The sequence below is a fragment of the Dreissena polymorpha genome, chromosome 14, assembly GCF_020536995.1.
Source record: "Dreissena polymorpha isolate Duluth1 chromosome 14, UMN_Dpol_1.0, whole genome shotgun sequence".
Taxonomy (NCBI): Eukaryota; Metazoa; Mollusca; class Bivalvia; order Myida; family Dreissenidae; genus Dreissena; species Dreissena polymorpha.
Window position 1 is genome coordinate 8,477,821 of NC_068368.1, and position 144,179 is coordinate 8,621,999.

General features: G+C 35.2%; 6 protein-coding genes and 1 long non-coding RNA gene across 8 annotated transcripts; 2 read left to right on the plus strand and 5 right to left on the minus strand.

Annotated features, from left to right (window-relative positions):
• Nucleotides 1–14,933: 14,933 nt before the first annotated feature.
• Nucleotides 14,934–33,358, minus strand: LOC127858060 (uncharacterized). Its single transcript, XM_052394935.1, has 5 exons — nucleotides 32,744–33,358; nucleotides 32,299–32,448; nucleotides 23,149–23,378; nucleotides 21,892–22,779; nucleotides 14,934–21,280 (listed from the first exon to the last, which is right to left on the minus strand). Exons 4-5 carry the CDS (start codon nucleotides 21,999–22,001, stop codon nucleotides 20,371–20,373), a joined length of 1,020 nt encoding a protein of 339 aa, XP_052250895.1. The 5' UTR covers nucleotides 22,002–22,779; nucleotides 23,149–23,378; nucleotides 32,299–32,448; nucleotides 32,744–33,358; the 3' UTR covers nucleotides 14,934–20,370.
• A 1,471-nt stretch (nucleotides 33,359–34,829) lies between these two features.
• On the minus strand, nucleotides 34,830–50,929 carry LOC127858657 (uncharacterized). Its single transcript, XM_052395864.1, has 8 exons — nucleotides 50,911–50,929; nucleotides 49,656–49,836; nucleotides 47,563–47,804; nucleotides 46,045–46,904; nucleotides 45,815–45,890; nucleotides 36,904–36,997; nucleotides 36,315–36,490; nucleotides 34,830–34,877 (listed from the first exon to the last, which is right to left on the minus strand). The coding sequence occupies exons 2-8, from the start codon at nucleotides 49,765–49,767 to the stop codon at nucleotides 34,830–34,832; spliced, it is 1,608 nt and encodes a 535-aa protein (XP_052251824.1). The 5' UTR covers nucleotides 49,768–49,836; nucleotides 50,911–50,929.
• A 2,431-nt stretch (nucleotides 50,930–53,360) lies between these two features.
• Nucleotides 53,361–66,861, minus strand: LOC127858416 (uncharacterized). Of its 2 annotated transcripts, none has more exons than XM_052395555.1 (5): nucleotides 66,814–66,861; nucleotides 61,225–61,374; nucleotides 60,272–60,585; nucleotides 59,344–60,131; nucleotides 53,361–59,110 (listed from the first exon to the last, which is right to left on the minus strand). In XM_052395555.1, the coding sequence occupies exons 2-5, from the start codon at nucleotides 61,331–61,333 to the stop codon at nucleotides 58,066–58,068; spliced, it is 2,256 nt and encodes a 751-aa protein (XP_052251515.1). In that variant the 5' UTR covers nucleotides 61,334–61,374; nucleotides 66,814–66,861; the 3' UTR covers nucleotides 53,361–58,065. The 2 variants fall into 2 exon arrangements, with proteins under 2 accessions (XP_052251515.1, XP_052251516.1); XM_052395556.1 differs by having other exon boundaries at nucleotides 66,717–66,826.
• A 17,564-nt stretch (nucleotides 66,862–84,425) lies between these two features.
• On the plus strand, nucleotides 84,426–88,156 carry LOC127858205 (uncharacterized). Its single transcript, XM_052395177.1, has 2 exons — nucleotides 84,426–85,073; nucleotides 87,547–88,156. Exons 1-2 carry the CDS (start codon nucleotides 84,485–84,487, stop codon nucleotides 87,804–87,806), a joined length of 849 nt encoding a protein of 282 aa, XP_052251137.1. The 5' UTR covers nucleotides 84,426–84,484; the 3' UTR covers nucleotides 87,807–88,156.
• Nucleotides 88,157–98,308: 10,152 nt separating this feature from the next.
• Nucleotides 98,309–98,908, minus strand: LOC127858658 (achaete-scute homolog 1a-like). Its single transcript, XM_052395865.1, has one exon. The coding sequence runs from the start codon at nucleotides 98,906–98,908 to the stop codon at nucleotides 98,309–98,311; it is 600 nt and encodes a 199-aa protein (XP_052251825.1).
• A 24,417-nt stretch (nucleotides 98,909–123,325) lies between these two features.
• LOC127858660 (transcription factor 15-like) lies at nucleotides 123,326–123,775 on the minus strand. The gene has a single exon (XM_052395866.1). The coding sequence runs from the start codon at nucleotides 123,773–123,775 to the stop codon at nucleotides 123,326–123,328; it is 450 nt and encodes a 149-aa protein (XP_052251826.1).
• Nucleotides 123,776–132,618: 8,843 nt separating this feature from the next.
• Nucleotides 132,619–139,559, plus strand: LOC127857664 (uncharacterized). The gene is made up of 2 exons (XR_008038544.1): nucleotides 132,619–135,985; nucleotides 136,086–139,559. It is a non-coding gene; the product is annotated as an uncharacterized LOC127857664 (long non-coding RNA).
• The last annotated feature ends 4,620 nt before the right edge of the window (nucleotides 139,560–144,179 follow it).

The following is a 144,179-nucleotide window of genomic DNA, read 5'->3' on the forward strand; positions in this document are numbered from 1 at the left end:
TATAAGTTACATGTATTTTATAATATATTTATATTATATATTGTAACTCTTATTTATTTTAGAAAAATATTGTGGAGTACGCTACGTACTTAAAAATATACTGAACATTCTTTCTTAGGCACATATTTTAATTTAGTGTTAGCAATGCATGTGTGTCTATACATTGACAAAAGGTTTAACCTACAATCGGTTCCATGGCAATACACTAATACAAAGTTTGACCAGCAATTGTATCGGGCAAATACCTTAAATAATCAAAGCGCTTTAGGCGCTGAAGGCCTGGGGATAGGTTTATTGTGACGTAAACTGCATTTAGTCCGAATTTCTCCCTTTGTCCGAATTTATACAGATTGACCCTAGCGGTTGAGTGCAGAAGCTTAGAGACTGCAAGAAAAGACAATAGTTGTGTATATACTATAGTGTACATAGACGTTGGAGGACAACACGATACTGGTTGTGGGAACGATAACCTTTTGTTCAACTCTACAGATCTTTTAGAGGTTCGTCTACATAGGCGGTGAAGATATACAACAACATGGCCGCAAAAAAAATGTTATTGTTGGCGTCAAATAAATACCTTTCAATAGCCTTAAATAGTTTTCTATTACATAATTAACAGATCAGGAAAACACTCATACTTCCTTTGTAAAGTGTATACAAAAGAAAAGCCACTTAAGCCCAAGTCTCACTTTTGCCGGTAGAGCCCCGGTCCATCCCGGTTTGCTATCGCCGGTCGACCGGCGAGGACCGGGATGATTCGTAGCGTAGACATTTTTTAACGCAGTCACACTATTTCCCGGTGCCGCCCCGGTTGAAGCCGGTCAACAGTCCGGCAGAGTCCCGGTCAACCCGGACTGGCTACGGTTTATCCCGGTCAAGCCCCGGTGAAAGCCGGCAGCGTCCCGGCATAGCCCCGGTTGTCGTCGGTAGTGCCCCGGTGAAAGCCGGCAGCGTCCCGGCAGAGCTCCGGTATACCGTAACACCGCCGGCACACACCGTGTCTATACCGGCATCAAACCCCGGCAGATTTACGGCAACGCCTCGGTTTCACCCCGGTCGTCGCCGGTAATGCCCCGGCGGAGCCCCGGTGAATGCCGGTGGCATTCCGGCAGAGCGCCGGTTTTCTTATGTACCGTAACTATACCGGGACTCTAACGGCATTCATTAAAATGAAAGAAAAGAAAATTGTATGAAAAAGTTAACGCTTTCTTCGCAGATTGAGGGTGTTGACATGTTGATTTTCTCTTCTTTCTTCGCATATTTCTAAGTATTGTGGTATTCTGCATTGATCATTAAAGTTTAAATACAATTCACCGTACAATATTTTTTTTTGACATTTTCAATTTTGAACCCCCCAAATTTTTTTCCTCCATTTTGTGTGAACAATTTATTTACAAAATTCACACTCATTCATCCAAATGTTGAACAAACAACACTTTTTTAGTATGTATTAATAGATAAATGCATAATATATACAAATATGATTGTTTATAACATGTGACAAAAGGAATAAAGAAACAAAGGCTGTTTGTAAAACATGCATGCCCCCCATATGGGCTGTCAGTTGTAGTGGCAGCCATTGTGTGAATACGTTTTTTGGCACTGTGACCTTGACCTTTGACCTAGTGACCTGAAAATCAATAGGGGTCATCTGCCAGTCATGATCAATGTACCTATGAAGTTTCATGATCCTAGGTGTAAGCATTCTTGAGTTATCATCAGGAAACTATTTTACTATTTCGAGTCACTGTGACCTTGACCTTTGACCTAGTGACCTGAAAATCAAATGGGGTAATCTGCAAGTCATTATCAATGTACCTATGAAGTTTCATGATTCTAGGCCTAAGCATTCTTGAGTTATCATCTCGTAACCATTTTACTGTTTCGAGTCACGGTGACCTTGACCTTTGGCCTAGTGACCTGAAAATTAATAGGGATCATCTGCCAGTCAAGATCAATGTTCCTATGAAGTTTCATGATCCTAGGCGTAAGCATTCTTGAGTTATCATCCGGAAACCATTTTACTGTTTCGAGTCACTGTGACCTTTACCTTTGACCTAGAGACCTGAAAATCAATAGGGGTCATCTGCCAGTCATGATCAGTGTACCTATATAGTTTCATGATCCTAAGCGTAAGCATTATTGAGTTATCATCCTGAAACCATTTTACTGTTTCGAGTCACTGTGACCTTGACCTTTGACCTAGTGACCTGAAAATCAATAGGGGTTATCTGCCAGTCATGATAAATGTTCCTATGAAGTTTCATGATCTTATGCCTAAGCATTCTTGAGTTATCATCCAGAAAACATTTTACTATTTCGAGTCACTGTGACCTTGACCTTTGACATAGTGACCTGAAAATCAATAGGGGTCATCTGCCAGTCATGACCAATGTACCTATGAAGTTTCATGATCCTAGGCCTAAGCGTTCTTGAGTTATCATCCGGAAACCATCTGGTGGACGGACCGACCGACGTGCAAAACAATATACTCCTCTTCTTCGAAGGGGGGCATAAAAATTAACAAACAAGTGATGTCATCATCCTTCGAAAACGAGAAAAATTGCAATCTCTAGTCACGAGTCTTTTTTTAAATTAATTGTCAAACAAGAGCTGTCACCATAGGATGACATATGCCCCCTATAAACGCTTTGATAGAAGTTATATTATTTTTCGAAACCTAAACGCAGATTTCGAAACCTTAACGCGGACCCTTAGTTCAAGGTCAAGGTCACAGGGGTCAAAATGTTTGAGCGTATATCAAGGCTTTATCTTAAGGGACATAGAAGTTATGAGCATTTTTCGAAACCTAAACGCAAAGTGTGACGGAAAGACGGACAGTCCGATCACTATATGCCCCCTTTCCTTCGAAAGGGGGCAATAAAAAAACATGGCAAAAGGAAATTACAATCTTCGAACATAGAAATCATCTACAATGTATGCTTGAATGAAAAATAAAGAAAACAAGAGCTGTCAGAGGACAGCGCGCTCGAATATTCGAGTGCTTGACAGTATAACATAAGCCATCATGGGGAAATTGTTCAAATTATTCAATTAGGTAAAGGTAATAGTTCAGGTATATTTTCAACAATCTATTGAACATTTGTAAAGACATAAAACAAACTAATAAGATTTTTTCAAGTTTGATAGCAATAGCTTTGGTGGGATGTTTGGATGGTCCTTTAAAAATAAAGTAAATAAATATTTATTTATTTTTAACCATGTTTCAAAGAAAAAAATAGTTTTTTTGGGTTGGGGGGGGGGGGGGTTATCGGGGGTATAATGTGGGGTGTGGTCATTTATTATCTTTAAAAAATATAAAAGGAAAACAAAAAAAAATTCGGGGGGGGGCGGGGGATGCAGGGATTCTGGGTTGGGGCGTGGGGTACTGTTTTGCTTGGGTGGAGTCCATTGTGGTATTCAGGTAAGTGTTGTATTGTCAAATTATGAATAAAATCTTATCATACATAAAGAAGTTATGGCAATTTAACTAAAATTTATTCTTGTTACCTTGAGAGTCAAGGTCGAATTTAACTTGCCAGGTACAGTACCCTCATGGTAGTAAGAAAATATTTGAAGTTTGAAAGCAATAGCTTTGATACTTTAAAAGTCAAGTGGATCTAAACACAAAATTTAAGAACATATTCAGTTACTTACACAAAAAAGGGCCATAATTCTTACAAAATGCTTGATACAGTTGTCTGCTCTTGTTTACAGATTGGGGTCATGTTGGTAAAAAAGTTTGCAAAATATGAAAGCAATATGTCAAGGGATATTGAAAATATTTGAGGTGGTACGCAAACTTTAACATAGATTTATCAATAATATGCATATTCTAAATGGAAAAAGGGCCATAATTCTTACAAAATGCTTGAGACAGTTGTCTGCTCTTGTTTAAAGGTTGGGGTCATGTTAGTAAAGAAGTATTCAAAATTTTAAGGCAATATGTCAAGGGACATAGGAAATATTTGGGTGGTACGCAAACTTTAACATTAATAATATGCATATTCTAAGTGAAAAAAGGGCCATAATTCATACAAAATGCTTGATACAGTTGTCTGCTCTTGTTTTAAGGTTGGGGTCATGTTGGTAAAGAAGTATGTAAAATATTAAAGCAATATGTCAAAGGACATAGGAAATATTTGGGTGGTACGCAAACTTAAACATTAATAATATGCATATTCTAAGTGAACAAAGGGCTATAATTCTAACAAGATGCTTGATACAGTTGTCTGCTCTTGTTTATAGGTTGGGGTCATGTTGGTAAAGAAGTATGCAAAATATTTAAGCAATATGCCAAGGCACATAGGAAATATTTGGGGTGGTACGCAAACTTAAACATTTGCACCCTCACGCTCACGCCGACGCCGGGGTGAGTAGGATAGCTCCACTATATATTTCATATATAATAGGCTTTATAATAATAAGCTATAATGGGGGTCACCAGTGAAAACGAAAAGCTCCCGCTTTACAATCAAGGTTACCCCCCCCCTTTTCCAGAAACGCCATACTGAATTAGAGATTTTTATATGTGAGCATAAAGATGAGCTAAATGTTCAAAAATTATTATAAATAGATAAAAAAAGAGAAAAAGCCTATAATAAACTCATAAACATATAAACATACATACATCTCATATATCAGGTGTGACATGGAACCTACTCAGTGCAGTAAGATTTGCTAACCTAGTTTGAAATTGCACGTGAAATGCGTTCTTCTATAAATAAGACTTGAAAATGTTACAGGGAAATAAATACATTAATAATTAAGTAACAAGGCACATTTAATCATTCAATCAAACACGTTTAAAGGAAAATAGATTTATCAATTTATCAATACTAGTGATACTACTGATATTAAACCTTAAACTTATTATGACAAACAAAACATGATTGTCATGGTAGTTTAAAAAAAAAAATAATAAACTCAAAAACATATAAACATACATACATCTCATATATCATGTGTGAGATGGACCTACTCAGTGCAGTAAGATTTGCTAACCTAGTTTGAAATTGCACGTGAAATGCGTTCTTCTATAAATAAGACTTGAAAATGTTACAGGGAAATAAGAACATTAATAATTAAGTAACAAGGCACATTTAATCATTCAATCAAACACGTTTAAAGGAAAATATATTTATCAATTTATCAATGACTAGTGATACTAATGATATTAACATTCAACTTATTATGACAAACAAAACATGATTGTCATGGTAGTTCTTTGAAGAACTTCGACAGGTTGGAATAAGTGTCTCCAAAAGACGCTTGGCATTGGTGACCCTGGGCTGACCGTCAGAGTTATTCATTATAAAAATGTTCTTGAGACCATCGCGTTCAAAAATCATTTTAAGATGCATAAGGTTGAGTCCAGAGCCAGCTATAATATTTATGTTGTTGCAGCATTGAACACATGACTGTAAACAAGAACACTCAGTAACTGCAAGTTCCTAGCTTTTTTACGGGTTGAATTTGAGTCCATAATCTGTCTGGTTTCATTTTCCTCCTGCACAGGTAATCAGCATACAATGTATCACTGAAAAGATTACACCATTGTTTCTGTGAAGTTGATATTTGACTAGTACATGTAGTTATATTCAGGCAGGTTCATATTAACTTCAATAAGTCTCAGTCGAACAAAATTATGCATAATTGCAAATTGTGTATGAATAATTTTAACCATTTTTATTTATTAAAATAAAAAAAAATGGTCTTTTCCTATTAATTTGGCTTCAATAAGCCTTCTCAAAGTTGTTTCTATAAATTGACAACATTTTCTTCGTGTTATTTAACAAAACAGTCATATACAGATGTCAAATACACAAGCACTTGTATAGGAGTAACAACTGACATTAGCGTTTCATGATAAGTGTGACATAATCCATTATGATATGCGTCATCGTTTTTATTTATTTAGACATTCACGACATAGCACGTCATTACTAATATTTTATATGATACACCCTTTTAAACTGGATTAATAAGTAAGTGTAAACACCACATATATACATTTTTCATCCAAATGTTAATACCAAATACATGTATTATCCCTCCTTGATATGAAACTGACTATTAACGTTACATTTTATTTATTACTTAAAACATTGGTTCTACATTAACAATCACATAAATCAGTGAAATGCCTACTTTGATTCCATCTTATAAGCCTGTCTGCTATAAAGGAGATGGTTGAAACTTGATGAATGTAAGTCCTTCCCGCATGTATTTCCATTTTCTTTAAGTTCAATTGATCATTGGAACATTTATATATATACAGTATTGACAAAAAGTAATTAACCGTTCCTGGACCACCAATGTTGTTGATCATTGCTGAAAAGATAATAAATACGCAGCATTTTAATTTGAATAACCATAATACATAATTTAGGTGATCACACAAGTAGCAGTCATTGGCATATCATTTTCAGAATAGTAATTTTAGTATTTGGGACATAATATACTTTTTTGTTGTTTGTTTGAGGAGAACATCATGACTGTAAGAAACCACAAATTTGGATTCGGCATCTTGAAAAGGCAAAGTGGTAAACTCACTACAGATGTTACAATTCACAATTGTATTTACTGTTAGGAAAAATAACAACAGTTCTCCTAAAACTTCCATGACAGTACAGCTTCACACGACGTTCGATCCTGAAAACAGTGATGGACTACTCTGTATACAGAAAAACTTAGTAGTATTTAACTGAAAACCCTTGATGGACACTGCTTGTTGTAGCTAATAATAACTGTTCTACACACGCAAAGATAACACCATTTACGTTTAAGTAATAAGACGTTTTGAAGTTGATGACTGGTCAAACGAAGCTGTTTTGCCTCATATCTTCGCCATCACAAATAGCACTGTAACTGAAGTGATTTCCAGTCCTTACACCCCCTGGACGTTACACCCCTAGTTTTTACACCCTCTAAGCCTGGACATTACACCTCCCAAGATGTAAACATAATTGATTAGGTTACTAAGGTGTGATCACACCTACCATGGGGCACACTTCACTTGATTAATGATGGTCCTGCTTTAATGTGTGTCCAATGGGGGTCTGTCCAAGTTTTTTAATTGTTTGTTTGTCTGTATGTCTGTCTTATTGATGTACAGTTTTAATTAGGAAATAACAATATTTTGGTGTGAAAAACATGGTCTTTGATCTTTTCAAATAATTTGTTAATTATCAAAGTGTAATAATAACACCTAAAATTAAAGGAGTTTGTTCACACCGTTATTATTAAATTTCATTTGAAGATGAAAATGGCTCATTTTTTAAAACTACTTAGAATTTTTCATTCTGGCTTTAACCTGGAATAGTTATATTTCAGTTAATGTTTCTCAATGGTGTTTAAAATGTGTCCAATTATTTTTCTAAAAATATGCAAGAATGAACAAGTTATTGCAATAAATGTGGTTAAATATGTCAGGAGTGTAAGAAAAAAAGTGTGACATGTTAACTTTTTAGTATCATAATTTAAATAAGATTGCTGATTTCTTTGAAAAAATGCATATTTTTTATTTATTTATTTTATCAAAATTTAAAGCAAAAAATTGTTTCTTGTAAAGGTAAATACTACTACATGTTAAATAAATAATAATATTGGCTAAGTAAGACACATTATGTTGCCTGATATACTTTCATTATTGATGTGTATTATTGTATTTTTTTATAAATTCTGTTGCATAAAAGTTAAATAAAAAAATAATGGACAAACTTTTTGCAACCAAAAACTTGGATTTCTGCACTTCAAAATCTTACAAACTCACTGAAACCAACAGATATAGGATATTTTTTCTTTATTTCTGTCTGTATATTCCTGAACAAAAGTATTTATGATTTAGATGCATATTATTACATTATGGTTTTAAAAATAAAAATTAATGTATAAATTAAAGATTGCGTTTTGTTTATTCTAAATATTTTTTTATTTATCATTATTTTTATTTTATTTTCAAAGATTTTTCTGTCTGTATATTATTGAAAAAAGTATTTATGATTTAGATGCATATTATAACATTATGGTGAAATACAAAAAAATGTATATAAATAAAGATTGTGTTTTGTTTATTCTAAATAATTATTGTATTTATCATTATTTTTATTTCGTTTTCAAAGTTTTTTCTGTCTGTTTATTTTTGAAAAAAATTATTTATGATTTAGATGCATATTATTACATTATGGTGAAATAAAAATAAATGTATATGAATTAAGATTGTGTTTTGTTTATCCTAAATATTTATTTTATTTATCATTATTTTTATTTCTTCAATTTTTTTCTGTCTGTATATTTTTGAAAAAAGTATTTATGATTTAGATGCATATAGGAGGTTTTGGGGATTCCGATAATGACGTCACGTTTGCGCATGCTCAAATTTTGGCCGTCAAAACTGCGGGCATTCTGCTATTGTTTGCATGTGATGAACCGCATCGTGATAAGGTTACAATCGTATTCGCGACCCTTTTGAAGAACAAAAAATACTCAGAACTTGAAATTCTTTCAGATTAAATTAAATCCAATGAACGAACACAAATAAGTACGAAAACAAACAACAAATTGATTGAATTTATGTTACCAACATACAGTATAGAAACTGATTTGAACCTATTTGTCTGTAAAAACTTACCTTATTACAGATTAACTAAGTCCTCTTGTTAAATGTAAATGCTTTTATTTAATTGTTCACACCAGTTTTGACACGCCTTGTTTCAGCATTTTTAACCCAGTGTTTAATTGCCCCTTTGTTTATCACAAACCGATTATCTCGATATGATCGGATACTGTCCAGACAATTACTCAGAAAACAGTGTGTAATAAAACCAGGGACCTATACTTGTATGACTCTGTATGGGGTCTCTGCATAAACCACATGTGTCGGGTCATTAAACACAATTTATGATTCCTCCATGTCATCTCTTGGCATATTAAGTCAAAAACTTGACAGTTGCTTTAATAAAATATTTGAACATATTTAAAAAAAAAAAGACATTTGTCCGAAATGGATTAACAGCTAGGAACTATTAAGTATATATATTAGCCAGTTTAAACATAACAATAAAGTGTTTAATAACTATACATTTAAAATATTTTACAAATTTACTGCTACACAATTAACGTATTTAACGGGTACCTGCAAATGTAAACTCTGCTATAATGTGTAAAGATCGTGCGTTACTGCGGTGTTCGAAACATCATCATGAAAACAAGCAATCGCGTTTGGTCATTATACGGATATAAAATACTTGCGTAAAATAAATTAAATGTGTAGATTTATGGTATCATAAAATGCTAGATTTGTATCGCTCATTATCACTAGAGAAGAGTTTTCAATATACGTGTACATGCAAAGACAGTTCAATTTGCAAAATATGCAGGTGTTTTTTCAATTGGAATGCTTAAATTTATTAATATTTTCATTCAATGTAAACGAAACGAAAATTCATTCAATGTAAAAGAAAATTAAAACTACATTTCAAGATTGAAATGTATTGAGCTATTTAAGGGCTTTGTTTTATAACTGATTCAATACACCCATTACACTAAATTTCAATCTCTGATGAAAAATAAAACTATCGCATCCACACCACTTATACTAATATTCAAATTATTATATGTTTTATAATTTTTGAAATATCATTTATTAATGTCTTACTTAAAATAGAATACGGGTATTTATAGTTTTGTGAAATATTAGGTATTATTAAGTATTAAGTCTTCCGACGACCTTTACTCTGATACAATGTAATTGGCCGAGATCGAGAAGTTTACGGCCAATCTATTTTTAGTAACGTAAAACCCCTCTTGTGACGTCACACAAAAACCTCCTATTATTACAGTCATTCTGGTGAAATAAAAATTAATGTTTTAGATAATGACTGCTCAATTAAATAATTTGAGCAACCATTAATCTCATCAGTGTCATCTTACATGACAAATCCAATTAGTGGTTCATAAGTTAATTTCACCTTTCTAATCTAATCATTATCTTGGGAGGTGTAACGTCCAGGCTTAGAGGGTGTAAAGACCAGGGGTGTACGGGCCGCCGGGGGTGTACCGTCTAGGGGGTGTAACGACTGGACACCACTGAAGTGGGTGGGGTAACGGTGAGGAATTTATATCGGTTCATACAGTTCAAAAAGATAACTGCACATCAGGTACTTAGCTTCGGGAGTTCCGTTGACTTCTTAGGTATGTTCAAGCAAGTAAAAGTAAGTATTAAAATCGATTAAAACATCATAAAAGTGATTTTTCTTCAATTTTTCGAAGACGGAAGTAAACAAAAGTTGTGCATAACTAGGTTACATACCACTAACGTATATTTTCGGCCTAGGCCGTCAAGTGAGGAACTTGGATGAATATGCAAACAATAATAAAACTATGTCGTACCCAATGCTTAGCAATTTTGCTTCAATAATATTTCTTTACACGTTTCATGACACTGTCATGTTATATAGTGATGTTCTATATTTACAATGCGGGTTATTGAGAACTTCTTTGCAGGGACATATTTGTTTGTATAGGTCCCGCTTCTTTGATTGCGCATGAATGACCGCCAAGTGGTAAATCGGACTTTTGGGAATTCATTCATTCGTGGGTTTTGGCAGCCAGCCTCAGAAATTTCGTATCATTACTATGGCCTTAGGGCTTCGCCCCAGGCCAAACATTGAATTACGAAGGAAACATATTCGTACTGGCGATAAGCTTTTAAATGTATACTAGAGGTTATTGTTTTTATTACAAGACAAGCGGGTTTTTTTTCGAGATCAGTGCAGAGTACGTAATATGCTGTTCAAGTAATGTTTCGAACAGAAGAAAAATGCAAATATTGATTTAAATACAGTATACAGACTTCGTAACATACACGTGGAGAGAAATAGCGTTTTATTCGAGATCAGTAGTGCGTTCAGTTACAGCGAACGTTCGCTATAGTTCGCGAACGGTCGCGAACGTTCGCTACTGAACGCTCGGTTCGCCGCGAACGTTCGCGAACCGAAGCGAACCCTCTTGGGAGGTAGTTCGCTATAGTTCGCTAGCGAAACCAAGATGGCGGACAAATAAATATGTTGTATTTGTTCAGTGTAACTTCGATATTGTTTCCTTTTTTTTGTAGTACAAAAATGAATTGAACAATAAACGAAGTGTATATGAGGTTTTGGGGATTCCGATAATGACGTCGCGTTTGCGCATCCTCAAATTTTGGCCGTCAACACTGCGGCCATTCTGCTTTTGTTTGCGTTTGATGATCCGCATCGTGATAAGATTTCAATCATAATCGCGACCCTTTTTAAGAACAAAAAAACACTCAAACATTGAAATTCTTTCAGATTAAATAGAATCCAATGAATGAACACACATAAGAACGAAAACAAACAACAAATTGATTGATTTTATGTAATCAACATAAAGAAACTATTTGAACCTATATGTCCGTAAAAACTTACCTTGTTGCAGATTAACTAAATCCTCTTGATACATGTAAATGTTTTTATTTAATTGTTCACACCAATTTTGACACTCCTTATTTCAGCATGTTTAACCACCCATTGTTTAATTGCCCCTTCATCACAAACCGATTATCTCGATATGATCGGATACTGTCCAGACAATTACTAAGAAAACAGGGTGTCATAAACCCAGGGACCTATATTTGTATGACTCAGTATGGGGTCATTAACCACATGTGTCTGGTCATTAAACACAATTTATGATACCTCCGTGTCATCTCTTGGCATATTAAGCCAAACACTTAACAGTTGCTTTAATAAAACATTTGAACATATTTAAAAAATAGGCGTACAATTGTCCGAAATGGATTAACAGGAACTATTAAGTATGTATATTAACCAGTTTAAACATAACACTTAAGTGTTTTAGAATGAAATACATTTAAAATATTGTAGAAATTTACTGCTACACAATTATCGTATTTAACGGGTACCTGCAAATGTAAACTCCGATGTAATAACGTGTAAAGATCGTGCGTTTTTGCAGTGTTCGAAACATCATCGTGAAAACAAGCAATCGCGTTAGATCATAATACGGATATAAAATACTTGGGTAAAATAAATGTATAGATTATGGTATAATAAAATGCCAGATTTGTATCCCTCATTATCACTACAAAAGAGTTTTCAATATAGATGTGCATTCAAAGACAGTTCAATTCGCAAAATATGAAGGTGTTTTTTTTCCATTTGAATGCTAAAATTTATTAATATTTTCATTAAATGTAAACGAAACGAAAATTCATTCAATGAAAAAGAAAATTACAACTACATTTGAAGATTGTAATGTATTGCGCTATTTTAGGGCTTTGTTTTATGACTGATTCAATGCACCTCTTACACTAAATTTCGATCGCTAATGAAAAATAACACTATCGCATCCACACCACTTATAATTATAATCAAATTATTATAGGTTTTTTTATTTTTGAAATATCTGTTAGATAAGTACTTTCTGTGTTATTAGCGATTTCCGCCATCAACATCGCAATCAATTTTCTGGGAGCCGCCATCTTGAAACGTTCGCGCCGAACTTATCGTTCAATAAGACCGAATCGGAAACGAACGATCATTGGCGAACGTTCGCTGTAACTGAACGCACTACAGTAGAGTACATAATATGAAAAATAGTGTGATTAAATACAATAAATCAGTGGTCAGTTTGTTCAAGTAATGTTTTCCACAGAAAAATGCAAACATTGATTCAAATACAGTGAACAAACTACGAACCATACACATGATGTACATGTATTACACGGAAACAGATTGCAAAATTTTAAAACAATACGATGTGCTTCGCGTATGTAAGATTCTCGTAAATCTGGAAAATATAAAGGGTATCGCCACGAGTCGCCGTATACGCCAACATATGAAGTTGATTTCCTTACATTTAATATAGATTTACAAAATTTTAAATGCACACGTTCAATATCTTCAGACTTGGTAAAACCCAAAACGTCTGACGCATAATTAAGTTTAGAACCTACAAAAGCATAGCACATTTCACGAAACTATTGACTGACAGGATTTTTGTAAATTTTCATTTTTTCCGTTCAATATATTATATTTCCTCGTCAATAGGTGTGTGGGTCTAGGGCATCTCACTCCACACCGTACATAGTCTAGAAACAAAATATGCATATTAGAACACATTTCATACGTAATACACTCAACAGCTTATACATTACAATAGAAACAAATAATGTTATTTATAAAGAATTGCTTTGAGTCTCTTAACAAAACTACTGGAAAACGGGAAACAACAGTTCCCATTCTTTACTTTTACGCAAATCATTTAAGTAATTTGTTTTACTTAGTACTTGACACTGTAAGAACAGGTACGATTTTGCTGATGTAAGAATTGGTCTAGTTTTCTTCATTCAGTGCCCCAGATAATTATTTCGGAAATAGGGTTTTCACCCACTGATTTTGAAAAATAGGGTGATTTCATTCTTGGAATAGGGTGAAATTAGTTATAAGATGCATACAGTAAAACCATTGCTGCTTTACTTCTGTTGAAGCTGCACACAATTGTATTGATTCAATAAAACTGTAAACTAATATAATTAACTTTCAGTGTTTTTTTTCACTTATAGGGGAATGGTGGCGGGGTCCGTCCAAAGGGGAAAAAATGCGTCGTTTTTTAGGAAAAGGGGAAAATTAAAAATTCACTTGTTTATATGTAATGATATTTATTATATTAATACACATGTTTGTATGAATATAATATTCACAGCTGAATGTCTTTGTCCTTTTTCTTAAAATTAAAATATATATCAATGATTTTTTTCACCATTTAAGTTTCAGACAGTTCAGCCTTCATGCACAGTCTCAGTTTTCTTAGCCATTTTGAGTCTAATTGGGTTCTTTTAAATCGATAAAATGGCAATTTCGAGCATTTTTTATCAATAAAATGGACCAAATTGGAATGATTTTATTAACAAATATTGACACAATATAGACACATCAGGCCTTTACTTTGCCATTTTGGGAGAAAAATGCAATTAATGTGAAAAGTCCACTGATTTGGGAAAAACTATTTAATACAACCCTTTATATTAATTAAAAATAATATAAATTATAGCTGTATACTTTGTTAGTTGTTTATGAAATAAATTTGAGATACATTTATCATGATTATGAGACGGTTCTTTCTAAAAAAAAAAAAAAAAAAAATAATTTTTTTTTATATATTTTTTTTAACTTTTGGAGGGGATTTTTTTAACAAAATGGGGGAAAAATATATACTCTTTTATGAGGGGAATGGGGCCGAATATCGGCACCGAAATTGCCATAAAAACACTGACTTTAATAACTGATGTTTCATAACATCTTTAATCCTTGAAACTGTCAATAATATAAACTTTAAACTTAAAAAAATCGATAACACGAAGGATTCGGCACTTATTGGCTCTTGCTTTCTTGGTTCGAAAAAGTTAGCGATCGACTGATATTTTGGTGCAACAATTGCGGACGTCTTTCTCTTAGACATTTTTATTACGCATCGTATTAGAAACTGAAAGTACAGACACTTTACAAATACATGCACAATGAACGACGGATTAAGTCAGATTGAAAACGCATGTATGTCGTCGTAAATAATTTGGTCAGCCGCTTTATTTAACAATGAAATCTAGTCCGCAGAGCATTTGAACAGCTTTGACTGTTTTATTGCTCCGTCATCCAGGCGCTTGCTGAATAAAAGCGTCGCCGCGGAAAGAAAATAATCACACAAAATACCGAAAACGAGCAAAGTATTTTCGATCAAAGCTATTGTATCGTACGCATCAAATAAGACGAATGTGCGTAAAAGGCAAATCGGGTGCGTTTTCAATACGCATGATATTGTATTTCTTTGCGTTTTTAAACATTTTAATAGGGTGAAAGACGCAGATACGCAGCTTATCTGGGGCACTGTTCATTTTACAATGATAAATGAAAGTTTTTATGAAAACAAATAATACATTTAAAGGTCCACTTGTATTTGCATGTCCCAATAAAAAGGAATGCGTGTTAAGAAAGTTCGATAAGTGATTACACCCAGAGGGCAATGCTTTGATTACTGATTGACATGACTACATTCCCAAAATATATGTTGAAAAGGTGCAGTTGGCTGTAGTGGCGTAACCAATTTTAAATAGAAAGTTTGAGTTTGAACCTAAGATTCTATGTATAACTCTATATTGAAATCATATACGATATTTAATTTGAGTTTTTATTATAAAGCAAAATATTAAAAACCTTTAAAGATTTATCAATTATTTACTCATTATTTATAGCAAAATAACAAGTATATTTAACAAGAGGGCCATGGTGGCCCATGGTCGTTCATCTGAGTAGAAGTCATGTTACGCAAGGGTTGTTAACGTTGTTTTGTGAAAAGAAATGGTTTGTGGTTTTGGCCGATATATAAATATATGCGTTATAATAAGTTTTTGGGTTGGGTTATGCTTTTTACAATAGACATTTGCTTCCAATTGCAACACTGTTTATTTTGGATAAAAGTGATACGAGGACAGTAATTAAATATTGAGCACAATCAGCAAAAAAAATGGAAGTTCATTTTTTCCACAAATTGTAGTGAAGCTTTGAGATCTATAAGCATATCAGCATCTAAGAATGTTATACGGTATGACTTGCTTTTGCAAGAACAGCTTTAGATACAGAAAACAAATGTCATTTTTCAATAAATATATTGAGTGTTCATAAAATAGATTATGCATAATTAAATACAATACGTTGACTTGTTATCAAAGTACAGTTTATATTATAAGGAAGTAAATGAGTATGAGAATATCTACTAGAAATTCGACATTTATCTTCTTTTTAGGTTTCAAAAAACTGACACTTAAATTTTCTCATACTTAAAATATAGAAGTAAACACACACAAGCAATGTGAAAATGTATCGTATCAAAACAACGGTCAAACTATTCGGAATTTAAATGCACACAACATCCGTAGCATAAATACATTATATTTGCAAAAACAACTACCAAAACAACTATTTAAACAAATAGTTTTTGTGCTTCTTAAAAATGTGATTAATTGTTGTTGTTTTTTTATAACTAAATCGCTCACATTTTGAAAAAAGTTTTTTTAAACTACCAGAACAATTTTCAGACTCACCTTGCAATGATAATTCCAATTGAAACAACAATATAACCTGTTAAAATCACAAATCTTTGATAATCACACACAAACTACTGAATGACTGCAAACTGTAGTCTATCTTATCAGTGGTGTTCATCTGATATCAAGAAAAGGGTCTTTTATGTGCAAACCCAGTTAATTGGGGCCAATTTCCTGGGAACTGTAAGCCTGTTACACACACGGCTATTCAATGAAGCATCAATCAGCGCTATTGTACTGCAACAGTCAAAGCACATGTATAAATGAGTTTTATATAGAGTAGAAAAAGTGAATGAAAGGTCAGATAAGATTCACTTGTAACAACTTTGTTGTTTTATTGGTTTTACCACTATGCCGAATTTCTGCAAAATAAATATAACAATCTGAAATAATGGCAATAATAAATTGGAGAAATGCAATAATTGTTCTTAGATATTTGGGTTGTTAATGTTCTTAATCCATTATCAGTATCACCAGCACCATCATCATCATCATCATCATCATCATCATCATGATCATCATAATCATCATCATCATCATCATCATCATCATCATCATCATAGTCATCATCATCATCATCATTGTGCACCAATATTCTCATTACAACTAGTGTTAACATGGTTTAAATATAGCAATATAAGAATATGAAAACTGCCTCGCCCCCGGTTGGCAATGTTTTTCAACAAACATTAACATTTTTAGAACTCAGCCGATCTTTCATAAGAACAAATGTTCTGACCAAGTTACATGAACATTGAACTATACATGTGACTTCTAGAATTTAAACAAGGTTTAACTATAACCATATTAGGAAATTGCCCCGCCCTCTGGCGGCCATGTTTTGCAACGGACCGGAACTATTTTCAAACTAAGCCTAGCAATCATAAAAACAAATGCTCTGACCATGTTTCATGAAGATTTGACTATAAATGTGACTCCTAGAGTGATAACAAGGTTTTACTATAGCCATATTAGGAAAACTGCCTTGCTTCCTGACGGCCATATTTTTCAACGAACCAGAATCATTTTCAAACCCAACCAAGCTATCATTGAGACAAATGTTATGACCAAGTTTCGTGAAGAGTTGACTATAAATGTGACTTCTAGAGTGTTAACAGGGGCCTTTTCACGTTTTAGTAAATTGACAAAATTGAACAAAAGTTGTTTCAGATTACAAAAATGTTCGTTTTAGTTATGCTATTTTTGAGGAAACAGTAATACTGAACATTTACCATGCTCTAAAATAGCCATTATATGCATGTTTTGACCATTTAAAAACCTGAAAATTATAAAGCGTTGCAACGCGAAACGATTTAATGATTTGGAGAGTTCTGTTGTTGTCGTTATATTTTGTGAAACTAAGAGGATTGCTTACTTGTATATAAAGTATGAAACACTTCTTTCCTTGTATGAGGAAGGATGGCCGAGTGGTCTAAGCGGGAGACTTTTAACTTCAGGACTACAGGGGTCAGTGGTTCGAGTTCTGCTGAGGGTTACTTTTTTCTTTCTTTTTTTTAAATTTTATTCTTGATTTTTTACTGGACATTATTAGATCAAATGTTTACATTTATCAATATAAAGCATTGTGACAAACTTCAAAACATGCCAAAATCTGGGAAAAGGCCCCTTTAACAAGGTTGTACTATAGCAATATTAGCTAAACTGCCCCGCCCCCTGGTGGCCATGTTTTTCAACAGACGGGAACCATTTTAGAACTCAGCCGACATATCATTAGAACAAATGTTCTGACCAAGTTTCATGAAGATTTGACTAAAAAAAGACTTCTAGAGTGTTAACAAGGTTTTACATTAGCCATATAAGGAAAACTGCCCCGCCCCCTGGCGGCCATGTTTTTTGCAACTTACCGGTACCATTTTCGAACTCAGCTGAAATATTATTGATACAAATGTTCTGACAAAGTTTCATGAAGATTGGATAATTAATGTGACTTCTATATTGTTAACAAGCTTTTTCTTTAATTTGACCTATTGACTTAGTTTTTGACCTCATGTTACCCCGTTTCAAACTCGACCAAGATATCATTGGGAAAAATCTTCTGACCAAATTTAATGAACATCAGACAATAAATGTGGCCTGTTTTGTTAACAAGGTAAAATGTAGACGACGCACGACGGACGACGCACGACAGACAAAAGGTGATCACAAAAGCTCATCATGAGCACGTTTTGCTCAGGTGAGCTAAAACACAGCCGAGATTATAACAATTTGTATTGGTTCATTTTTACACAACCATCGCTCGTCTGCACGCAGAGCAGCACGGTTTCTGATGACCATAATTATAGTTTTCGAATTACTGACTTCTTAACTCAAAATATTGCAAGAAATTGACAAATCATTAAGTTGCGTTAGTAATTATCGATGCCTAATGCCTAACAACACTTTATCATCTGCAAAAATAGTCAAACCAGCACAACAGTATCATACGGCTCAATACCAGCATTTGCATTATTTTATACAAACATTTACAAGTCCTCTAAAAAAAGAGACACTAGCAAAGGGGAGGCCACCTCTTCATGTCTTAAACCAACAGAATATTCGAAGAAATCGAAAAGACTATTACAATGCTTAAAACGTGATTTGACATGCACATACTCATTTTTAATTTCAGTTTCTAGTTTTATTTTCATTGGAAGATTGGAATGATGCCTTTGACCATTTACATACAAGTTAACAAATTAGAGTCAAAGCGCAGAAGTACAATACACATAAAAACTTACACAATACTATACGTAAATTATTATGAAAAGTGTTGAAATTCAATTTACAAAAATATATGTATTTACAGCTATGAAAGAAGAAACCAGTGATATCTGGCGTTTTGATAATTATTGACTCATGTGTGTGAGCAACAACATATGTTATAAATTAACAAGCATACAAACAATACGTAAGTATCACACATGTTTGTGACATACATTACCCATAAGCTGCTTTAAACGTGCACCTACATGCATTCGTTAATATATATTCTGTATTTTAATAACCATTTTATATAGTTTATGCTAAAAAGTAATCAGCACTCATTTCAAAACAATGTTCAATACTAAGTAACATGAAAGATTTAGAATATGTTAAAGGAATAAAAGTATATATGATGAAATGTAAAATATTCTGTAAAAATATTTATAACACTAATAATTAAAGCTGCTTAATCGCATATTTGACATCAATTCTATGCATCATATCTCAACATCAAATAACCAACGTCAACATACCTACAGTCAAGAGCAGGAGCCCTTACACGTGTTAATCAAAACAACTAAGCAGTAGTAGTTCATGTATACCTGTGTTTATCTAAACAACTAAGCAGTAGTAGATAACGTATACAGGTGTTAATCAAAACAACTAAGCAGTAGTTGTTGATGTATGCATGTTTAATGTAAACAACTAAGCAGTAGTAGATAATGTATACATGTGTGTATACACGTGTTAATCAAAACAACTTAGCAGAGTTGTAAATGTATGCATGTGTTTATCTAAATGTAAAAAAACTAGGCAGTAATAGAAGATGTATACACGTTTTAATCAAAATAACTTAAATGTAGCAGTTAATGGATACATGTTTTTTATCTTCATAACTAAGCAGTATTCATTAATGTATACACTTGTTAATCAAAAATAACTCGATGTACAGTGTAGTAGTAAATGAATGCATGTGTTAATCTAAACAGCTAAGCAGTATTAGTTAAGGTACAAATGCGTAAGTCAAAACAACTTAGATATAGTACCTACTGTATACATGTGATAATCTTAACAACTTATATATAGTAGTTACTGTATACATCTATCAATCAAGAAAACAAAAATGTAGTATTACATTAGCTTATGTATTCCTTACTGAAAAGAAAACAAAGAAACAGTGTTGCTTTGGTAAGTGTGTAACGTCTTTCTTTTTCTATGCGACAACAGGTCGCGAATCTATAACTTACAGTTTTTGTAGAAAAAATAGCTCTCAGAGCAATTAAAATAATCAAGTTCTTAAAACATTAAGATATTTCCATTGCAGCAGCGGTTTAAATTATGCTGTATGGATAGACACCTTTATAAAGGAATCAGAAAAGTATAAACACATAAAATTGTCATAACTGCGAAAATAGATATCCATACATTTTGTGATTTACATATTTGCATACAAATTCGCTTAGTATGTGTATATTGAACACACAAAATGTAATCGTATGAATCAAGGCTTTATGACGAATATTCTTTTATTGTGGGCTTAACTGAAGGTTAGCTTGATGAGCCACAGATTGCAGTGCATGGCGCAAAGCAAATGAGAAAAAATGACCCAACTCAACTCCTTCAATTTCCAAGCCCCCAAGGCGTACCATAGATATAGCTGTTACCCGTGGTTCATTCGGATTATTCATCAACACAATGTTGTGCAGCAACCGCGTGTGACAAACCACAGACCCGCTGTCTCCTTCGACTGCAAACGGTTCATCTGAACCAGGTAAGCTTTCTATCAAAACAAAGCAGCATCCATCGGGTTGTGCGGCTCCAGGTAATGCTGGTGTTGGAAATTCCATGTCAGCAGACGCAATTATTCCAAATTTCAATATTGAATCACCACGGCCATATTTGAAAACGTTCATAGATACAATGTTTGTTCCTTGTGCATCCCAGATCTCCCATGGTCTGTTTAACATGTCCTCGTCTCTCATAGCTATCTCGCAAAACCTCTCAAAAGCATCTTTGATTTTCAATGCTGCAAAGTCAATGATATATGAGCGAACGATTAGATTTGAAACACTCGTCGCAAAATGTGTAAGATTGCCATCGCTTTCTCTGATATAAACAGGTTGATCGTTCCCAGGGTTTCCGAGCAAATGGGCACAAGTAAGACCGTATTTTCTGCCAATATTATCCTGAACAAACGCCCCGACTATGCCTTCGCGATGCGATTGAATGATATCGCCATTTTCGTATTGAACGCCCGCATAGGGAGTTGGCAGTTTTGTGACTTTCTTTACGAACCACGGAAAATTACAAGCATAGCTTTTCATTACTTCATTTATTTTTGGGCGAACTTGCTTCTCAAGTTCATTCTCAATATCTGGTTCCAGATACACTGTGAATTGGTTGTAGACTGTTCCAAGGCAATAAACCCCTTTAATACTGAAAAGAAACGAAATACATGTACGAGACAAAATACTTCAGCAGTCAAACAGCAATCAATGCTTGAGTAATAATTTTATAACGGTGAAGAGTCTCGATGGCAGTAACGTTTTGAATACCAGTTAACTAAATATAAAACAACATTTTTGTGTGACTCGTCTAGGTAATCTGTATATCCGTATCTCATGTAACATGATTCAATGACAGATGATTCTATGAATATCACCACATCTCAGAGTGTCTTGATCTCTCTTTAATATATATCATTGAGCGATATAAAAGCTGCAGATAGCATGATCTTTTTAAATGTTTGCTTTATAATATAGTTTTACACAATTTAATAAAAGTAGAAATGATGTCAATAGAAAATTGAATTGTATTCTTTCACATTTAATCGGTGTATGAACTGTCTGAAAAAGTATGCCTAACTTGCGCCAACGCCTTCTAGGCCAAATTTTCCGGACAGTTAATGTCGATTGAGTAAGGTCATGCTCCAATATTAAAACCTCTAACTCCAGCGAGTTGAAGGAATTACACGAAACAGGTGATATAGATCCTTTACCCAAACCGGCAGATCATCTGTATGAATACATGACATTCATCGTGCTTACCGTAATATGTCTTGACGAATTGTTGGTGAAATGACCAGATCCTCTTTAAGCGCATTTATCTTCGCTCCGAAACTTGACTGCTTCAAGTAGCTGTTGACCTCAAACGACATCTTTGTACAAATTGATGCCCTCCTGGTATACTCTTTTTTCTAGGTTTTGAACCAGAGATAATATGTCTGTCATTATCAATTTCAATAAACTGTTTATTTTCTGTTTGTAGCTCATGTGTGTTTCCTCAGTGAGTTCCACTGTCGTAATTTCCTTTTTAATACCCTTGATTTCTAAAAGTAAATTTATGCTAGAAGGTTTTATTTGTTTTGTAAATTTTTCTTCAAAATGAGACTCAACAAGGATAGCCTGCGTAATGTTTGATGATATGGAGAGTTTTTCATAAGTGGTAAAAAGAACGAGGCATTTTATTATTCTAGCTAGATTCAACAAACCCTCGCTTCCAATGTTCTCTTCACTGCCATGAGTGGAGGGCGAAGATTTTATTTCCATGGCACGTATGCCTGACACAATTGGGTCAATGGCGTTGTCTGTAGAAACGAATTTCTCAAAATCAAAATGTGTAGTCTTCATATCGACCAATTGCTCACTTGGAATAAACAACTTCAAGCATATTGCTACCTCTGAAAATGCTTCATACAACAATTTCTCAAAATAATCTGAAATTGACAATGGGAGCTCGGTACCATCCACTTCGAACACCACCGATGATGACTTATTCCAACAATGTGGACGGCGTTTCAGCCGTTTATCCAACTCGTATTGAAGATTGGTGCGTTGTTCATGTGATGGATTTTCGGACAGTTTGAAGGTAACGAACAAAAAACATTCTTCAGAAGCGGGAGTGTTGTTAAAGGCTCCAATAACATCTTGCAGTCTCTGCAATTGTTCAAATGGATACAATAAAGTGAATAACATTTTATTACCATAAATATAGGTCGCGTGCTATTTGAAAGTTTATCTCCTGTTCCCCTGTTGGTGCAGTCGCAATTTTTCATTCTGTTTTTATTATACATATGAATTGAGAATTAATAACATTATGACAGTCTTCGAAATTCTCAATTAATATGTATTGGTCAAATGATTAAAGAGCTTTTAAACAAAGAAATAATTCGAACAATTGTAACTGGTCAGTACAATAGCTTCAGAAAAAAACTGACAATGTCTATGCAATCATAACAATAACTTTTAGATACATTATAAATTAACATTCAAACGTTATGTAGTGAAACTGACATTATGTAATACCTCTGTGAATTGTGGTTCACGAACATTTCCCTCTATAAAGCACAGGCACACACGCGTCTTGGATCCTTTCTGGTCATGAAATTTATCTGTTGATTCTGGTAGCGATGTTTGGTCAACAATAACACTTTCTATCGGGCATTCGGAGTTTGCAATTATTAGTACTTCAAGGTCAGCTTCAAACAAATTGTTTATTGCTTCCAGATGGTCTCGTATCTTCCATTGCACCGATCCTGAAGAAATGGCATCATATATATGCTTTATATATCGTAATTGAAACATTAAGAATTGAACGCACTTATTAAGTGTTTGATGGTTTATAAAGCATTCATCATACACCCTAGCTCACATAATATCATCATCAAACAAGAGTGCCAAACTGTCATTAAATACGCCCGTTTGAGGGTTTGGTGAAGATCGGATGAGAACTACTTGAATCATAAAGCGTATGGCAAGCGGTTCGACGCATAATCCCAAGAAACTAGGTTTCTCATGAGAACCTAAGTTCTCAAAATGAGAACCAAGGTTCTCAGAATGAGAACCTAAGTTCTCAGAATGAGAACCTAGGTTCTCAGAATGAGAACCATGTTCTCGCTTGAAGATTGCACATGGCTTCAAGAACCCAAGTTTTCAAATGAGAACCTAGGTTTTCATGAGAACCTAGGTTCTCATTTGAAAACCTAGGTTCTTGGGATTATGCGTCGAACTGCTTGCCATATCCGTGGTTTGCATTTGGGAACCATAGGTTCTCTGAGAACCTATGTTCTCAGAGAACCTTGGTTCTCATGAGAACCTAGGTTCTCATTATGAGAACCAAGGTTCTCATCCCTTGTGTAATCATACATGTATGTGAACCCCATTGATCCTGCGCCCTGAATAATATGTGTCCCGTGTTCCAAACGAGCTAGTTTACGCCGTCCGACGCGTAATTCTGAAAACCTAGGTTCTCTGAAAACCTTTCTTGGGATTATGCGTCGAACCGCTTGCCATAGGACACCCGTCTGAATGTTTAAAACGCACTAAGTGACCCTGTGTCCTAGTTTTTGAACCGGCATGACCAATGTACAAACTTGTCATAGATATCACTCTCCAACGGTCACGCGATGCAGTGTTTACGTCGTGAAAATTGCTAGCAAAACAATAATATGTTTTTCCTATTTTGGACTTAATACCTACCAAAATTGTGGATGTTTGTGTTAAATAAGTGGCTAATGTAAGGTTTACATGTTTGTGAGTGATCAACAAAGCACATAAACATGAATTGTGACAATTTTTCCGTGCCCGTGGAAAACCGGTTTAGCGCCATTGGGAAGCGGGAAAACAAACAATAAAGCAGATCGGTATGTTAAAGTATATCACGACAAGACTTTAACAGTACATTAGATGATAAACTAAATCACATGTTTGATGAGCTGCGCTTCATCAGGAATGAGCAAGTTAATTTCAGTTTGAATGTTACGCACATGCAACAAGAAATCATGAACATCAATGAAAAGCTTTCTCAAGTTACATCAACCACGAATGTCCATTCAGATTATTTTTTTTGAAGACCCTTGCATATAAATCAATCGATATCGAAGCAAGATCAAGACGAAACAACCTTATATTCAGGGGGTTCGCTGAAAACTTCGGGGATAACTGCGCTCAAATAAATTTTGACTTTTTAAAGAACAATCTGGATATTGACCGAATGTATGTATTCACTGCTCGTGCACACAGACTTGGTAACAAAAATTTCCATCACAGCAGGCCCATTATAGTGAATTTTCGTGATTACTGCAATTTCGACACAATCATGAACAATGTAAGAAGGCTGAGGAACACTAAATGTTCAATTGACTTCGATTTTCCCCGTGAAATTTAAGAGGCTCGAGGGCGTCTGTGGCCTATATACAAACAGCTAAAAGTCCGAGATCAAAGGTCCGTATTGTGTACCCGGCGAAATTGATGAACGACGGAAATTTAATTGAACTGCCTGAATGGGGCAAGTACATCGGGGACAACCGGCCGTTAAAAATTGGTGAAATCGGGCGCATGAAGGCACCTCATACACGTGGGACCGACTCACCCCGGAGTGAAGCCAATGTTCACCGACTGTCGGTCCATAACCTCGTTGCAAGTCCGCCCGTCACATACGTATCGATGTTTCACACCGACACAAATATGACCGCTAACGTCAATGGTTGTTACCAACAAAATCATGATGAGAGTTTGTTTTGTACCCATGAGACGATGGACGCGCAGTGCTACAATTTACTTGAACCTGAACCCGTCAATTCTAAAATCATTACAATTCAACAACTGGAAAGCAGTCAAAACGTAAAGGCAAGCATCAACATTGAACAAAAGCAATACGCCAGTCACAATCTTCTGTACAGCAGACGTCACAAAATATGAATAATTGCACAGTGCAACAGCCGAGATTGTACGATATGAATCCAACAATGCCTCCAAAATCGCGAGACGAAACAATTATAGCTAAATCGGTGATATGTGATGCAAGCAACCCAAATTTACCAACAAATGTGAAAGTACCTGTACGAGGACGTTCACGAGAAGCACGGTCGATTTCAAGGGCAGAAAAGCCATTCTATACATAGATGGTGACGTCACTACGTTATTGTCAGTAGGACCGGTGTGACACAATGCAGAAAAGCGGTCACAGTCTGCTAAACCCTATAATCGAGATAATTCCCAAAATAGACCGGTCATGAAATCTGCAGCTTAAAAATAGCAACACAAGCCTGAAATCAGCTGATTCTGAACAATGCGTGGGTGGTAATCCCGTTGAAAAACAGCAAGTGTCATGCGGTGTAAAAACTATGCCGGTGTTAGGAAGGCCAATTTGCGATGTGCGTTGTTAAATATTCAGGGTATTTCTAACCGTAGATTAAATAAACTTCACACGAATGAACTTATTAGTATCTTTGATTCTCACGATATTGTACTGTTAACTGAAACATGAGATCTAACCGATTTACATTTTGATGGGTTTGAATATTTTGCATTGAATCGATATGAAAATTTGAAAACTAGTAAGCGATCTTCGGGTGGAATAATTGTTTACGTAAGGAATGCTTTTGTAGGTAAAGATACTTTGGTTTTTAAATCACAAGATGATATTATGTGTTAAAATTGAGGCATCAAAAGTTAATTTATCTGATGATTTGTATATATGTCTTTGTTATGTTGTACCAGAAGGAAGTTCTCGTCAAGCAATGATAGAAAGCCATACATCTGAGAGATTATTAGAATTTATTGTTGATCGTGAACCCAAAAACGGAAAAGAGCTTAATTTTATTGTGTGTGGTGACTTCAGCTCTCATACTTTAGATCTGCCTGATTTTGATTTTGAAATTGAAAACATTAATAATATCGATTTTTTTGCTAAACGATTATATCCCTGACGTATGTATTCCGCACTTCCCGCAAGATAAAGGGCGGGTTAATAATACTAGTTTAATGCTTCTTGATTTGTGCAAACAAACCGGTTTGCGTATAGATAACGGTCGCATTGATAAAGATGTGCCCAGGTAAATATACATATGTTGGTATCTCTGGATCAAGCGTTGTTGATTATGTTTTAACTATGCCATATTTATTTCAATATTTAAATGAATTTTGTGTACATGATCCAAATATTTTATCTGATCATTGTTTGTTAGATTTTTCATTGTCTTTTTATCAGCGTGATAATAGTAGTTCATTTGTAAAAGTTGAACATAATCAGTCATATAAATATGTTTGGAATAGTGTAAATAAGGATAGTTACACAGAAGTACTGTCATCTGCTTATGTTATTGATCAAATGAATGCATAGCAAAATGATGTTAGTAGTTGCAATTCTGTAAATGATATAAATTCATGTATTTCACAATTTAGTGGTATTATTGATCAAGTTGTGTCACCGTTATTCAAGCGGAAACTGAAAACACAAAATGTAAATTATGGGGGTTCAAGTCATAACAATAGATGGTTTACTTCTGAATGCTCTGAAAAAAGATCGACCTTTTATAATCATTTAAATTTATATAGAACAAGAGTGCCAAACTGTCACAAGATACGCCCGTTTTAAAGCTTTGGACAACTTGATAACTTTACCATGGCCCATATTTGAACTTGACCTACATATCATCTAGACACCACTTCTGACCAAAGTTGGTGAAGATCTGATGAATACTAATTCAATTAGAGAGCGGACACCATGCTAAATGCTTGAAATGCACTAAGTGATCTCGTGACCTAGTTTTTAACCTGGCATGACCCATATTTGAACTTGACCTACATGTAGATATTGTCTATACACAACTTCTGACCAACTTTGGTGACGATCGGATGATAACTACTTCAATTAGAGAGCGGACACCATGCTAAATGCTTGAAATGGTTTAAGTGACCCTGTGACCTAGTTTTTGACCCGGCATGACCCATATTCGAACTTGGCCTAAATATTGTAAAGATGCAACTTCTTACCAAGTTTGGCGATTAACGTATGAAAACTACTTCTATAAGAGAGCGGACACCATGCTAAATGCTTGAAATGCACTAAGTGACCCCGTGACCTAGTTTTTGACCCGGCATTACCCATATTTGAACTTGACCTAGATATTGTCCAGATACAACTTTTGACCAAGTTTGGTGAAGATCGGATGAAAACTCCTTCAATTAGAGAGCGGACACCATGCTAAATGCTTGAAATGCACTAAGTGACCCTGTGACCTAGTTTTTGACCTGGCATGACCCATATTCGAACTTGACCTAGATATTGTCTAGATACAACTTTTGACCAAGTTTGGTGAAGATCGGATAAAACCTATTTGAATTAGAGAGCGGAAACTGCTGTGGACGCCGCCCGCCCGCCCGCCCACCCGCCGCCAAGATGAAACTATAATACGTCCCGTTTTTTTTTAAACGGGCGTATAAAAAGTAAAACAGATGAATATAGGTCGTTATTTATTAACATTAGGACTGAATATAAGAATTGTATTAGGCAATCTAAACTAAAATATTATAATAATAAAACCAAAAAATTGCTAGAGGCCAGGTTTAATAATGAAAAATTGTATTGGAAAATGCTAAAAGCTAAAATAGTCAGCTGGTTTACAAACATCAAATATAACCATGGATGTATTTGCGAATTAGTTTAAAAGTATTAACAACCCAGATAGCATGTATTGTTCCCCTGACGTTGTGAACTTTGATGAAAGGTATGAACAAAATGAGTTTGATATTATGTTTGAGGAATTAAATATTCCCATATCAATACAAGAAATAAACAAGGCAATTTCCGAAATAAGCCCAAACAAGAGTGCAGGCCCTGATTTATATTTAAATGAATTTTTTATACACGGAAAAAGTATACTTACGCCGTATTTAATAAAATATTAATGTTAGGGTATTTTCCTACGGCATGGTCAGATGGTCTCGTGATTCCTTTACACAAGAAAGGCAGTGTTAAAGGGATCTTTTCACGCTTTGGTAAATTGACAAAATTGAAAAAAGTTGTTTCAGATTCGCAAATTTTCGTTTAAGTTATGATATTTGTGAGGAAACAGTAATACTGAACATTTACCATGGTCTAATATAGCCATTATATGCATCTTTTGACGATTTTAAAACCTAAAAATTATAAAGCGTTGCAACGCGAAACGATTGAATAATTTGGAGAGTTCTGTTTTTGTCGTTAAATTTTGTGAAACTACGAAGATTGCTTATAAAAGGTATAAAATACGTAATTTAAGTGTACACGGCGGAATAGCTCAGTAGGCTAAAGCGTTTTTACTTCAGGACTCTGGCAGGACTCCAGGGGTCACTGGTTCGAAACCTGCTCCGGGCAATGTTCTTTTCCTTTTTTTAATTTTATTCTTGATTTTTTACTGGAGCTTTTACGATCCAATGTTTACATTTATCAATATAAAGCATTTAATGAATAAGTTAAAAAATGCCAAAATCTGTGAAAAGGCCCCTTTAACGATGTAAATAATTATCGAGGTATGTATGACACTTCTCAGCACACTAGGAAAATTATTTTCCAAAATATTAAATAATAGATTATCTGTTTGGGCTGATAAATACTTTGTATATATAGAAGCACAGGCGGGATTCAGGTCCCAAATGAGCACAGTTGATAATATTTTTGTTTTACATGGACTCATATCTCACTTTTTAAATCATGGTAAACAGTTGTATTGTGCTTTTATAGATTTTACTAAGGCATTTGACTATCTCGTAAGGGATAATTTATAGTATAAATTGATAAAGTTAGTTATTCGTGGTCCTATTTTTGATATCATGAGGTCGATGTATAATGCGATTATCCAAGGTCAAACATTATAACAGAAATCGACCTAACATAATCTAATTTATTGAATTACTAACAACTGAAAATAAAACGTTGATGCACAAATTATGCTTTTACGGATATAAATCATTTATAGTAAGGGCTGGTAATACATATGTACCCTATTGATATATGTACGTATTAAACGGACCTTTAAAATCTACTATAAAACTGTTTTTTAATGTATTTGATCAATTGTCATTATTATCTTTTCATTGAAGGTTATCTAACATTATCGGGCCTATTGATAAATGTCCTATACGACAATATGTTTGCAATGCAGTTTACTAATTGTAATGAGTTGAATTACAGCGTAAATGTACACGTATTGTACTACAACTATCAAACATGTACACAGAATGAATTGTGTTATTTGGTGAAGTAGAAAGTATTATTTCATGTAAAAATGTATTAATAAATGTATTGTTGCAATTGTACGTATTATTACTTTGTACAATCATGATTATTTACTCTGTGAACACTGCAGGCTTAATTTGTCCACTTGGGCTTTTGGCCTTCTGGATGTTATGTTCAAATACATTTGAAAACTTGAAAAACATCATCTAGATACAACTACTGACAAAGTTTGGTTATGGTCGGATGAAAATTACTTGAATTTGAGAGCGTACTCCATGCTCAATGTTAAACACGCACTAAGTGACCCTGTGACTTAGTTTTCGACCCGATATGACCCATGTTCGAACTTGGCCTAGACATCATCTAGATACAACTTCTGACCAAGTTTGGTGAAGTTTGATAAAGATAGGATGAAAACTACTTGAATTAGAGAGCGGAAACCATGCTGAATGTTTAAAATGCCCTTAGTGACCCCGTGACTTAGTTTTTGGCACGGCATGGCCAATGTTCGAACTTGGCTTAGAGATCATCTAGATACATTTTTTGACCAAGTTTCGTGTTAGATCGGATGAAAACTACTTGAATTAGAGAGCGGACACCATGCTCAATGTTTAAAACGCACTAAGTGACCCCCTGACCTAGTTTTTGACCCGGCATGGCCCATCTTCTTACTTGGCCTCGACATAATCTAGATACAACGTCTGACCAAGTTTCGTGAAGATCAGATAAAACTACTTGAATAAAAGAGCGGACACCATTATGAATGTGTAAAACGCACTAAGTGACCCCGTGACCTAGTTTTTGGTCCAGCATGAGCCATATTTGAACTTAACATAAATAGCATTAGGACACACCTTCTTACCTTATTTAATGAATATCGCATGAAAACTACTTCAATTAGAGAGCGGACACCATGCTAAATCCTTGAAATGCAAGTGACCTAGTTTTTAACCCGGCATGACCTAATACGAACTTGACCTAGATATTGTCTAGATATTTTGAAAACGGACGTATAAAAATAGTTTAAACATTCTGATCGATGGAAGTCTAAAGTCTGTTGTTACATTTTTACCACGGCTAGGCTCTCTTTATAGGTTTTAAACTGTTATACGATATTTTGACTTTCTATAATTTCTTCGCTATTCTGCATCAAAATATAAAGTTGAAGAAAAAATACTGAGCAATGAAGGTTTATCAGACATTATTTTCATAACCAATTGATTGCCAATTTCATACGTATGACAATTCATATTGTTAAAGCAATAATAACTTTGGTTTATATTAATACATAAGTGCATACTATATGCAGTTTTGATAGTAAATGACGTGTTACAAGTTAGATAAAGAAAATCTAAAATAATGTGTTCACTCGTATTATATATCCCTCAGAAAACCAGAAAAAAATACCTGTAGTCATTTAAAAAATAATTGCAGACTAAAAATACAAACTTTAAGCAAATAACCTTTATATGATTTATCGTTAATCGAAAGAAGAAAAACAGTTTAGTTTTACTGCGCAAAGAAAATTTTAGATGTTGCATTAACTTATAAAACATATCAAGCTGTATACAACTATCAATATAACGATTAGAATTAGACGTAGTACGTCATTTGTTAACGAAAGCAATCGGGCCGAAAATAATTCATAGTGCTCATTTCATATTGCCAACCCAAGCATTGATATTTATACCGTCGTAGTCATAGTCTATATATTATATATCATATACGATTGTTTGTGCTGGATCCCTATGGTCGTAGTTTCCATATAGAATAATTCATTTGTCAGAACGTATGTTAAAATATGTGAAACGATGGATAGTTCATAATCAACTCGTACCGTAACAAACAGTATGTTTACATGGTACCTCCACAGATAAGGAAGGAATATATCACCTATCGGTGAAAATTGTTATACCTTTACTACAATGTATGAGAGAAGGGCCATTTTGGACATGGGAAATACGTGGACTTGTTCGCAATTTTAAGCCGGGTTTTCATATCTTTTAAAGTACTAATTAACACCAGTATAACATTTGGAATGGTCTATAATCATGATCAAGTTTGTCTGACTCAAAAAGCGAACGCAAAACCTCTCTATGACAGAATTAATAATTAACCTCTACACAACAGAAGCATTCGATGAAAAACGCTGCGTATTAGAACAGGTATATACAGATTTTATTTTTACCAAATTATTGTAGTTTTTCGAATTTGCGCACATGCTCGGAGACAGTTCTGTGTGACGGAAATAGAGGAAATAATGCTATTTACACGATGTTCAGTACAGGTTTAAATCCGTCAGTGCTAAGGTATTTAAAATATATCGACATTTATAATAATAATGTTTTCAAATGGTGTATTTTAACAGTTTAAATTATTGATTTGCTTGTGTATATTGTAATATTCAAAGCATAAAAATAGAAAGATATATGAACGAACAACAAAACGTTACTTACCGACTGTTGTTTTAAATCGTGGATATAAACTCAAAAACCTATTCCGGAAGTACTGAACCCTGGGGTAAACACGCCATGTTGGGTACACTGTCCGAATGTGTGGTTGCCTCATGTTGTGTACGGTAAGAACGAAGTAGACTTGGTACAAAACTGTTCAAAGGAAAATACGCAAACGGATTTCTACAACGACAAGAATAAAAATCATACTTTCTACATGCATATTATGCGTTTTAATCAGATCACTAATAAGTATAAATTTATTAATAACGTCTTATTTACGTTATAACGTCAACGATTGAATTTTAAAAATAAACACACCTTGAAACGATTAATATACATTTTTGCATTTTTTTTTGCTTTGTTTTTGTTTTTTGTTATTTTTATTGTGAATTTGTGTTGTCCTCATGTGCCTATTATGGCGAATGTGTTAGAAATAAACACCTACCTATGAATTATAACCGTTTTAAAAGCTCGCCGATCCTAAGACTTAGCTCCAAATGAATAATTTAACAAGGCAAGACAACAATATAATAGATCTATGCCAATCCGAGTTAACAATGAAGGTTATATGCCACTTGCAAACAAAATTAGCTATGCTGCAACAGTTTATGACTGAGTAAGAAGGAATCTAGTTATGATAACCATTATTTCCACGCCCACGGTAATTCCAAGTTTAACAAACACAACCAAGGCAGTTAAATTTGTACTGCTACTTTTCATGTTGATTAGGGTTTTCTTATGCTTAAAATAACTATATTGGGAGTACTTAAATTATTATCTGGTTTCCTGGTTCCATTCATTACTGGTTTTCTACTTTCGATTACGAAATACAAAACTCAAGCTATTCACACAACTTTACGTGTTTTGTTTTTTTAATCTGACCTTCATTATTTACGCACAATGTCAGGATTGTTTATGTACCACATTTTAATTCCGGAATTTAAACAATTACTAGAATATCAGTTCACTGATAGCTTATTATTGTCGAAAATTTACATGTAAGTCCACACCGCTATAAAGCAGGTAAAGATCGGGTACCAGAATATGTACGCCCATTGAATACAAACTGAAGTTTATTATCTGTTCTCCGCTTTTTATCTCACTGAGTAAACAAGCCAAAGTGTACGCTCTAAATTCAGGCCATATGTTGGTTAGGAAAATTAAATTTCGTTAACTGCTTTGTAAAGTACGTTTTATTTACTGCATGAAGAAAGAGGTTGTTTATGACATACCGTATTCAAGGGGCCTTTTCACAGATTTTGACATGTTTTGAAGTTTTTCATTAAATGCTTTATATAGATAAATGTAAACCAGTAAAAAAATCAAGAATACAATTTAAAAAAGACAAAAAATGTAAACCTCAGCAGGGCTCGAACCACTGACCCCTGGAGTCCTAGAGTAAAAAGCTAACGACTTAGACCACTCGGCCATCCTTCCGGATACAATACAAGATATACTTTATATAAGCAATCCTTGTAGTTTCACAGAGCGAAAACAACAGAACTCTCCAATTTATTAATTTGTTTCGCGTTGCAACGCTTTATAATTTTCGGGGTTTTAAATAGAGCATGATAAATGTTCAGTATTACTGTTTCATCACAAATATCATTACTATAACGAAAATTTGCGAATCTAAAACAACTTTTTTCGTTTTTGTCAATTTAACCAAACGTGAAAAGGCCCCTTAAATAAACGTAAATGATTGTGGGATTTAGTAATAAGGGCGTACTAAGCTGTTTGTAAAAATACCATAGTTTCACGGCACTCCATTCAGTGTATCCCTTCGCAGTAAAAGGAGGTTTCCCGGCTATGCTATGTGAAACATTTTATCAGACTTAAGAAAATTATATAAAAAAAAGAACATTAAATAGGTTGAATTTTTAAATGTGCGAATACATGAACTTAATCCAGGAAATGTTTTGGCTTTTTTCTAATGTAACCTTCATGTGCACTTGCTTACCTTCATTAATAACATGAAAAAAACTTTAGCTAAATGTTAATGCTTGATACCTGACTAATGATTTGACCAATGGTTATGAGCTATCAGTTTTCTGCAAACGCGATCAACATAAACTGAAGGATGAGATCTACAAATATAATTTGATGGGCAACTAAAATCATTGGATGGAACCACATTTACACAACGTATGAATTAAACACTTTAATATGATGATCTGAATGGCTAGCTCTGTATCGTATGGTCATGTAAGGCATTGAGCTAGCATGGTACAGCATATCACACTTTTCTTGTCGCTTTGCATATCGCAGCACAGGCCTTTTAGATAGTTTTACACATTCAAGGAACATAGAATCTTTCTTCTATCATGCAACTGTTTGGTTACTAGGTACTCGTACTTCGTACCTACATACGTATTTCGCAGTTTATTAGGTTCCTCTTCGCTTTATTAACATATCTGAGGACCGTGTCCTAGCACTCCTACCAAGCTAATATTCCCACGAAATATGAGACGAATTCTGAATTTTAATTTGCGCCATTTCCAGCTTTTTACTGAAAGATATTTAATTTCGGATTAGTCTTGTGCTGTGGAGGAAGCCGGATTATCCTCAGGGAACCCCACCTGCCCGGTATGGTGACAACCAATCATTCCCTCGGAGATTTATATGTACAATCTAAAGACTGACACAGAGAGACTCGGGCGTGTTCGGTACACTGCTTCAAATGATTAAGAAATAAAACAAAATAGATATATTTCGAAATATATATCACAAGAATGTTGTAAAGGACCATCAACACGCTGACATGGACGGCAGGTTGGCGACGGTTTCTATATTTATTTTATGATATACAATACATAGCCAGAATATACGTGGATTGTGTTTATTTTTATGTTGAAACTAACCATACATTAAATTCATCATTGCATGTCAAAGTTATCAAAAGCATGGGATAAGTATTGGCATAAAGGCCGCAGTATGTGGCGCAAAACCGTGTGAGCACTTGGTGTGTTGAATAATTATTTCCTAGACGTGATTGTTACTAATTTGCACTTGCACGGAGCATGACCGAGTATGTATACCTGTGCCAGTGACCCACTATATAACCCTCTGGCAGCCACACTATATAACCCTCTGGCATACACCAACCTTTACCGGTAACCCATATATCTCACCAGTTACACCATTTGCCAGTAACCATGACACCACACGCCGGTAAACACAATTACACGCTGGCTCCTACCGCGGTGCCAGTAACCACCAAACTTTACCAACAGGGTGTAGTGCCGGGAAGATCTAATCTACCTGACCCCTGCAAGTCTGGGTAACCAACCAACCATGCAAGCAACCAACCAACCAAACCTCGCCAAAGTTAGCCTTTTGCTATAATGTTTACGTTAAGAGATGGGTTGTGAGCCCACTGCGTCATTGCGGTGTTGTCCCAAAGGAGCCCCAAACAATGGCAGCGGAGAGCTCATAACCCATAGAATACACTTGTTTATTTATAAATTAATATTGATTAACCAAAATGAGTGGAACTGAGGAATTCAACAACCTGTACTCACAGAATTTTACGCCACAAATAAATTGAAACAATTTATTCCCAAAAATTCTGATAGCACATCAGTACTAGACACTTGGTCGATCCAAATTGAAATGTTTACAAATGATTATGCCCTAGATATTGCGGGTTATACAAATTGAATAACGGCATCCCGCAGGGTGTCCAGATAGAACTCCAGCCACACTGGTGACAAGTGCACCCCATCCGGGAGGAAAAAACCCGGGGTGTTTGAATCAATGTCCACAGTGATACTGGTGCTGCGACTTGCCCACTGCACACACACTCGACCAAACCGGTTTACCCGGCGACGTTTAGACGTAATAATTTTCATGGGGAGGGAAGAGCGCCAATTTATCCGGTCAATGATGTCCACCCAGATTATTGCTGTGTCTGCGAAAGCGATCCTTAAATATTTAATTTCTCTCTTTATATTATTCCGTACCTTTGTAAACGAGTCGATGCACAGATCATTTCCGCCCAGATGTAATATCAATACCTTTGGCGGTGTGGACAGTAACACGTTGGCTTCTATTGACCTCCGTAATGATGACCATGTCAGGCCGCCAATTCCCCACCATGCGATGCTTGTGGGCAGCCGCAGGTTCTCCATCCCCCGTTCTTTGGCTCTTGCTCCTGCCCGCTGAGGAATACTGTCCCCAAGAGCCCATACCTCTGTCAATAGCAAATAACATTTTGGGTGTACACAAAACAAAGGTCACTTGTTTATTTATATTAGTATACGTTATTTATAAGGTCTTATAGTGCAACTGCATAAAACTATATAAGCATGTAAATCCGAATACAAGTCTTCTACGTGTCAATTATATTACTGTAAATCATAATGGTGTAGCCTAATTTAGCGAATATAGGTTCATTTCTTTATTACAGTCTTGTCAGCATATATACAATCACAACATACAATAAAGCATAAGCATACTACTAAAAGCTGCCACTCGGAAGTATTGAGTTATAAGAGACTAGAGTATTAAATCAACATAAGAATCCTCATTCACTAGTAATAAAATGAAAGGGAGACAATCCCTGAATCTAAATTACAGAAACGGTAACGTGAACTACAGAGTTACCTCTCTGCGTTTTATACTGGTTTTTACAGCTCGTTATGGGCGCGACCGTCTGGGATGGATCACTAGTGACGCCACAGCTGTAAGCTGCTGTGCCCTAAATAAATCTTAAGGGTTATGGTCTAATGTACTTTTTGTATGTGTCTGATGTCCATCTCCCAAGTTTCGCGATGACTTCGGGAGGAACTCCTTTCCTTGACAGATCCGTTGCGCGCCCAATTCTAAAGCTATGAGTGTTAAAGAACGCGTTGCCGAATTCAGTTCGGCCGAGGCATTTTGCTAGTACCGCGTTAACCTGCTGTCTGGTAACTGGCATACCCACCTTATGACAAAATGCCGCAGGCCCTTTCGGTGACATAGGCAGATAGTCGCGCATAGTCTGACAGGACATATTGATTCCTCCGATTTTGGAATTTTGAGTGTGACCGCCGCGTTGTGTTGGAGAGTTTTTTACTTGGCGATGCGGATTGAGATGTATGACTGGTCTAACGACAATTCAACGTCGGACGTTCTGATTTGGTTATACATTTCTGGTCGTTTAAGTGATACTAACTCGCTTATACGAAATAGCCCAAATTAGGCGAGGGAAAATATCGCAGCAAATAGAGTAGCCTCATACGAGTTATAGCATACGTTTTGGCAATTGCTGTATTACTTTGTAGAGGATTTCGGATGTGATCGGGCGTCTTCTGTTCTTGTTTATACCCATTGATCGCGAATAACCTTCTATAACCTTACTTAGCCTAAATTCTTCGAAAAACGATTTGTGGCCTTGTACTTGTTGCCAATAGTTAATTCCTGTCAAGTAAGTTTTGACCGTGCGGGTCGCTAAGCCTTTCTCAAAACAGTATGCTATGAACCGTGAGATAACCTGTTCAGGTACTGATTGCATTTGGGATATATGGTAAAGATCGCAAAATGCGGTTAAGGCATTAACACCGGTTTCGTATGCTGCGCTGGTGTTTTGTGATATCGACTTTCTCATTAAAGAGATTGCTCTGTTTTGAAGATATTAAGAAATATATATAGAAATTAACATATTCTCAACAGAAAGTGAGGCATAAAGCACTTTCATTCTTTGTAAATGTGTAAAAAAAATAGCGGAGTACGATGAATGTTTTCTGATTTATGACATGGATTCTGACCTGTCTTTCTATGGATTTAATGAAGTAGAGTTTGAAAGTAATAGAGATGTGTTCATTTAAATTAAAATGATTTACTTTGAGCCAGAAATTAACGTTACGAGTAGAGCTAACGGTTTAAATGTGGCATCGAATTTAATGGATTCGCGCAAATTCTGGACGAGTGTTGTGTCTGTAAAATATTAAATGGAATGCCGTAAATGTATCAAGTCGGAAAAGAAAACGGATGTTTGCATAATGGATTGCGTGAAATAATGTAATTCTACGTATTTATTTTCATAGTTATGTCATTTTGTAACCATTCACATTCGTCACGATTTGGAATTCCCGTTTCTAAAAATAGAACATTTTGGTAGCATGAACCAACTAGGGAGGCGACTCGTGATGTCAGAAATTGTTAAGGTTACAATAAACTAAATAATCGAGTCATGAATAATAGAGTCATGAAGGTCTGTACTGTCTAAACCAGGGACCTATACTGTATAGGTCCCTGTCTAAACAAATCATCATATTTTCCTCGACGGCATGTTTTACACTTTAGACTGTTGTTCTGGTTTTATCGTTTGGAGATATTGATAGGGTATGCATAGGTGTTCACTATTAAATACCTGAAATAGGATAAAGTTAGAGATTAAAGTAAAAAATGGTACTGCAAAAGGTTACAATCCACTAGAAAACGGCCGAAAAAAGAAGGTGCAAAAACAGTCGATTTTGATTTGAATCTAATTCTTTTTTGGTTTGAACATGACATATCTTTTTTATTGCTTAAATCGATTCAGCTAAGAATGCCCGTCAAAAAAGGATATGGTTATGGGGGTCTCTATGTGCAAAATGTTGTATTTATTTTCGCTAAAATTTGTCGCTTTTACATTGAAACATATAAGGAAACTATTTAGTATATTTTGACCTTAACATTTACTTCAGCAGCACCTTCCCTGTATCTTGCAACTATGCTTTCAACGCCATCGGCGCTCTCGTTTGAACCTGTAACGTGGGATGCTCGGATTAAAATATTGAATTCCATACATTTAAGTGTAAGGGGACGCAACAGCGTCATAACTTTGTCCGATTTCGAAGAGCATGAAATAATAACACCAACAACAGCGGCATTGTCGCAGTTGAACTGAATCTTTTTGTTTTGTAACATATATCCCCACACTGCAAGTGAAACCAATATCGGAAAAAGCTCTAAGATCGTTATGTCGCTGGTATGTCCGTCTGCATGCCAGTCTACTGGCCACCTAGCTGCGCACCAGTGCGACTCAAAATAAATACCAAAACCGAGCCCCACCCCCGCCGCGCTATCGGTGAAAATATTGACATCCTCATTAGACAGCCAAAACTGATCGTGAAACATTGATATCCCGTTGTAATTTGCAAAAAAAAACTGCAACCACATGCGAAAGTCCAGCTTAATATCTCGCCTGATTCTGATTCGAAGAAAAGGCTTGGTTAAACCGCATGTCGCATTGATGAGCCGACGACAGAACGGTCTACCTGCTGGTATAGCCCGACAACAAAAGTTAAGGGAACCTATGAGAGACTGTATATAGCGCAACCTTGTTTTTGTTTTTGACAGAATTTGGCTGATATTTTCGGTCAATTCATGTATCTTTGCCATTGGTATGCGAACTTTCATTTTTGCGCTATCTAACTCTAAGCCTAAGAATGTTAGAACCATCGTTGGACCTTCCGTGTTTTTTTTCAACTGCCACTGGGACACCTAGTTCGACCATAACCTTAGAAAAGACGGACATCGAATCACCGCACAGTAGGCGAGACTTATCGCCGCCAAAAAAATCATCAAGATAGTGAATTAGCAGTCCCGAGTTCACTCGGGAAACGACAGTGTTCTAAAAAAGTACTAAAACGTTCAAAAGTAGCACAACTAATTGATGCACCGAAAGGTAATGTTTTATCAAAATAGTACGATCTGTTAAATTGGAACCCTAATAACTGAAAATCTTCTGGCTTGATTGGTATGATCTTGAAAGCATTTTTGATGTCAATTTTAAGTAAGAAACAATTTTTACCCAGACGTTGTATTAACTCAACAGCTTTATCAAAACGTGTGTATTGGACCGATGTTTAAGATTGGTCTATATAGTGATTGACGGATTCCCCTTCTGGGTAAGACAGGTGATGCATCATGCGGTACTCCCCGGGGTCCTTTTTGGAACTAGACCTATTGGCGATACCATGAATTCGTTGAACGGTTCTGAAGAGAAAAGGCCTGCAACTCGCCCCTCCAATAATTTTTTTCAGAAATTACCTCTGGGTATTCGTAAGCCGACGCGTGTTTGTCGCGGCCCGTGATATTGAAGTAAATATCCGTATTTGAAACCATAAAAAAGAAACTCTGCTTCCGCATTATCATACCCTCGTAGAAATTTGTGTAAAGCGTCTATTTTAACCGGCGACGGAGCGATGTCTATAATGTTTTTGTTTTGACAGTTACTGCGTGTATCGACTGAAATTGCCTCGGTTTTGTCCGAATTGACGCTGCCCGAACCTATGTGAATTTGGGTTACTTCTGCCACGAAAGGAAGCATTGAACCTCGGTGTGTTTGCGCGCTGGGCGACTCCCGAGGCTTCCGCTACGCTCTGACAGTTTATTGCTGGGTGGTAACCCCGACAAAGCGAGCAATTGTGAGGAAAACGGCAGTTTACCAGGCGGCAACTTCCCTGGTTAAAATAATTACACGTGTACTGGTCGCGTGAGGGGCGTAGAAACGTTCCCGATAAGCGCGCGTTTGCGGGTTGCACAAGCATACAGCGCCACCAAAGGTCATTATTTATTTCCGACCAGGGTGAGGAAGAGATGCCCTGACGGAGCCAGAACTGCTCGTCATAGGTGCGCCAAGCCGACCCACCCTGGCGGTACGCGGCCTCTCTTATGGTCCAAAAATATTTCAGCAATTCGTGTTTTTGATTTGTTATGATCAAAAGATTAATACACAGACATGAAGATAATGAATGCGTCTGACCATTTCGCGATTGAACCAATCGTGTATTCGCATTCTTTTTGTTGCGCCACCAGGCGGCCGTCCGCTGAAACTGAAAGTGTTGCCCCTGACAGATGACTTTGGAGCTCTACGGACCCTTTTAACAATAATTCGAAATAGGCAAATTCACCCCGCTCGATTTGTTGTTTTAACTGATCGGGGATGTGGGCCGCTACGTCATCCGAAACTATCCGGATGTTTGGCATGGCCGCGCTCGCTGTTGTGATGTTTGACGCGGCAGGCATTGTTGACTGGCTCGGTTGTTGCAAACTAAAAGTGGGTACACTAACATGAAGGGGTAAACTTGTAACGATACCGGTGCTTGAACCATTTGGCACACCCTTTTTCCTGTTCTCGGCCTCTCTAAGTAGTTGATCAAAATCGATAACTTTTTTACCTTTATCCCCTTCGTTTAGCCTGTTGCCATCCGGGCTTACCGACCTCGGCCTCTTCTGCGCCCCTGTCTTTCGTCGCGCGCCTCTACCTCTCATGCTGACTGAGATTAAATGCGATTTTATACAAAAGCTTTAAAGTCTGTCTAAACTGTATTTCGTCTTGACGGAAAAGGAAGTAGCATTCCAGAAAATGCCATCTGTGCAAATTCGGAGAACCTCGGCGTTAGCAACCTGTTAGCGTCCCTTGTTACGAGGTAGCGAACAACCTTACCCGTTTTGTATTCAAAAATAAATGGAAATTATTCCTTATAGAAATGAATAATTTGTTTTCTTGTTTTTTCCAGAGGTCGAGCTACTACTTTTCCAAGTATGAACAGGACGTGGATTATGCTATTGTGCAAGATAGACCTAATCCGGAATGGGCTTGATTTTAGTTTAAACCTTTTTATTTTAGTTTATTTTAGTTCGATTGCATCGAAAGCCTAAGGCTTGTATAAACGCTCTCGAGTCCGTTTCCTGGGCCCAGAACCAGTACTTGGGGTCTTATGGGGAGATCTAAAGAACGCTCCCACGGTGGGGATCGAACCCGTGACCTTCCGGTCGCTAGGCCGACACCATATCCATTATACCACTGCCTGATTTTGGAAGACCCCTCTAATTTGTTGGTATTTGCAAAGCTGCAACATTCAAAATATTAAAAACAAGTAACCGTCGAAGACGGGTGATGCTCCCCAAAGGTGTTTTTTGTCACAATATTGCACTATATATTCAGATAAAAGTAAACGTCTTGAGGGGCATAACTTTGGACAAAATAATAGGATGGATGGTTTAGCAACTTAAAATTTCCAAAGCGCCATAACTGTCTAAATAAATCATCTAACCAGAACCAACAAATAACATGCGCATCTCCTCAAGGTAGTTAAGCTTCCCATAAAGCTTCATTGAATTCCAGTCAGTAGTTGGGGAGAAATAGCCCGGACAAGAATTGCACTATATGTACAGTTTATAGAAAATTTCAAAGGGCCATAACTCTGTGAAAAATCATCCGACCATAACCGGCTGATAATATGCACATTTCCTGTTAGTAGTAAAGCTTCCCATAAAGTTTCATGGTATTCCCGTAATAAGTTGCTGAGAAATAGCTCGGACAAGAATTGCACTATATGTACAATGGAAAATTTCAAAGGGCCATAACTCTGTGAAAATCATCCGACCAGAACCGGCTGATAATATGCACATCTCCTCTTGGTGGTGAAGCTTCCCATAAAGTTTAATTGAATTCCGGTCATTAATTGCTGAAAAATAGCCCGGACAAAAATTGTGCACGGACGGACGGACACACACACGGACGGACGAAGCGGCGACTATATGATCCCCTAAAAAAATTTGGGGGAGCATTCAAAAATAGATACTGGCCCATTTCGTTATTTTGATGAAACTCTAATTGGAAGATGAAATAGGTCAGCATTATTTGTGCCAACAGATTTTTTCTAATTTGTGCAGAGCGGATAACACATGTCTGAAGCATCATTAAGTTCTGACAGGTGTATAACATGTATTATTGTAAGTATAGTGTATGAGCGTGAAGATGAAACATGTTTTTCTTGTATATTAATGGGTGTATCATTGAGTTAATGGCATTAAAGGAGATAAATCATAAGAATAGAAACAGATAAAACAAAAAACTAACAGACGTTATACCAGTGCGACACATTTTTGACGATTATATCGAGCGCATTTTGATATCGTCATCATATCTATTCAGTGGTGAAATATTGTCAAATGGCTGTAAATAAAACAAAATAATAACTGTAAGTGGAGTGTATTGAAGTGTATCACTACTTAAAAATATGACCGTAATCGCTTACACTGCTTTTTATTTGGAGATAATCAGCGTAATAGCAGTTTGGTATATAAGTAAACAAATACAGAATATATGAATCAATGAAGACCGTTACAATTGCAGTATTAAAAGTTAATAACTTCAATAGTCACAACACAGTATAAAGACTCTATATTTTATTACACACTAAGATAATGAATGTATACAGCAATGCAATACATGAAAAACTCACTCAAACTTCTCGTATCATTACATGTCTTCGATCAACTCAACTCTCCCCCAGATTCTCGCTATTCCTGGTTTTTATTCAATTCTGCCTACCCTCCCATATTGGTATGTTGTGATAATAAGGATTGACACTGATAGGCCCCTTACATTTAATTAATATAAATTATGGCAATTGCTGAAATAGCTGAAAAACAGACTCTGCCAAGCAACACAACAGTCCAGACTTCGCTAAGTTATAATACGAAAAGATGAACACATAATAGCCTGTTCTTATAAATGACGTCCACCATGCCCAGATGGCATCAAAGAAAACAGTCTCCCCTAATCTGTATACTTACAATTACAACAGCACCAGTACACAATACTATGGGGTTATATCATTATGAAATCCATCCTGAAATAGTACGTATTAGTAAATTCATGTAAATTAATTAAACATGCTACGCGTATCTAATATATAATATAATCATCAAATCATGTCCATCATATATCATATTTGTAATACAAAACTAATCCATATTATATCAAGTAAATAACCTTAATGTTTTCAAAAACTAAAATCGAGTATATGATGCTGTGCTATGATATGTCTTGATTTGATTTAAATCTAAATAGATCGGTTTCGAAATGATCCTTTGTACGTGAATGTTATTCCTTACACTAAGACAACATATATTAAGTTTTAAAACCGCACAAGGACGAACGTCTAAAAAATGTTGGCAACTGTTGGTTTAAAAGAGACATACATGTATTTTAAAACAGACATGACACCAATAATAGTTTAATTTACAAAGAAAAGAATCAACTATTTAATATTATTATGAACGTAGAATAGACAGTTTAGTAACCTCTTTTGCATTCCTGATGTTAATAACATGTAAATGAAATTGCAAGTTTTTAATGGCCTTTAGTGAAACTAAAGTAACATGCATACCGAATATGTTTTATCAATCCTTTCATTCATTATTTACATTTTACTCAGCTATTCCAACACAAAATCATACTTGCATTCAGAAATAACACCTCATCGTATAAAGTTTGGCACTTTACGCGATTTACGTTTCCAAGCTCAGTAAATTCAACACTAACCTAGTATTATCTGTGTATCTGTAAAAGCTATGTACATTGTTTGATGCGGTAATGCTTGCACTATTGGCCAGGAGCCTTGTAGAACAGATATACCAATTATGATACAAATGTATTAGTATAAAATGCCAAAAATAAGATAACATATACTTCATCGTTAAACACTTATTGTTTATATGCTGACATAATAAAATCAATGCCACTCAAACAGTGTCTCAAACTTGTGATAAGAAACAGCCTATTACCCCGTTAATAAAGCATATTAAACAAGCATTAAAGTGTGCTTTCATAAGCGACGTACAACATCACATAACCATTTTTCATAATAGAATTTACTACATAATTCTACTGTAAAGTTCGCATTATCTTACGATGGCACAAATCTCTTGCCAGACTTTTCACTCAACAGCTGTAATCCTTTCTTCAATCTAAATGAAATCGTTTGGTCTGACTCCTCCCCTCCAATGTGCAATTCCCCACAATGTATCATCGAAATAGCCGTAACGCGGGGCTCGTCGCTGTGGTTCATCAAACTAACATTATTCACCAATCGCGTTTTGCACACGAATGAACCGCTATCACCTCGCGCTGAAAATGGGTTTGCACTTTCATCTGACCCAGGCAAGTTATCTATCATAATAAGGTAGCTGCTCGGGTCTTGTACTATGCGCACAGGCAGAGCTGGAGGCGGTAACTCTATGTCCGCTGACACAACAATACCAGTTGTTAGATTTGAGCTACCACCATATTTGAAAACGTTGCAATGCAGTATGCTGTTATCATATGTATCCAAAATTCTCCAAGTTCTGTTTAATCCGTCTTCGTCTTTGATAGTTGTCTCGCATAGTTGTTCAAAATCATCATTAACTTTCGGTGCTGATATGTCAATTAGACGAAATGGGGTTTCGGCAAAACATATTGTTAAATCTGGAGAGCTTTTCGCAAAGAAAGTGAAATGGTCCTCGCGGCCTTTGATAGAAACATCATGTGGTCTTTCGCCGTCACCGAGCAAATGGGCGCATGTGAGGGCATATTTTCTGCCACTAACATCCTTCACAAATGCCCCAACTGTGCCGGTGATAGCGCCACGTATGATATCTCCGTTTTCATATTGTCTACTGGTAAGAGCAATAGGTGGTTTCGTCACTTTCTTAATTACGCAAGGAACGTTCACGTCAAAACTGTGGCTTTTCATTATCTTATCGATTTGCAAACGAATCTCTCCCAATCGGTCGTCATCATTAAATTAAACTGATTGTAAATAGTTCCAATGCAATATACCTCTTTTATACTGAAAAAGAGAAAACAATATAAAAAAAAGGCACATGAGACCGATATGCGTCAAGGATTATAAACATAATTATTAACTATTTTACAAGATGTTTCGTTATTTCTTTGTCATATAATAATTTTCGAAATTACTAGCATGTGTGAAACTATTTTACCTTAGAACTCTTTGGCGGATGCTCCTCGGTATGTACGGTGGCTCAATCAGCCCACGTATCTGCCTTCCAAACTTTGACTGGCCCAAGTATTTATTTATCTCATATAACATCTTCGTGCAGATTTGTGATCGATTGTCATATTCAACCTCTATCGCTTTTACAAGTGGACAAATGTCCTCAATTATTGCTTTTACTATGTCGGAATATCTGTAGTTTAAAAAGACACTAACTTCTGCATTCATTGCTATTTTCTTTTTATCAAGCAGAAGCTTCTTGGTAGAAGATGATAAATGACCGGCGACTTTGCTTTCGTACTCACCCTTAACGAGAATATCGTGGTAAACGTCAGGTTGAATCAACAGCTCTTCATAAAACGGGAGAAGGACTTGACATTTAATCAATCTAGCAAGACTCTGCAAGCTGTCAAGTTCATGTTCCCAATCATCAGTATCAGTGGGCTTCGGCAGATCAAGTATGATAAACGCGATCGATTTAGGAGCATCACTTTTTTCTGAGAATGCCTTTAAATTTACCTCAAGATTTTTTGTATCCCTCTTGCGATAAGCTTCACTTGGAATGAAACTTTCGAGGCATGTAGCTATCACCGAGACCCCTTCGACCAATTGCTGCTCGAAATAATCGGAGATCGCCACAGGAAGGTCGGTGTGATTGTTTACGAACACCACTGAGTAAGACTTATCCCAGCTTAGTGGACGCCATGAAAGCTGTTCATCTAAATTGCGTTGAAGTATCTTGCATTCGTCGTCTAAAGGTTTTTCGCTAAATTTCACGGCGATGTACAATATACTCTCTGTAGAAGGAGGTTCCTTGTTAAAAACGTCAACAACATCTTTCAAACTCTGAAATAAATTCATATGATAACGTAACACAAACATACGTTGAGATGCCTCGTAACGCAAGCCTCAGAATGACATTTACAAAAAATAAAATTTCCATGATTAAAACAGTGTAACACTTTTACAACTTATTTTGGATAATGAATTCTTACCACCAATTTTTCATCCATTTTTATATTTAATTGCTTTAAATGCATGTGGGATTTATATTTTATTACGTTAAAAGCAAGTTAGATTTCCCATTTATATACTTATAACAATGGTTTCTTCTCAAGTGTTGGATATAACATACTGGTTATTCAAATAAGTTGAAGAAGTCTTCATTGTAAATATATTTCCAAGTTAAAATCGAATACCTTAATGATCATTTGTTCGACATATTTTCGTGTAAAATTTGAGCGTGCATTAAAATAAATTTACTTGAAAAACAACTTTTTAAATACGCGTTCCATCTGTCAACTTTGTTAGATGTAAAGTTCTGTCTAACTTGATACATATAAAATGACACCATTAGTTTGTGCTTAAATCAGTTCAGTTTTAAACGCTTTGTAAGAAAGTTCCTAAGATAAAATATTGTATTTTGGTTTTAAAAATATAGCTTGCAAATTGCCCATGTAAAGAATTGAACAATGAATATTAGTTATCTGGTCATATCCATTACCTGAATAAAAAACGGATCACGTACATTTTGTCCCTCTATATAGCATACATACACCCTTGATTTTTTAGTCTTCGTGTCATCGCTGTCTGGTGACTGCTGTTTGTTATCAGGCAGTGAAGTCCGGTCAACAATAAACCTTTCAGTTGGGAAGTCGGACTTAGTTATAACTTTGATTTCAAGGTCACTTTCAAACCAAACTTTAATTGCTTCGAGGTAGTATTTTACTTTCCACTGCACTGATCCTACGACAAAAGCAAACAACATACATTTTATGACAATCATCGATTAACGCTAGGGAAGTGCTTATTTGAAAGTATCGATAACGTACTACTAAAGTTAGCAAAATAAGTAATTTAATTTCTACATTATTCTGATCGTGACTTCGAGTGAAAGACGTGGTAAAACTTATTTTCTAAAATACCACTTCATTCACTTCTGATATATCAAGAATGTACTCCCAGCATCTCTCATATACGAATCTCAAATAAAATACAGACTATTTTCTTACTTATCGCAAATATACAAAACAAGACTTATATAATTTTCAATACATTTTCAGTCAAGCATCTGAAGTCAACTGTCTTCTTCAAACTTCAAACACACATCAAAATGATATTAGAATTCAACAAATACAAATTAACAAAAAAAAAATTATCTACATGAAAAACATTTTATTCATACATGTATACAATATTCGCCCATTTTGTTTTTCATCTCTATATAAGTTAAACAATACCTTAATTATTAAATAAGTTCGAAAATATTTTCACACTGCAATAGTAATAAAAATACAAACAAGAGATGTGCTTGTCAGAAACACAATGCCCCCTACTGCGCCGCTTTGATAAAAAAAATTACATTTGACCTTGAAGGATGACCTTGACCTTGACCTTTTACCACTCAAAATGTGCAGCTCCATGAGATACACATACATGCAAAATATCAAATTGCTATGTGAAGGGACATAGAAGTTATGAGCATTTTTCGAAACCTAAACGCGAAACCTAAACGCAAAGTGTGACGGAAGGACGGACGGACGGTCCGATCACTATATGCCCTCCTTCGGGGGCATAAACAGAAAACAAACACAAACTTTAACTATATATTTGCAGTCCGGCTGTGCAAATCTGAATGACGGACAACCGCCAAACACACTCGATTTCCTCGTGCACACTTTCAGTGCACCCAAATGATCAGTGCAATGCATCATGGGAAAATAATTTTCTTCAAATTCTTAAACGCAAACGATAAAAATAACATTACATTTGCTGAACTGACATCCGAGTATGTTTCCTGTGAAGGACCCTGACCATTGTGGTTTCAAAGAAGACGTTTAGCAGTATTTCCTTTGTAAGTCTATATTTATCCTGTGACCCCTGGGCGTGGCCAGTTTTGACACAAGTGAAATGGTTTGAACAAACTTGGTAGAGGACCTCCGAATGATGGACCATGCCAATTAACAAATCTCTCAATTTGCGGTATAAGACAAGATTTATAGTTTTTAACAATAAAATAATCAGGAAACTAGTAATTCCTAGGGTGGAGCAAATTTTGACCCGATGGGCATTATTTGAACAAAATTTGTACAGGACCAGCATTCGGTGGTACATACCAAACCTTGCGGCTTCAAAGAAGAACATTTTTAGTTATTTATCTACCATCTATAGTCTACAGAAATCATGTGACCCCTGTGGCGTGGCAAATTTCCATAATTTGATTAACATTGAAAGTACAATCCCCTTACCATGTTTTTTCAAAAGGTGTTTTAAGTTTTCCTTTTTTTAATCTATTTTTAGATATGGTGGCCTAAATATGCAACGGACCGGAATGAGTTGAACAACTTTGAAAGAGTCACCCAATGGTCATTCATGTAAAGTTTTGTCAAATCTGCCAAGCGGTTAATGAGAGAAAGTCACTAAAATATCAAGTTATCGGACGCATATACGGGCGCATGTAAGAACTGACGGACGACGGATATAACGGTATCCTGAAAGCTCCAAAATAGGCAGCCAGGTGGGCTAAAGGGTGAAGTATTTTTGAAAATATACACTCATATGGACAAAGCAGTACATGGAAGGATGGTCCTTACTTACCAACTGTTCTTTCGAATCGTGGATGCAGGCTCAAAAATCGATTCCGGAAGTACTGAACCCTGGGGTAAACACACCATGTTGGATACACAGTCCAAGTTTGTACTTCTGTCATTGTAAGCGCGTGGTTAAATGTATCAGAGTTGCATCAGCATTTTAAATCGGTCCATGGATATGCAAAAATCTACAAAATATTTTTAGTAAAAATTATGTTAATACAAAAGATTTAAATACATATATCATTGTGAAGTATGTTAACCAATTAAATAGTGTTTTATCCAGGCCTTATCAGCATGGCGCCCCGGGCACAATGCCCCTTTTTTCGGGGCGCCACGCTGCCCCTTTCAAAGCCAATTAGCGCCACGTGCCCTTTTATCTAGATCCATATGTATTGAATTAAATAGCATTTACATGTGATTGTTTTAAGGTTAAATGAAGTTTAAAGAAAACAAATCCAGTCATATATGTAAAGATGTGAAGTTTGTAAGTTTATAATATAAACACGTTTTACGATTATTACCAATTATACAATATTATATAACAATAATTAGATCTAATATCTATTACAAGTAATGAAATACGTTCACTAATATTTCGTTCTTACGCAGGTGTGCATTATGTGTTACCAAGTTTTTTAAGTGGAAACAATATTTTTTATGTCAAGTTAACAAAATTTGCTAAAGATGACCTCATTTCAATCTTAACGTTCAATTCAAGTCCCATTGTAAACTGATACACGTAGATATCGATACGTTAAATTCCATTTCAATATAAAAAAATCAAACTCACCTTTTATTGTTGAAGAAACTGCATTTTTATAAATATATCTGACGCAAATTAATGAATTATTTAAGCCACTTTTCATTTCGAGTTGAAATTCCAAAAATTAAATATAGATTTACTCCGAGCAATCGTGATACATCGACTATCTCCGGATCCTCGTTAAGGTAAAGAGTGGATGCAATAAAATGCCGGTTGGGTCCAGAGTGGTTAAGATATATATTTATGAAATAACTCATCTGCTGTTCCAGAGTGAGGCTCCGTTGTCATCAATCTGGATCAGCAGACGATTTATTGGTTAAATATCTATCTTACGGAGGATTCCGGAGATAGTCGATGTATCACGATTGCGATGTCAAGTGAAATATCAGCATGTTAATCAAGTTTGTACGTGGAATGCAGCCTGGTTATCTACACCGGATTATGATATCATAGCCATGTCTCTAGAATATGAATGTCTCAACGTGTCCGCATTTACCTTATATTTCCATACGAAGACTTCGAACAGTTATGTACCGATATATACAATTAGAGTTTCAACTTCTCACGGCCGAGTCGTAAACCATTTCGACTTCATCACATTTAAAAGAAATGTGATCTGGTTTCCCCGTCATTCTTGAAATGCGCACGGGAACCATCCATGGTTTTAAGTACTCAGTTCAATTCATACACTGTTAAAGAACGATAAAGGCTCATTCATCCTTCCAAGTTTGTAGTGCTACAGGTTTCAATCTGACGATGTAAACAAAGTTGATTAGTAAACGGTGAGATACGTGTTCTAAATTTATCGTTCATCGCGTAGTTTTAAACATTCCATTTAGTGTATGTCTTGACAATGCGAGAGGATTTCTAGCTGTTAAACGGAAGAAATGAAATGTGTAAGATATTTTAAGAGATTTTTTTACAGGTAATTTACCGATCCACATTACAATTCACATAACCGCTAATCGAGTAGTCTCATTTATAAGACGCGCAAAGAATTTAGAGATACTTTTTATATGGGCTAAATTCTTTGCTCCAAATATTACCCATATAAAAAGTAGCTTAATATTTAAGAGCGTCAAAAATTTGGACTACTAATCGAGTAAACCCTTAGCATACTGAATTGATTTCAACTGTATTATTTGCCAGTGCTGAATTGTTTTATGATAAACTGAAGTTATACTATTAGTTTACTGAAACTGATCTTCAATTATGAATACATGCATACTCCGCATGAAAATTGAACTGTGTTATGTGTACATGACGACCTATTAATGGACTGAAAAAAAACATATTCACTCTCAAATAGGTTTAATAAATTGCATGCATTTATTCATAACTGTTAGTTAGTCCTTAAAATATTACAAGTAAATAGTGTAAAAAATGTTTAACAAACAAACACAAAACATTATCATGATTAGGGTATTGGTAATCTAAAACTATACTATGCATAGCCACATTTTACTTACAGCATACAGATTTTGGGATTAAGAATTGTTCACACAATGCATTATGAAACTATGAAGACAATTGATGTTATCTAACAAATGATCAGTGTTACTTGCAATATAACTATGTATCATGAGTTGTTTTAAAAAGAAAGCAATCCCATTATGTTACCATGGTAACACAACTGAAAAGGAAGATCATTCTTCTTTGTTTAAATGATCACCAGAATTTTACATACTATTATGTTTTGGGCTTTTTTTCGGCAGACGTTTTAATATTAAATCACCAGTTGATGTTTATTTTCCAGTGCATTAAACTGAAATGTTTAAATGCCATTAAAGAAGTTATCACACAATTATACATCCTAGAATAAACTAAATGTTTGTATGATCTCTATCACGGTTGCAGGGTATCTTGGTGGAATTATGAATAGCTGACCTCCTTTGTCACAGATCAAAAACGATAAAATTCTACTTTTAAATACAGTATTGTGATAATGTTTCTATGTAATTTGAATAACATCATTATAAAATCAGAAATTTTGGAGTTATATCCCTTGAGTTATAGATGAATGGCTTTGAACATATGCAATCATTATGTCGAACATCAGCTATTTTTCTCAATTATATTCCAATATTTATTGTATTACATCAAAAGCATGCATACACATTCGGTTATTAAATATAAATTATCAAGATGCCTGTAATCACACAAGGAACTATGGCTGTAAGGTCCTTTAATGTCAGCTATTTGTGGTAACATTCATTTCATTTTCAAACAGTTTTAAGGGGACTTCATACTGCTGCATGGGTCATAATACTTTTAGCCAAACCACAGTTTTCTTGAATTATTATCTACTTTTTAGTAATGAGTATTAAAGTTGGTACATGTACAATAATTATGTTTACTTTTACACGATGCGTGAATAATTGTCATTTAATCCCATAATACTAAAGCCATCCTTGAAAAAGGTTGTTTGGGATAACGTGACCCAAACCATGGCAGGTGGGTTGGTTTGCAGGTGATGTTTTTGAATAAAGACGTTTTTACTTCCTATATATAGATCTATTGCTTTACATACAAGACATTTACCTTCAAATATTGTGTATACTTTGAACCCATTCATATATATTGCAAACTTATATTTGTGTAAGCATTTAAAATAGTTATTTTTGCAATTCATCTGACGCATCCTATTTTCCCGTTAAATATGCATTAATAAACAAATTGTATAATGGAGAATATAAATCACATATTGAATAAAATAATATTTCCATATATTAAATACAATAATAGTTTGCACTTATATAACTGTTTGGAGTAGATGTATCAAATTAATTGATGCGAACTATGCATAAAATAAAGCGAAAATGTGTTTTGATGAAAGAAAATTGCTGTTTATGTACTGCATTTAATATCACACCATCATGACATATTTTTACACACATATGGACATATTATAGTCAAAGGACACTTCAACTAGTAACAACAACTTAGTTGTTCTTTCTGAGAATTTTATTTCATAAAAACCAGTCATGTTAATAATACCATCATAATATGCAACATACATTGTATATTTGGGCAGCATATTCTGATCTGGATTTATTGTAAACACACTGCATATACAACTGCAATTTATTTTAAACTCATAGTGAATGAATTTAAATCTTATTGCATACCAATAAGTAACGGTTGAATTGTTATCTTCACCCAATTCACGAAATTGAGGTTACCAATGAGTCATAAGTCAGATCTCCACCCCTAGATTTGATTGCCTTCGAGGAAAGATTAGTTTATGCTTTCTTCACTTACAACACGTTAATGATGAATTTAAATGTCCCTTTTAACTGGTTTTAATTTATTCTTGTTTACTCTATATGTCATGAAAAGTTCAATTGTTATTTTGGTCATCAATGGAAAATATCATTTGTTTAAGCTTTACGATAAGCTGTCTAATGCTTGTGACTATTTCATTTATTAAACTATAAGAATGATGTATTCAGGTTAAAAAATATGTAACAAAGATAACAAATTGCCAATAAAACCTATATAAACATTAAAAAAACATATTTATGTTATTGTTTTTGTATATGTATTTTAAATAGGTTAACATCAGTCAACACTTTTTATTTTGTCGTTTTAGTGGTAACTGGTTATTTTAAACTGTTACAATTGCATTTTTAGAGCTATGTAAGTAACAGATAAAACCAAGTTTAGGCACCATTTTAGCAGGTGGGAATCTTAAAAGATATATGATTAGGGAAGATAATTATTCATAAATAAGTAAGATCTGTAGTATCAAATATTGCTGTTCAGAGAATCATTTCCGTTTTGAGCAATGATTTTGAACTTAATGGTATAAAAACCATTGTTAACATTTTGTTTTAAAATTTAATTCATAATTATCAACAAGTTTTAAAAGTAACATTCATCAAACATTGTTAAACAATGTAAATAAACTATCTACAATGGGGATACATCAATACCACTTATTTTAACAATATATTTATAAAATATCATATGTCAATGTAATAGTATCATGCATTTATTTTAGTTACTGACATGTGCAATAAGTATAAAATTTATTTAAATCAGTTTTCACCCCCTTAATGCATGTCATACAATTACAGCAAACCATTTTAGAAGCTATATAAATCAGCTTTGATTGACTCTGACAATTAAATTGAAACAAAATAAATCGCTTCCAATGTTCAACTTACTTCAATTTAAAAGCGAAAGTAGATAAACATGTGCAAAAATATTTACCTCATTTGAAAACTGTTATCAATTTCTGTTATCCATTTCATATGGAAATATTTCGTGAAATATTTGTAACAATGTTCAAAGCACAAGAGGTGCTCTGCTTTTAATTTGTTTAGTTCGTATTCACAATGAAAAAGCAGTTAACATTTTGACCTCCCTGCAAACTAACGGTGTGTCGGCCATTTTAATTGTTTTGACAATCTCTTCTACTTTCTGTGCAAAACATATTTCAAAAACTCTTAAATTACGCTATTTTTACTGAAAATAGTTATTAAATATATGTTTAAAACATGTGTGATTAAAAACAATCATGACATCTCTTACACAAATAATATTGATGATTTCGTAACCGCATGTTGATTTAAACAAACATGGCGGACTAAGTTGACAATTGTTTACTGGATGTTTCAATCAATTTTAAGCAGTTAAAATGAGCTTAGAAAATATGAAAAAATAGTATAAAGTTGCATAAAAGTGTGAGGCATTGGATTATTAAGAGCATAAAAGATGTCAGATTTGAATTTATTGGAAAAACGCCTAGCAACTGGAGGACACATGAACTACAAGATTTGGCGGATATATCCGGTCGCCACATGAGCAAGATTAAGAATTGCTTGACCGGATGAATCCGGTCGCCGCATGGGAAGGGCTTAGACCATTGTGCATTAAATTGCATATAAATTGGATCATAAGAATTTCTTTAAAATACAATACAATATTTCAGTTTATTTGTTACAATCATAATTTCACTTTGTCAGTAAACGATGGAAATACCAACGCAACATTAGCGATTTATTTAATTAAAACATTTACAAACTTGGAGGCGAATGGCGAACAGGTGTACACTATCGTGTATAATTCTCATAATTATTTAATTAAAATCTTATTTTCTGATTTCTATGACTCTGTGGTGCCACTGTTTATCACATGTTAAACTTAAAGCTATAACATACTAGTAACAATTGATAGGAAAACAAATTAAACTGCATAAATTAATAGTAAAAAATGTTCTTAGCGCATTACAGTATTTGCCACACATCAAAAAATATAAACAAGTATATTCTTTAACATGTCGTGAAATAATAATAACATACTAAAATCATATGACAAAACACTGATGATGGATCAAATCGATCGCCAGAATACAAATAGCATCAAAATTGTGTCGGGGAAAAAACAACTATTCTCAAATCCACGGACTAAATGTGTCTAACTTCATAAGGCTAATAATTGTAGTGTTCTATTTACTCGTTTTAAACATTCATTGACAAGACCCGCGCTTCATCATATTTTTATCTGATATTAAAGTCTCTTTAACGCTCAAAATCAACGGAAATTTCGTAAATTAACTTAACACCTACACAATCAGTGTTCCTTATAGCCATAGCTACTATTTCAACGCTAGATGTGGTATGATTACATAGATTTTTTTTAGATAAAAAATGCTCGTTTTTATTTATTTGTGACATAATTAATTCCATTTCAATTTCCCGCGAATATATATATATCCATACGACACACGAACACTAAAATGGTAATAAGTTAGTGTTAAGTGCAAAACAATAATAAAAACGAGCATTTTGTATCTACAAACATCTATTTTACCACGTCTGGCGTTGAAATTTCAGCATTTGCCATAAGGAATACTGATTTTTCATTGTTTAACTTTATTTTACGAAATATTGTACGAAATTTTCGTTGATTTTGGAGCGTTAAACTTTAAGAGAAGATCATATAATTTTATGACAATTGGATGCATTTGTATTCGTTATAATTACAAAATCCGGTCAATTTAGGGACATTTAATCTACTCCAGATAACATGGTGATGCACGAAAATACAGAAAAGACAGCAAATAACGACTGTCACGACTTAATTACGGACGAATGATAACACAGTAGAGATGCTCAATCAAACAATCTAAATGAGCACTTGAATCTAAATAAGCACTTTATTAACATGACTTGTTCACAGGTTTTCGTATTTATGATCAATATAACAAATTTAATATGTTTACTAACAAATTGAAAATGATTTCAATAGTCTTAACTAATTATAATATTTAAAAAAAACATATTGCAATCCCAGGGATTCAAATCCGGGACCTGGCAGTTAAAGATTATGCGCTACCACTGCGCCACGAAAGATTGCAATTTTTTTAGCAAAACATAAACTTTATTTTGGTACTCACTGTACCTAATCTACCAAACTGTTTAAAGTACGCAATAGTTCAAACATATTTTGTTGAAAGATAAATAAAAAGTGACGCAACAAAATTATATACAGATAGCGAGGAATACATCGTGTTATTTCAACAAGATTTTTAACAATATATTGTCTAATATCAATGGATACCATATATCACCCCAATATATTATCGTTTATATTTCGAGCTCAGTTTTACCGCGAAGGATCGAATTTGATGCAATATTGTTAATAAATGTAGAAACTTCAAGAAACAGTTCCAGTCGTCTACGTACCTTTAAAACTATTCCAAACCTGAGAAAACATAGTAAAATAATGCGTTCTAGATATAAATCATGTTCAAAATAAATTGTCTAATAATCTCATTCTTGAGATATATAGATTAACAACTAACGTCTAACGTTGCTTAATTAGACAGATTGTATAGTTTAAGTATATAATAATTAGTTAATTTACCTAACAGATTTGTGTAAAATACTGCTAAATACTGTGCTATGCTTAATTCGTCCAAAACTGGTACACTCAAATTCGCTTACCCCATACTAAGATTGGACTCGTTCAATATGGAATGTCAGCTGTGTACTTGATCAAATAATGTACATCAACTTATTGTACACTTGGGAGACTTTTCTAACGCAACACTATTCAAACTTGAATATCTCAGTTAAGATTTGGATTTAAAATTGTACACGTGATCAGTTGGCTACATTCTGAGCATGCTCACGATAAAATAATTCGTCAGTGACTATAAGACGCTTTAGCACGTGGGGTATGTATTGTTTTATCTTTTTGCATGTGAAAATGATAAAACGCAATGTTATTCTAAATTTATTTCAATTTAATCATTTTATAATCACATGTAAAACATTTAATCCAAATCTTTAATAATAATTGAGATATTCAAGTTTGAAAAGTGTTGTGTTTAAAAAGTATCCAATTGTACATGAAGTTATTATATAACATTGTATTATTATAATCCATCCGCATATATTAGCTATGAGTAGTCAATGACTAATTTTGTATACAAATGTTCATTTCTGTATATACAGATTATATCACACAAAGTAAAACACTCTTCAACTTTTGCTTTTCGTGTTATTTTTAGCGCAATCATAGGTTGATCATCTAAAATTGCCTATACCAATAGAAACACCATAACATGTGCGCACAAGAATAAACGTAACGTATGATAGTTCAAGGCTTATATCACAAAACACACAATCCGGATTCCTGCTTATTGTGGTATCGGACATTTCAATTGAACATTTGATTGTGCCATCAATAACCGAAAACCAGTCGCTAGCATAAAAGAAACACTTTTGGACGACGTATCTCCATCTACTGTCATTTCACCAGCATGAATCATCGACAGAGCAAATACAGTTGATCGTGTTACCGTGTTTATCACACTAAAATTGTCCATAGGCATCTCAAAACAAACGATTGCCCCGCTGTCACCTCTACCCGAAAATGGCCGTTTGTGTTCCGGTATATCAGGCAGACAATCGATCAAAATAAGGTGGCTATCAGGCGGTTGTATTGCACCAGGCAAGTCTGGTACAGGAAGCTCCAAATCGGCGCTTGCAACCAATCCGCGAGTAAATCCGGTAGTAGCTCCATATTTATAAACAACACGTTCGTCAGCAACAGCATCCTGACGGCTTTCGTACAAAGCCCATGGCTTATGAACGCCTTCCTCGTCCTTCATGTATATGTTGCAATAATCATACATATCTTGTTCTACCTTCACTGCGGCCACGTCAACAAGAGTGAAAGTTGGATTTTCTCCAAAGGCGACAGTCATTAAAGGCGAGCTGGTTGCAAAATGATGAATTTCCTGTCCTTCGTTTATGAAAACCGCATGCCCAGGATGTGGACTGCTAACCACATGGGCGCACGTCAGACCAAACAGGTTTCCATCATCATCTCTCGCAATACCTCCAAGAGTTCCACGGCGATATTCGCTAGGCGTCTGATCAGGCCACGGAGAACTGATCGTCTTGCCATCTTCAACCTCAAATTGCGCCGTCAATTTAATTCTCACAACCTCAATTGTATATGGATAATGGAATGAATTGTCCTTCATTAGTTTTCGAATATCTTTGCGACAATTCTTGAAGTCAATTTCCAAACTGTCTACGTCCATCGCATGTACGTTATAATGTGGTTGTACTTTGCGCCCATCCTCGTAATCAACCATAACTTCTTCGCCGCATTCTGGCTTTAAATAAATCGTGAATTCGCCGAAAACTGTTCCAATGCAGTAAACACCGGGAATCCTGAAAAATATCAATACGAGAGGCGATCAGCATATGAAATGCGAACGAGAAAACTTCGATAAACAAAGGGAACAAAATATATAACGTCAGAATGATAATAGTTCAACAATTCATCAGAAAATTTGCCAGGGAAGACATAATCCTTACATTACTATATAGAACAATCGCGAAGATATGCACACACATGAATATTCGTTGTATGCATGCATTACGATGTACAAGATCATAGTTACCCCAAAAGTTTCTTCCTCAAAGTTTGTGACACAACAGGGGATTTGTCTTTCAGATTCGTATAATTTCCAAAAGGGGATTGATGCAGGTAATTGTTGACTTCAAATAACATCTTCTTCATAACTGATAGCGTTTCCCTAGTTTGTTCACATGCCTCCTCTAAAAGTTTAATAACGTCAGAAATTGCATTTAGTATCCACCCCAAAGTGTAATTTTTCTTGTGTTTATTTAGATCCCATCCCATGTTTTTTATCTCTGTTTGCATTGCGGAAGCAATACGGTTGGTGAATCGTTTCTCGTAGTCATTTTCTTCGAGAATCAAATTGACCGTACCTGCTGGGATTGAGTACTTTCTAACAAAATAATCAATTAAGAAATTGCATTTAAACATTCTGCTTAATTGCGTTTTATCAAGATCGTGTTCACTGTCATATTCGCGCATGTATGCTCTCATGTCAGTGTTAAATCGCCCTTTGTAATTACTGTTGTCAATGACAATCCCTCCTCGCTTTCGAAATGTGGATGTCATGCCAACTGACAATAGACATTCACTGATGAGGCCGAAAATATCCGCCAAATTCTCTTCTATGTAATCCGATATAGTTGTAGCAACCTCGAGTTGTCCTGAGCCAAATAATACCCTACTCATCATCTCTGCCTTAGTGCTGATGTAATTGTTAATAAATGCTTGTTCCTGTGGTGTGGGGCTATTTGCAAGGTCCACAATCCAAAACAGCGGCTCTCTGGCAGAAATGTTGGCGCACAGATAGTCCAAAACATTATCCAAAGTCTGAAAACACAAATTATAAATAATTTTGTATCCGGTCTTTTCATATACATTACAATGTGTCAAACTGAAGAAAAATATGTTGTACTTAATATATTCTTCATGTTATTCAAAAAAGACATAGTAAAATATGTTACTTTTACCTGGATGAACTGCTCATTGGTCTGTTGTACATAACACAGAAATACGCGCGACCCCGTTGTATGGTGAGAGGTCTGTTGCTCTGCACTGATGTGGACAAAGGCCTTTTCTTGCGTAAGGTCAATATTGCCAACGCCTTCATGTGACCCCGATGCACTGTGAGAGGCCTTTGGCTCTGGATTGATGTCAACGAAGGCGTTTTCTTTCGGTAGGACAGCATTTCCAACGAAGACGATTTCCAAATCATTTTGAAACCAGTTGAAAGCATTATCAATTCTCCACATCAGATCAAAATTGATGTTGAATCGAAGAGAACCTGACAATACACCAACATATTCTCTGTGTATCACAATGAAAACAAAGTACAAAATCATATACAACAAGCAATATTGTTGAATTGCTAAATAACCCCAGCTGAAAAAACTTATTTATGGATCGGTGCAAATCTCTTGATTTACAGTATAATCATCAGGTTTAGGGTTATAATTAATAGGTAATAATTAAGCGTAGGCTAATTGTTTTTATGAATTGCAATTTTCCTAATTAAAATAAACACACCCAAGAAGTTTCATGTTGAAATCTTGTAGGGTATCTTAGATACAGCCTTGTTACATCATACAAAAAGAACAAAGGGCAATAACTCTTAGTTAAGAAAGTGCAGCGTTATGGTTCTTGTGCATGGCACTTCTTCTAATTGATTTCTACACATCCATGAAGTCTCATGTTGAAATGCTGTATCATATCTGAAATATGGGGGGGATAATAACACCCCAGTATTATGCTCATGTACTTAAAAATAGGATATTGGAAACAGAGCATGTTGTTTATTATTTGGTGACGTTTAAACACCCTTATATGTGTTGCTGTTAGCGAATTCTTAAGTATGAATGAACACAATAATTATAAGAAAATTGTAATACACCGTAAACAGGAACTGAAAAATATAAATTCTTACCAATCACTCGTTTGAATCGAGGATACAAGTCCAAGAATCGTTTCCGGAAGTAGTGTACCCTGGGATACACCTTCCATGACTCAAAGCTGCTGCTGGAGCGGATAGTCATGGTGGAAAGTTCTAGAACAAACCTTCATGATCCATGAATATCTAATAAAAACATGAATATCGGCATTTTACAATTGTTGCTTCCAAAAAGATGCACAGGTTTACATAAAAAAGGCTTTATATGTGGTTGAATTGAACATTAACTTATTCAAGGAAAAAGTATTTTGCATTTGTTTAATTAATAGATGTGCGTGTGTTTAGAGTTTTTGTAAACTAATAACTTTTACGTTGCTTATAAATCTTACGCTACAGCAGTTTCAAGTGCGTAATTTATTTATTATAACAAATCAACTAACAAACAATACAATCTTATCTCGGGTTAAGGGCATCATGGCTTGGCACAAGTGTTCACTAACATTTATTTCAACTTGCCGCAGTTGCACTGACCTTTACTTGCACTTGCCATTGCAAAACAAACCTTCACTTTAACTTGCAAACTCGGCACTAACCTTCACTTAAATGTGCAAAAGTGGCTCTAACCTTTACTTCAACTTGAAGTATTGGCAAAAACCGTTACTTCAACATGCCATAATGGCACTAACCTTCACATCAACTTGTCAAAGTGGCATCAACCTTCACTTCCACTAGACATAGTGGCACTAACCTTCACTTACACTTGCAAAAATGGCACTTACATACACTTCCACTTGCCACAGTGGCACTGACATTAACTTCCACTCGCAACAGTGGCACTAACCTTCCATTATAATTGCCATAGTGGCACTTACCGTCACTTCCACTTACCATAGTGGCACTAACCTTCACTTCCACTTGTCATAGTGGCACTAACCTTCACTTCCATTTGCCATAGTGGCACTAACCTTCACTACCACTTGCCATATACATAGTGGAACTAACCTTCACTTCAACTTGTTATAGTGGCACTAACCTTCACTTTCACTTGCCATAGTGGCACTAACCTTCACTTCCACTTGTCATAAAGGCACTACCCTCCACTCCCACTTGACATAGTGACACTAACCTTCACTTGCACTTGTCATAGTGGCACTAACCTTCAGTTGCACTTGCCACAGTGGCACTAACCTTCACTTGCACTTGTCATAGTGGGACTAACCTTCACTTACACTTGCCATAGACATAGTGGCACTAACATTCAATTCCACTTGCCATATAAATAATGTTACTAACCTTCACTTCCATTTGCCAAAGTGGAGCTAAGCTTCACTTCCACTTGCCATAGTGGCACTATCCTTCAATGCCACTCGCCAAAGTGGCACAAACCTTAACTTACATTTGCCATAGTGGCACTAATCTTCACTTACACTTGCCAAAGTGGCACTGACCTTCATTTACACTTGCCAAAGTGGCACTCACCTTCACTTTCACTTGCCAAAGTTGCACTAACCTTCACTTCCACTTGCCAAAGTGGCACTAACCTTCACTTCCATTTGCCATAGTGGCCCGAACCTTCACTTCCACTTGCCATAGTGGCACTAACCGTCACATGCACTTACCACAGTGGCACAGACCTTCTTGTCCACTAAAAAAGTGGCACTAATCTTAACTCCCACTTGCCATACTAGTGGCAAAAACTTTTACTTCCACTTACCATAATGGCACTAACCTTCACTTCCACTTACCATGGTGGCACTATCATTCACTTCCATTTGCCAGAGTGGCACAAGCCTTCACCTCTACTTACCATTATGACACTCACCTCCATTCCCACTTGACAAGTTGACATAGTGACACTAATCTTCACTTCCACTTGTTATAGTGGCACTAACCTTCACTTCTACTTGCCATTTTAGCACTAGCATTCACTTCCACTTGCCATAGTGGTACTAACAATACAATACAATACAATATAGTTTATTCGCACTAACCTTCTTTTCTATTTTGCCATAGTGGCACTAACCTTCACTGCCACTTGCCATGTGGCACTTGCCTTCACTTCTACTTGCCATAGTGGCACTAGCCTTCACTTCCACTTGCCATGTGACTAACCTTCACATGCACTTGCCACAGTGGCACTAACCTTCACTTCCACTTGCCACAGTGGCACTAACCTTCACTTCCATTTGCCATAGTGGCACAAACCTTCACTTCAATTTGCCATAGTGGCACTAACCTTCATTTACACTTGCCAAAGTGGCACTAACCTTCACTGCCACTTGCTTAAGCGGCACTTACTTTTACCTCACATTGCCGTAATGAAACTAACCTTCACTTCAACTTCAGGGGGTGGATCGTATACAAGAAACTGGTATAGCGTAAGAGTGAAAATAGTAACTGGTGTTCAAAATAAACGTTTTCGTCATTGAATCAATTAGCGCTTTAAAAAGTTGCAAATCATTTACAAATGAAATTAAACAAGACTATTGCCAAGCAATATATGTCCCCTACCGGCTCCACCATTGTCAGAAATTCCACCATTGTCAGAATTTTTTAATATTGTTTTTATATTTGTTTCCATAGCAACCAGAATTTTTGACGTAGGAACAAAATGAAATGACGTGCATAATGTCCATATTCGCATCTATCCATGTTTCAAGTTACATGAACAAATAAGAAAAACTTGTAAAGTTATCGCAGTATCCAGAAAACTACCATTTTCAGCAGTATTTCTAGTCTATTTGTTGCCATAGCAACCAGAATTTTTGACGTAGGAACAAATGAAATGATGTGCATACTGTCCATATTGCTATCTATCCATGTTTCAAGTTTCATGCAAAAATATCAAGAACTTTCAAAGTTATCGCAGGATCCAGAAACGTGTGCCAGACAGACAGACTCACAGACGCACAGAGCGAAAACCATAAGTCCCCTCCGGTAAAACCGGTAGAGGACAAGATAACGAGATTATACAAAAGACAAAAGAAAGTTTCGTAAAAAATACACAGGAAAAAAGGTCAAATTGAGTGGAATTGTAATTATATTCAAAGCCACTGTAACTTGTAAAAAAAAACAAGCAAACTATCTCTTAAAAATTCTCATAGTATTGGCCCTCCCATAGTATCGTGACTTTAACGAAAAACCCTCAAGAAGTGCTGGAAAGTATATGTTTTTCGATTGTTATAAGTTTTAATTTATTTGATGGTTATCCATGAATATTACCCCCATCAAGCTCATGATTGCCAGTGTTCATTGGAAAGTAGGTCATGTTTATTCCAAGCTGATGCTATTATTTTTTAATTAAGTATCACACAATTATGTTAGTTTGTTCATGGATTAATAGTACCTTTATCAAATGTTTAATATGCCGCTTATTTTTGAATAAAATGTAAAAATATTTTAAGAACAACATGAGCAACAGTTTTGTTTTTCAATTAAGATACTTTTTAAGTACAAGCACATGCGCATGGTAACAACCCTTAGCAACCAATCAGATGGGCCGATATTATGAGAACCATTGTAAATGATACAGATTACTACAGGGAGCTAAGTCTAGCCGGTATTTCTATCTTCGGATTCTGTTGAACTCCCCTTTCGGGTATTATTAACAGATCGCACTGTCAGTGCAAGAAAAAGATTTATACAATATTGTACAATAAAAGTATTGACAGTGAGACGTCAAAGAAAGAAAGTAAGACTGAAACAAAGTTTGAAAGTGTTAGTATAGATATAGACAAGAGTTAAAATCAGGTTAAAAACACACTCTGCCGGAACTTATTGCATGAAAGTTGGCTTACTGCCAGCTTGACGGATTCAAGCGTTGGCAGGAGGACAATTTCTGATGGGAAGTTGTTCCATAGTATGACCGTGCTGGGAAAATAAGAAAATTTGTAATAGTTAGCAACTGTGTGAATCTGCCTTTAAGCTTAAGCTTATGGCAAGTCTCCTGGGTTTTTCAAAATATGTGGGGACGGGACAGCTTTTAAAGAGTTGACAATTTTGTAAAATAATACTATTTTAGCATCAGTCTGTCTGTTCTCTCGAGATATTATACCGAGTGACTGTTGCATGCCTGAAACACTATCATAAGTGGAATAGCTGTTATTTATCTGAGTGCTCTTCTCTGAGCCATTTCGATTGTGTTGATGTATTGTTTAGTGTATGGCAACCAAACTGGATACAAGTATTCTACTTGAGGCCTGACATGAGTTTTATAGGCAGATTATTTTACTTGTTTGTTTTAAGTTTGGATGTTACGTTTAAGGAAACCAAGTGTTCTATTTTCTGTTGTACATATTCTATTAATCTGAGTGTTGAAAGAAAGGTCTTCGGATAAGTCTACTCCCAAGTATTTTGCACTTGGTACGGTTGCAAGGATATGGCCATGTAATATATAATTATGTTTGATTTTATGTTTGTTTCGAGTTATATTTAGGACTTTGCATTAACTGGGGTTAAACTGCATTTCCCATTTGGTTTTCCATTGTTCCAATGTATTAAGATCATGCAGTAATTTGTTGCAATCATTTAGGTTGTTGTCGTGAGGTAAACAGCAGGTTGTTTATGTAGAGGAGAAATAAGAGGGGGCCTAGGACAGAGCCTTGGGGCACACCAGATGTCACAGGAACTTCATCAGATTTCTCGCCCTCCAAAACGACAACTTGAGTTTGACCTATTAGGAAAGAACGGATCCAGTCAAGAGTACAGCCTCTGATACCATGTTCATGTAGTTTATAGAGAAGTTTAGAATGGCTGACTTTATCAAAAGCCTTGCTAAAGTCCAGAAGAATAAAATCTGACTGCTGGCCTGCAACAAGGGTTCTTCCAATGTCCTCTACCAGTTGGATGAGTTGCGTTTCGCAGGAATGGCGCTCCTTAAAACCATGTTGGAGATCATATAATATATTGTATGTGGTAAAATGAGCAGAGATGTTAGATGCTATGATATGTTTAGTAAGTTTGCTAAGAATACAAGTCAGAGTTATAGGACGATAGGTTGATGGGTCACTCTTGGGTCCGTTTTTATATAGGGGGGGGGGGGGGGGGGGGGGGGGGGGCACATTTCCCTTTGTCCAGCCCGATGGTAAGGTACCAGAATCTAGACTTTTGGAGAAGACTTTGAAGAATAGAAGCTATTTGACGGCGAAGTTCTTTCAGCACAACTGGCTTAATGTTGTCACGACCAGCAGCTTTATCAGTTTTGAGGTTTGATAATAGTTTGAGAATACCGTTAAGGCTGATAGAAATGTCAGGCATTGATGGGTACTTGCTTCTGTGATAAAAGGGGATATTTTGTCGAAACCATGCCGATTTAAATGCAGTTTTCGTTGTTATGTCCAAGAATACACATTTAACTATAGATTGACACATAACACATGCTTGTTTTTGTATGTGTTTACTTTCAAAAATCGGATGTATTAATTAAGAGGGCCGATACTACGGAAATAAATGCTATGCCCGAAAACAAATGCAAAAAATAAACGTACGAAATTAGCGCTTATACTTAATTTAGATTTGACAAAGAGTACCAGAAGCCGGTTGTAGGTAAATGTCATCAAATTATATTCTAACACCATTAATTACTGGTTGTTAGTAATGTAATTATCACATAGAATGTTAACTTACAAAATGAAGTTTCTGTTTTGGTCGGAATTTCCAGAGCTAAAAATAGTTTTCATATCGCGGTTACATACCACTTATAGATTAACTTAACTTCAAAAACTGGTTCCCGTTATAGTAATAGATCGAACATCCGTCTTACTGGCTGTGGTATCATACTACGCAGATAAGATTTATAATAATTGTCTAAAACGCATAAATTGTGTGTAAACAAACATATTTGTATCAATCGCCAATTTCACCGTAGCTCAAGAAATGGCTGTGAGTGAGAAAAATAGATAAACACAGATTTAACTTTTATAAATATGATGTTGTGAAACAACAATAAGGTCCTTTTAGTTGTTCTTATGTTTTTAGATAATTTACACGAACCTAGGCCTATATAGCAATAAGCAGTTAACCTACATGCAGTGTTTATCTGGTTACGAGTTCACGGCTCACAGCACAACGCTACCCGTTACCATTAAGTAGAGAAAACACTAGATGTGTAAAGAAACTGTTTTTATTAACACGGAGCATATGCATAATTTAGGTCATTGGATAATTTATTTTTAAAAAACATCAACAGCAATGATGTTTTTACAGATAAATCAGGCTGAAACCTGCGATTTAACAGCTTTCTGCGGATCAAATAGTTTCGTCCTACCAGCACATATAAGTCCTACGTTGAAAAGAAAACTCGTCACAATAACTGCTTTTTTTTCAACCATCAGTAGTGTGCCACACTAGCATGCCCGTGAACTGTAGACATTCTTTAAATAAATGCAAATAATCCAAGTAGTCTTATCTGACCGACCATTTGCTGAAGTCTGCATTATGAGGAATGCAGATTTTGATTACAACACGTCACTTCGTCGAGCTTTTTTTGCAAAGGGTGAAATGTGAGGGAATGGTGATTAAATGACCGCAAGTTTTGTTCTTATTTCAAGGCGCAAACTTGTCGCAAAAACTGTGTTGTTTTCCAAGTCGACTCAGGTGTCGCTTTCTTAATATTTCTCACCCGCCGTCAATGGTTTAGACTTAACCCGTGAGTGACGTAGATCAACGGAGTGATCCTCGTGCAACATTGGTTTGTATGAAACCAGGTCACATAAATTCTGGAAAGTGAACAGTTTTAATAAAATTGAATAATTGTTATAATTTCGTGGTATTAATACTTCTACCGAAAAGTCTTAGCTTTCAAGGTGACAAGACGTGTTTTTCTGAGCTCCTTGTCTTGAGTATCGATTATTGACTTGCGCGATTTAAATCGAAATGTAGCAAAACCGTGTATATGGATTTATATGGTTTATGTAACTACACTGGAGTGGTAAAATGGTAGTTAAATAAGTAAATAAGACTTTCTTGTAAAAAATATGCTGAGTGCTGAAACCTGGAAGCGTAATTTGAATGTGTTAACGATGTCGTTCAAAAAATACCATAAATGCAAATAAGTTATTGTAATACTGTGAGTCTGTGTCTGTGCTATGTTTGTGTTGTGACTGTGCTGTGACTAGCCTGTGACATAGAGGTGACCGAGTCTGTGCTGTGTCTGTGCTGTGTCTGTACTATGTACTATGCTCGTGCTGTGCTGTGATTGAGTTGTGTCTACGCATTGACTTTCGTTCTGAGCAGTGGAGCACTTTTGGATAACGCTCAGGTTTTGGACACTGGCCATCAGGTACGGTTACTTGTTTTTCGCCAAAAGCTCGCAAATTCGTCAAAATTGTTATTGCTCCTGACTACAGCCAATGTCTTTAATCTTAGAAACACCAGACCGTACCAGAAATATCAAACGAGCGTTAAGTTCGCCCGATAACGAACTCGATAGTGAGCACAAACGCGCATATCAATCAATCATGGATTCCCCCTAAGCATCTCATTTGTGTGAACCAACAATCTGTCTTTCCGAGGAAACCATTCAGAAAATATCAGACACTTTAGTAGCAACATTCCGTGCCCACATCGAAACAATTGTTGAGAACGTTGTCACAAGCGTCATTTCTAAATTAACCTCAAAATTGGAACTGCTTGAAGATAAAAACACGAAACTGTGTAGTGAAAATACTGAGTTGAAGGCAAAATTGAATCTCCTGGAAATAAAACTTGATGACCAAGAACAATATTCCAGGCGGAATCTAGTTCGAGCTTCAGGGATTAAAGAAAACAGAGAGGAAAACACTGATGACCTCGTTCTTGACTTATCCAGAAAAATTGGATCAAATCTAACTCTACCTGAATTAGATCGGACCCACAGAGTAGGTAAACCAAGTCCCAATAAACCACGTGACATTGTCAAATTCACTTCTTACAGAGCAAGACAAAAGCTTTACCTCTGTCGATCAAAGCTTAAAGGCCAAGGGTTTAAAAACACTTTCATTAATGAGGATCTTACAACCAAACGCAGTGCCCTGCTCTATAGTGCCAGATCCCTGACGAAAACCGGACATCTTCTTGGGGCATGGTCATCCGATGGGAAGATTCTCATTTAAGACCGAAACTCCCAAGATCCTCAAATAGAACACTGCAAGTGACTCAGCTGCCTTCAAATAAAACAATTAATGATCATAATCATTTAAAATGATCTGATCTGAACATTAACTAGCTATGTGTCTTTTTGTGCGTTTTTTTTATTTATCCTTACAGCTTTCATACATCATTATATACTTTCTTACATGCATTTATTACGATACTTTCTCAACAGTATACATACCACGCATTAAAATTTGCTTGTATTGTACACTGATCCTTTTACTATGCATAATTGTTCTTGTATATTAAAAATAATATAACAAATTCCTCATTTATCTCATTTTCAATGAACTTCAGACAATGACTCTCAAACAATCGCATGTTTTTGGTGCGCGATTTCCGTTATATATATTGATAATCAATATTACATATGTATTCATAGAAAATGATACTATTTTAGTTCGAAAGTTGTTGTTGTTCGTAAGGGTGTACTTTATCTATTTTTAATATTGAATTGTGTTAACGCTGTACTTATTTATTGCTGTTAGTTTGTATTTATTTTGTCCAACTCCCCCGCCCACCCCTCCATAGCTTTTTTTGTGTTTGTTTTGATGTTATTCTCTAAAGCATTACTACTTGCTCGGAATGTTGTTGTTGCCTCCACGTAAACGATAAATTTACAGTCACTGTAAGATCATCTATAATTAGTTGCCAAATCCCTAGATGAGCTGATATCATTGTAAATTCATTCAGTCGTTCCGCGTGAACTACCAAATAGTTCGTTTTCCACTATTAACACGTGATTATATTTGTATCGATCTTTACTTCGTTGAGCATTTATCATCGTGGTATTCGGCATGAACGACTATTCATGGGTAAAACGTGATATTTTCGTTAACTGTATTTAAGTACATGAGGCCACGATCTCAGAGTTCTAAAATGTTTTCATAACATGTCCAGCACAGTTATTTCAACCTGGTCGGCACAAATACCAAAACTCCTTATGCATGTATATTAATCTTAAAAGCTTGCGGACAACCTATTGTTTCGTTCGTATAGAAGAGGATTTATTTATTTTTATGCTCCCCGAAAATATTTTCGGTGGAGCATATAGTTGCCAGTTTGTAGTTCCGCGTTCCTTCATTCCATCACACTTTTGCTACCGTTTCTCATAGCGCCTTCAATACTTTACCAATCGCTTTCATATTTGGCATGTAGGTACCTTGCATGGACCTCTACCTTTTGATGAGGTTTGAGGTCACTGGGGTCAAGGTCAAGGTCACCGAGGCTAATAATAGACTTCCTTCTGTCACACTTTTGCTACCGTTTCTCATAGGGCCTTCAATACTTAACCAATTGCTTTCATATTTGGCATGTAGGTACCTTGCATGGACCTCTACCTTTTGATGAGGTTTGAGGTCTCTGGGGTCAAGGTCAAGGTCACCGAGGCTAATAATAGACTTCCTTCTGTCACACTTTTGCTACCGTTTCTCATAGGGCCTTCAATACTTAACCAATTGCTTTCATATTTGGCATGTAGGTACCTTGCATGGACCTCTACCTTTTGATGAGGTTCGAGGTCTCTGGGGTCAAGGTCACCGAGGCTAATAATAGACATCCTTCTGTCACACTTTTGCTACCGTTTCTCATAGCGCCTATAATACTTAACCAATCGCTTTCATATTTGGCTTGTAGGTACCTTGCATGGACCTCTACCTTTTGATGAGGTTTGAGGTCATTGGGTCAAGCAAGGTCACCGAGGCTAATAGATATTTTAGGTGTTTATTAACACATACATTGACAAAGCGCATCCTCGGGGAGCATCCATTAGTTTCACTGATATTCTTGTTTTATTTTATTTATTTATTTTTTTATTATTTATTTTTTTTTTTGGGGGGGGGGGTGGGGGTGACTTTCTTTGCAAAGCTACCAAGTAATCGGTTTTGTTCACTTTTGATTAAGGTACTACTATAAATGATTGCACATCTTAGTTGCTTTATTCTAAGCTCTATTGACAAATCTTTAAGTTCGCTTCGCGTAGGTTGTCACAAATTACATGTTAACGGGGGGTAAACTCAAACATTATCAGAGGCACACTTTGAAGTATATTAAGATTTATTATTTTTCTATGAAATGTACTGATTCTTTAATGTTCACATACACTGTAATTGAGGCAAACATTAGTTCAGTTAAATGTAATTTGCATGCATGTACGGGCTCGCTAAATTTACTCCCAAAGGATAGTGTACATTGACAATCCATTACTTTGTTATTATATATTGACGCATTTGAGGCTCTGTCTTATATTTAAGCATACGAGCTGCTGTTTCTTGAAGCGACAGCTTCGATTATTATACATTGTACATGTTTACAGTCATATATTGACTACATTATTTTTATACAATGTACATGTGTACAGTCATATATTCACTACACTATCCTAATGCTACTGTTTTGCGCTATTATTTGCCAGCATTCTTATATTTGAATACTTAAAGCCATAAAAAGTTTGTTTTTCTTTTGTCTGTTTTTTTTTCAAGGATTATGTCCGCGCTATACACGCATTCATCTGTTCACATCGTTGATTTTATTTTATTTTTTTCTCTAAGCGTACATGTATGTATTCGTAGTTGTATATGTGCTTATATGTATATTTGCATGTGCCTGATTGTCTTATGTTTGTATGTATGTTTTTTGTGTGTTATTTTGTTATTTTTTTTACTTTTTGATGTATGTATGTATGTGTGTATGTATGCGTGTTTTGCTCTGATCTTTGTTGTTGCAAATGGTGCAATACTGATGCTAGGTACTTGCCATATATTTCTTTACTAATTTCTCCCCAATATTCGAAAAGGTTAGGTTAGAAAAGTCTTTTAAGACGTTTTATTTTCACTTTTCTTTACTCCAGTAGTGCATTGTGTATCATCCTGTGTTGAACCTATAATACCATTTACTATCAACTTATTCATACTTTAAGAATGTATCTTTTTTTTCTTTATATTATTATTATCCTATGTCAAATAATAGTCCTGTCCATTGTGCAGCAAGCAGCTGTCTCAAAGTGCACTTTAGGTTTTCTTACCACACGGTCATTCGTTTTCTTATGTCTGTGCGTCGTCCTCCTACCAAATAGGTAACGATATTACCGGTGACAGAATGACCCTGGGATTATTCAATTCATCTAAATACCTTTGTCGTTCAAGGTTTTGTTTCACGTGGAATGCAAAATCAGATTTTCTGCTGTTTATTACTTTCCTATTTCAATATTCGCATGCATTTTTTCTTAGATATATACTCCGAGCGAACTTATACGCCTTAAACATGTTTTTTTTTCTTATATAATACAGTTACTGCTCTTATTGTCTGGCGATATTGAGCTTAATCCGGGGCCAGATAGCAGCTGCTCTCTCAGCGTTCTGCATCTTAATGTGCGTTCAATTAGAAACAAATATGACTGTATTAAAAACTTGTGTGATTTCGACATTCTATGTTTTACCGAAACTCATCTCACCGATATCGTATCTGATAATGACTTAACAATTGAAGGCTTTAATATAGCGTTCCACTAGAAGGACTATACAGCGCATTCAAGCCGTTTACTTATATACGTGAATTAGTCTATATTATCGCGCCGCATGGTTGACTTAGAATGCCACGCCTTGCACTCGATCTGGAAAGAAATTCAAGCCGTCAATTTCACTGCATTGTTGTGCTGTTTCTATCGCCCCCCAAGCGCTAATGTATCGTTTTGGGATGATTTTGAAGTAAGTATCCATAAAGCTCAAGATGTGAATTCAAACTTAATTATGGTCGGAGACATAAACGAGGACCATCTTAAAGACTTCACGCATTTAAAACAAGCACTTGCACTATTTAATTTACGTAATACGATTACAAATGCAACCAGAGTCACGGCTAACACTTCTACCTTACTTGATCCTATAGTTGTATCCAATACTCTTAATGTGCTCGATAGCGAGATTATTCCCGTCTGTTCTTCCATCAGTGATCACCATTGAACGGCCGTACATATTAAAGTTGAATCAGTTATCAGCAAACCGACCATGAGACATGTTTGGCTATATAAACGTGCAGACTTCAATCGTTTAAATGCTTTAATTGATAGCGAAAACTGGAACTTCATTAACCATACGAACATAGACGAAGCAACTTTATTGTTTACGAACAAATTACTTGAATTAATGAAATTGAGTATCCCATTTAAACATGTAACTGTGCGTCCTAACGATAAACCCTGGTATGATTCCATGATACGTTCTTTTACGCGGAAACGCGATCGCCTCAAATCCCAAGCGATAAAACACCCATCTGCAAACAATTGGGCTAAATTCAAGCATGTTCGCAATAGAGTCAACAATATGATTAAACATGCTAAAGAATACCTTTTCTCAAATATTGAAACTACTTTAAACGACTTACAGGCGTCTAACTCTAAGCAATACTGGAAGCTCTTAAAACAACTCATTCGCTCACATTCTCATTATATGATACCGCCCTTAAAAACCATTGATCCTGATGGAAATATAAATATTTATGTCTGACGAAGAAAAGGCAAACTGTCTAAATAATTATTTCGTTTCAATATCAACGCTAGACACGTCTTCCGGAGTTCTACCTGACTCTAGTGTTTTTTGCGTTTAATTGCTTAGGCGAAGTTTCAATTAATGAATCTGAAACAAAAGACATAATTAAGATTTTATTTACTAATAAAGCGGTTGGTGAAGATTTAATCAGCCATTTACTTTTTAAGCGTACGTGTTCCTAAATAGCAAAACCACTTTGCTTGCTATTTAACAAAGAACTACAAGAATGCACATTTCCTGCACTGTGGAAGAAAGCAATGGTCATGCCCTTATTTAAGAAAGGAGATGCAAATACACCCTCGAATTATCGTCCCATCTCACTTTTAAGCTGCCTTGGTAAATTAATGGAAAGAGTTGTTTACAAGCATCTGTATAACCACTTTGTTTCGCATAACCTTATATATTGTAAGTAGTCGGGATTTCTTAGAGGTCACTCTACTGTCTTCCAGCTTATTGATATTTTCGATCAAATAGCTCGTCCTCTTGACGATAAAACAGTTACTTGTATGGTTATCTAACCGAACTCAAAAAGTATTTGTCAGATCCTCTATGTCCAATGTGTTGCAAGTACAAGCTGGCGTTCCTCAAGGCTCACTCCTTGGTCCGTTATTTTTTATAATTTACGTTAATGACATTGTCAATAATCTTATTAGCATCACCCGTTTGTTCGCAGATGATACGTCTTTATCTTGTACGACATCCAATTTAAGTGATCTTGAGGGTATAGTGAATCAAGATTTACATCAGATAAACGTGTGGGCCAAAAGATGGCTGGTTGACTTCAATCCACAGAAAACGGAAGCAATTTCATTTACAACCCAAAAAAATGTTCGATTACCTCAACTTTGCTTTGATAACATTCCAGTTAATTTAGTTGAAAGTCATAAACATCTTGGTCTAACTTTAGGACATGACGGTAAATGGCATGATCATATTAATAACATTCTGAAATCGGCATCGAAAGTACTGGGAATAATGAGGTCTCTTAAATTTAAAGTTTCCAGAAAAAGCTTAAACACTATATATGTCACTCATTTGCGCCTAATGCTTGAATACGCGTGTGTTGTCTGTGACGGATGCACTTTATACGAAAAGAAATTATTAGATAAAATTCAACACGAAGCTGCGCGAATTGTCTCCGGTCTAACCAGATCTGTTTCACTCATTAATTTGTACAACGAAGTAAAATGGCCGTCTCTTGATTAAAGACGACAGTATATAAAACTAATTAATATGGACAAAATACATAATGGTCATAGTCCCACTTAATTGGCAAATCTTCTCCCACCCACAGTTCAACAACAATCATCACGCTCTCTACGCAACGGAGACGACTACGTCATTGTATCACGACGGACACAATTATTTTCCCGTTCCTTTTTACCCTCTGCCATAGATCTATGGAATTCCTTAGACATGAATATTCGTAACAGCAATACTATTTCACATTTTAAATCAAATGTGAAACGCGTATTTTTCGCTAGCGAAAAGATTCCCAAATATGTTTTTACTGGGAATAGGAAATCCTCCATATTACATGCAAGATTAAGAAATAATTGCAGTGACCTTAACTTGTTTCTTGTTTCAAAACCATTTGACTACTTCGCCTGTTTGCTCCTGTGGCAGCGAGATGGAAAATACCTCACATTATTTCTTTGAATGCACTAAGTACCACATACAGCGATTGTTTCTATTTAATGCATTGCGTTCATTTCACCCTTTAAATTCTGATATTTTTCTCCATGGGAAACAATCATTGAACGACGAAGAAAATGTCATTATTTTTACTGAAGTGCAAAGATTTATATCAGAGACGAAGCGTTTTGCATAGACGCACCAGGACAGGACTCATTATTGTGCATTATTGTGTATCATTATACTTATATTATTTGTACACCAAAGTGTTTTTTACTATTGATTATTATTATTATTATTATTACTATACTTATATTATCATTATTATTATCATTATTATTTTCTTAGTATTACTATTATAATTATTATTACCATTATTATTACGGTTATTATTATTATTATTATTACTATCATTATAGTCAAAGTAGTAGTTGCATCTATCTTTTTAAGTAGTTTTCGTACAATTTCCAAAACGACGACTAATATTTACATCTTAAACAGTCACATTTATCTATGTAACTTTATACTCAATGGAAAGACCCCCGATATTGTTGTAGAACGTTAGGTCCAACCCTTTTTCCATATTATACTTTGTGAATTGTAATTTATTTGTAATTGTCAATTTGGAAATAAAATATGTTTAAACTAATTAATACTTATAAATGTATGTAATATCACAGAAAAATCATGACTACCGGTACACTTGTCATTCAGTTAGTACGTTGACCAATTTATACCGATTTATATTTAAATTGTAAATGAAAGCACATTGTTTACTTACTTGAAATCCTTCCCCATATTAAGTTGGAACAGTAAAATGGATGCCGGGTTTGTCTACAGGTCATTATTACTTGACCCGCGCTCTGAGAAAATCGGGCTATATTCATGTGCGTAAAATGTCGTCCCAGATAAGCCTGCGCTGTCGCGCAGTCTGGTCAGGAGCCGCGCTATCTGCAATAAATTCGCGCAAGGTTCCTGGTGTTATTAGTTGACAGGGTAGCGCCTTACCAGCTTGTCTGGAGCAGCGCTGGTATATTGCATAAGAGCCATTTTCCAATAATGCGGATCAATTATATTATTAAATATCTTATAGATCATGTGCATATTTTATCCGCCTTCTTCATATAACGTTTGACAAGCACAAAGGCCGAACGGTTCCACTGCATGTTACCTTATGATTGAAAATCATGAAACTTGCATGTACCTTGAACATGTGGAAGAACACCTTGTATTCGCCATGGAGAAAAAACACCTCGGGAAGAAGAGGCGGGTTACTAGTCCTAGTGTTGCTCGCGGTCCTGGCTTCGCATAAAACGGTACCAAGACGAGTAAAGTAAATGTATCAAAGTGACTCTCCTCGCGAATAAGGACCACTTAAATTTTGACTCACTAGTATGACTTATCTTCATCGAGGAATACATGCCTTCACTATTTATATCGAATTTGCCGCAATTAGTTTTGAATTATGAAACAGCTTTACTTGATGGGCATCTTTATTCACAATGTCTATTATGTTCGTTAGACGCTTGACAAGAAGACAATCAATGATTAAAAACTAAATGTTGAGTAGCCAATCGACGGCATTAGAACACAGAACAAGTCCGGCGCGGACTTGACCCTTCGACATCCAGCGCTCCATTTGCGAACGCCTGAACCAATATGTCACAAAGACGGTATTTCTGTTATTTGTAGAGCTACATGAAGAGACAACCGTGAATCAAATCATTTTAACAGACGTAGTGTCGATGTGTGCATAAACTCAATAAGTTGCAGCTAATCCACATGTCTTGCTTATGTCTCATGTTGGTGTGTATGCTGTTGTTTTTCAATCGTACTTGATGCATTTTATAATTATTTATATACCGTAATTATTTTTCGGACACTTAAAAAAAATTCGTATCCGATTATGTAGACACGGAAAATATTCAAAAATTTCAGGTGTCCGAAAATTAAAGGACAATAATTAAATGTCCGAAAATTATATTAAAAAAATGCCGGTATATAGTAAACACCACACAGTAGCGGCACTCAACAATCATGACGTCATCGAGCATGGCGTCCGTTTACGACGTCGGTTATGACTTGCTGTGAAATATATTGCAAATCACGATTCTTCCGGATATTGTGAGCAATACGTACCGCCGTGACCAATCTTCACGGGATTCGAGCGTTTCGTCGGCTTTAAAAAGCTTCTCCGAGTGGTCATTGTATGTGCAGGAAGCATCGCATTTATCTTTCGCTTTCTGCATTTGTTTGGATCGGAGAAGCGATCAAGTCTGCTTCTTCAGATCTCCAGCCTGAAAACAAGCTTCTTCTGACGTCGTCGATTGATCGCTGTCGTGGAAGGCAATTGTACATTAATTCTATCTGAAATATTGTGAGCGCGCAAGTGTTAGTCGTTTAGAAAAAAGACTATTATAAACCATGCCTACGTGAACATCATCTTCTGTATCGGACTGTCTTACTCCTCGATAAGCTGGGTCTATTAGACACATTAAAAGTATGCATATAAGTGCGTATTATTTGCCGTTACAGACCTACAGTCGGACATCAGCGCAAAATGTGTTCTCTGCATTTTCTAACAAATATTAACTTGGTTAAATTGATATTGCTGAAAATTAAGTTGCACAAATGTCAATGTAGTGGTATTGTTTGTCATTGGGTTGATCCAAAGCAAAGTGTATCTGTATAAATTGGATCTACAAGACTTGTATGTTAGTATCTGAAGGCAATGTTTGTACATTAAAAATTTAAAGTCGTTTCTTTGGTATTAAATGGCCAAACTTAGGGATAGTGTGTACTCTTTATATCGACGGTCTTAATTAACACGGATATATACGCGCTCAAATCGTCAATCAAGGGATAAACACTATCGTCAAGTTTTACGTATCCAGTATTATAGTATACAAAAGACTTTAGCTAAAAAGAAACATGATGAAATATGCAAATGTTTGCCCTCAAAGACAATTTGGAACAACATGATATCAGCGTGTCAAAACAAATATTATCACGACACGTTTTTCATTCGAACTCAGTGGCCAGATAAAAATGGGGTTCGTGCACGCTTAAAGAATTCTCATAAAAGTAATACACGCTGAAAAACAGGATATTCGGGCTTACATTTACGCAACAATCATTCAGATGTGTGTATTAGTAGCAGAAGACATACGAAAGGCTTATCAAAATGAGTGTGCAGTTGATGTTTCAGTAGCTAGCAATACAATATTTAAAAAAACATGTTAAAAATTCATGCTTTTTATGAAAAATACACCGTACTTCAAAAGATGTATCTTCACGATACATGGCTAGTATAGAGCAGTTTGGTCTTTTCCATTGGTGTGCGTAAATTTTGTCGCAATAACCTGTATACTTAATTATGTTTAATGAAAGATTTTATCCCCACAAGGCACAAACTCTAAAAATGGCAGAAGAATTGTTAGTAATGCATACGCCATTGCGAATATGAATGGTGTATAAGTGACTAAATTATTTATGGCCACTCTCACATTCGCCTCTATCCGTTTTTTGCGCGCTGTCTTTTAATGGTGCCCAATTTTTTAGACTGACCGACATATTGCGAGCGAATAAATAAACGCCATTATTCGCTATTCAATCGCTATGCATTCGTTACCCAGTCGTTCGCCTTTCGCCCGGCGCGCTTCTTGATCGTTTCGTCAACGCTCCTCGTTCGATGTTACCCTTACCCAGGATATAGGTAGCGGTAGGGAAACGGTAGCATTTAAGTTTGTGCTACGATTGTGTACCGCTTCACTCTTTCAAAAACAGACATCATTTGAATATCGCCATTGCAAATCAAGCCTTCGTCGAGTACACATCTAAAACTATTGTTAAGTACCAATGGCAAATAAAGCAAAAGGGGACCTGTAACTTGCTTTTATAACGAATCAACGCAATCTTCAGATTCTGTATTTTAAACTTATCAAGAGAAGAAGAAGTAGGGTAAGATGGAGACAGCGAGCCCAAAAGATGGAGCCGTTGTGTCTAAGAAGACCACATCTTGGTGTGTACGCTCCACCTATGGTGGATTAAAGGACAAAAGATCCCACACCGTTCCACATAATCCTCACATGACCCCAGGGATGTTCGATGAGCTGCTGCTGTGACTGACGACGAGGTGACGAAACTTAAAACTCACAACAGAGATATCCTGAAACCAGGCTTTTAGTGTTCCCTAAACCTCTAGCCCGTTAGCCACGGAAGCATTTTTGTAAAGCAATTCATCGTACGCCACTCTCGCTCCAGTCCTAGCGAATCCTTGGTTTCGATGGCTCCTGGTAAAGTGTTATGTTTATGTACAGTTTGTCACCAACGATGTAAGTATCTTTTTGTTGTGTCCATGCCTCGGACATAATTGGAATGAGGAGCTTCCGGGTTTCCATCATTTCTGGCTGATATTGCTGACGGACACCATATGGTTGATATGGCTGTTGGGACTTAATCTTACACGTTCCCTACGCACATTTTGCGCACATGAAGTGTCATTTAATTAACCTAATAAATAATCAATATTAAAGATAAGTCATGATGATTGCATACATTTAGCACATCCCGATGAAAACTATTATTCTCATCACGAAAAGACCATTGCTCTGTTATCGGAATAATCCTGTATGATAATATTTTTTTTGCGATTATCTAGACCAGAATACTGACTAACATAAACCGTACACTTTAGAATGGGGAATATAGACCTTCAGCTGTCCGTCTATCCGTCTGTCGTATTTTGTATCGCGCGCAACGCAAAAAAGGAATGCGCTAGATGCTAAGACATCACAAACATATAAATTATTTATCAACACGTGCGCGTCTGCATGTGGGTATTTGGTTAGTTTGTTGTGCTTTTTCTGCTCCTTTTTTCGATAGTAGCGTCAGCATTACCGTTCTCGTCAAGGAATAACATTTAATGAATTGGGTCGCTCGTAGCCGTTATAAATATGCTGAGTTATGTCACTTATAGCGCAATGTTTAGGTGCATTCTGATCTGATGGACACACCTCTAGGTTCAGTTGATGTAATTCGATAATTTTTCTACATTACGTGTCTAAACACAACGAATTTAATAATGAAATCAACGAAGCGGATAAAATACGTTTTTTTTAATCAAGACAACAACAACACTTTAAAATGCGCATTTCTTTAAAATCTTAAGTCTTTTGACTTTTCATTCAATGTGTGTCACGCCATGTGTGTTTAAATGAATCGGGGATTTTTATTTGTTTGACAAGGAGTGTTTTTTAATACGTAGGATATATATTTTATTATTTTTTTAATAAGGATTAAAATGTCAGTCGATAAACATAAATTTATTGTTAAACATAAATTTATTGTCAATGTATATTTGGTTATAAACTACATTCTTTTCGTTCGCATGTCAATTGATAACATTGAAAGGGAGTTCGTTATCTAAGTGTCGGTAGTTTATCATTTATTTCATGCTAATGAATGAGCACAAAATCAATGCTTTTGTATCTGAACATTATTTTTTGTTCCATAGAGTACGCAAATTAATATAGCTTAAACCCATCAATTTATGCAAAGACATATAGTCAATATAGTGTTTTAAGTGAAATTAAAAGTCAATGAGAAAATTGTTTACAAAATATTAATAAAGAGATCAACTAGCTACCCACAGTATATTGTTACATAGAGAATTAAAATAATTATCGCATCTTACAGCGACTGTGAGATGGATTGATTGCATGCATGCATCCATGCATGGGTATGTTGTTGTTATTCAAACCCAAATGTGGCCATTGCTTCAGACTAAACGGGTCCGTCTCAACAGCAACAGCAAATATATATTGTCATTTTTTATATGTCGTGGTTTTAAATTTGTGTGTTGAACTTCATTTAACAGTTTTTCGTATATAAGATTATATATATTATAGTAATTGTTTTCGAGAAATGGAAAACTGATTTTAGTAATTTATATAATTATGATAATACTATGTCTTTTAACTCGGAAAATATTGATATTAACTTGTCAATAGAACCTGATGTTAATAATAGTATTTTTATCCAAGATTTTACAATAGATGATGTTAGGAAGGCAGTTTTTGACATAAAGCGTAATAGAGCCATTGGTATGGATAAACTACCTGGTGAAGTTTTGAAAAATAATTCTGTTATTTCCTTTTAACATAAACTGTATAATAAATGTTTTCAAACTGGTACTTTGCCAAACATATGGAACAAAACTTTCATCAAGCCAATACCTTAATCTTCAACTAGTTATCCTATTGACCAAATGTCACACCGTGGTATAGCTATAACACCGGCTGTGTATAAGATTAATTGTTCATTAGTTAACAAACGATTGAATTCTTATTGTTCGTATTTTATACGAAGGGTAAAATGGTTTTCGAAGTGGTTGTATTACAGTTGACCACATTCAGTCGCTTACAAGTATAATTGATAGTCGAAAAAAAAACGCCGTTTATCAACATACCGTGCCTTTAAAGATTTCAGAAAGGCGTTCGATTCCATAGAGACTTACTATTTGTAAAATTGTCAACACTTGGTTCCCTTTAAAGTTAAAAAATGCTGAAAAATCTATTTATCAAAATGTTATGTACTCTGTTAAATTTAATGGCTTTAGCACTTGTTGTCGCCATTACTATTCAATCTATAAATAAATGATTTTGCTTTGAAACTGAAGGCTGCTGGCAAAGTAGTGGATATTGATGGCGAAAATGTACATATTCTTCTGTATGCGAATGATATAGTACTCATTGCAGAGAATGAGCATGACTTACAAAATATGTTAAATATTCTTAATACATGGTGCTCTTCAAGCAGCATGAATGTAAATCCTGCAAAATCAAATATTGTGCACTTTCGTAATCCATCTGTAGAACGTTCAAGCTTTGTGTTTAAAATTCGTCTTGTGTTAACTGAGCACTTAGATTATTCTTTTTCTGCAAGAACTGTTGCTGAATCTGTTAATAGAGATTTAGGAACGTAGACCGCTAAAACAAAGACATTTGGGTGTTTTCCGTATGAAGCGTTTTAAAAATTGTACGAGTCAACAGTTGTTCCAGTAATTACAAATGCTTCTTCCATATGGGGTTGTGAAATTTCTCCTTTATAAGTGCAGTGCAGAATAGAGCTGCTCGCTACTTCTTGAATGTTGGGAAATATACCTCAAATGTAGCTGTTTAGGAGATGTTGGTTGGAAGCCTATAACCTACCCTTGTTGGAAAAGTGTATTAGCCAGTTGCTATAGATTTAGTTGTATGAGTCATAGAAGATTGAGTAGGAAGATATGTGTATGGACCAATAGTGTTGCAAGAAGTACATGTAAAAATTGGAATTTTAAAGTTTGTAACATGCTCAAAGATTATAACTTGGAAAGTATTGATATACCTTTACAAAAACATGATACTTATGCTTCTGTACTACCTAAAATATTAGACAGTTTTAAGCAAGATTGGTTAAATGATGTTAATCGTGAATCTGCTAGAAATGGAAATGGTCGTAATAAACTGAGATTATATAGAACGTTCAAACACACTTATGAAACTGAAGGCTCTTTTAGCACTATTTTGTAATATGTCATACAGGGGAGATATTGTAAAATTCCGCAGTGGAACTGCGCCAATGGGTATTGAGTTAGGAAGATACAATGGTTGGCCAGTTGAGCAAAGAGTCTGTTTTCATTGCCCAGATACTATTGAAAATGAGACGCATGTGTTGTTACATTGTTCTCTATATAAAACTATTAGATTTGATTTGTTACAAAAGGCAGAGGAATTAGATGCACCTTGTTTAACCTTATCTGATACTGATAAAGTAGGATTATTATTATCTTATTCAGACATAGCTTTTTATAGTGTCAAAACCTGCTTCAACATACTGAATAAAAGAAAATAGTGTAAATACTTGAAAACCAACAAATTTGATGTTAGACATATTTTAGTTTTAAATTTCAAGATATATGTTTTAGTGCATATATGACAATTGTTTTACTAGTGAAATTGTTTTAGCTCCATCCTAAAGTTCCCTTGTTAATCAAATTGTGTTTAGATCTGATCAAACACTTTCCATTATTGTACACCCATTTTGAGAATGTGTTTTAACATCCCTTCTATCTTTTCTTTAATTACCCGATTTACAAGGATTCTTTAGATCTTATTGGTATTATCTGTATTTTAAGTATAGTATATGGATCTTGATTATCTTATTGTGTTTCTTGGTTAGTCATGTTAACATTGAAAGTCTCTTGTAAATCTTTTAAGATTGGAAATGTACTGTACTTTAAACTGTGTTATGTATGTGATTATATATTGTGTACATTGATGAGACTATAATTAATAAATTAATAAATACAAAAATGTACAATAATATATATTTATCGTTGCTTTCGAGCCAATAAAGACATCAATATATAAAAGACTAGTAGTATGTAAGTTTTGATGTGTGGAAATAAAAAAAGATTGTATGAGCTAATATAATTATAATGATAATGCGAAAACTACCGGTATTTGGAGGATAACATAATCGGACTAAACGATTGCAATATCAGCCAATTTTGTCCCAATACATTACTTTATGTTGCATGTTTTTGGTAATATAAAACGACAATTTTACAAATCGTCTACAGAAAAAAATGAGCGAGTATTTTGTAAGATACCCCCCCCCCCCCCAAAAAAAAAAATAATCAGATTTTTTAAAACCTGAAATAAATCTCCGAACTACTTTTTGCGTCGTGTCTTAGATGCATTGTTAACCTAGAATGGTGTCAGCGTTCATATATTATAATTTTTAAACATCATGACGTAAAGTCCAGATTATCATAAAACAGTTTTCATGCAAGCCTAATATATATTTCTCGCTCGTTAGGAATCGCCCGATTATTTGTACATATATCTGAAATATTTTAATCTGCCAGTCGCACAACCGCGTCAATAACAGTCGTATGCTTTCTCACATAACGTTAAAATTCACTGATAACAACTACATAAAAAATGCCGCCTGGATTGAACGGACGTGTCTGTATATGCGTCTGCCTGGTTTTAACATGCCTTCACTCAGCTTTGGTGTCCGCAATATGTGTATTCCAGGAGACCAATGAAATAATTTTTACGCCTTGTAGTTGGAGCCAATGGATGTCATGGAATTGCAGCCGGTGTTACAACCCAGGCCCGACCCTCGGACCGAAGTTTGTGTTCCGTAACCGCGGCCTCTGTTGCCTGGATACCAAAGATCTAGACGCTTGTCTCAGTAGCTGTAACTTTACCAGAGCCGACGGTGAAGATCAAGCACCATGTTTGCCGCATTGCTCGAACACATCACATCAATCAAGTACTGGTGCAGTAACCATACTCTCTACGGGACCGTCTACGCTTCCTAGTACAATCCCAATAGCCAACCTATCGACCGAACCATCGCAACCTGACCCGACAGCAAAGCCACAGATGCCGAATCACGGAAATACGAGCCTTGGTTCCGGACATTACAACGGACTTGCCGCCGAGATTGAGACCTCCTCGAATAGAGGGGCCTCTTGCTCTTTTGGGCAATGGAGCCGTATCGAATATTTACCTGATACACCGGGTATGTTTTTTTTGTTATTTTAATAGTAAATTCACACACATATTAAGTGCCCGTGTTTACCTTAACTACGTTGGAAATGGTACAAGTAAAATTGGGCGAAAAATGCGTTATTTTCACTCAAATATAGAATATTATCTCTCTTTGTAAACCAACAAAAATGAGGAAAAAAACTACAATTTAACTATACAACAATATTTTAATAAGGTAAAATAAGTTAATAACAGATACAAACTTGTGAATTTGTGCAAAAATAAAATGCGTTATTTTCACTTACGGTAAAAAGAGAATAATATTTGTCGGTGTTGAAAAAAACTGTAAAATAGAAACTACAATTAAACAATAAAAAAATATATGAATTTGTTGGTCCGTTTGGATTTCCCCCAACTGTTTTAAATTAGTATGCTTATGCATTGTTGATGAAGGAAAATTAGGCTGTTGGCGTAAGCTCACGTCAATTAAAAGTGTAAAATTAGAAACACGTATCGTGGCAGGGGATAATACTTGATGGCTGGCAATAACCGCTTGTTCATTATTGGTGCAAATTTTTCATTACTGTCATCTTTTGTTGTAGGTCTCATTAACGCGAAAAAAATATTGTATTTATATATGTTCACCGTTACGTCATAAGATTATTTTCATTATGACCCCGTGCGAAAATGGTAAATAGTAGCAAATATAAGACGTAATCAGTCTGTTTTTCAAACAAAACATAAACAATAAAACGTGTGCCTTAATTTAAATAAATTTTGTAGTGAATTGTAGTGAATTCTTAAAAACGTTTGTCACGGATGACCGCGGATGATGTCATTGGTGTAAATTTTCGGGTACTCGTTGTTTTCCTCTTCGCTGTTTCAACCATAAGCATTTCGCCCCTACACGTACAATACCAGTGTGAATTCATTTGCTAAATTTCTAAAATTTATACTTTTTGTCATTTATTTTATTTTCAAAATATTAGAAGAAAAAAACACTTTCGTTTCTTATTTTGCATCACAATTCAAATGAGGTCTAAGAAAGATGTTTTTCTACAGTAATATAAACTCCAGTTGTCTCAACGGAAGATCTTTTTGTCATAACTTTAATGACCTTTATTTGGGGCAAGTGAATAATCGCCACATATTTTAACACAGGAGAAAACACATGGCTAAAACACAAACACCAATGAATAAAACTGGGGACACCGCCTAGGAACGCTCCATGCAAAGCATAGCATTTGGGGTATTAATCAGTTTTAAAGGCGCCAAACCTCCAACTTGGCAAAGATGTATTAATACAACATCAAAGTATAAATAAAATTTATTTAAATTCAAATAAAACTGAAATAAACGAGAATTAAAAATAATACGCTTCAATATAATTACTCAATGGCAATATGCTTACCAGATCACCAGAAGTGTCACTTTCCGGGGCACCATAAAATGAAACACAGAACAATCATCAACAATGTATCGACTTTTAGCAAAAAGCTTTAGAGATAAAGCATCACAGAGTTTAATTTAAATTGTCGTCATCGAGTACCGACAAGAATCGGTAATGTTGGTTGTTAAAGTTAAATTTACATAACAGTGTTGCTTATTGTTCTATAAAACTAAATAAAATATTATTGTGTACCTACATTTATAATAAGAACTGTAAAAAATGTGTCAACAATAATTTCCATAAATGTAATTTAAACTGGAAGCACCTGTATATAATGATTACTTTTCTAGCTACGGCCCTGAAATCGTGAATTCGAATCGATGTTTACGTAATTTACGACTTCCTTTTCCGCTGTTTAGTCATACCATACAACAACAACCAAATGACTGCCTTGGAAACTTCCAAAAAAACTTGGTGAAATAAGTTATGTAATAAAATTGTCAACACTGTTTGAATATATTGACAGTCATTTTGTAAATACGTGTATACTAAAGTGAAAAAGAACAACAATCGACAATAATCGGTCGTTCCGGCCAATCTTAACGATTAATAAATTTGTAGTGAAAAGATTTCAATTCACGCATGCTTGATATGCCTATCTGCAGTTACATGTATATTCTTGAACATAAAAAACTGTATGCAAATCCGAAATATTTTGCCAAATAACTTGTTAGACTTAGCTTCCCTACATAATCTATGTAATTTACAATGTTTCTCATCGGTCCGGCCCTTTTGATTGGTTGCTAAGATTTGCTTTTTATCATTGCAGATTGAGATTTCGATGTGCTTTTTTACATTTGATTATAGTAGTAACTTAAACATTTAAGGAAATATATGTTTCAAAGAGAAGATTTCTGTCACTCAACATCCTTATAAGAGTCGAAAAAAAACTTATAATAAACAGAATACTTCATTGTATGGTTTATAATAAGTTATATGCAATTTCATTGTATAGAGTAGTTTTTGTATAGAAGTGTTTATTGTGTGTCAGTTTATGTAGTGATAAATATTGTTTATCAAAACATGTGACGTTTTCTTATTCAATCTATTTCAGTATCTGTGTGCCGAACTTTCGAAATTCTAACTACGTTTGTAATTCTTGCGTTCCTGTACGCCATCTTTATGACGTCATATCATCTGTACATGCGTCACCTGAAGGCAGAACACAAGATCGACAACTCTGCCGACGACAATCATGCCCCTGGACCGGCAAAAAGGACCTTTTTGATGATGAAAGACCGCGTGCAGGGAATGTGGGCCTCTGTCGCAAAAACTCCTCAAATCCAACCGGAAATTTCACTGGAAGACGCATGAAGTGTTTGACTCATTCGTACAAAATGATATGAACGCTTTGCAACTGGAACATTTAAATCCAAGTTTCATGTAACCGCATTTTTTAAAAAGTAAATGCTGGTTCTAAAAGACAATGTTTGATTTTAACTTGCATTAACATTTGTATATTGTATAATATAATGCCTTCGCTGTTTCTTTGATGTGTTGTTGTGTTTTCTATACTAGAAGTGTTTGAACCAAAATTAAATGTAAAATTAGAATCGTTATATGCAATGCTATTCAATATTCTGGCAATTAATCATGAACGTAATACATGTATATAGTGCATATACTAATTTGCAACGGTTTTATTAAATTCAAACTGTTTTGTACTCAAACATCTTTTTCGACAGCAGTTATCACCACACCCACCCACCCCAACCACCCCACCCGATGAACTCAACAACCGAGAAAAGCGACGGGCTGATTGTAGCGCCCTTTACGTTCAGGGTTTAAAGTAGAAAAAAATCAGGACCGTAGCTTTCTTGGTAGCTTAGTTGAAGTAGATGGTGCGGAAAGGAGGGAAAGCTGGGTAACTGAGAGGATGTGCGATACCTGTTAATGCAAATACTCTTCATTATGAACACATCTTTGACCCAGCTTGCAAGTACACATATTCACAGCCCCCCCCCCCCCCCTTCAAGCTACGGGCCTGATTTTGTGTGTGAATGGTGAATGGCTTACATGGTGTGAATGTAAGATGAATGTATATCTTGCCAAACCTGTCGGTACTCCACTCAGCCACCTAGCAAGCTACGGACCTGATCTTTGGGGCCCATTAAGGTCAGGGTGCACGTCGCGAAGGAGACCAGAAATAAGGGCCTTCGCTAGATGGGCGGCTGAGTGCATATGTGTGCAACGGGGTAATGACCCGTTGGTTATGTACAAAGCATTATGACGATATACTGACCCAACCAGCAAAAATCCCCACCCCATCCACTCAGCCACCAAGCTACGGTCATAATTATTGGTGTCAATTAACCCCTGGGTATATAGGGCTCTCTAGTAGATATTGAGGGTATAAAAACGCAAATGACTTGGTATGATCGCCAATGACGCAGTGGCAGTAAAAACGCATAGGTCGTTCTAATAGCATGTTTGTAATGCAAACTGCAGTATAAATGTGTGACTGACAGACCGTTTTATGAAAGTCAATGGCGTTCTTTATGCAACTATTAGCGTCCCCTTCGACCTCCAGCACATTCCAAGAAGCTGCCTTTATATCGCAGTAAGCACACCAGTCCATTATGACGGTGTTATAACAAAATATTAAACTGTCATACAAAACTTATCAAAGTGGATTTCTAATTTCGGATATTCGTAATCAGCGAGTCGAGTATGTCGTTTCTATGCTTTTTCATTTAAAGACTTTGATGTTATCACTTGACTCAGTGCGTATAAAAATATTCGTATGAATATTAATACTTGTTGATCTTTATATCCAGGTCAAATGTTCAAGGGAGCATTTAAATATGTTAAATAATTAATCCATGGTTTAAGTCAATTATGGGTCAAATGGATGGAAAAGTATTTTATTGTTTACTCAGCGATAACATATAAGACACTTTGAATGTGTTTTTGTCACCGTTGTTAAGCAAAGAATCACGTCTATGGTCTTTCGTCTATTTATTAAAAATATATATCATCATACGATCAAATATTGCATAGAACATAATCCACACATTGCATAGTAAATAATTTACAAATGGGGGATTTGCATAGTTATGAGAGCCCTTTTAGTCACAAATAATATCATTTGTGAAAATTATGAGTCGCGCTCTGAGAAAACTGGGCATAATGAATGTGCGTACAGTGTCGTCCCAGATTAGCCTGTGCAGTCCGCACAGGCTAATCAGGGACGACACTTTTCGCTTTTATGACATTTTTCGTTTAAATGAAGTCTCTTCTTAGCAAAAATCCAATTAAGGCGGAAAGTGTCTTCCCTGATTAGCCTTTGCGGACTACACAGGCTAATCTGGGACGACACTTAACGTACATGCATTTTGCCCAGTTTTCACAGAACAAGACACATATAATCATACGCATAGTGAGCACATGTAAAATTTGTATTTTTGAGCAACCAGTCGTTTTTAAAATATTATGGTTCATTTACTGATGATTTTCATCATTCACCCACTTTTGACTTTTATATCTTATTTACTGCTAAATGGCAAATTTAATTCCCATCATCAATAGATATCAAAGTTAACTCACTTTTCCAAGTTTTTTAGAAGTATACAATAATGCTCATTTGTTAATTGCATAATCATGTTTTAATTGCATGGCAGTAGTTCACTCAAATGCATACCTCACTTATTTTTAAGTTGCATAATTCGCTCACTGTTCAATTGCATAGTTTAGTCACTGTGGACTTCACACTCTGTGATTTCCATAGTTTACCCACTGTTGAATAGTTCTTTCACTGTTGAATTGCGTAGTTTAGTCACTGTATACTTCACACTACGTGATTTCCATAGTTTACCCACTGTTGAATAGTTCTTTCACTGTTGAATTGCATAGTTTAGTCACTGTGGACTTCACACTCTTCGATTTCCATAGTTTACCCACTGTTGAATAGTTATTTCACTGTTGAATTGCATAGTTTAGTCACTGTAGACTTCCTACGGATTGCATAGCCCACTCAGTGGTGAATTCCATAGTTAACCCACAGTTGAATAGTTCTCTCACTGTTGAATAGTTCTGTCACAGTTGAATTGCATAGTGCACTCACTGTTCAATTGAGTTTACTAACTGTTGAATTGCATATATCACTCACTGTTGAATAGCAATTTTACAAATTTGTGAATTGATAATTTCACTTATCTTAAAATTCATAATTAATTGTCAATAACATAGTTCATTTTTAAGTTGTACATGTATTTCACTGTTTACAATCACATTCCCTTAGGGATTGCATAATTTATGTTGAATTACATCGCTCACTACATGCTGTAATGTTGTATTGAATATTTCACCACAGATTCAGTCAATGTTGACAGACAATATGTCCTGTAATAGTCCACGTGCATTCAGGAAACGAAACTATGATATGAGTGACATATCCATAGAAATTGCATAATCTAAACACCGTGTTCATTATCCCGTTCACCGTAGACTTGTTTATTCAATTTATTGTGACATTGATTAGTTTATTGTCCTGTTGTTGTTGTTTTTTCAGGGTGTAAATTCATAGTTTGCTCATGGTGACATTGTTTATTTTACACATGGTTAACATTGCCCCTTTCGGTCACCGTCGGGTACCTTTCTTCACTTTTTACAGAAGCAGTATTATTTATTCCAAGTAGTAATGACCAAGTTCACAACATACAAACATTTAAATTGTATTCATTATTAAGAATGCTTAAATTAACTATCTAGTTTGGTCTTAGTTTACTAATAAAAACGATGCAATCAAATATATAATTAAGGAACTGTGATCCATAAAATACAAAATTTCTTTATAAAATAAAACAGTTAAACCAACGCATATGTTAATACATATAACTCATACGGAATGAAATCTTACCCCTAATAACTCTTAACATATTGTTCAGCAAATCAACAATAATTTGTCTTCAAAATTCACGTCAAAAAGGGGGCACTAAAGAACATGGTTTTGCTACTGGAAGAAACGGACTAGCCTCCCTTTAATTAGAAAAAAATGCAAGTTACATGGGGTGGAGAATATAGTAGTCACACAACAAGCTCTAATCACGAGTAACATGTAGCAAAGAAGTAATAAGTTCAAACAGATAGGGGTGCCCAATATTCAAATTAAGGAAAAAATATATACTCGAAATCTTGTAGTTAATAATAGACTTACAGCTGAAAATGTGCACAAATAAAAAATGTCCAATCGCGTAACACTCTAGTAACTTATTTAAGCAATTGCGATCAAATCTTCCAAATTCATTGCACTAAGTGTTAAGTCAAATGCGCCTTTAATTCTAACGCATACCGTGCACTTTTCTTAATGACTGTGTGCATTCGAGGGGTTTAAATTGTGCTAAGTCATGTCTAAAATACCAACTGCAATCGCCAATCTTCGGTTGGCGTGTTTATTTCGACATTAAGTTTGAATAAAAAAGCATATTTATATTTATGATGACCCATTACATTTAATCTTCATCAAATAACTTTCATCAGCGTTTTAAGTTTCTTTCTGTCGAAGTTTTTTCATCAAAATACACCTGCACATCAGTTATGCAGATTACGCCATCCAATGGGGCGTGGTTTGTGATGTAACAGACCGTTAGGCACGCGCCAAACTCTATTTATAGAATCATATTTTGCAAAGACTTTACTTAATAACCAAAAAAGTATGATTTATAATTAATGATAATGTGTATATAATAGTGTAATTTCTTATTTCAATATATCAGCGCTGTCATGCAAAGTGTGTTTTTTCCGTTTCAAATGTATAATTCAGCTATCAATATTCGATGGCGATGGAAGTTGCGAAGCTATAACTTGTCGTCTGTAATCAACTCATAAGTATATTCCGCTTGGAAGGTTTCGTCACCTGCAGATAGAAAACAATGTAACATTAAAATACATTTACATGCAGCTTTCGATAGTTAGCCTACCGTGACCGACGCGACTCTTCGGAACTACGTAACAACGAATGTTTTCCTTTTAAACTAGCAAACTAATAGATGTATGAACATAACTCAGATTTGATGACTGAAAATGGCAAAGTGTTTTACCTTATTTGCATTAAACAGCCAAACAAGATATGCTGTTGGCAAAAATAACATTATCATAAAAGCACTACTATAGTGAATTGTAACAACTGAAATCGACATTATTGGTAAAAAACTATAGCGATGTGATGATGATGTTTAATTGTTGTGGTTGCTGTTGTTGTTGTTGTTGTTGTTGATGATGATGATGATGATGATGATGATGATGATGATGATGATGATGATGATGATGATGATGATGATGATGATGATGATGATGATGATGATGATGATGATGATGACGACGACGAAGAAGAAGAAGAAGAAGAAGAAGATGATGATGATGATGATGATGATGATGATGATGATGATGATGATGATGATGATGATGATGATGATGATGATGATGATGATGGTGATGGTGATGATAATGCATGACGAATTTATGGTTGAATTGTACTTAAAGCCACACACCTTGAAATGAAATACATGTAAATCAATACATAAAGATGCAATTTGAAAGTGTGAAAATTGTCATTAAATCTATACCCTTGTTAGCAAGTAATTTATTTTTTTTTTTTAATTTAAAACCGAATGTAGGATTTCTATATGTATACGTTAATTTCGACAAACGCGATTATTTTTAAGTTTTAAAGCGCAAAAAAGACGGATTTCTACCTAATAACCACCAGATATATTCTAATTGGCATAGTTAAAATTAAATCTATAGCCTAGTTGGAAAGTTTTGTTTGTTTTGTTTTTTTAACCGAAAGTAGGATTTCTATATGTATATCTCCATTCCGACAAACGCGATTATTTTTAAGTTTTAAAGCGCAAAAAAAAAAGATTTCTACCTTGTAACCACCAGATATATTCTTATTGGCATAGAAAAAACAAAATCTATAGCCTAGTTAGCAACTTTTTTTTTCAAACGGTACCGCTTTTAAACCGAAAGTAGGATTTCTAGACGTTTACGTCCATTTGAACAAACGCGATTATTTTTAAGTTTTAAAGCGAAAAACAGACGGATTTCTACCTTGTAACTACCCGATATATTCTAATTGACATAGATAAAATATGTTTCTTATTTATACTTTAATTTGATTTCATTTCAAGGCGTGTGAATTTAATGGTGAGAGTGTCTTGTATTAGCGTAACAAACATGTTAACAATTGCTTTCTCGTTACCGACTAAGCCAAGACCCATTTAACAGTGCGCTTACTTTCTATGTCAGGAATGTTAAGAGAGCGTAAACCTGCCTATGCCCAGCACCGTCAAGAACCTTGAGGTTTACACTTAACAGTTATATGCCACGTAAACGCTAATTAGAAGCCACGTGGCTCAGCGAGAGGTTTTCCTCGTGTAATTGAGGCTTGCAGCGGGAAACCGCTAACGAACTTTTGATGACGTAATAGATGTCGTGTTAGGGTATTCTTTATGGTACTCGATACCGCTAATAGGTATTTGAGCGAGAGATATGTATTATAAAAGGGATTGGAACTGAAGAACAAGTGGCAACTAAGTTATTTGTTACCGGTTGGAGTCTCGTGAGTGCTTCAATAGTCGAACACCTACGGAGTGACACGGGTCCAGTACCAGGGTTGTGGGCGGTGGAATTCCCGGGGGTCGGGGTTAATAGGGGTGTATGTTACATATTACTCACACTGACATAAAATTGTCTTTTTATAGCAGTATGTTATTAGATCCATAATTGTTTTGTTGATATTGTGTAACGGCAGTACATCAGCATGTAACGGTACACTACAAATACTTATATACTTGTAAATATATCAACTTTCATCGAAGTTTTAATCGAATAAAACCATAAAAAATAAAAGAACGATGTATTGTGTTCTAATTAGATCACAATGACGGCATCGCTTTTGAACTGTCACTTGTATAACAACGGGACAATTATTTTGTTGTATTTAAATAATCGTTTTTCACATATAAATATAATGTTAATGATTAAATGTAATATAAAAGCTAACTACCGGTAATATAAATCGTGTTTGTAACAAGTTTGAATACAATTTTACAGTCTTTTATTCAGCACTAAAATAATATTTCATTTTAACTAGATCTTATTTAGGGATGTCTTTGGTAGACAACAATATAAGCTGCTTAAAGGTCACTTTGTACTCTAAAGGAAAAAACCCCGCAGATTTATCACTTTTAGATATCTTCCATTAAACATAAGTGGATTAAAAGCATAAAATCAACATCAGTGGCAATTGTTTTCCATATCATGTCACGATTGCTATTGCGTGAAGTACATTCGGAACTAATCTGCGATTATCGCCGAGAACAAAGTAATCATATCGACAACGGCACTTCATTCGGTAGGCTAACAAACACTTTTGCCACGTGGACATTTGACCTGCTCGACATGACCCCCGGTTTAAAACTCTCGAGACCACATCAATGACAATAGTAGGTTCTTCTCTATTCAAACGTCTTCAAAACATTATCTGTTGGATGTGGATTATCTGTTTGAATAATGATAAAGAGGAGTAGCAGTGTGTGATAATAGATACTTTTTTGAATGGCCGTGATAATTCATGACACGTTCCTTAGATATGTGCATGATGGAACAAAGATATGCTTTTTGAACGAACTTAACTTAAACGGTTTAGATTATATGGGTTTTTTAAGGATTATATGGGTTTTTTAAGTTATCGCCCTTGGTTTTACTCATTGTTTAATAGAGACTAGAGAGCAACCAAAATGCAGTAGGTTCGACAAAACTGTAAAAAAAATGTACATAAACTATGTTTTAAACAAAAACTCGAACTTGCTAATGAGACCCAACACTACATAAGACACAAATAATATTAAAAAATTAATTCATTATTTAATCGCATAAATATACAGTCAGTTTTTGTTAGTGTGTGTGTTTTTTTTACTAAAGCTGTCGTTTTAATGAACAAATAACTTGAAAATAACTTAACGCAATGTATATTTAAAAAACTATTATGTTCACTAAAACGAAAGAATGGATTCCTTTCAACATTAATAACATTGAAAATACCCATCAATTTAAAATGGCATTTGTGCTGCATTTTATGGATTGAGTCGTGTTCTGAGAAAACTGGGCATAATGAATGTGCGTGAAGTGTCGTCCCAGATTAGCATGTGCACCCCGCACAGGCTAATCAGGGACGACACTTGCTTTAATTATATTTTCTGTTGAAAGAAAGTCTCTTTTTACCAAAAATCAAGTTTAGGCGGAAAGTGTCGTCCCTGATTAGCCTGTGCGGACTGCACAGGCTAATCTAGGATGTCACTTTACGCACATGCATTATGTCCAGTTTTCTCAGAACGCGACTGCCATTCAATGAAGTGATACACCTCCCATAATACAAGTTATTGAAATTGATTTTGCTGCATGTTTTATTTGCTGATTTAATATTTGACGGAAGATCAAACGATCACACTATTAGTAGTGGCATTAGTGGTATAACTATAGTAATGCATCCCCCTATTTTGAATCATAAGCAACGGGTCGCTAATGCGGTCTTTATTGGTCGATAAATAAGGAAATCAACTTTCAAATTTAAACTCTTAATTGTCCTACAAGTGATTAAAATCCATGTATGATTGCAATTAAATGATTTCGTGTTTCTTAAACTCATTAAGAAGCGTCGGTAAGATTTAAAATATTAGAGAATTTATTATGTGTTTCTTTCATAGTCCCCTGCCAGTTTCATCTGAGGGGACCAAAGGTTAACCCTCCGTCCATTGTGTCTGTCTGCCCGTCTTACCGTTTGCAGTCCGTCAGCCCGTCCGTCCGCCAAGTTTATCCCTTACATTAAAAAACAGAAGTGGGACGAAGCTTGATATATGTAAACAAGAAATGTGAGTATTATGCAGGATACTTTTTTTCAACAAATGTCAAAGGTCTGATCGCTGTAGAATAAATTAAAACAAAACATTCAAATAAAATAACTTAAACATTTCTAAAGATAGTATCATGAAACTTTGTGAACACTTTCAGCTATAGGTTAAATCCGTTTTACACGTCTGTTTGACAATTGTTTTCCCTGTTCGTCCGTAGGTCTGTCCATTTGTCGGCACAAATGATTGCTTGAAAAGTGAATACCACAATGAATATGGAATTACTCATTAAGTACCGACGACTATTGGACCAAACTTGGTATTCATGTAAAAATGGCCATGTGGGGATATTGCGAGACCTAAAAATAAAAAAAACTCGTTATATTGTAAGGACTCAACAAGACTCTACACCTACAAATGATAAGATCGTGAAACTTGGTATACAAAATAGGCCATATGTTTGCATTCAGTCTGTCTGTCAATCTCTTTTTTTCTGTTTATCCATCCGTCCGTCTGATGAAAAACTAGATGACTCGAAACACGCATACAATATTATCATGGTATACATGTAAAAAGAGGTGTGAGTATTATGTGTGACCTTTCATTTCTTCAGGTCTCAAACGTATATTGACTGTTACTAAAATTGAATTACCGTACACAAAGTAAAGCATTTTTCGAAAGGTACAAAAGAAACTATTATCTTATATCAAATTCTGTGTACACATGATAGCCATGGGACGGTAATATGCTAACCTTTTTAACAGAGGACAATCAACTTGTAAATGATAAAAGAAAAGCTTAATATAGCTCTGGTTAATGGATATTTGAACTATTTTTCAATAATGCAAGTGTACAAACAAGAATAATACGGAGGTAATGCACATTTTTAATGTATAGTTTTTTTTTCTTCATCCTTTCGGTAGAGAACTCCAGCATTTCATGCAATACTGTAACAGCCTTTTTGTGAAGTTTGGAGTCTAAAAACTTGTGTAATATTACTTCGGCATTTGCTCATTAATACAGACGCGCTTATCGTCCTCATTAATACAGACGCGCTAATCGTCCTCATTAATACAGACGCGCTTATCGTCCTCGTGTAAATGCTCCTAAGCACAACACGCAATGCTCGGTTAAGAACTTTACACCGATTGTTTAATGTATGATATATATTTAAGTCGTGTCCTGAGAAAACTGGGCATAACGCATGTGCAGTCCGCACAAGCTTATCAGGGACGACACTTTCCGCCCAAATTGGATTTTTGCTAAGAAGAGACACAGGCTAATCTGGGACGGCACTTTACGCACATGCGTTATGCCCAGTTTTCTCAGAACGCGTCTCATTTTTATTAACACATGCATCACTTATTTTAAACGCGTCCTTCTATTGATGCACATAACGAAACCAAACGTCTATTATAATAAAAGAATATGCATATATTAAAGTAAAAATGCAACATCGTGTTTAAAAGGTTATAATTCATCGAGTGTGACTTTTGTTGCATAATGGAAAATATGGATATGTGATGATGACGATAAAATATCTTTCTGACAAGCTTAAATGGAGAATGTATCATTAATGACTGTTGTAGTGTAGGTTGAAATGATGGTGGCCAAGATGATGAAGATTTATATTAATTTTGTTGATATGTTGATGGTGATGATGATGATGGTGATCATCATGATGATGATGATGATGATGATGATAATGATGATGATGATGATGATGATGATGATGATGATGATGATGATGATGATGATGATGATGATGATGATGATGATGATGATGATGATGATGATGATGATGATGATGATGATGATGATGATGATGATGATGATGATGATGATGATGATGATCGTGAGTTCAACCGATGTTAACATTTTCCTTTAGAAAGTATTACAATAGAAAACCATAATTTGCCGCACGATTCAAACGTGATATCCAAACAGCCTACTGTATACCTTTACTCAGAACCAACTGGTAAAATCAAGCAGCTCCTCTTCCTCCGTACTTAGCCCATCAAACGACGCTTCGGATTCCGCTCGGTTCACGCTCCGAGAATTTTCTGGGGTTCCGGTTGCGCATGCGCGCAAGTCAAAATGCACTGTATCAATCGAACATGCGTCGCTTAAAACCGCATTCACCGCGTCGTGATTGTCAACAAGCTCCTGCAAGTGTTTGATGTAATTTATCGCGGCTTTTAATGTATCCACTTTGCTCATTTTCTTGCTTTTACTGGTTTCCGGTTCGTAAGGTAAATGGTCCCTGAGCGTTGCGAAAGTCATGTTGATCAGCTTCACGCGGTTCCGCTCGCGCTCGTTTCTTCTTGCAACAGTCACATGTTGCCCGGGTTTGATTCCGTAAATTGCCGCTGCCGAACACGCTTGGGTAAAGTCCAGTTTCCTTCGGCAGCCGTTGATGGCGCTGTTTTCTTTCGCCATGTGAAAGCGGTACAGTTTGGATCGCGTCGATTGGTCGCACGAATCCATGTACGACAAATTGGGCGACTGTTGAAACATGCACGACGGCATCTCTAGTTCGTTCTGATAGCCATACTCTTGGTTCATTTTCGATACTAACGTCGAATTTGGGTACTACTGTATATGTTTATGTCACAAATTCTTTTTACAGAGCATCGATAATTTCCGAGCGTGTCCGTTCCGAACTGCAAACTGTCGTCTGCAATTCTCTTCCGTCAATTTTAAAGAACAGTTTCTATTCTGCAGCGCGTTCCTTTCAACTGCATAATTCGATGACGTCTTCACTCTAAATATTAATTTATTAAAAATTTAAATGCAAATAAGGTCGTGTGTTCTGCATTATATGTATTTATAGGGCCGGCATTATCCAAGAATTGCATGACGATGTTGACTCCTCCCCTTTCGATTGTTACAAAATAGCGGCTCATTATTTGAAACCAGCAGACGTACAAAGCGCCCCTGCGTTCTTTAGTGATCAGCGTCCTTATCAATGTTAAGACGCTCGTTAACGGTTGCAATCGGACGAACGTGATATTAATATCTCCGAGCATTCATTTGGCTAGTAATGAATTCTAGATTATTAATATTTGTGACAACTGAACAATTCTTAATTCTAAACTTTCGCGTCACCGTAATTTTCCCGATATCAGACCAGGAGTAACATTTAAAAGCACGTGTCACGCCTCAAAAGGAATGGTTGCAACACGCAAGGAATTGTCAGTGCCTTACATTTAAGAAAAATGTGATCGGCTTAAAAACTAGCATTAAATTGTTTATCACTATTGAACAATGAGACATAACTTTTGCAAAACATGTATCGGTTATGATATCTTTATTGCAAATGTTATTAATTGACAACGGGTAGCCATTATTTCATGACATTTAATTAATACGTTTTTCTTTTTTGATGGCATTGAGAAATTAACGTATATGGGAAAATAGTAATTATGCTTATTTGCATTGGACAAACAAAGGGTTCAAATACATTTAGTTTAAACAAAATTTCACTCTCGATAAGAGATTAAATAAAGTTAAAAATGTTTTGGCAATGTTTAAGATACATATTATATATATCTGTGGAAAGTTGGAATATATATCAATAAATTAGCGAACAACGGTCAAATCGGATTCTAAATGAAATATGCTTATTGTCAAGAAATGTTAGAATAATGTAAACGATAGCGGTTCAGTAAATGGTATACTTAACATGATAGTTTTTGGATGATACGATATATAGACATATGTAAAAGTAAGATATTTAAAACTGTACGATAAAGCAAAACATTAAGAATATAGAGTATTATATCACATTGAGGACAAAGGTTTTAAGTTAGAATTAAAGCAAAACTAGTGCATATCTAAATGCATGGGTACTTAACGTCTTTTATTTTGCTTGAAATCAGAATACAAACAGGGGAGGCAGTTTTAATTATTCTTGAAGACGAAGCGTTATTATAACGCGGTATTTCAAAGTTCATTATAGCCACAGATACAAGAAAAGGTGTCGTCCTCTATACCACTGATTCGACCGTTTGTGGTTTGGGCTATTATTCTCAGTGCTCTAAAATTTGCTTTCCGTTCGAAATCATCTTTACAGTGGCAATATAAACTGTCGAGATAGAATCGATAATTGATTTTACGAAATTTATTACATAGTTAACCCGCGCTTAAGCGAATAAATATGCAAATTGCGTAACAACCTTTGACCTACCCTCAACTGATTAGCATACCATTACATGCACCGATATTTAAAAAGGTCTTTGTACAGGCAATTTTCTTTTCTAGCGATGTTTTAATATTCACTTCACGATAATAGTTGTTTCATTTGCCCCTATTGTGATCCTTGGTGATACAATGTCGAGTAAATTACGCAGAAACTGTGTATTTTGGAGTCCTTCTTCACTCTTTCTGTTTGATTGGCAACTTTTAAACTCATTTGATCTAGACTCGTGAGTTTAAATTGATCGTGTTAACCATCCGACCTGCTCAAGTGGAAAACAGGTAGCCTTCAATTGAAATATAAAAATAATTGTCAATTTAACCATCATTTAAAACAGATATATCGATATATACGCCTCGCTCTGGGGAAACGGTGCTCGCTAAAATGCGTAATAAATCATTACATCATTTATTGAATAGAAAATAAATATTATTAAAATCCTTAACTGTTTTGAAGATACAAAGTAATTAATATATTATATTTTCTGTTGATTAGAACAGCATAACTTAACATTTTTGGATGACGGAATGCAGTTTTGGTATTTAAACGATATGTACACTTTTTGTCGACGAATATCTCCCATCGTCATCGACACGTCGTGGCTCTGTTCTTCGTGATTATTTGACGAAGTGATAAATCAACCAATCGCAAGTATATGTACGCCTTATGAATAATTGTTCAACGTTGGCTGGCTTGAGACTCGTATACATAAAGCTTAGTCTGATGAATTGTATGTGCTCTTTACTTTATCATATATTATATACCTGACGTATTCAATATGTCGTGGTCTTTACTAATGCAGCCCTTAAACGCCTAACTCATTCTACTTTTTGTGCTTTTTTTATGCAACCCTTATATATTTAACACTCATTCAATCTGTTTTGCGTTTTACTTATGCAAGCCTTATATACCTTACTAATTCAACATGTTGTGCTTTTGACCTATGCAACCATCATTCGATCATTTGTGCTCTTTATTACAACCATAACACATTTTATTCATTCAACCTTTTGTGCTGTTTTCTAATGCAACTCTTACAAACATAACTCACTCAACCTTTTGTTCTTTTTACTGTGCAATCATTACACACCTACATCATTTAGCCGTTTATGCTCTTTACATATGCAACTCTTATATACCTAAATCATTCAATTTTGTTTGCTCTTCACTAATACAACACTTACAAACCTAACTCATCCGAACTGTTTTGCCCTTTACTTATGCAACCTTTACACACCTAACCCATCAAAACTGTTTTGCCCTTCACTTTTGCAACATTTACACACCTAACTCATCCAAACTGTTTTGCCCTTTACTTATGCAACCTTTACACACCTAACTCATCCAAACTGTTTTGCCCTTTACGTATGCAACCTTTACACACCTAACTCATCCAAACTGTTTTGCCCTTTACTTATGCAACCTTTACACACCTAACTCATCCAAACTGTTTGCCCTTTACTTATGCAACCTTTACACACCTAACTCATCCAAACTGTTTTGCCCTTTATTTATGCAACCTTTACACACCTAACTCATCCAAACTGTTTTGCCCTTTACTTATGCAACCTTTACACACCTAGCTCATCCAAACTATTTTGCCTTTTACTTATGTAACCTTTACACACCTAACTCATCCAAACTATTTTGTCCTTTACTTATGCATCCTTAACATACCTCACTCATTCAACCTTTTATGCACATTACTTATGCCACCCTCCGACATATTGCACATTCAACCTCTTGAGTTATTTGGCCACACAACCCTAACTTATTTAACCGTTTGTTCTCTTTACTTATGCAACTCTTATGCGTCAAACTAATTCATCATTTTGAGTTCTTTACCTATTCAACCCTTTAACACCTTACTCATTCAACCAATCGGAGCTCTTTACATATGGCACCTTTACACATCTATCTAATTTTACCTGTTGTTGTCTTTACTTATGCAACCATTACACCCCTATCTTGTTCAGCATTTGGTGATCTTATTTCTGTAGCAATTTTTTCATCCATTCAACGTTGTGTGCTCTTTACATATTGCAAACCCTTTTCACCAAGCTAATTTACTTCGATGACTTATGTGCACCCCAGTCAATTACCGGTATGTACGCTGTCAACTTTGAAAAAGTACCTGTTAATTTTTTGCTGCAAAATACTGCAACGTAGATAAATGCATAATATGCGCCAATGATATCTTGGATCATTGTTTTCATATCCGGTGTTTTATGTCAGCATTTATGCGATGTTAAATATGCGACACCAGTGTGGTAATACAATATAGTGTAATATAACTGTATACCACGCGCAAAACCGCAGAAAAAAATATTACCTTATATTTAACTAACATTATTGGCGCAGTCTGTCATCTGAGAGTTTTAACGGGAAGTAACAGAACCTGTTGTTCGAAGCCTTTTGTCAATATTCACGAAGTTATGGAAAAAACAGTTAATCTACATTTTTTGTGGTGTCTAGTGATTTTACTTTTCATAACCGTAATGTCAAATGTCAATGTGCACCTTACATTCGCAGCTATAATAAGCTTTAATACGATTACAAACTAGCTTTCTACTCACTTTACACAGTTTTTTCACACCTGACAGGCTGACACTCAATAAAAAAAGCACTGGTAATACGCGAACGATTGAAGTAACACACATTCTAAAACTTGTCCAGCTGAATTTCATGAAAACGAATGGAATTGTTGTTGTTACATTATCAATACCTGGTGTACAAAGGTCAAGTTCTGAATGTTGAATAGTAAACATAAACTGTCAAATGATCGTATTATCATGGAGAATCGACAAATAGACAACTCTTTGTTTTTCTGTTGTTTGGCTTGTAAACCACGGAAACAAACCCCGCTCTCGTGGTTAATTCGTGTCCATCAAATCTGCAAATATTTGTTGATTTATCAATAAAAGATGTTAAAATTAAAAATTTAATATTCCCATTTCATAAAATATTGTTTTAGTATCTAGGTTCACGAGCTTATATGGTTACGTTATAAGAACCATGAGAGCATGATGTACAAGCATTCAACAATATCATGAACATGACATACAAGATACGTAAACTACCTTTAGACTGGTTATTCCTATATCTTTTAAAAATACTAATTAAAAACGCCTTTTCATTTCTTCCTCAATCTTTTATTTTAAAAATGGTCCACTGCCAGAATCTTTCTTGATTAATTTTGTGACAGTCGGCTCTTGATGAGCCTAGATTTAAAGCAAAACTTTCTCTAAGCTCATTTACGATCGCAGTAGTGCGTTTGAGTATTTCTTTAATGCGGAAAATATTCAGTTTTGGAGTAAAATATACGGAACATAGAATAAACGACCTGAATGTTTTGCATGTCATTTTCGAAGAATGCCAAGCAAACATTGGATGGACTATTATTTAATAAAATGGTCAATAACGGCCATGATATAGGATGTTTGTATTCACAGAATACGAATGCTGTGGTGTATTGTAGCGAATTGATAAATGAGAGACATTAAACTAAAGCTCATGTACATTTATTTACAATGGACTGTCATAGTAACGACTTGTTCAGTCAGCAAACGGCTTTAGACAGTGAAATATAGGTTTTTATGAAGTTTATCGTTTACAAAAATCGCGTTCTGTAATTGAAAACCGGTTATAAAATATTTCTGCATCAGAATATTGTATACCAGGCGCGGATATATAATACACAAATGTAATTCAGTATGTTTTGTCGCCTTTGTCCCGAACATTGTGATGTCAAGTCGTACATCATTTTAAAGACACAAATACTGTATACATTAAAAAGGAACATTGCATAATGATTTATTGTCCGGATAGCGATAATCCAATAAACTTCCGGCTTTTGTGCGAAAACCCTCTGTCTATATGTCTTAATACATTATTTCAAGGTATTATTCCGTTACCAAATAATCTTTTACGCGCCTTTATAATTTACGTACGACCATGACATTTTTTTTTTAATTGACGAATCGCATATAGAAAGACAATTGGAATAATGTGGTACTCATGTTACGTTTGTATTCAGTCAGATAAGTGTGCGCCACAACAACCGCACCCATCTTTTGTGGGTTTTTTCGTAATCAGTACCGTCGGCTCATTCACCAAGCTATCTTGGATTTTGATTTTTAAAGACAGCAGTATTTTTTCAACACCATTTGTCACATGTATAAGTGTGAACAATTTATGTGGCCAAAGTGCGTGAGGATAATATTGTTCACGTATCAGTAATTGTGGTCATTTGATGATTCGTCTCAACCATAGACGAGATTTGTAACCCTTTAAACATACAACGATTCGTTATTATCATAATGAGCTCGTGTAAATTATTTTTAGGAGAGAAAACGTTATTATCCTGTAAATTTGTTAGTTCTATAGCAACTTTGTCACAGTTTGATCCAAATACATTCAAAGTATACGCGTGTATAATGCGGGTGCACTTCTAACTTTAATACGTTATGCTCATTGCAAACTTTTAAAGTCGACATAAAGAGTTTTAAATATGGTTGGGTTAACATGCAATTTATTAGGTTAGAAGGATATGAAAACGCTCCCAAAATCGTATTCATAAATTTAAATCGAAACCCTTTGAAGATGATTTATTTCTTTTATCGCGCACTGCAACATCATTAACTATCATATTAGGCGGGCACAACACAAATATACAGATATCACTGGCTTTCAAAGCATTATTTACAGCACAAATTGAACTGTATCAAACCACAATCGTATAATCGATTGCGCAAAGACGCCATATTTAAGCGTCGCGTGCCATCTGCCGCTTAAGCAAATCATGTATAGAATGGGTCGACTTGATTGTATATTTTAACGTACTCGAGTTGTGATAACCGGTTCTTGAGGCGCCTCGATTTTAACCAAAGGGTACTCGAAGTCTCATATCCGAGCGTAATGCTGCGGGTGCGGACCTCTTCAAGTGGAGAACCCACTTTTTAGTATACTGTCCATAAAATGTAAGGAGCATGTAATACGTGATCCGAACTGTTTGTATTTATTAACTGTTTACTGTCTATCACTAAACCATAAACTAATTATGTATTTAAAGCGCATTTAATAAATGCATGTACCGTAATTTCGCAACTATAGATAAAAAAAATAAAAAGTATACTTACATTAATTATGTAACTCTTCTAATCATTTTTGACAGAAACCGCCATAGATACCGGTAAGTGACTTAATTGTGACGATTTTTTAAAACATTGTTTTCATATATCTACTTTACAAATGGCTGTCTAACATGTGTTTAAACTGTTGTGCATTTATTTCATTTGCTTATATAACTTTATTAAAAAATACAAGAGATGCAAATCTTCAAACTTATTCTAACAGGTACATATTACCCGTTGAACAGTATACTTTACCATTTTTTAGGGGACAAAACATACATAAATTATTTTTGTAAACAAACGAAAAAGTATTAAGACACAAAGCACTTACCCCAATTTAGTGTAATTATGATTGATATAATTATTGCGGTATTTTAAAAACCAATTAGTTTTAATAATCATTACGGCAGGGTTTCAACGCAGTTAAGTAAAGTACATTTTGAAGAATCCAATTCAAATCAATTAAATTTGTTAAATATGCACTTTTTAACTTATGATCATGGCAACAGAATTACAATGTACGTACGTGACGTAACGCATTTGCGTTAAGTATCGTCCAAGATTAGCCTGTGCAGTCCGCACAGGCTAATGAGCGACGACATTTCCGCCTAAATTGGATTTTTGCTTATGAGAGACTTCATTTAAACGAAAAAATTAATAAAAAAGGAAAGTGTCGTCGCTGATTAGCCTGTGCGAACTGCACAGGCTAATCTTGGACAACACTTTACGCACATGCATTATGCTCTGTTTTCTCAGAACGCTACTCATAACTTTTCGTTCACCGACCCTGAATGTAACACAAACACATCGGAAAGTGACCGACAAACATTCCGCATATCTTGTATCTTAAATCATAAATCAACGAATTTGCATGTAAACGAAAAGGTCTCTTTTTTGAAAACCACGAAAATTCTTGACGATGAATACTGCTGCTGCTATATATGTTGCAACTATTGGTTCTGCTATTTGAGCTACTGCTATATATGTTGCAACTATTGGTTCTGCTATTTGAGCTACTGCTATATATGTTGCAACTATTGGTTCTGCTATTTGAGCTACTGCTATATATGTTGCAACTATTGGTTCTGCTATTTGAGCTACTGCTATATATGTTGCAACTATTGGTTCTGCTATTTGAGCTACTTTTATTTATGGAAAAGTGTCTATAGCTCACCCGTATTGTAATTTCAGACACTAAGATGACTCTTATCTAAACGAGCCGCGCTATGAGAAAACCGGTCTTAAAGCAATTGTGTGAAGTGTCGTACCTGATTAGCCTGTGCAGTCCTCGATGGCTTAGCAGGGACGTAACTTTTCGCCTCAACTGCATTTATAATAAGAACACATTTGCTTAAAAAAATCCATAAAAGCGGAAAGTTTCGTCTCTTGTATTGTCCGTGTTGATACTTGTGAGTGATCTGATTCTGGTTACGGTTGTTTGCAGCACATTTCTCATATTATCTCATGTATTGAAGAATTTAAAGAAATACATTGATACACGGAGAGGCAAAGCATTTTTTATACTATTTAGTCTGTCGTACAATATGCTTTACATAATTTGCATCGATTCGCGAATGTAGCTTTGATGTTGTACATGTGTAGTTCGAATATATAATACTCAATATAAAATCAAAGATTAATAGTATTTATTTCCTAAGAATACTAAGTCCACTCTTATGTTTATTGAAATTACAAATTAAACTGGTTTTATTGAACGCATTTGATTATAATTTTGTTGAGTATACATGTAATGCTAATAATTTGTTCAATTGAAGCTTTACCGAGTGGCTTATTAAGGTTATAGGCACATACGCGGATCTTTTAATAGACAGGTACTGACCTAAAACGTTTCAAAAGAAACTTGGTTAGATAAAACAAGACAAGTGGTGTTTCTACCATTTAAGATGCTAAAACTGTTAATTTATGACATTGTTGTTGCAAATAAATGCACTCTTATCAAAAGATATGCATTAAAATGACTATTGTTAAAGGATGATTGATGATATACATTAAAACATGATTATTTATTAAAGATGATTGATGCATTGAAGTCATCTGAAAACTTAAGAGAGTTTTATTGTTTTTCTATCTGACCTGTCAAAATATATGTGTGCTCTACGTTTCGCTGTTTACCCGATTGTTGGCGATGAATTCCGGAGTCTTCGGAGCTGCCCTTGTCTGTGCGTTTCCGTCTAAGGGAATATTTTCGGGAATAATCGTAAAAGCTTCATGTGTAAATAAACAAACCAGAAAAGATGGCAGCTTATTGTTTGCTTTAAAGTATTTTCCCTTACAAATGGCTGGTATGGTCATTGTTTGATTTATTCATATTTTGCGGATTTCGAACAAAGCAGTTTTTTAAGCGATGTATATCAACAATTTCTGAAAAGATACTGATTCGGTATCTTTATATTTAATAAACAGTTTCAATAGTTTGTTTTCGTTGAAAAATCTTATAGTATTGCGTTGCCATGTATGTTATTGATGATGTTTATTATTGTATAACTTTTTATCTGATTGTGCTGTTTTACGGCGACGCGAATGCACTCAGGCCCTCCTACTTTCTCATCTCTGCAAGCATCCCAACCACCATACCAAACGTTTGTCTATGTTGGTTCTCTCGTCACTGCAGATAGTGACGCTAATGCCGTCACTGTTTCACAAGCTATAATCCCTGCAAACATTTCCCGCCACCTAACGTATTTTATGGTGCTGTTGGTAGTGTCGTTTATGCTAATGGTAATATCTGGTTATTGCTTGTGTTTTCACTGTTCTGTTATGGCGATGGTGCTATTATTGTCGTGCATCTTCTGTTCTTTTCCTTCCAACGTATCCACAGCCACATGCAACCGCCACACGCAACCGCCACACGCAACCACCACACGCAACTTTGTGTTCAGTTGGTACAGTCGTAACTAGTCTGTGATGTTGAAGGCGGTGGTTTTTGCAGCAGCTTCACCATTTCTTCCTTGCAAATGTCCTGTTCGTTTCTCGCATAGACCCCACACGCAAGACCCAATGTCAAAAGTGGGCGTAACTAGTGCATAGACATTTTAATGTTTTCATCAATCTTCCTACTTGCCACACGTCGACGGTCGCGTGGATTCCAAAAAAAAAATTACAAAAAAAGGAGTGAAATTTAAAACAGCAAAATTTCAGCAGTAGTAAAGATCAATTATACGTTTATTACATACGCATTTATCAACTAGCTTCACATGACAGAGACGGACTCAGAACGCCTACGGTTTAAAGATAGTGTGCATCGTTTATTATAAAACTGTAATTTTTATTCACAATTTAATAAAACAAGATTTAAATATTCACGCAAAACGTGTGTTTTTAATGGAAAACAGTCGCATGTACCACTTCCGAATTTGCAAGCTGACATCTGCATTACATGGAAAATGTATGCATTTCATTCTTAGAATGCTGATGTTTGCGCAACATGCAAAAACGCGCATTTTCAAGGTTAATTTGATAAGTATTCAAGTGCTCAGTTATAACTGCACTACAACTAGAACACGTTAGATTGACTTTAACTTAAAGTTAAGACTTATGTTTTATGAGCATGAGAATAATAGTGATTGTTTCGAGAAAAAAAGCTATTTTTCTGATCAAATATTCATGTTTCGAGCGAGTCTCGTGTGCTTTCGAGTAAAGGGTCCACCACAAATTGTGTTCTGTTCCTTTTTCTCTTTTCCACCGTTGTTGCTTCCATACGCTTTTGTTTCGTTCGTGTCAAATATCCAGAAACCGTTTAAGAATCTATTAAAATAAAATGTACTTCACGGTGAATTCTTTCGCGATCCGCGAAAATCCTGAACACGGGACATATAATACCCTGTTACTTAAATTCTTCACATTTTGTCATAAAGTAAACAATTAGATAGGCGAAATCGTGGTGAAATTGAGTGACGCGGCCAACGCTATGAAATGATTTCGTATTTCTTCATAAATTTTGGACAAGTGTTAATACTCGTGAACGCAAATCATAAAATAGAGCTTAAAGTGCCAACGCTACGAACTATATTAACCTCAAATAAATTTCATTTATTAAATATATCGCCGAACGGTTTTAAATGAAGTTAAATGATAATAACGCTGACTTGATAGCGATATCAACACGTTCGAGCATCCATAATCAATTTAAGTAAACAATACTGATACCAAAACGAGGCTACCTGACGTTTCGCGGTTTCGAATGTGGATAAACTTTCTAATATTGGGAGGGAAAATTACTCCCTATATTGATTCCACCCCCTGATAGTGTTGTCTTGTTTACGTCGCGCGCGTGATAAATGGGCACGCGACGACTGATACCAGGTTTCAAATTGTCACTTATTTTCGCGATATGGACGATTAGTCTATTCAAAGCTTGCATTCGTGAAAGATAATGAAATTCGTTCAAGTGTCAGACCATTCTCGCAATATAATGCTAATGTAATAATACGATACATCGATTCTACACTATTGGCAGTGATAGATGCAAAGTTAGAGCTGAGTGGTCACTTTAATTCTGGGTCAGTCGCCGTGAAATTAATTGCTGTTGGGGGCAAAGCATGCTCTTACCCCACCCACTTCCGATTCCTTAACTCCGACATAGGAAAGTCGCAATAGGCTCATGGATAATAAGTTTTGGTTTTGTCATCAAAATTATTGATGCTGGATATGAAATATTGTTTAACATTACCAATTTTTGTCAGTAATGGTATGCAGTATACAAGCTATGTTGTCATCTTGAATAATGCAGCTTCGATCGTATGCTGAGATACAAATCGAACATTACAAAGTAATTGGAAAATGTGGAAGCGTACACAAGTGCAGCTTCATAATTGCTAAATATCCATTATTTCTATTGGCAACACATTGTCCAGGGAAAAAAATGTTTACATTGGCAAAATCATGCCTTGAAGGTTACGGGTGATAAAACATTCTTAATGTGTATTACACATTTTTATTTTTGTTCTAACAATATTTACAACGAATCAACATTTGTTTCACAAGTCACAACACTTGCCAACGTAAGCAGCAACTACATCTGCAAGTCATCGTTTAAACCCCATCACCCACCAAAACGTGTGTTGTCTCAAAATCAGGTCCTGCTTCACATTTCACCCTAATAGCTCATCTAGAATACGCCATGCAGGGTGAATTGCATTCATCTTTAAAAGAATGTATTGAGGGGAATGATTCAGAGAGACTCAGATGCTTAAAAAAGTAGGTCACTGTGCCTTGTTTGGGGCGATGTATCCTTACCCAGGTACAGTTACATAGCAAAGGAAAAATGCACTCTTTAATTTGCAGGTTGTGTCAAAGTGTTGGTGGTCGTCTAGGTGCAAATTACATTAGCTGCAATTGAAATGATATAAGCGACTCGCTAAGTGCGAATTACATACACTGCAAATGAATGAAATAAACGGCTCAGTTTTCAGTCATCCTTCACGCCTGTTTGTTGGTGATAAAAGTAAAGTTCGTCTGAAGTTGTTTATGCAATAAACGCTGAAATAAAAAAACACGTATACATAACTGATTATTTAACTTTCGAATGGGCCCGCTCATATGCTTTAGCTGTCATTAACTGAATAACAAATGATATTTTTTAAGAACACGCGAACATGCAAAATGATAAATCGTCGTGTTTATAGACTTAAGCGCACTTAAACTGTCGTCTGTTTATTTAATCATGATCTATGCCAAAATGGGATTAAACTTAAGTCAACCGCAAGCATTGCATTGAACGCTCTGGGATTATCGAAATAACTGTTTCTTCTGATTTCGTTCATTCCGAATTATATAAATACCAACTTGATTACGTTTCAGTGACTTTTTTTTTAAAAGCCACCAACCATGAATTGTCATTTTAATCTAGAAATTCGCCGTCGCTTTAAAAGGCAATTGCAAAATATTCGTGTCACGTGACCGTAATAAAGTATCGTGCACCAGTTCAGCTGTATGCAAATTATGAATCTATAAAGCGAACCGGTCTGAGTACTGAACTCTCGAGCCGTCTCGTCGGCAACGATAGATGACATCATAATCTTCGCCCAGTGACCCTGGGTGACATGGAATTAAATGTGTGTCACTTTTCTCCTTTCTTGCCTCCTTTTATAGTTTAACTGCATTTTCATAAGAACGGGACTGTATTGAGATGAAATGAAAACAGATAACCCTAAGAAACATGCTTCTTGCAATTATCTCTTTATCATATGGACGCTTGCACCTGGGGAAATGGGGCCCGGGTCATGAAGACGCTTGGTTATGCATTTTAATGCATTTGATGCACTGTGCATCTGGCATCGTTCATAAAAGCACAGGCGCTTGATTTCAGTTTCGGACGATTGTCACTCGGAATAGACGTCATTTTATTTTCAATTAAATTTCAGAAAATGAGATTATAATTCCATACATTACAGCCACCCGAGGCAATCGAAGACGTGTATGCTGAATGCAATGGTGATCTTTATTTTCAGGTCATCTATTACAATCGAGTTTTAAATTTCCATATGCAAAGAAGGACGCTAATTTAAAGTACATGTATGAATACAAGTTCGAGACATTTGTCTTGCAATTGCTTGTCATGTAATTATCGTGTTTTTTTATTCGCGTATTGTTGTTTATTGAAAAGAATATCGCCTGCGAAAATTAAAAGCGTATCGTTGTTGAAGTCTGTGCTGAGTTTTTTACATTAAACAAAAGTGTGTATTAACGTTTCATTTCACAAAATACAAGTTATTTTAAGAAACCATGGATTGCGTAAAAAACTTCTTTAGTTTTCCAAATTCTTTTTTTTTTACATAAAATAGCATTTATTAAAAGACACTTGAATAAGGAAGGTCCGTATTGCAACGTGTATTGAATAAAAAGCTCTTGCCGAATTGCGCTGTTCATGAACAGTTTAGTAAAAATAATGAATTGTATGGGTGCGCTGCAAAAACTTTGGCAAAAGTATATATGTATATAAGTTCTTAAACGGGAAATCCGTTTAAAATGTGCAAAAAGCGGAATTTAAAGAAAAACGATGTATCTCATAGGCTTATAACTGTCTGACATTAACATTAAGTAATATTATAAAAGAAAATAAGAAAACATTGCCTTTTTTCATTTCTTATGTCGCATTTTTAAGACATTAACCCATTTATGCCTAGTGGACTCTCCCAACCTTCTAAATTGTATCAATTTATTTCCAAAATTAGGGATGTCTAGTATATTTATTTCTATATATTTAGAATATTTCTTACAGAAATTCCTTTAAGCCAATAGTGCATCTGGGTCTACGCTGTTTGCCTGGGACTTTTTTCTAGACGCTTGGCATAAATTAGTTAAACAACCTATTAAATCAACTTTGGCCTTAGGTCTCCTATATGCGTGATCTTTATAGCGGACCAGTATGGTTCACGGCACTCCTGCAAAATGTAAGTGTTAATCTCATCGAATATTGAACGAACACTTAATTACAGATGCGATTTTCATATCTGTATTTTGACGGTAATGTTATTGTTTAAGAATAGTCTGTTATTGTAAGAGTGAGTGGCATCGCTGTTCTCCAAACACCGCGTAAGTGTGATATTTGTTTTATGTAAGTAGGTACAAAGCCGGACAGCCGCCGCCATTTATAGATGACGTGTTATTGGGCATTCCACCCTCCCCCCCCCCCCCCCCGCGTATTAGGAAATGTAGTTGTCATAATAATATTTTGATTTTTCATTTTAAGATCGTGATTTCACTTCTAAAAGTAAATCGTTATTCTTCTTTGAATTAAAATAACTTACAAGCACAATTACATGTGAGGTTACTCTTACGGAAACTGTAGCTGATGCTGTGCTAGTAAATATACTCTTTATACTCTTTCCTTACTCTTTTCGGAAAGTCGCCAAACGTTTTCTGCATTTTCCCGTATACTTTGCGAATACATTTATTGCCCATACTTCCACAATATTGGTATAAGAATCTGTATTCGTGACGAATGCATTTCTGACAGCCATATTGTTTAATTACTGCATATGCTGGGACTACACTTTGCTTACTTGAATTACGCCTCGTTATTTACAGAGCGAGACTCGTTTCTTTTTGGATTTGGGCCGTGCTCTGTGAAATAGAGGGTTAAATTGCTCTGTGAAATAGAGGGTTAAATTGCTCTGTGAAATAGAGGGCCGTGCTCTGAAATAGAGGGCCGTGCTCTGTGAAATAGAGGGCCGTGCTCTGTGAAATAGAGGGCCGTGCTCTGTGAAAAAGAGGACCGTGCTCTGTGAAATAGAGGGCCGTGCTATGTGAAATAGAGGGCTAAATTGCTCTGTGAAATAGAGGGCCTTGCTCTGTGAAATAGAGAGTTAAATTGCTCTGTGAAATAGAGGGTTAAATTGCTCTTTGAAATGGAGGGTTAAATTGCTCTGTGAAATAGAGGGCCGTGCTCTGTGAAATAGAGGGCCGTGCTCTGTGAAATAGAGGGTTAAATTGCTCTGTGAAATAGAGGGCCGTGCTCTGTGAAATAGAGGGCCGTGCTCTGTGAAATAGAGGGTTAAATTGCTCTGTGAAACAGAGGGCCGTGTTCTGTGAAATAGAGGACCGTGCTCTGTGAAATAGAGGGTTAAATTGCTCTGTGAAATAGAGGGTTAAATTGCTCTGTGAAATAGAGGGCCGTGCTCTGTGAAATAGAGGGTTAAATTGTTCTGTAAAATAGAGGGCCGTGCTCTGTGAAATAGAGGGTTAAATTGCTCTTAGAAATAGAGGGCCGTGCTCTGTGAAATAGAGGGTTAAATTGCTCTGTGAAACAGAAGGCCGTGCTCTTTGAAATAGAGGGCCGTGCTCTGTGAAATAGAGGGTTAAATTGCTCTGTGAAATAGAGGGCCGTGCTCTGTGAAATAGAGGGTTAAATTGCTCTGTGAAACAGAGGGCCGTGCTCTATGAAATAGAGGGCCGTGCTCTGTGAAACAGAGGGTTAAATTGCTCTGTGAAATAGAGGGTTAAATTGCTCTGTGAAATAGAGGGTTAAATGAATGTGCGTAAAGGCTACTCAGGGACGACCCTTTCCGCCCAAACTTGAATTTTTTTTCTAAGACGAGACTTTATTTAAACGAAAAATATCATTAAAGCGGACTGTGTCGTCCCTGATAAGCCTGTGCAGACCTCACATGCTAATCTGGGACGGCACTTAACGCACATGCATTACACCCTTTTTTCACAGAGCACGGTCCATTTTATTGTTTCCCGTTATACATGTAATTGAAATATCAAGTTTCGAGGCTAAAATTAGCAACCTGAAGACAAAATACAAAAAAACTCTACGTTTAATTCCGTTTTATTTCTATTTAATGCTGCAACATTTATCGAGAGGGCATTGCCTGAGTGATAACAATCACGATAGTTGACAACAGTCTGCTATGTCTGAGTGACAACAGTCACGATCATTGACAACATTCTGATATGCACTCTCATGGCACCGGTTTTACTCTGCTTCTTAATTCAATTCTTTAACTTACGCGCACAATTTTAAGTTTTGCCGATTTGTTTCTCGTTCAATTGAATACAATTCAAAAGTGTTTGTTTATTGAGTGAAATGTGCTTTAAGACATGAAAAATGTCATTGAAAAAAATGACTATTTTTTTAATTGTAAAAGTGCGCAATAATCATATCACAAATGCGTAAGTAAAACCTCCATAACCGGACCCAATTCTCATATAAGTACGAAAAATATATCATATTTCATTTCTATGCAAAGTATATGTTAAATATATACATGATATTGGTTGAAATCCACTTTCAGGTTGAAAACTGAACTTCCAATTTTAGCCACCCACTTTTATTCTACGCCTATATAATTAAAGGCAGTCTGACTTTTAAATAAAAACATGGAGCAGAATTTGCGATCAAGAGAATTTGAAAAGGTAAGACTAGTCTATTGTGGGGAAACATTCATGTCAGCGTTAGAGAATCTATTCATGTTACACGGATGAAATTAAAATTGACAATGCCAAAATAAAAACCTATTTAAGACTGTTTAAATGATTAACGGTCTGGGCGTTAATCTTAAAAAGTATTAATAATATCATTACGAGAAGCTTTAAATCAAATATCAACTATGATAAATTACAGGTGGAACTAGATTTTTCATTATCCGAAGTACAATTGGGAACCGAGTCAAAAAACGATTTAGTATTGCTGATTAATGGATTAATTGCGATTAAATCCTATATTCTTATGTTTGCGTTGCTTTAAAATTAAAATTTGCATTTTTAATTTCACTATGCCAATCTTCTAATGTTTGTCTTAAACGTATTCCGCTGCACGCGGCCGGCACGTGGCTGCCCGAAGCGTTTGTCGTCTGCACTTGAAATTGTTCACTCTCCGCTGCCGAAAGGTAACCAGAGCGGATCGTTTAACTTGATAGGTTTTAAAGTGAAATCGTCGCGAATGTGTAGACATAGTGTAAGTTAAATGATAAATTGTCAAATAAATCTGGGGAATCTGCATTTTTTGGTGCGTTTTATATCGCCTTAATTAAAGGGTACATGAGCCATGTTGAATGACGATATGAAAGCATCACAATTTCTGGTAGATTTACTGTAAATTAACAGCGTGTAGCGATTTTTGATGTGTTGGTGAATTTGAGTAACGTCCGGGTAGCCATCTACCTATATGGGCGGATATGCAACGTAACCACTAAAGAGTTAATGTAATTTATGCTTTATAACATAACATGGCGTTTTATGACAAGATCTACATCAAAATTAATAGCTAAAGCAGACATGTGGACCATTTTTAGACAACTTGATTGACTGCGAAAATTTAAATATAAACGTTGACTAAAATGGAGTCATTTGACAAGGTCAAAAAAGCGTCATTTTTTTTCATTTCTATATTTAAAAGGTTGTTCATGTTGATGTTTTGTTTTATTCGCGTTCTATTTCCATTTTAATATATGATAACACGTACAATGTATAAATCTTCACGTAGAATTACACTTACAGCCAACGTTTGAGCACATCGATTTTTTTTGGTTTTATATAATAGTTTCAGATTTTTAATAATATTACAATTTTATAACAGTTAACTTTTAACAATATTTCAGACGCAACTGTATACACCGCGAAGCGCGCATGCCAAGTGCGGGGTCGCCAATGGCGCGTGCAGACGAGACAATATGCTTGACATTTATTGGCAATATCGGTACAAAAAAACGAAAGTCGTCTGCATGTAGTTTGTTTAAAGGAAATGTAAACAGCGTTTTGTCATGCAATCTATCTCAGTCGCGCGTTCGCGGTTTCTTGAAAATCCCATGTGCAAGCACGCGCATGGCACGCGCTTATCCTTCACTTGTTAAAGGTTCTTTCTTAACAATATGCAATTCTAACATTTGTGGTTTTAAACAAATACTTCGACTTTTGTAAACTTTCGAATAATTAAAGCGAGATTATACGATTTTGTCAAATATTTTTATGAATTTATATAAAATGTGTAAAAAAACTTATTAAACATATATTTCAATATGAATTTAAATAAAAATGTTAAAAAGAACATGTGTCGAAAAATGCGAAATAAGCCAGATATTTAATTCTGAAATCGAAAATGTCTGTACAGTCGAATTCGCCAGCATGTATATCATGCATGTACGATGTGAATCTAAATTTAGTTTTAGTGCAGATTCGTTCAAACGACACAAAGACACACTTTTGTTTTATGGATCATTTTAATTCCCTGTAACGATATCTATTCATACGACACACGAACACTTACTCCGATCCTAATAAAAAAACGAATGCTTCGGTTATTGTAGGAAAATATGTACGAAATATTTTTGCCTTTGCTGCATTTAATGAAATTCGTCTACCATGTATCATTTTTCTTGCCTATTTTGTGTTTTTGTAACATATTTTTATCAGTATATTACAATTTAACACAAATATAAATCGTATAATCTCGTTTTAAAACATGGATGAACCGAAATTAATGTATATCTCCTGCTATATCTTCTGCTTTAATGTTTTTAAGCGCCTCACTACTACTATAAACAGCTGGAAATAACTTCGGCTTCTAGTATAACCGGTATTGCTACACCTGTAACAACTATTGATGCTGATGGTTCCTCTGTTGCTTCTGCTGCTGCTAATTTTGATATTGGTACTATAACCATCATTTATTACTTTAATTGCTATAATTGCCCTACTTATCTTAGAATAAATGCATTAAATTTATAACGTGAAAATTTTAATATTCTACTTTGCACGATTTAAATAAATGCATGACAAGACTTTTTACATAAAAAGCAGAAAAAGTGGCATTGACAGTACTAATGACAACGAGGTTATCAAATTAATCCAAAGCTTTGTCATTGAAACGAACTTAATGAATACAGACTGCGATTCCATAGAAATGCATTGAAATCAAAACACTTTCATAAATGGGAGTTTTATCGTAAATCCAATAAAAACGCGAATCCGAGATTGTTTCCTTTGACAATCAGAGAAATATTAAAATATAAAAATGAGAAACAGGAAAACAATCAACGTTGACACGTAACCATGTCTTGTGCGGCAAAGCTTTTCACCTTAGAAACGCGCCTTGTCAATTATTCGCTCATTAATTGGAGGACATGGTCTTCGTTGCGACCAAGAATTAGCAAGAATTAGCATTTATGCAATGTACCAATGTGCGACGAGATTCAAAGACCTCGTCTTGGCAGCTTTTATTTCTGGTTGCACCTGTGTCGTTGCTATCAAAGGGCGTTTCGATTTTATAGTACTCCATCAAAAATAACTGACTTGATTAGGTTGATCTCTTGCATTTATTCAAGTTTTATTTCTATTAATTTATACTTTATGTTTGCATTTTATGGTGTCATTTAGACTGTACTAATTGAATACTTTGTCTTCTGGCTATTTAATTAGTATTGTGTTGAATTCGTGTCTTTTTTTTATTTCGCGGTTGTTTAAATTACGTTGACATTATTTGTTTATTGATATGCACCATTGGACTTTTGTTGAATAAACCAAGTGCTGTGTGTTGCGACATATCTGAAAATTGTGTACGAACGACTCCGAATTTCTATATAATAGTTCCTATATAATAATTAACTCAAAATATTTAAGTTAATTAAGCAAAGCACAACAACAAGGTAAATGCAAGTGGGAATTAAAATTGCTTAAACAAATATTTTAGTAAAATTTATTAAATATTTTAAATTGATCGACCTTTTTAATACTGTCCTTATTTACTGAAAATAATAACAGGGAATAAAAACGCTGTCTTTTATCAACAGATAATTTGTAAGTGGATACGACTATCTCAAACGCCTGGTAATAAGACATTAAATGGATTGGCGAACACTTGGTTCTATACAAGTGTAAAGCAGGTACGCGAAAAAATTGTCTATTTATTTCTAATAAAAATGATATGACATATGCATGACATACTCTTCTTCCTATAATATATTTTGGCATAAAATAACACTCGTTATTCCGAATGAAGAAATAAAATTAATTGGCCATTTGCTTCGACATGGCGTGACATGATGATGTTAAATTTGTTAAGTTTACAAAATGTATGCCATTTTCAACCATGCCGAAAATAGTCGCACATTAACGCGAAAACTAATTATTTTCGAAAATGAATGATGTACACGTGGATGTGAGAATTAATAGGAACGATCAGACATGCATGACACTGTTTGTATTAATTACATAAGGACTACACTTAACCACAATATGTTTTTCATTTGAGTCGCGTTTTGAGAAAACTGGGCTTAATGCATGTGCGTAAAGTGTCGTCACAGATTAGCCTGTGCAGTCCGCACAGGCCAATCAGGGACGACACTTTCCGCTTTTATGGTACTTTTAGTTTCAAGGAAGTCCGTCCTTACCCAAAATCAAGTTTAGGCGGAAAGTGTCGTCCCTGATCAAGCCTGTGCGGACTGCACTGGCTTATCTGGGATGACATTTTTAGCACATGCATAAAGCCCAGTTTTCTCAGAACAAGGCTCAATTTTAGTTAGATTTCAACAATGTTGAAAATTATAAATATATAATGTCGAACTTTCCTGAATTATTTTCTAAATTTATTGTTCAAGCTCTTTTGTTCAGAAAACAAAATTTGTTCAAGTAATTACGCTTGATATATATATATATAAATATATATATATATATATATATATATATATATATATATATATATATATATATATATATATATATATATATATATATATATATATATATATATATATATATATATATATATATATATATATATATATAGGATCTGGCACGAGTTGTCATATCATACCATATATTATTAAACGAGTTCAGGAATTTTGTTAGTAAGCGAGCATTTGGCGAGCTTACTAACGAATTTCCTGGACGAGTTTAAGAAAATATGGTATGAAATGACAACGAGTGTCAAATCTTTTTTATCACATGCTTTTAAATAAGCAAATTAATTAAATAAATATTTACGCAAACATAATGATAAATCCAGAATGTTGTTTACATTTCGTGACGTCATTTGACGTTGTGACGTCATTTCAGCAAAATAACAAATTCGATTTGTCAATCGAACGAAAATAAGCAAATGAAAACGCTTACAAAGTATACTACACATGTGTAAGATAAAACTATTCCTAATGGTTATATTACATGGGAAACAGGGTATGGCATTTGATAAATTCTTTCTCATTAAACACGTTTATTTTACTCAAACATATATTCGACTTCAATTTGCAATAAATTGTAAGATACAATACGTCGATGTATGTACATGTATGGATATATATTTACTATACTAAACAATCGAACATTAATATTTATATTAACGAAACATCTTTTGCAATACTTTAAAATAAATGATTATTGATTTGATAGTTCAAATCATTTTTGCATTCTCCAAATGCACAAACTGGTTTCCACGTTCATTTCAAATTCATTAATGATTGACATGTAGTTATTAATTCAATTACTTTACAATTCTTTCTTGATGCAACATATTAATATATTTGTCTCGCTATGTGAAAAGGGGATTTAATACATGTGCGTAAAGTGTCATCCAAGATTAGCCTGTGCAGTTCGCACTGGCTATTCGGGGACGACATTTTCCGTATAAACTATATTTTTGCTAAGAAGAGACTTTCTTTAAACGAATAAAAAGCGGAAAGTGTCGTCACTTATTAGCCTGTGTGGACTGCACAGGCTTATCTGGGACGACACTGTACGCACATGAAATAAACCCCCTTTTCACAGAACGCGGCTCATATATAATATAATCTTACATTACGTTTATGAAAATTACAATGCAAACAACTAATTAAATGTTGTTTTTAAGATAAACTACCAAAAAATCATCGTCGGATACCCACGACTAATTCATTCCGTTGCTCTCCAGAATGGGTCGAACGTGGGTATCCGACGATGCCAAAAAATAGGTTAAATAATACAGAATCATGCTACTACGATTGTTCATGACCGAAAGGAATATTTTTCATGCTACCGAGCCGTCGTAAAAACAATATCATTATCGTAAATTTTCTTTAAAAGCCCTAAAACCCAACAATATTTGTGAAGAACAATTAATTCATCTTGTTATTTAATTGCTGCGGAAATAAAGCATAAAAAGTAAATTGGTTAATAATTGCATGGCCGAAAAAAAGGCTAGGTAGGTCGGCTAAAGTTCTATTTCTCGTGAACCCTTTTTAACGATATTCAAGTTAATAAGAATATGCACTGACCTTGAAAAAAATCTTGCAAATGTCTAGATTTCTTTCTTTAGATAAATTTTAGATAAATTTTCTTAATTTAAAAGTTAGTTAAGTTAAAAGATCGAATGAAGCAAAATTAACGAAAAATAAATAAACATGTAACATTTCAGTGATTTTTTTTATTCGGTCAGGTTAGTAGAAGCAAACCACGTGTTTACGCCTTATTAATTAATGACTCCAGCAATACTGACGTTTATCCGCTTATGGCCCTATTCCACTACGAAAACAAGCCCACGATTCGCTACGATTTCACACATTTATTGAATCGGGAAGACTCGTGACAGTCTGCGATTCAGTTACGACAGTGGTGCGATTGAATTACGACGAATTGTGGGGTTCGGTTGAAGTCTTGCGAATTGGGTCGCGACTTCACTACGATGTGTATTAATCTACTGCGACTGTACTACGAACGATGCAGATCGGTCACGACTAAGCTAGGACCTCACCGAACGCACCCATGAATTCGGCGCCAATATCTACCACTTCTAACTCGGCACGCGACTTGTTTTCTATAGACAATAGTCAGCTTTTCAGAAGAATTAACACATGTGACGTCATTTAGATTCTATGAGTGTTGTTCTCAATGAAAGTGACGTAATTTGCAAAATATTTATGAATAAAAACGACGTCAAATGTTTGTACAATTCAATGACGTCACTAAATAGTGAACTTTGTACTAAGAAGGGCGGAGTATTGAAAAATATAGTTCACGTCAAAAAGCTTGAAGCAAATCAATCAGAATCGTGTAAGAATAGAAATAATATTTTTTTATGATGGCTTCGTGTTATCAAAGCACTCGTGCTCCGCATTCGTGATTTAATTCCTACGCATCTATACTCCTTACTGTGGGTTATTCGACAACAAAACATGATGGGAAAATATTATTTCTTTATCATTCTTTACAAAATCGTAACTGTTTCGTAACTAAATCGCGAGAATCTTAGCGGGCTCGCAACTCAATAGCGGTGAACTATTGAGGGTCTTGACAAAGTCGTAAATGGTTCGTAGACAGATCACGTGATCACCGATTCCCCGATTGAGTCACGAATTACCTAAGATTCCATTACGACGCCCAAGAACGCACTACGACACTGTTACGAGTCAACTGCGATTAAATTCAGTCTTGGAGGTCTTGGTCAAATTTTAAACACGTTTAAAAACTGGCCGCGATTTTTTGGGAGCTCACGACTTGCCCGCGAGTAGCGACGAATGAGTTAGGACCTTCGCCGATTGATTTACGAATGTCCCCGACCTCAAAATATTGGAAATCTGGACACATCGTGGGGAATCGGGTCGTAGGTGAATACCCCTATATGTCTGTTTTTTTTTATCCAAACGATGCATGAATCGTAGTTTGATGCGCATGCATCTCCTTGAAAAGGAAGTAAAAACAAATAAAAATGTATCAAACATGTTAAATTGTTCGCTGAATAAGAAAGAAAAAAATCAGCACGTTGCAGCGATGGTGCGGTTTTACGCCAGAGATAAAACAGGTCGCCTTTTTTCTCACTATAAACAGAAGACATGTATGCGATAAAATTCTTCGTCAAGTTCAAGCATTTATTAGACTAATTTCTGTATTAAAATGTTGTTATTATGAAGAAAAACACAGTTGCATTGTCTTTTTCTGTTATTGGCTATTATTAAATTTACAATTATTCTTATGTGCATTTTTTTTTTCAAATAGTGTCTATATTGTCCTTTTAAAAAACAAAACTGAATATGACTCTTGGCATGAATCATTGTTTCATAATTCAACTTGAAACATACGATCGCCAACCAATATTTCAGTAGCACTTCGACTTTCTTAGCATTGAACATAAGTTTGCTTTTAATTTGTTAAAACATCTGCGACTGCACGTGTTATATGACACTGTGTGAAGATACCCCTTTCACGTTCAGCCCACATGCGTCAACCGGACTGGTACCAAGGCCCTCCGGAAGTGGCGTCCCCGGAGTATTCGCGGGAGAAGTACACGGGTCGTCTGAGTTCCTGCTGCATATCTATCGTTTCTATGGAAACCGAGCGTCCAAAGTGTAAGCAAGGAGACCCGTACTGCTTATCGTGCTCCTTAATCATGATCGTCAACTGCTTTATGTAATCGATTGCGTATCTTAGAGTTTTGACTTTTGACAGACGCTTGTTTTTCGCCTCAATTGGCACGTGTCGGCGCAGACGAACAAACGCGTTGTTTACAGTCTCCACGCGCCGGCGCTCACGTGCGTTTCTCTTGGCAACCAAATGTGGCGGCTTTTCGCTGTGAGGAATGTGTTTGTAGGAGACTTTTCCGGAGCGTTTATGGCGCCGTCGCGTGCCGAGGCGGTGACATGAGCCGCTTAACCGCTTCTCAAACGAGGTCATCCCGATCATCCGTGTGATATGGCGGGGCTTCGACGTTTTTTATTAAGGTATTTTTCCTTGAAAAACGATTCGCTGATTTATAAAATTTGATGAAAAATCGTTTGAAATGAATTTAAATAACAATGAAAGTGAACGCATACACATAATATTTTGAATTAGGATCTTTTTATCTTTGGGTTAACGTTGCACCGTTTTCAAATTTATAAATTGTAGCAAATGTTATCACTTCACAAGACGAGCCGCTTGTTTGTCTGTATTACCTGTTCGAAAGAATCTTCTTATAGTTCGCACATAGATACATTTGTCACTCAACACTCAATATTGATCCTCTAGTAAATTAAGTCATTGAAGAAATTAAATCAAATTTTAACTACAAGTAACATCTTCCCAATTCCACGAACAGCCGCGTACATGCAAGAAAATCCTTCTTTGTGCTCTGTGTGTACCCGGACAATCCACTTTTTAAGTATATAACAATTCACTCCAAAGATCATAACAGAAATAACATGTTGGGACATTTACAGAATAAGAAACAGAGGGACCATGATTTGCTCTTTTTAGCATAGCGGATGCATCGATGTCCACCGTAAATCGTGGGGAAAAAGACACATGACGTGTATTCCCGCGAATTGTCCGAAGACCCAGTGTTTATGTCTTTAGAATTTTATTTGTTTCGGAAATTGCTTCATCAAATATTTATAAATCTATTATGAATGTCCGCGTTGAGAGCTGGAAATACAAGCGCGGTGATTATTAAAATGGCCGACAATAAAACACTGTTGTACTGTAGGGCATGGTCCCTTGAAGTTTACGATAACTGCACCTGCTTTGCGGTGAATTTCGGATAACGTTACGGACGATATGTTGCCTGTTCGAATTCGCTGGTAGCTTGTCTGACGAAATTTAGTAGACTGCATTGGTACTTTATGACCCTACTAAATAGCAAAACAGTGTCCAGCTTATGGAATGTGTGTTGTCAAACTCATGTGGTTTTAAGTGTGCAGAATACGAATGACAAGACACGAACCTTCTATGACAGAGGGAAAAGAACAATACGAATTAAGATCATGCATTTATTGAAATGCAATTATAACTACATGGATGCGGTAAAAAAAGTTCGCATGTGAAGAGTAAAACATTTATATATAAAAAGATCTTAAAGTTAACGCATATAAAAAATGCAAAAAGCGACAAATTACGTTCGTATTGCTGTTTGTAAATGTGCGATACTTTTGTCCTCTTTGCCTCATTATCAATAATTGGCATTTCGTTACTGTGAATTCTTCATATTGAGAGTCCAAAGCATGCCTTGAAGATTTCCACGCATTTAATGAGAAAATGTCATCAATCAAATTAATAGAATCTTTGAGACGATCTGGTCCTATTGGTCCGCTATCATTGTTTTCATCGGATTTTAATTAGAAGAGACCTCGATAATTACTTGTTAAATGGCTGTAGACAGTTGCGCGACAAAACGACCAAACGATATTTTATGTTGCACGTACGTGCGGCGATTTCATTCTGTTGTGATCGAAACATCATTAGCTCTGTTTTATCACCATACCATCCATGAAAACCGATACCTTTGATTATAACGGAAAAAGTACTAAATTAAGTAATAATTCGGATAAAAACCTTCAATAACGTTTCTTTTGATAAACATTGTAGACCCTCGTCTTCATCATCACCCACATATCAAAACAATGATGGTGATCATCGTCGTCAGCAGCAACAGCAGAAGCAGCATTCCAACCACCACCACCGCGAAATTCATCATCATCATCATCATCATCATGATCATCATCATCATGATCATCATCATCATGATCATCATCATCATGATCATCATCATCATGATCATCATCATCATCATCATCATCATCATCATCATCATCATCATCATCATCATCATCATCATCATCATCATCATCATCATCATCATCATCATCATCATCATCATCATCATCATTATTATTATCATCATTATCATCATCATCATCATCATCATTATCATCGTCGTCGTCGTCGTAGTCGTCGTCGTCATCATCATCATCATCATCACCATCATCATCATCATCACCACCATTATCATCAACAACATCATCATCATCATCATCGTCGTCGTCGTCGTCAGCGGCAGCAGAAGCAGCAGCGGCGGCATCAGCGTTATGAAACTGGTCATTATTATTCATTAAAATATTAAACTATCTCTTTCCTCCAGGTGTATCATTATGACGATAAGGATTTTGACGATGAAATGTCTATTTTATTTTACCACTGATTCTTGTTGACGATTAATTCCATCCCGACATTATCGTGCGGTGAACTAAGTATAAGTTTTAATAGCAGTATATGACATGAAGATATACATCTCGTAAACATCGCTGCTTTTTCTCCACAGCGAGCCAAACGATGTCCACTGCCCCTGCCAGATTAGCGCAAAATTGGGTGAAAATTACCCGTCGGATTGTTATCGGGCGCCGAGTTTTATACTTTTTTGGGGGGTGATTTTATCATAGGGTGCCGAAGTTTAGACCACACGCTGCTGAACCAATTAGCGTTGTCATACGGCACACGTGACAAAATGGTGGTCACATTAGATACTTATCAGCCTAATTTTCACGTTTTTTCCACGTCTGCCACGCGATTGTACTTGAAAGCAATTTGTTTTGCGCGAGGTTTAATTTGTTGGCCACATTGTGAGAAAAAATATCTACTGTTTATGTCAACATATGGAAACCAATATAATTACGTTTAATAAGTCGATCACACCTAATCGTGCATCCTTTGGCGGCCTTTTTTTTGCTGCTTTGTGATTGCTTTGATGTTTTCCAGTGGTTGTTTTGACAGTGTTCATTGCTTTGTCTATTTAATATTGTGTTATTTAATGTTTCATTATTATAATAAAAGATACATAATCACATGATAAATCTGCACTGATCTTTATACCTTTAAGTCATTCAGAAAAGTATCCACATAGATTTAATTTAGAAATCTAGAGTGTAACCACAAAAATAATAAATCATTTTTTATCATACAAATAAAGTATTTTGCTTCAAATTTAAAAAATGCGAGTTAAAGATGCATGGAACATAAAACCGTTGGATTTAAAATATAACTTTAATTCAGCTTTTCATCTTCCTGAATTCAATGCGCCTGTTCCAATAAATCATTTCTATATGCAATAACTTTCATTCATTTTATTAAAGAATTCAAGGTGCCAGAACCTATCTAGTTGTTTAATTTGACAAAATTGGTAATGTTATAACACATTAATGACAGCGAACGATCAAGACTCGTGCGCTGTTAAATCCGAAATAATCAGAATGGATAATAGTATAATGTACTTGTCAGACACTGTTTTAAATATCATGATTTAGCGGTAGTTATGTCAGGCAATGTAATACTATGAGAGAGATCCCATTACGCGTTTTGGATCTTATCGCTGTTTAAAAATTATGTTCCTCTCGATTTACATTTAACAATAACCGATCTGGTTTCATCGAAGTTGACCCGGTATCTACTTTCAATTTATTTGCTCTTCCGAGCATTAGCGTTTTAATTATTGTCTTCGGAATAAGTGATCAAATTGAAAATAATCTTTGGTGGTTATAAAAATCATGAGCCACAAAGATCTAATTGAATTAAATTACTTTTGCGTAATTATTTCAAATCATAATCTGCATGCTTTCCAAAATATATTGTTGTTAAATATATGTTTTTAACGTTTTAATTGCTCTACCAGCGCAAATGATATAAATACTCACGACTTTTCAAAAAGAAAGTGATACAGAATAATTATTCCGAAAGCATTTCACCCCAAATTGTGTTACATGAGATGAAATACAAGCGATGATATTCAATTAAGCGAAATTCTTAATTGATTTCAAAGCAATCAACATGTAAAATGAGTTGTACTTTTTGTAGGGACATGAACTCGTATTCAGAAATCATTCCTCGTTCTAACATACGCTTACGACCGGGTTTCAGGTGATAACACATTGGAAATAATGCCACTATGGGATATAAATGTAAAACTTAAAAAAAGCGCTAAAAGAACTTCAGTTGTTTGCTATTGCATAATATTGGATACATTTCAGTTTTCAAAATCAGCACAACACATTAAATTTGTGCAAACGAAAATGTACGCAAGCATAGATTAGCATAAACGAGGTATCATGGTCCAAATATAACCAACCGATTCGTACCCATTTAAGCCTAGTGGACTCTCCCGTCCTTTTAAAATGGATCAATATATTTCTAAACTTAGGGATGTCTAGTATATTTTTTTCTATATTTAGAATATTTCTTACAGAAATTTCTTTAAGCAAACAGCGCAGACCCTGATGAGACGCCGCATCATGCGGCGTCTCATCTGGGTCTACGCTGTTTGCAAAGGCCTTTTTTCTAGACGCTAGGCATAAATGGGTTAAACAATGATTTGCAGAAAATATAAAAAATGTACTTATTATTGTATTATAAGATCCAATTATTATAACAAAACATTAGATCTATATCTATTTGCAATCAATCAAAAATAAATATGCCATTGTAATATTGGATAAGTGCTATGCTATGAATGCAATTATATAATAAAAATCGCACTAAACATATTACATATTTAAGTCAGGTCAACACACTATACTACACCCGTATATATTTCTCCTTACCCTTCTCCTACTTATCATCATCATGATCATCTTAATCATCAGCAGCAACAACGTCACCATTATGAACAATAACAACGGCATCCTTATAAAGAATACAGACATTGTCATCATTATAATCACCTGCATGATCACTATCATCATTATCATCATGATCAGTAACATTTTCAGCATCGTCGTCTCGTCTCAGTTATCATAGCCATTACATGATGAAAACATAGAGGATATTTGTTGGATTGGGTGGAATATCGATTTTAATTCACGAGTGATCATAGAAAATAATTTGCGCCATATTTTTTCTATGATCACGAGTGAATTAAAATCGATAGTTGACCGTTTCCAATAAATTTTCTTTTTAGTTTATGCTTTTTTTCACAATTTATTTTGACCCTACATTGTAAAAGAGTTTAACTGGAGAATGTCGCTTGAATAATGACGTCATTTGGTAAAAAAACAAATGACGTCAATTCACGGTAAAACAGTCGCCGTTTGAAACAGTGAATTATCATTTTTAATTCACTATCAATATTTCTCTATAAACCATAGGAAAGCATGAAATAAAAGCTTATTAACTGCTTTTTTATAATCTGATGATGACTCATATTATGTACAATTATTTTTATCTCTGAAAGTTTTATTTCTCAATATTGAAGTATAATACATGCATAAAACATTCGAATATGTAGACATACACTTTGTTTTTCACATTTTCATTTTCATGAAGGCCCTTTTCGACAACGACTGCCTTTTAAATTACCAGTTATCAGGGTGCAGGATCACGTGACTTTGTGGGGTTCACAATTGAACGTTAATGGATGTAAACACACCGGTATGTGGTCCTTTTCTTCAAATAACCTTTTTAGACAATTTTTCTTACGAATTTCAACTTGTGCATAAAAGACAGTTTTGAACGCTACTTATGGCTTTTGGTGAAATACATCAGAATTATTTATTAAATAAGCCTGTGTTTTTGGCCAAAATTTCGATGTTTACCGCATTTATGTACACGGTAATGCTGCACGCAACGTGAAATTGTGGAACCGATTTTAGACGTAATCGACGATTTATTCTTAAATATTAAGATATCAGCACACACGGCAAGAAACATTGTCTTTTATGCACTTAAGATTTTTGCTAATGTATTTCAATAATTTGAGCTATTTGCAAAAATAATATTCTTAACGATGTGTTTACATCCTGCCCAGCCCGTGTGCAAACCCCGTTGATCTTTCATCCTGGTTATCTAGTTGTTCCAAATGATCCAGGCTTGTGAAAGGTTGACTGACATATGGCACCTAAAAATAGGTCTAACCGTAAACATAATCGTTTTGACTTTTCGATTAACTTGTTGACATCGTGGTACTAAGTTCATCCATATCATACATTAAAAGCCCGATAATATACTATTTTTCAGAGGTTTTGTTACGCAAATGCATGTAACCTATTCTATTCGCGAATTTTGGGACAAACATATATTGTTTCACCAAATATATTGTGCGTGTGGATTATTAACAGAATATGCAGATTCTACGAAAACAATATGACATTACGAGTTCAAAAACATGCATTGGTGATAGATGACACAATATCTATTGACAGAAGTTAAATACGTAGAGACAAATGGCTAACGCGCGAACAAAACACCTTTGAATCGGATACACAATATGATAAAAAAAAACGTATTTTCTTACAATGTCGTTGGCTTTTAAACAGTAGTGCTATTGCACTTCGCGTGTGCATCATGTTTACAATACAATATCAATGTCTCATTATCGGACAGAAAGCTCCTTATAAGGGTCTTCATTTGTGCCGGATTGTATCGAGCCACGCTGTCCCCATATGTCATAGGACCCATTTTCGAACGACACGGCTCAAAAGTGTCATTTTGAAACAATTATATTATTAAACCCATTTATGCCTAGTGGACTCTCCAATCCTTCTAAATTAGATCAATTAATTTCCAAAATTAGGGATGTCTAGTATGTTTATTTCTATATTTAGAATATTTCTTACCGAAATTCCTTTAAGCAAACAGCGCAAACCCTGATGAGACGCCGCATCATGCGGCGTCTCATCTGGGTCTACCCTGTTTGCCAAGGCCTTTTTCTAGACGCTAGGCATAAATGGGTTAAATCAACACCGTTACCGTGGCCGTTCTGAGCCTTATGGTGCTCTGAGAGAAGACAACACAGAGCTCTTCCTGCAGTCACGTCTGTTGTGGGCTGCTGTGAGTAGTTCATCCATAAGGTGGGACGTATCATTCAAATTATCTATTTAGATTTTCTTCTGACGTCCTCGACCTCGACCTCCCTCTAGCGTGCCCTGAAGCACAGTCTTGCACAGACACAGAGTCGAACATGGCAACGTTTTCAAATAAAGCCAGCTTTCGTCGTTTTACGGTGGCCTAGGGATGTTCTTGCGCCCCAACTAGCGATGCTGCCATGTTCCACAGGTACTCGTTGGTCTGGTAATCCATGTAAGAGATGCGGTACATTCTTCACAGACAATGGTGTACAAAGGCCTGCGTCCTGCGTACCGCTAAGTACCGGACTAATTGGGCCGTGCTCTTTGAAAAGGAGGTAATTGCATGTGCGTTAAGTGTCTTCCCAGATTAGCCGATGCAGTTGCTCGGGCTTATCAGGTACGACACTTTCCTCTTTTATGGTATTTTTCGTTTAAGGAATGTCTCTTCTTAGTAAAAGTCCAGTTTAAGCGGAAAGTGTCGTCCCTGATTAGCTTGTGCGAACTGCACCGGGGCTTATCTGGGTAGACAATTAACGCACATGCAGTAAACAAATTTTCACAGAGTACGGCTAAATTATATATTAAAGTAGAAAGATCGGTGTATTTATTGCAAATAGTTATCATCACAGTAAAAGTGTCAAGAAGACAAACTATCGTTATTCATTAACATGTATTATAATAATGATGATGAATGTGTCTCAGTATTGTATATAACATAGATCAATCTATCGTTTCGCTCATATAATGTGCACAAGTTTCGTATTTCAATTTTTGTTACTAGGGAATAAATGGATATTCTATTTTCAAACCTAAGATTCAATTTTCTGAACTAACGAACGTCCGCAACAAGGTACTGTTCGTGATAGCCACAAATAGATAATATAACTCTGTTCTGTTCTGTTCTATAACTCTTATCTAAAAAAACTGTTTTAAATGGAAAAATATTTTTTTTAACGATAATTGACGATTATGATCGGCATTTGTCACTTTAAACATTTTATTTTTAGGTATATGATATTCCGGTATACTTTACATTCGATACTTAATAAATTGCACGCTGTTGTTTTTTCTTTTAAACTAAGAGCGTGAAATAATCCGTGCATTGTGAATTGTTTTTACATAATAGCTTTTAGAATATTAACGTTACAGTTATCTGTAACATATAGTTAATTTGAAACGACAATGATGCATATTACAAACAAATGTAATTGAATACATTCTGTTTATTTAGCCATTGATTTAATATACCTAAGTAAGAAATTAAAATGATTGGTCATATAATGATCTTAGTCAAGAGATTAATCATGTGTATCAACACAAAGATCTATAAATGTGTTGTTTTTTTTATATAGATCTTTGATTAACACCCTTGCAAACTGACAGATAAAACCAGTCAAGACCCTACCCTCCCCGTTTACCATAAATTTGCCAACTTTCATCTCGTTAATTGATGGAAGCTGCACGTTGCACTTTAAAATGTTTAAGTTTCTTTGCATATAAATCGGATAAATAAATACCGGTACACTTGAATCGTGTATATAAATACCTTTCATATACACGAATAGCTGATAGCGCTGCATGTGATTCGATTATTCTCATATTTCAAATAGACACCATTGTTGATGACAAATTATATGATTAAGTGTTTTTCTTTTTAAATGATTTAGCTAATAATTGTGGCTAAATTCCACCTAAACTCACATTGCCAAAGAAACTGAGAAATCTCGGAAAAGCGTCAGTCATCGTTATATCATTATGTAATCTAAGATACTATGCAGGTTTATTTTAATAAGGGGCTTGGTATGTTGTATTTTGATACACCATGCTGTATACCGAATATGAAAAACGCGTTTTTAAGCATTACTTTTTCAATGAGACACATTATGTCTATAATTCAAATTAGCGGCGAATTCAATTTGTAAAGGTTTAAATGTAAATAATATTTTATGCACACATAAAAGATTTTATGTCATTGTACGATTTCTTAATTGTTGAACATTATATTGGTTCAAGCCTTATATTTAATTACTTGTGTATAACCTCAGTGTGGGGTCACATGGGCTCTTTTGACCAATCAAATTCAGTGTTGGCCATTGTGGCCCTTTGTATCCTTTTAGACTAACGAGGAATCCAATATGGTCGAAATTAACAATTACGCTCTTAGGTGATACTTCCAAGGATTAATTTTAATAGGATATGATGCCGTTTCATTCCGTTTATGTGAAGGATTATCTCTCGTTGTACGAAGACTTACACTAATGGTGTTATCCCGTGTGATACTAAGTTTAAAGGGCAGTTGAACGAGTACACATGTTTATCACTATCAGTGCCGTGTGCAGAAAACTTTGCGACGTATACGCAGTCTACCGTGATAGGTTTCCAAGATGGCGGCGCCCACAGCGTAATTAGCGCATATCGCCAGTCATTTTTTTTATGCTGATCAGCTACACAGTTGTCGCTGCCCTGTATCAGTCATACTGATTCAGTTCAGATAAGTATTCAAATATCGTGTTAACATTTGTGCCTGACTTTAAGATCTGGCTGTTTAAATTATTATTTTTTCTGCCTTTTTAAGAATGATGATCAATTCGGGCCAGCTCTATATATCTTGTATATTTATTATTGTCTTATTTAATTTAAAGTTCAGCCTGGGCTTATACTTTATGAATATTTACGACACATTTGTATTGTCAGTTTAGCTGGGTTTCCCACTGTCACATTAACAGATGTCTTCACGTTTTTATGAAATAAACAATGAAACACCCTTTCATTTTAGTCTATATTACCATACCTCATTTATATGGTCAACGTGTGTATTTTAAAATTCTTGTGATGTGTTTTGTTGTGCTATTGTTGTTCATGTTTTCTTTATGGCAATTATTTGGTCGTAATATTTTCATTAACATATCCTTGTTAAGTCTGTAACTACTAAAAACTATAAGTAATTTTAATATTCTTAAAAGCTTCATATTCATATATATATATATATATATATATCTTATTTGTATGTGGTGTGGTGTGTCTTATAGTCACAATGTAATTTTAACCTTCAAGTTTTGTCTTGTAGTCACATCTGGTCAGTCTATTTGTGACTTGTAGTCACAATAGTTCACATAAGGTTATACCCAAGGAGTGTCTGTAAAGGTGACCGGTAGCTGCAGAATCCCCCAGCCCGAGCCAGAGAACAGAAATATCCTTTCACGTATCCTTCAGTTAATGAAAAAGCGTGTCTTTATGATGCCAAAAACTTGCTGAAGTTTCTTTCTACATTTTTATTTATCAAACTATTTTCCATTATTATACTTTCATTAATGCTTCATAAGTGTAATATCTATCAATTTTAATTTTTTTTATATCAATTTTATGTACAGGTATATGTTTTGTAAACACGTTTTGATTTATATAATTATATACATAGGTGTTTCATCAAATAAGCAAGTTTCAGGTTTCAAGTATTTGTGTACGTATAACATTTGTGCTCATTATAAGCAAGACATATGTATTTGTATCTATCTAAAACACACTCTAGTGTTATTGTCACTAAAAGCCATGCTCGCTATTTAATATACTATCATTTACCGGTATGTGTCTTTATGTACTTAAGTCATGAACAATGTGAATCATATTCACAATCTTGAACTCGTGGGTTATATACTGTATGAATTATAAATAAGCGGCTCTTCTTAACATTTGATTATGTTTTCGACTCACAGTATATTTTACAATAGGTTTTTGGAGACAATTATTTATAATCTCTTTAGCAATATTAATGTAATTTTTGTTATCTGTCATTATATTTTCAAGATTATACCAAGTTTAAATCATTTTAATCATCTGTTCTGTATGCTGCTGGTTTTATAATATATGCACGCTGTTAGTTATCATTTCAGGCCATGCCTACCTCTCAACACCGCAATACAAAGGACCTGTCCGCTGGCTGGCACTTCCTGTACAAGTACTACAAAGGGGCGATAAGGCACGTTCCCAGCCCTTCCTTTGAACACTACATTAACCTGCCTACCTCTCAACACCCCAATACAGAGGACCTGTCCGCTGGCTGGCACTTCCTGTACAAGTACTACAATGGGACGATAAGGCACGTTTTCAGCCCTTCCTATCGAACACTACATTAAACCACGAAGGACCAGAACGAACAATTACGGCTAGAAACAGGAAGACTTCACTCTTCAGAACATTGTGTTTTATCTAGTGATCTTCAGTTTTTTAGTTTTATATGTCATACTTATACATTTTTAATGTTATGTCCGATTATAGTTATCAGCTCGGGCTGATACTAATGGTTTAGTTCTCTCCGAAGTAAGTATGTATATGCCTGATTAAAATTTTTTCAGTTTAGACTGATATTGATGTTATAGTTCTCTACGAAGGAACTATTTTTATGCAGGCCTTGATTATATTTTTCAATATTCGGCCTGATTTTGCTTATACCGTTCAGGCTGATATTGTTGTTATAGTTCTCTACGCAGGAACTATGTTTATGAAGGCCTTGCTTATTCATTTTTCAATATTTGGCCTGATTTTGCTTATACCGTTCAGGCTGATATTGTTATTATAGTTCTCTACGCAGAACTATGTTTATGCAGGCCTTGCTTATTTATTTTTCAATATTTGGCCTGATTTTGCTTATACCGTTCAGGCTGATATTGTTATTATAGTTCTCTACGCAGAACAATTTTATAGTTCTTTACGCAGAACTATGTTTATGCAGGCCTTGCTTTTATATTTTCCATTATTCAGCCTGATTTTAGTTATACCGTTCAGGCTGATATGGATGTTATAGTTCTCTACGCAGAACTATTTTTATGCAGGCCTTGCTTATTATTATTTTCCAATATTCAGCCTGAGTTTAGTTGGACCGTTCAGGCCGATATTGATATTTTAGTTCTCTACGCAGAACTATGTTTATGCAGGCCTTGCTTATTATTATTTTCCAATATTCAGCCTGATTTTAGTTGGACCGTTCAGGCCGATATTGATATCTTAGTTCTCTACGAAGGAACTATGTTTATGCAGGCTTTGCTTATTATATTTTACAATATTCAGCCTGATTTTAGTTGGACCGTTCAGGCCGATATTGAGATTTTAGTTCTCTACGAAGGAACTATATTTATTCAGGCTGTGCATATATTTTTCTATATTAAAACTGATTTTCAGTATTCCATTCAGGCTGATATTGATGTTATGGTTCTCTACGAAGGAACTATGTTTTATGCAACCCTTGCTTATATTTTTCAGTATTCTTCCTGATTTTAGTTATTCCGTTCAGGATGATATTGAGGTTATAGTTCTCTACGAAGGAACTATGTTTTATGCAACCCTTGCTTATATTTTTCAGTATTCTTCCTGATTTTAGTTATTCCGTTCAGGACGATATTGAGGTTATAGTTCTCTACAAAGGAACTAAATTTATGCATGATTTTAGTTATTCAGTTCAGTCCATGCTTATATTTTTCAATATTCTGCAGGATTTAAGTTATTCAGTCTAGGCTGATATTGATACTATAGTTGTCTTCGAAGGAGCTATTTTACCTAAGTTGGGTACCAGATCAGGTCATGAATGTACTTACATGTTCTGCCGATTCAGATATCTGGACATGCCATGCATATATTTATCTTTTAATTTCTGCCCAGTCAGGCATCGTTGGGGTTTACACTACCCCTCTAACTAAACTTATTTCTATTTCTTATGACCAAAGTTTTTAACTTATTTTCCCTGTTTTTCTTATTGGTATGTGCCAATTTTACCGTATATGCCAATCTTAACGGGTAGTTATTCTAACAGTTCTAGTGTCAACACATCTTTCCCATTATAAACCTGTGTGTTGGCGTATTATACGAATAAAATTGCCTTCTGCCCGATAATCTTCATCTCCCAAAAGATGCTTCTGGGTCTAAGATTTTGAAGCTACTGTTGGGCATATTAGTTTTTCATATCTCTGAGTTAAAGGGAATGTCGCCCCACAGGGATCTGCCACATCCCTATGTAAATAATCATGCTCCACTAAGTCACACCAAATAAGATCAATACGTTTCCTAGGTTTTGTCCTCGAAAGCCATTACATATATATTTTCCATCATAATCCATTACCCTTTTTACTTTGCTTACTCATAAGCGATAATCGTTAGCCCAGTTCTTTCACGTTTTAAATCACGGGCTTGTTACCCGAGCTGTTCCATATGGTTATTCCCACAGATATTCCTCTGGATTATTGGTATTTGTTGTATATGTCTCTTTAACTGTCTGCCAGTTTACATCTGCAGCCCAATTGTTTATTAAATTTTGATTGGTCGCTCTTTTTCAAGTACATTCTGAATCTTACTTTTGTCAAGGTTTTTCATATTATGTATATATGTTAACTGACAGTTTATTGTTCTAATGGTCTTTTACTCATTTACTGGTACATGTACTTCATGCCAATGCTGGTTGTCTGTCGGTTCCAAACCACAGCTCCATAGTTGTACTACACAGTACATTATTGCTTTCCCTGTTTATGTGTTACAATTATTAATTTGCTTTTGTTGTGTTGCTTGACTGTTTATGTTTAACCAACAGTTTAACCCCGCAGGTAACCTTTTACCTATTACCAAGGTCTGTTATTAAGGCAATGTTTGTCTTTTTTATCTCATTGTATGATAGTTTAAGAATGCAGTTCCATTGTTTTACTATATGATTGCTTACTCCTGTATGGGTACATATTTTAACTTTTGTTGTTTTGCTGTACAATCTATGTTTACCTGATAGGTAAAGGGTGCAGATTGTATTTAAAATTTTACCAATACCCTTTATTCAAGCCAATATGTGTTAAATACTTTTCATATGTTGTCTGATGGTTAAGGGCAGCCCCTACATTGTTTTACACTGGGTTCATGATATCATACTACTTAACCACTACATTTTAATATTTTGCTTCGTCAGGTTCTTGTACATTTAAGGTTAATCTTATAGTTTAAAGCTGCACATTCATTTTCACCTCTTAACAGGTACCTGTACTTAGTCTTAATTCCAAAATCTGTTGTATACATCTGTTTGGTCATCTTGTTGGTTTAAGGCCGCAGCTCCATTGTATAACATATTATTGTTTACTTTCTTATCGATACAGGTAATTTTTCACCTATAACAAAGGCCTGTAATTAGGGCCATATCTGTTGTATATATCTCCTATGCATGATGGTTTAGGGCCACAGATCCATTGTTTTCCTATATTATTGCCTACTTTTTACCGTTACATCTTTTTTATATTTATTTTCGTTGCTTTGCTTTACAATTTATGTTAACCTGACAGTTTAAGGCTGCAGGTAATTTTTCATTTATTAATAAGGCTGCTGTTTAAGGCAAGTATCTGTTGCTTATATCTCCTATGTTGTCTGGCGGTTTAGTGCTCGGATCGGGGATTATACTATATTATTGATTGCCTACTCTTTTACCGGTACGTTGTCTTATTTTATGGTGTGTTGCTTTGCCGTACAATTTATGTTTACCTGACAGTTTTAGGCTGCAAGCAAACGTGTCACCTTTTAACAAGGCTGTTTATTAAAGCCATTATTTGTTGGATATATCCCCTATGTTGTATGACAGTTTAATGCCGCAGATACATGTTGTTTTTTTCCTTCATGATTGCTTACTCCTTTAAGTGGGCATCTTACTTTACTTTTGTTGTTTTGCTGTAAAAGTTACGTTTCCCTGACAGTTAAAGGCTGCAGGTAGTATTTCACCAGTTTTACTAGCGCTTTTACTTTATACAAATATTGGTTGTTTTATGTCTGACTGGTTAAGGTCGCAGCTCCAATTATTTACATATAGGTCTAAGTCATTTTGTTGACAATAAGGTTAAGCAGTTCTTATTAACACTGCTTTTTTCTGGCAGTGTTTTTCTTATGGAGCATACACATATAATTAAGTTATGCTTATTCTAGTGATCGTTGAACACCAATCCTATTGTTTTCAATTAATTTACTTCACTAGGTTTTATAATTTGTTATTAATTAGCAGATGGATGATTTAAGCCTAGCTTATAATGCTTATTTGTCCTTAATTTTCACATATCTGACCTTAATCGTAAGGCTACGTTTATATTCATTCAGGGGCAACTACCCCCTTTCCGAATTGCGGTCCTCTCCCGTACTTCATGGGCGGCGGGGGTTCCCGTTCCGGTCCCCTTTGTGGCGTGTTTTTACCACCCATTATGCCTTTCTGGAAAGAATCTGTTCTATTTTTATCTTTTTTATGGCATTTTATAATAAATGCCCGTTTTCAATCAACAATATTGTGTTTGTTCTTTCCTTCAAGTCATACGAGTCCGTCCGGTCTATGACCTTTTCATTACCACCGAGGACAATACATAAATAATATTTTATGCACACATAAAAGATTTTATGTCATTGTACGATTTCTTAATTGTTGAACATTATATTGGTTCAAGCCTTATATTTAATTACTTGTGTATAACCTCAGTGTGGGGTCACATGGGCTCTTTTGACCAATCAAATTCAGTGTTGGCCATTGTGGCCCTTTGTATCCTTTTAGACTAACGAGGAATCCAATATGGTCGAAATTAACAACCCACCTCCACCCCTTCTCCGCCATAAGGTTTTGACTCCCGTACTATGTATGTTTTTACCTGTGTGTAAAACACATTTGTTTCTTATTTTACTGTTATACGCATCAAATATTTTTCTTTTATACTTATTTTGGGCGTGTTTTTCCCGCCGTCATCACATTCAAATTCATGTTTTTGTATGTGTATATACGCGTGGCGTGTTTTTACCACCCATTATGCCTTTCTGGAAAGAATCTGTTCTATTTTTATCTTTTTTATGGCATTTTATAATAAATGCCCGTTTTCAATCAACAATATTGTGTTTGTTCTTTCCTTCAAGTCATACGAGTCCGTCCGGTCTATGACCTTTTCATTACCACCGAGGACAATACATAACTAGATAGCTTAAGCTCATTCGGGACTTTATACTTGACACTAGTATAGTGTTTTTAATAAAAACGATAATCTCGTTTGATACTTAGGATGATAATTTAGCAGGAAGATATCTATTACTTTGCAATATGTATCGCTCTTTATACTGTTGTGATGATGTCATGATGATGATACTTGATGACTTACATTACAGTCATTGTTATTGATTTAGTTGATTATTATTATTATTGTTATTATTATTATTATTATTATTATTATTATTATTGTTTTTTTATTATCATTATTATTATTATTATTATTATTATTATTATTATTATTATTATTATTATCATTATTATTATTTTATTATCATTATCATTATCATTATCATTATCATCATTATTATTATTATTATTATTATTATCATTATTATTATTATTATTATTATTATTATTATTATGATGATGATGATGATGATGATGATGATGATGAGGATGATGATGATGATGATGATGATCATTATTATAATTATTATAATTATTATAATAATTGTTGTTGTAAGTATTACTTTTATTGTGGCGTTGCTGCTACTGGTGCTGATGATGATGACGAGTATAATGCTGGTTAATGGTAATGGGCAGCTACTGTGACAATTAATATCCGAAATCATCAACATAAGCAGCCATATTTAAAGCAACATAGCAACGTCAATGTTATTGCACACCTATATCTTATATCTTCAACTTATAATCATTAAAACAAAATTGCATGTTCAACTTCAAGGACCAGCGAAAACTACGGCGGTCCTTTTCATGTTGATTAGTAAACTCCGGAGTTAATTTTCCGTGCAAATGACCTGCAAAGCGACCGCTCAAATTTAAAACAAGGCGGCCAAATTAAACAAATATTATGACAAGTATTCAATTTTTATGACAGATAACCCTCTGCCTCGTGGTGAAATATTATCTAAAATATTGATTTAATAAAACATGGACGCTGCGCGAGGGGCCCGAGGCGATTACCGCAAGAGAGACGCTTGATAAAAATTAGTTACGACCCACTGGACTGAAACAAAACTGACAGCTGCAGCGGCGGATTAGCGACGGTTAAACCTTATAATTTGATGCGTCGGATAATAAGTTTTAAAACATATTAAACAATGTTTTTATTTTTTAATAGACCCATTTGAAAATGTACATCATACCTATGACTGCTATGATGCTTAGAATTCTTACAATGATCCGTTAAACATATTATCGTGTGGAGATATACTAAACTTAAAAACAATACATCTTTAATTTTTACGTTTAAATAGATTTGATTGCCGGTAGCAAAAGTTTGTCTTCTGAACTCTCAGTAATTCTTCCGTTTATTTTGCAACCAAGAACGCTTCTGTCAGTGTTCCAGCTTTGTTAATTCGGACTTTTGGTCAGTGTAAATGAGACAGGGATGTTGGCTCCTAATATGCATATTTCACACGGAGGGACTTCATGAACATCTACATGCATACTTCTATATTCAATACCTTGATCACCATGCACGAGTTTCTTTACTTGTACGTTATTTATTCGATATTTATCTGTCACACCATCCGCCTTAAAGCACATCGCTTTGGATAACAACACGACAAGATTAACCAAACATTTACGAAATCGAAAACCGATGTCCGATCAGGTACGAAACCGTCCGATCAGGTACGAAACCGTCTTTATCTACATCAGACCTCCACGACTTCGCAACGTTTATAAATGTGAAAATGAGGCGCCAACAGTATCATTGCGGCGATAAAAAATGCATCAAACAGTTAGCTTTAGCGGTAAACTAGGTCGTAAAACAATAGTAAATGCAAGAATATTTTAGCGTTAAATTTGATGCATTCGCTTGCCAGGGGGAAGGCGACCGCCTCAATCCGTAGGTTGCATTTAACACAAATCTGATATATTTTGAGATTATTCTACTTTGTCACTGTGACATTTTTGCATTTAAGCATTGTGCAGATTTTTACCGATGAATACATTATGCATAATGTATAGCCAGTGGAATCATTAGTATCGTCGTCCCAGCATCGCGTTCTCAATAAAAACGTACGTACCATTTCCATCACCAAGAAGACTGCATGGCTCAATAGCATTTCTTACCTTAACTAGTCGAAAAAAAATCGTATATAGGCCGGCCAAACGTTTTTTTATCGGTAATCTTTATTCAACGTTAAAAAGAATGTTCAATCTCAGAAATCTTCCAAATGTTTGTTCACCATTCTTTTTATGTAAAAAGTAATAAAAAAAAAGTAGTAAACATTTTCGAAAACACAATCTCGAACACAACAAACAACTTTATGATTGGCATGAAAAGTAAGGGTCGGTCGGGTAAGTGAAAACAAACAACTTTATTGACATAACCATCAGCATTATCAACATCGTCATATAAGTCAAAATTATACCACCAAATTCACATAAGCAACAACTGCAATTATACAATAATCAACATAACAACATCTCTATCTCGGATTCGTTATTGTTCTTGCTGAAAATGCAAATAAATTGAAATTAATGATACACATCGTGTGTTTGTTTGGATTTCGTAAAGTCAACATAGACAAACTTTAACCAAACTTTAACGATGTATAAGAGGCAAACACGTTGATCCGAATGCAGGCTGTCGTCATCAGTGTTCTCTTACTTGTCTGCTACCAAAGATTAGTGAGCCACGGGACATTAACTAACAAAAGGTAAGATCAAAGTATTGGGGTACTTTATTCCCTTATTTATATGTTTGTCGTGAAACACCCGAGTTTCCGTAGACAAACACGGGGTTTGGGTTTGTTATAGTGACGTGTAACCTTAGACCAAGACGGTGTCAATATATCACGTACTCGTGATATTTATACCGCTGATTTGAGCACATCCAACAAACATTTGAACTCATTTAGATCTGCTTAGAAGTTGTATATTTCTTGTAGGTTGTCTGTTATTTGTTGACTGGTACTGTTTTAAGATCGAGTGGCGTCATAAATGGGTCTGTAATAATCGAATTATATTGTACACATATCCCCACTGACTTAAGTGATAAAAATATTGCCGGAATAGTCTGTCCATATGTATGTTTAGTTTAACTGTTTCGTCTTTGAATACTAATGAGTGCACGGTTGAATACAGCATTTAACACAGCAAATTTGGAAAATTTTGACGTTGTACACGGTTTTCTATTGTAAAGAGGGAAAGAAACATTTATGAACGTCTTCTCATCGTGTATTTAGAAAAAAAGAACCATTCCAATTAAATAGTTATGTAAACGTAAATGAGGACACTACGTTGTGATATAAAACAGCGCGTTTAATGACAGTGATTGATACAGAATGCTCTCAACGTAAAACTGTTATAAAATGTGTGGGATCATTACGAAGATGATGATATAATAATACGATTGCGAAACATGTCGTTAAAATGTCATAATCCAATAAAAGACTTTGAGCGGCCTTACGATCCTCTCAATTATAGCTTATGATTATTTAAAGATACAAATGCCAAAGGATGTTCTACGAAACTGAACTATCTGACATATGGCGGCTTCGGTTAACCGTGCGATAATTATGTCAATGAACAAACGTACGAACTGAATAACAAGCGAAAACTCTAAATCTACAATGTCCCTGATTGATAGTCAAATCTCCATCATAAACTGTCATATTAAACTTAACGCTGAATACAATCTCATTACAATCTTCCTTAACCCAATTTGATTTTATGATATCCTCACTGCGTATTAATAAACACTGCGAATAAAAAACTTAACTTTGTCGGCGATGAAAGCAAACAGAACTTGACCTGCAGTTTGTGAAAGGTCAAACAAAAAAGAAAACGACAAAAGGGTCGCCCTGTTTCATTCAAATTTTAATCAGATACTTCTTTATTGAACGTTATTTTAAATGTACACAGACTAGCTCAAAGTGTTGATTGCAACAAGATATCAATGTCCGAATACGAAGAATAAAATAATCCGACAAAATACTATTAATTCGATACGTGAATGTATCAAAAGCGATCTAAAAATCAAAGAAACATTAACTTAAATAAATTTAAATGTGCCTCTCATATTTTCAAAGATTCAAACATGTTTTATTGACCACCAACATTGATACTATTCGGTGCAGTTAACAGAGGTGTTTAATGCTTTACCAAATGGTTACTTTGTTTTGTTGTTGTTGTTTTGTATCTACCTTTAATTTTACTTTCAGGCAGTAAACTCGATTTCCATTTTTGTATACCTAAGGCCACAAATAATTGAAGTACTGGTTATAGAAATTACCACCCAATTTTTAGAATTAAAATATGTATTGTTTTAAAAATGGTTTCCGAATTGTATCGCATCATTAGGAGCGAAACATTTTTGCTTGCTAAAGGCGAGATTTCTGATTGTGAAAGTGTGTGTTTTGTAGTGATATGTTTCCTTTAATCGATTAGATCATATTCATACCCATGAGTATTCTTTACTGAATATCGGATTTTAACTACAGAAGATCTAGGTCGGTTATAAATAAGTAATGCCAACTAGAAACTAACTTAT

Coding starts and splice junctions, on each gene's coding strand:
- LOC127858060 (XM_052394935.1), bottom strand. CDS start 22,001: ATGTCGTTTGAGGTCAACAGCTACTTGAAGCAGTCAAGTTTCGGAGCG. Junction 21,281..21,891: donor ATTCGTCAAGACATATTACG/GTAAGCACGATG, acceptor GTTTCTTTTCAG/TATTAAAGGGGTTTATTGCC.
- LOC127858657 (XM_052395864.1), bottom strand. CDS start 49,767: ATGACAGAAGTACAAACTTGGACTGTGTATCCAACATGGTGTGTTTAC. Junction 36,491..36,903: donor CCAGTATAAAACGCAGAGAG/GTAACTCTGTAG, acceptor TGCTATTGACAG/AGGTATGGGCTCTTGGGGAC. Junction 34,878..36,314: donor TACTGTCCACACCGCCAAAG/GTATTGATATTA, acceptor CATACCGGGCAG/GTGGGGTTCCCTGAGGATAA.
- LOC127858416 (XM_052395555.1), bottom strand. CDS start 61,333: ATGACTATCCGCTCCAGCAGCAGCTTTGAGTCATGGAAGGTGTATCCC. Junction 60,586..61,224: donor TCGATTCAAACGAGTGATTG/GTAAGAATTTAT, acceptor GTGTATTGTCAG/GTTCTCTTCGATTCAACATC. Junction 60,132..60,271: donor CCAATGAGCAGTTCATCCAG/GTAAAAGTAACA, acceptor TTGTGTTTTCAG/ACTTTGGATAATGTTTTGGA.
- LOC127858205 (XM_052395177.1), top strand. CDS start 84,485: ATGCCGCCTGGATTGAACGGACGTGTCTGTATATGCGTCTGCCTGGTT. Junction 85,074..87,546: donor ATATTTACCTGATACACCGG/GTATGTTTTTTT, acceptor AATCTATTTCAG/TATCTGTGTGCCGAACTTTC.
- LOC127858658 (XM_052395865.1), bottom strand. CDS start 98,908: ATGAACCAAGAGTATGGCTATCAGAACGAACTAGAGATGCCGTCGTGC.
- LOC127858660 (XM_052395866.1), bottom strand. CDS start 123,775: ATGACCTCGTTTGAGAAGCGGTTAAGCGGCTCATGTCACCGCCTCGGC.